Raw genomic sequence first — 133,280 nt, forward strand, 5'->3', positions numbered from 1 at the left:
CTTCCGTTGCCGCCTGGTTCCCCAGGACACAGCCGGGATTGTCCAGCCCACTGCAGGCGCCCGGCCACAGCTGAGGGGACAAGGCCCAGCTGTTTCGGGAGACAAGCAGTCCGCTTTCTTCCCCCATGAAAAGGAAACCTGTGTCCCCAAGGCGGAGGGAGCAGGAGGGGAGGACGCAGGGGAGGCCCAGGCGGGGCTGGGAGGGGGCCAGGTGGAGCCAGCCTCCCAGGCCAGCCTCCGCTGTCGCTGGTGACCCCTGTGCAACCCCAGCCAACCCTTCCCACTCTGGTCTCGGGGCTCTCCACAGGTCGGGGGCAGTTGGAGAATCTCCCCAATGATCCTTACCAGGACCAGCATGGGCCGTTTCCCAGAAAGCTGGGTCCTGGCCGAAGGGGAAGCGGGACCCAGGACAGCCAGTGAGGGTCCAGACACCCTGCCAGGTGGACCAGCGGGGCCTAGGGAACCGTGTGGGTCCCCAAGAGGAGGAGCTGAAGGTGGGGTTAGGGTCCATTCAGCTCCTGGAAAGCCAAATGCATCATTGCAGAGTGGCGGGCGGGGGGGGGGGGGCCTTGGAGCCCTCAGAAAATGGACTAAAACTATCCAAGGAGGGCCACTTTTTCACACCACCTCTTCCCCGGATCTTGGCCTTGACCCTGCACCTCACTCTTTGGAAATAAGAAATCCACACATTTCTAGCCCAGTCTCCAACCCCTCCCCAGGGGGCCGGGGCTGGCCCTCCCCACCCATGGGCGTCTGCGCAGGTTCAGGGCTGGATGAAAATAGGACGACCTCATAGGGCCCCAGTGCACAGGGCCCCACCCCCCAGGAGGGCACAGTCTGGGTTGCCGAGGAGGGATCGAGGACACGCCCGCAGGGGTGGAGGATGCACTGTGAGCACGCCAGCAGGGGCCTCCCGGGGGAGGCGGGGGCAGGCTGAGCCTGAGTGGAGATGGGGATGGCTGCTCCCTGCGAGAGACCATGAATCAGGGTGAAGACCAGAGTGGACGCTGCAGGGACTCTGCCAGGAGTAACAGGCAGAACACTGGGCTCCAACTGGAGAGGAAGACAGTGGGAGCAGGTCACAGAGCCGGGGAGTCCAGGGTGCCCCTCTCCGCAGGCCTGGCTCCTCCCCAGACGGTGCTGTCATAGCCCTGGCCATCTCCACAGCCCACCACTCGGGGACGGCAGAATGCTGTGCTCTGTGTGACTCGGACCAGATGCTCCCTATGCCACAGACACTGTGCCCAGNCGTGTGGGTCCCCAAGAGGAGGAGCTGAAGGTGGGGTTAGGGTCCATTCAGCTCCTGGAAAGCCAAATGCATCATTGCAGAGTGGCGGGGGGGGGGGGGGCCTTGGAGCCCTCAGAAAATGGACTAAAACTATCCAAGGAGGGCCACTTTTTTACACCACCTCTTCCCCGGATCTTGGCCTTGACCCTGCACCTCACTCTTTGGAAATAAGAAATCCACACATTTCTAGCCCAGTCTCCAACCCCTCCCCAGGGGGCCGGGGCTGGCCCTCCCCACCCATGGGCATCTGCGCAGGTTCAGGGCTGGATGAAAATAGGACGACCTCATAGGGCCCCAGTGCACAGGGCCCCACCCCCCAGGAGGGCGCAGTCTGGGTTGCCGAGGAGGGATCGAGGACACGCCCGCAGGGGTGGAGGATGCACCGTGAGCACGCCAGCAGGGGCCTCCCGGGGGAGGCGGGGGCAGGCTGAGCCTGAGTGGAGATGGGGATGGCTGCTCCCTGCGAGAGACAGTGAATCAGGGTGAAGACCAGGGTGGACGCTGCAGGGACTCTGCCAGGAGTAACAGGCAGAACACTGGGCTCCAACTGGAGAGGAAGACAGTGGAAGCAGGTCACAGAGCCGTGGAGTCCAGGGTGCCCCTCTCCGCAGGCCTGGCTCCTCCCCAGATGGTGCTGTCATAGCCCTGGCCATCTCCACAGCCCACCACTCGGGGACGGCAGAATGCTGTGCTCTGTGTGACTCGGACCAGATGCTCCCTATGCCACAGACACCGTGGCCAGCCGGGCTCTGGGCATCCCTGGGCCTGTTCCTGTGGCTGGAGCACCTTGACTGGCAAGGTCCAGGTGATGTGTCTATTTCTGAAGCCGGAAGAGGGGTGTAGTTTGTGGGGAGGGTCACGTCCATACCCTAAGAGCTGCAGGGTTTTTCCTTTAAAAATCGGCTGTTTGCTGTGAGTATGAACAGATGCCTGTGTCAGCCTTCCCCACAATGGGGCGGGGGGGAGGGTTTGGGGGCACAGCCTGCGAGAGTAGAGAGAATGAGCCTACAGAAAGAGACAGACAGACAAGGGCCCTGATTGAGCTGTTGAGAGTCCCTGGATCAAGCTGTGCCTGAAACCTGCCGTGTTGTGAGTCAGCAGATTTCTCTCCTCTTTGTTTTAGAAAGTGTGAATTGCCCTTCTGTCACTTGCAACCCAAATAAAGATGTGTATAATCTGTTGCTCCCACCTGGAGGGTGAGGTCCAAGGGATCAGAAACTGAAGTCTCTGCCCACCTGGCCCGGGGCAACAAGGAGCAGTAAAGCCGACCACCTGGGTACCTGTGACAGTCTCGCAAACTCACACCTGCGCCCTTCACGCACCTGCACCACTGGCGTCTCCCCGCCATACCTTCCGGGATCGGGTGGGGCTGAGGGCCGGCCCCCACGCAGACGAAGACCGAGGGCTGAGGACAGTGTCACCCAGACTCCGCTCTTCAGGGACTGTCATCTGCCACAGGACAGCTAAGACGTTTTTTTCAGTGGCCTGTTCATGGAACGAGAGAGCCCCCTTTTGGACAGGTGGTGTCCAGGCCTCCTCAGAGTGTCCCCTCCCCAGGGTGCCCCTGCAGAGCTGCGGGTGCAGGGAGGCGCAGGGCGGGCCGAGCCGCAGGCACGCTGAAGCGGTGCAATGCAAGTCGTTAGCTCTCGCTTTCATTTAACAAGCCCCATTTTATAAATAAGAGCGCGTTTTCCCAGGCTATTATTTCTAATTATGCATTTACATCAATTCACATTATGTGGCTGATGAAATGTTAATACCAGAGGCAATTTTCTGCTGACGGGGGGCACGAAAAAGAGCTTTCTGCACATTACAAGTCAATATTTTTGGAAATAATTAGCCAGTTGCTCAGCAGAGTCTTCGCTGAGTAACCGCGGGCTGTGTCGATGCAGCCTCCAGCTTACGACCCCAAGAGGGGAATCCCGAGAGGACGGTGAGGGGGGTGCACCCTGCCACTCTTTCTCTCCACGAAGTGCGGTCCAGCTCTGTCACCCTGTGCTCTGGCATCTTCCACAAAGGTGCCATCCCTCACCTGGACACCGTGGTCCCCCCCCCCAGAACCACCCGCAGCTAGGTGGGCTCTGGAAGCCATGGCTGCACCCCAGAACCCTCCCATCAGGGCTCGGGCTTCCCACACACCCCCCTCCCAGGGAGCTCTGCCCCGCCCACCGAGCTGGCCCTCTGTCCAGCAAGGCCTCTCAGCAGGCGCCCCTGAAGACTCAACAANGACCCCAAGAGGGGAATCCCGAGAGGACGGTGAGGGGGGTGCACCCTGCCACTCTTTCTCTCCACGAAGTGCGGTCCAGCTCTGTCACCCTGTGCTCTGGCATCTTCCACAAAGGTGCCATCCCTCACCTGGACACCGTGGTTCCCCCCCCCAGAACCACCCGCAGCTAGGTGGGCTCTGGAAGCCATGGCTGCACCCCAGAACCCTCCCATCAGGGCTCGGGCTTCCCACACACACCCCTCCCAGGGAGCTCTGCCCCGCCCACCGAGCTGGCCCTCTGTCCAGCAAGGCCTCTCAGCAGGCGCCCCTGAAGACTCGCCAAGCTGGGCTGAGTCTTTGCATACCACCCCTTTCACTGCCGAGAGGGGAGATGGAGCCCTGACAGCCCTCCACGCTCCACCCCCCGCAGCCCCTGGGCCAGAATAAACAGGACGGCACTCCCCTCTCGGGAATGAGGAGTTCGAACCACAGCCAGGACAAGAAGGGCAAGGACGGGATGAGGGGCCCAGCCCAGGATGGCGGCTGCCTCGGCCCTTCCCAGCACACAATCTCATTCCACAGCCTTTTATTTTCTTGTTTGGAAAGGGAAAAATGACATTTTGAAACCATTTTGAAACATTACTGTGAAAAATTAAAGTAACTCTAAAGCCTCAGTGACATTTTGCAAACAAAACCAGGTCACTCTGTGGCTGGCCAGGGCCCAGTTCACCCCGGGCAGCTCCGCCCAGCCCGCAGGCCCCGCCCCCCGGAACTGCAGCCGAGGGAAGAGGGAGCACACGCGTGCAGAGCCGTGGCAGCCCCTGGCCCCCCAGGCACAGAGGCTTTCCGTCCACTTTGGACGGGCGCGTGATCCCACCGACGCTTCCCTCCCACGGAGCCGAAGAGGAGACAGGAGGCAGGGTCCCGCCCCGGGAGGCCCAGATTGGATCAGACGCCACTGGAAGGGGGGTAGGGAGGCCATAAAGCCTTCGAATTGATATTAAACCACTGACATTTCGCAGGCCGGGCGCGCTGGCAGCTGCCCATCCACTGGCGGGGGAAGTCCAAAGGGGCAAGTGAGGCATGAAGGTCTCGGAAATGCCAGCAACCGCTCCCAGGACCAGCGGCAGCACAGAGGGGGCGAGACCTGGCGGCTGGGGCCCAGACTGCTCAGGCCAGGTGACAGCCACTGCCGGGGCCCAGGGTCACCCAATGGGGAGGCCAGCTGACCCCCAGAGCCGCCCAGGCGCTCTGGGCTCTGAAGCCAAACAGGATGTTAAAATGTTAAACCCAGAGCTTGAGCCTGCCCCCCCTCCCCGCCCCACACTGTCCCTATTGTGGTCCTACAGTGGGGACAGGCCACCATCCAGGATGAAGCCTGGAGAGACGGGGGTCCTCTGAAAACAGCCTGGGCCCGAAACCCACCGGGTGCCTTGCCTTCCTGCCACCAGCACCCACAGTGCCGCCCCCGGCCCCAGGCCCCCCAGGGGGTGCTCTGCTCGGAAACGCCTCCCTGGTGGCCCAGAAAGAGGCAGAAGGGTGCGAAACCCTCTGCGCCATCCCTCAGCCCTGCCACACTTCCTGAGCGGCTCCTGGGACCCAGCAATGCAGGGGACCCAGGACCACTGGTTTGCACTCTCCCCACACAAGGGTTCACAGAGCTGCTCCCTGCCAGCAGCTCACGGCCCCCGAGGCAGCCTGGAAGCCCCAGTCCCGACGCCCTCAGAGTGGGATTCACCCCAAGGCCTGGGCCTCAACCACCCTCGCTGCCCGCAGGCCCGGTTTCTGGGCCTCCGCACCCCGCGCCCACCAACGAGGCAGCTCGTCAGAAGGCTAGCTGGTCACAGATGCCTCTGCCCCCAAAAGCATCCCCACTGGGGCCATCAAAGGACACCTTGTTGAGGGGGAGCCCTCTCTGGACGTCTGGGGAGCGCATGGGAGTGAGAGCCTGGCCCTCTGGCTGACCCTGGCCGTGCCCGCTGGCTGTGCTTTCTCACGGCCACCCACAGCATTCGGCGAAGAAAACGGGGAAATGGCAGAGTTTTGTGTCTGACAGATCGATTCGCTCCAATCCGTCTGGCTCCAGCCTCTTAATTCTCCATAATGTCAAGGCAATTTTTGGTTAAGAATACAGCCTGGCCCCTACTACATTAAACAAATAGACCTGGTGGGAAATAAAACCCCAAATGTACTGAGAATATTAAAAATTTAAAAAAGGAGGCCTCCAGGGGTCTGTAGTATTTATTCGGGCAAATGGTTAAATAAACAACACACACAGAGGTGGAAATAAAATCTATTAGGGGTCACCTTCCTCCAACAGCGCCACCCTACCCAAGCCCTCGGTCTCAGGGACACTGACTAGACACCAGACAACACCCTGCTCCACCCTCAGGACAGCAAGGCCAGTAAGACTCACAGGTCACCTCCGGGCCACCCCGGGTGACCTCAAGACCACGCCTCCCCGTCGCTCTCTGTGTGGGCACAGCCAGTGCGCTGTTTCCAGATGCGAGAGCCGAGGCTTCCAGAGGCCACCTCGAGACCAGGGTCGGAGCCAGGACACCCCGGGGCTCTGCATGGCTTCCCTCCCACGGAGCCGCAGAGACGACGGGAGGCAGGGTCCCGCTCTGGGAGGCTCCTCGGGGATGGTGTCTGCCCATCTGCTGCTCTGGCCAGGCCCTGGCCCAGCACCTCCGAGCCTTTGCACTGGGCGGGGGGGGGGGGGGGGGGGGCGGGAAGCACAGGGGGACAGCACGGGAATTGGAGCTCCTCACTGCGGTGGAGAGAGCACGGCTCAGGGCTTTCCGGTCCCAGCCCAGGCGTCCAAGCAGCTCAGATCCGGTGGGGAAGCAGGAAGGGCCACGAGGCACCTCGCCCCAGGGACTCTGGCTTCGTGGGGCTGCCCCGAGGCCTTCTCCCCCTCCTGCGCCGAGCACACTCACTAACTGTCAGAGCCAATGTCATGAAGAGAAAGGGTCCTCTTCCGGTGAGGGCTCCTCAGAGGCCCAGACGGGGAGGGTCTGTGGTAATGGCCCTTGTCCCTGTAAGGACCCCCAGGTTCCCAGCTCCCACCCACCTCGCGGTGCCATCAGGGTCAGCACCCCCACCTTGTCCCCGTCAGGCCCCAAAGCCTCGGCCTTCTGTGCGCTTCAGCCCACTGGGCGACCCTGCCCCTCTGGACTCTTCTCTGTGTCTGGCCAAGTCCCCACCTCTCCCGCCTGCCACACAGGTGCACAGGCCACTGCACCCTGGCCCTGACCCACCAGTCAGTCCAGGTTCCGCTCTGCACTCGGGGCTGAGCTGAAAGGCCCCACGTGGGGAACGTCTTCCCAGCCGGGACCCTGCCCACTCCCTGAAGGCCCCCACTGGGGCCGGGCTCACTCCGAGGTTGACCAGCTCCCCCCTGAGGCTGCGAGCCCCACTCTCTGGGCACACGAGGCCCTCCGTGCCCTCGCCTGCCACCCTGGCCCCGGCCCCACTGTGGGCCCCTCGCTCAGGACGCTCTGCCCCTTCTTCCCTCTGAAACCCCACCTTCCTCGCCCTTGGCCTTGACCTTCCGCCTGAAGCACACTCCCCCTCCCAGGTCCTCCCCTGGCCCCCAGGACTCCCACTCCGTGCACTTGTGTGTATGTGTGCACCTGTGCGTGTGCGCATCCATGTGTGACTGTGTGCATATGTGTGTGTGTGGTGTATGTTAGCATCGCTAAGGTGATTGGGCTTAGTCTTGTCTCTTCACTGGTGTGTCCCGGCCCCTCTCGGCTGAGGCACGCACAGGACGCAGGGGGGTCCCAGCACCGGGCACACTGACTGGCCACACTGTGACTCGGCATGCGCAGATGCGAGCGGGGCCAGTGAATGGCCGGGTGCTCAGGATGCGCTGGCTGAGGTGGAATGGGCGCTGCCTGGAGTGTCTGCCCTCTACAGACCGTCTCCAAGCTCAACCAATCCTGCCTCTGACCAGCAGACGCACAGCCCCAGGTGCCAGGGACCCAGCCTGGCGAGACGCAGCAACGCTGGGCAGACCCTGGGGCCTGACAACTGTGGGTCCCGAACTGCTGCTGCCCAGCACAGGCTGGCCACCCCCGGGGGCTGTTCGGGGGGTGCACATGCGGGGGTGGCCAGCCTCCCTGATGGCTGAGACAGGGGCCCTCTCTTGTCTCCTGTGACTTGGGGACAGAGCCAGTCGTCCTCTGCGGATGGAAGGCAGGGTGGAAGAAGGCGACAGGAACCCAACCTGTGGCTTTTCCACTCGCCTCCCTCACGCCTCACCGCCGTGGTTCCTTCCCCATCACCCAGGGCACAGACGGGCAGAGGCTCTGCCGCCCCGCACCCCTCCCCCCAACCTGGAGCCGCTGACCTGGCCTGGGCCCTTGGACGGGTGTCTTCCTGGGGCCGACTTCAGGCCTTTATCCCCCTGACACTGACAGCTACTGAATGGCTGACTAACTTGGCCAAAAAGAAAAGCGCCCCCTAAACCTGATATTTTCCCTTCGGCTGTCAGGGACGCAGAGTACGCCGGGATCACGGACAGAAAACTTTACAGCTGGGTCTCATCTTAACATCAAAGCACATCGCCCCAAACCGATGTTGCCGAACGTGGCGCGGAGAGGACAGGAAAGGTCGGCCGAGGGGAGAGCATCGGGGCCAGCTCTCCGGCGGGGACCTCGGTGTTGAGAGAAACGCATTCTGGCAGGGAGTCCCGGACCCACGTCACTTAGGGCTGCGACTTAAGGGCACTCTCTCAAGAGGCCGGGCAGTCTTTCTAAGGGGCACTTTTGGACATGCCTTTGGTCAGGGACTCTGGCCACAAAGTGGTATGGCCGAGCGGTGCGGACCCCAACTCCCAGACTGACGGTGTGGAATAGCAGCACGAGGGGGTGGGCCGAGGGCGTGGGGCGGGCAGCCAGGAGCCTGTGACCGCGTGAGGGAGGCTCCCTCCGGTCCCGGGCACAGAGACCCCGCACGCACCTCGGTCTTCGGGTGGAGAGAGGGAGGGGCGCCCTGCAGCCCAAAGGTTGGTCTGAACTACCTCTGTTGTATGCTAGAGCCTGGAGACACCCGACCCGGAAGGTTCCCATGGGCCCACCCGCCGGAAACCGGCTTCAGTCTGAACAGGCCAGTGTTGTAGGAGCCCAGGGGACCCAGGCGGTGGGCAGGGCCAAGTGGCTGTGTCCCCAGAGAGAAGGCTCCCTTCGGGGAAGCCACACACGTGCTCCATCACAGATGTCTGTCCCCAAGCCTGCGCCCCCACCCCACCTCACCCGGACATGGGGACCCTGCGGGAGGGAGCCGGCCTGGCACTGGTAAGGATGGACCGTTGGGCAGGGGGACCGCAGCCTGGTTTCAGCTCACCGATCCTCCACTGGCCACGGGGCTAGGTCGGAGAAGCAGAAGTCCCTGCCTCGCCCCCAGGTTTCCCCAAGTGCTCCAGCTTACTGGGCCCCAAGTGTGGGTCGGGCCCAGTGGGGAGCTACAGACACAGAGAAGAAATATGCAGTGGCTGCTGCTCTCACAGCCCACGGGGCGGCGGGGGGGGGGGGCGCAGAGGAGCGAACAGACCCTGTCCCTACACAGCCGCTGTGACCTGGGCAGCAGACAAGCAGGCAAGACTGCCCAAGGCCAGCCCGGGCTGCGGCCGGCCGTGTCGGTCAGAGGGAGAGGGGCCTCGCTCTGCGTCCACTCCGGGCCCAGGGCCCCGGGTCTCGCCTGCAGTGGGGAGAACATGGGTGTCTGGGTGACGGACTAGGTCCCAGGAGAAAGGCCCACACGGAGGCTTCCCAGCTGCGTGGCTTCGGCCGCCGCAGCTCCAGAGCGGGGTGAAATGGCCGCATCTGTTCCACAGGGCTGTTGGGGGGTTAAAGGAGCCCCCCTCTTCACTCTGCAGGTATTGACTGAAGGCCCGTTCGGCGCCCAGCCCTGTCCTAGGTGCCGGGGGTGCATCGGTGAGCAAAGCAGCCGACGAGCCCAGCCCGCAAACAGAAAGGCCGGCACACAGGGACACTGTAGGTCTTCAAAGACAGTGAGTGCGGAGGGGACAGGAAGCAGGGTGGCAGGGCAAGGGTGGCCAGTGCTGGGGTGGGGCCTCAGGCTGCCTGCACTAGCGGACAGGTGGCCCCGTGGGCCTCACGGAAGAGCAGGGTGGAGTCAGCGTCCAGGCCGGGGTGGCCGGGGCAGGTGACACAGAGGCTCTGCACAGGGGGCAGACCTGGTGCCGGGCCTTGCAGGGAGCAGGCCAAGGTGTCCGGGGCGGGGGGTGGGCACAGAGAGGACAGAAGTCACCAGGGAGGACCGAGCGGGGTGGGGGGAGCAGAGGGTTGGACCCTGTCAGCCACCGCAAGGCCACTGGTGTTTGTCAGGGTCGGGGAGCTCTGCAAGGTCCCCAGCAGAGGATGGGGTGGATCTGACCTCTGTGCCAGAAGGCTCGCTGGTGGCCGAGCGAGAACCAGCGCAGGGAAGAGCTCGCCCGCTTCCCTGTCCACGGAAACAGGAACTCAGGCAAAGGGGGACCGACACCCCACGAGGTGGTTACGGTGCGGCTGTGGAGGACGGGCAGGCCCCAGAGGGAAGCAGGGCGGGACTCCCCCACCCCTGCCTCACACCCTGCCGGGGTGCTGGAGACCACAGCAGGCCACAGCGGGCCAGCTCCTGCTGTCAGAACCCCTGCTTGGGACTGATGGCCTTGTGAACCTGCTGGAATCTGCCCCCCCCCAGCACAGTGGGAGGCTGCCCCCCTCTTTAGAAGCAGAGGCAGCAATGGGTCCCAGCAGGCCTTCCAGGCACCACCCACAGCGGTCCCTAATGGAGATGGGTGGAATGACAGAGGGCTGCTGGCCGGGCCAGCTGGGGTCCCTGGAGAGAAGCTGCCAAGAGGGGAAGGCCCTGGACACTTGTCCCCGCGGAGCCGCAGACCTGGGCAAATGGGGCGCAGTAGCCGGCTGGCCTGCTGGTCCAGGGACAATGCCAGGACTTCCAGCTAGAAAATGCGACCCAGGCTTGAGAGGGGTCAAGGGTGCTGTTCAGGACCCCCAGCCCCCACCCCCTTGGGTGAGGACGAAGCTCTGAAAGGACCTGTGTGGCTTCCAGTCTGAGACAGCCGGGGCCAGGCGGGCTCTGGGAAGGGTCTGCCCTCTGGGTCTCCTCCTTGCACTGGCTCGCGGGGCAGGGGGAGGGGGCGGGGGGGGCGCCGTTCAGCCCCAGCCCCGGTCAGAACTGAGAGCCCAGGGGCCGGGAGATCAAGGGCAGGGAGACTGAAACGGACTGGCTCAGGACTCCCCAGGGAACCGACGCAAGCAGGACTCAGGCCGAGCCTCTCGGATCGGCGACTGGGCGCCCATCCGCACCGCAAGCCCCCGTCTCCCTTCGGGGACCGGACCGCGCTCCCGCAGGAGAGTCTGTGGCAGGAGCAGGCTGTGGGGTGGGGGGTAGGAAAGGTGTCCGGATGCGGGGGGTGGGCCCCGGGAGCTGCCTGTGGAAGCGACCTCTGCCTCCCCGCCGCCTCGGAGATCCCCCTTACACCCGGTAAGTGGGGGGGGTGGGGGCGGGGGGGCGGAACCGGCGAAGAACGTGGAGGCGCGAGGGCCTGCAACTGAGCTGCGGGAAGCCCACGTCCGCGCGGAAGCCTCCGGGGCCCCGAGTCGTGCCGGGCGCTCCCCACCGCACGGCACCGCACGGCACCGCACGGCACCGCACCGCACCGCACCCCCGCCGCCTCCGCCTCCGCCGTCTCCGCCGTCACTCACGGCCTCTGCCCGCCGGCTCGCCCGGCGCTCTGCGCTCACTTCTCGCTCGCGCACTGCAGACTCCCGGTGTCGCCACCGTCACCCGGCCTCGTCCTCGGCCCCGCAGGGCGCTCCGCTTTTCTCCCCGGGCCCGGGCGCCCACCCGCCCGCCATGGCCTGGGCCTGGGACAAAGGGCGGTGCGGCTCGTCGCCCAGACCCGAGTAAGGAGTTAAGGGCGGGGGTCTGCGGAGGGAGCCGCCGGACACGCGGCGGGCGGGGATAAGCGGTGGTCTCCCGCGACGGAGTTTGGGTGGGAGGGCCCCCAGCCGAAGCGGGGCTGGAGAGACTGTGGTTTCAACAGGCGACCCCAGCGGGGCCGAGGGGGGCGCTCCGGGGCGGGGGCGGGGGCGGTGCCGGCTGGGGGAGGGGAGGGGAGGGAAGGGGAGGGGAGAGGAGGGGAGAGGAGGGGAGAGGAGGGGAGAGGAGGGGAGGGCGGGGTAACGCGGCGGCGAAGGCGGCTCCGCACCCGGCCGCTGACCGCCCCCTCCCTTCCCCGCCTCTCTCCGGCTCCGGGTCCGCCACGCCGGACCCGCTGTCCCCTGGCTGCGCTGGGTCGGACGCCAGGTCCGCGCGCCGCGGCTGAGCGCCCACTCGCTTTGCGGAGAGAGCCGCGGAGGGGCCGGCGGGGGCGGCGACGGGAGAGCTCGGCGGGAGCCGGAGGAGGTGGCAGCCAGGATCCCAGCCAAGAGCCCGGGAGGCGGAATTCTGCTCGCGCATCCAAGGCGCGCGCTCCCTTGGCCAGGGATGGGTCCCGACGCGGCCCAGCCCCTGCCCGGCCCGCCCGGCACAGAGTAACCTGCGGTTCCTCACCGTCCTGTGGACGCGGAGGTAGAGGGAGGACGGAAGCCATCGCCAGGAGCCCCAGGCGGGACTTCGCGTTCTGCGCACCCCGCGCGCAGCGCCCCCAGCCGGAGCCGCGCCGGGCAAGCCGGCGAGGGAGCGGGGCTGATTGGCGGCCGCTGGCGGCCGGGGGAGGAGGCGCCGCGCGCGGGGCCATGGCAGGTTCCGAGGCGTCCTAGCCCGAGCCCCAGCCGGATCCGAGCCCGCGCTGCCGCCGCCGCCGCCTCTCCGCGCCCGGGGCTCCACCGCCGCCGCGCCCCCCGCGGGAGATGGAACAGCGGAACCAGCTCGGCGCCCTCGGATACCTGCCTCCGCTGCTGCTGCTCTTCGTGGCCGACGGTGAGCGCGGGAACTTTGCTGCCTGGGGGCTCGGGGGTTCTCTCCAGGGCCACCAGAGCCAGCCTGCCCCGGTCGCCACAGCGGAGGAGGAGGAAGAGAAGGGGAAGGCTTCACCTTCTCGAGCCATCCCTGTGTGCAGCCCGGGCCGCAGGGGTAGGGGCCACAGAGCATCGAAGTGTCGCCACCGCGGCGCGCCCGGGTCATTGGGAGCGGGACCGGGGCTTCAGCTGCGGAGAGGCGACGTACAGGGTGCGGGAGTTGGCACGCCCCAGCACAGCCCAGCCCGGGTAGTGCGGTGGGCGGGAGCCAGAAGCGTTAGCCCCTCGGGGCGCCCGGGCGGCCCCGGAGGGAAGCAGCCTGCGGCGGTTGCCAGTCGCAGCAGCGACCGGGCAGAGCTCTAGCGAACTTTGCAGGCGCCTGGGCCACGCGTGGAGCCGCAGGGTGGGAAGTACAAAGCCCTAGAGCCTGAGCCAGGCGTTCCGCTTTGGGTTGCCCCAGGCCCCTCCACCTCCGCCCCGCAGTTGGTCACGCCTCTCTTTTCCCCGCCCCCAGCTACATTTACCGAAGTCCCCAAAGATGTGACAGTACGGGAGGGAGACGACATCGAACTGCCCTGCGCGTTCCGGGCGAGCGGAGCCGCCTCCTACTCGCTGGAGATCGAGTGGTGGCACCTGAAGGAGCCGCCCCGCGAGCTGCTGCAGGGCCTGGCGCTCAGCGCCCCCGGTGCCCGGAGCAAGGTATGGGCCCTGGGGCCCTGGGGCAGGAAACCCCATCTCCCCCTCCCTACTGTTACCCCCAAATCCTGTTCACCCATTCGCTCTCCCCAGACCCCTCCGGAAGTGCACACCAAGCCCCTAAAGGGCCACACTTCACCCAGTTTGCCTGCTCTTGCTGGCTGACTGCGGGCCCAGTGTCTGATGGGTGCTGGCTGCTGGAGGGGGACCCCTCTCCCTGCCCTCTGACACTCTGAGGGCCGCAGTGCCCAGGCCAAATTGTTACTCTCCTCTGTGCCTGGATTCCAGAGGCCCACAGAGCCCACCACGCGCAGGGCAGCCCCCAGGTAACCTTCAGGGAGGGCCTCACGGCCCCTGTGCCTCTTCACCCACAGTCTCTAATGCACACCCATGCACATGCGTGCACACACAGCATCCCACCCTGAGTTACCGCTCACTGAGTCCTATCCCCATACACTGGCCCTTCCATCCAGTTTCCCACAGGTTTAGAGAAACATGGCCAGAGTGGGGACCCTCCCCGCCGCTGGCCTTCCAGCCTCCCCTCTTTGGCCAGCAGGGGTGCAGGGCCACCCTTCCTCAGCCAGGCTCCACGCTTGCTGCACGCCCTGCTTCCTTCCGGGAACACTCCTGGAGATCCCAATGTCTTCCGTGCATTCGGCCCTGGCCGCCCCGATCCCTTCCCTGCCCTCAGCCGCCCTGGCCACAGCCGAGCGTGTTCAAGTCCCAGCCCTCCTGCGGAGGGTCCCCCTGCCAGAGGGGCCTCTGCGTTCCCTGAGCCTGAAGGCCGAGAGCCTAAAGTCCCTTCTCTCCCTCTTTGCATTTTAGGTAACAAATAAGGATGCAACTAAAATCAGCGTAAGTGTGGGGCCCAGCGTGGGCCGCGGGAGACCCCTGCTGGCCGCCTCGCGCCCTGCAGCCTCCTCCCTGGGAGAAAGGCTGGCGGCCGGGCACTTTCTTGCAGCCTTCCATTGGCGGCTGCTTGGCGTGTCCAGGCGCCATCTGTTGCCAGCAGCGGGATTGGTTTCTCTTTTGCATAAATCGAGGGCCCCAGGCTTGACTCTCCTTCCTCCCCTCGGCGCTCACCTGTAAAACTCTCCTTCGTCCACGTAGCCCCCGCGAGTCTGCCTGCATCACCTCTTCTGGCCTTTCTCCCCCAGACTGGTGTGGCTCCTCCTCCGTGGTGGGGAGGGGGTTGGGGGGGTCCCTGCCCTGGCTGGTGGGCCTCGCCCCCGCCCCCACACTCCCAGGGCCCCTGCCAGGGCTGCAGGCCCCAGGTTGAAGTGCCAGGTATTGTGGGCTCGCAAGGGGGGGGTGGGCAGGCAGTCTGGCCTGGCTTCCCAGAGCTGGGGCTGTGGGGTGTGTGACTCAGGGGGCAGATGCGCCCAAGCTGTCCCAATGGGAACGCGCACGCCTCAGGGCCTGGAGACTACCAGAGCGAGGTTCAGAGGTGAGGGGTCCCTGGGCGTGAGGCGCGGGCCACAAACCGGGTGCTTCCCTGTGTCCCCACCAGGCCAGGGAGGTTGGGGGCGGGGTAAGTGTTTTATCAGTGGGAGCATCAGGCTGAGCCGGCAAGGGCAGGTTCCTAAGTAGCAGAGGGCCAGGGGGCTAGCAGCAGCCTTGGCGTCCCCCGCCCCCTTGGGAGGGCAGGGGGTTAGCTGTGCAGGCCCAGGGTATGTGAGCAGTTGTACATGCGTCCTCCAAGGGCAGGGCGGCTTCCCGCGGCCACCACTCTGGCCCTGGGGGTTCTGGAGTGCAGAGATATCAGTGGGGGCGGGACTGAAGGTGGGGCCTCAGAGCCCGGCCGCCTGTTTAGGCCTGGGGAGCCTTCGATTAAGGTGATAGGGAGCGGGGACACTATGCAATGGACCGGGCCACCTGGGTCCAGCCAGAGTTGGGAGCCCCATGCCACGGGGAAGACCGGGGGCAGAAGGACACCTGGGTTCCGGCGATGGGCACAGCTCGATGGGGGAAAGGGGTGGCGCTGGTGGGCCTGGGCAGCCTGCCCCGCCCCCCCCCCGCCCCCCCACCCTCCCGCCTCCAACCCCCACCCGCGCTCTTGCAGACCGTGCGTGTCCAGGGCAACGACATCTCTCACCGGCTGCGGCTCTCTGCGGTGCGGCGGCAGGACGAGGGCGTGTACGAGTGCCGCGTGTCCGACCACAGCGACGACGACACGCAGGAGCACACGGCCCAGGCGCTGCTGCGCGTGCTCTCGCGCTTCGCGCCGCCCAACATGCAGGCCGCGGAGGCGGTGTCCCACATCCAGAGCAGCGGCCCGCGACGCCACGGCCCTGCTGGCGCCTCCATCGCCAGCCACGTGGGCTCCACCGGCACCTCGGGCCACACCACCTCCGAGCCCAGCCGCAGCGACAAAAGCCCACCTCCCAGGAGCCCTCCTGCCGCCGCTGCATCCACGGCCCACACCGCCACCACCACCACCACCGCCGCCGGGGGCGCTGCAGCCGCCGCTTCATCTGCGTCGCCGCCCTCCGGCCAGGCGGTCCTTCCGCGGCAGAGGCAAGGCTCTGGTAAGGATGGGCCCGAGAGGGGCGCGCTGGCCTGGCCGCGGGGGGCGGGGTGAGCCCAGGGGTGGCCGCGCGGGTCATCTGCATGTGCGTCATCAAGGCACCCCTTAGGTGCCCCGGGACCGGCGTTGGGCAGCCTCGCTGGGGCTCTCCTTGAGGTTTTCCTGTCTTGAGTGTTCGCCACTAGAAGCCTTCACGCGGTGCACGGTGCACTTGTCGATGTGCGGGGTGCAGTGCGCGGAGCCTTCTCCAGATGTGGGCTGGGTGTGTCTGGATGCCTCCTGACCCCACTGAGCCGCGTGGGCAGCCGGCGGGGTAGCCTCTGGGGTCTTTGTGGACACCCAGGGTGGCCTCAGACACAGGCTATGCTGCGAAGTGAGTCAGCCCAGTGGAGCAAGGGCAGGCTCCCCCAGCTGGCTGCGGAGACAAGCAAACCCGAAAGGCCATTGTTTCTGGTTCACAGCGAGTCCCTCTCTGGACTAGGCAGAGTGGTGGCTGTGCCCCAGGCGGTCATTCAGGGGCCCAGATACGAGAGACAGTGCCATCTTCAACAAGTGGCTCCTGGGGTCACTCACTGGGGGGGGGGGGGGGGGGGGGGGGGCGNGGGGGGGGGGGGGGGGGGGGGGGGGGGGGGGGCGGTGCACGCAGGCAGCTTACAAAGGAAGGGAGAGAGGCTGCACCACTCAGAGGCTACATTGTATACAGTTAATGGATTTCCTTCTGATACATTTAGAAGGGTTCCAGGCCTTTGTCATTCCTGGAAGATGGAGAACAAGTAGGTTCTGCGTTCATGTTGGTTGGGCTGTGTTCTCTCGGAGACAGAGAGGAGCTGGTGCAGAGGGCCCAGCTGAGAAGTGGAAGGTGTTACTTCCACCCTGGTTCCTGGGCCAGCAATCAGATGCCTCCACCAGCATGGCTGCAAGGCAGGCTGGGAAATGTAGTCCTGGCTGCATCACAGTGCAAGGGGAGTGTGACTCCTCTGGGAAGTTAGCCGTGTCTGTCCAGCACACAGTTGGTGCACTGGAAAAGTGCCCATGGACTTGCAGGGTGCTTAGCTGACTTGAGGCTGGTTGGTGGAGAAAAGGCCCTTCTGTGCCACCCTCTTGGGCTCCAGCAAGTGGGCGTGTGTCTCAGCTGGGACACGCCTCCAGGTGAACCAGAGGCTTGGGAAGGGTGGTGAGTGAGCTGTGTGACTGCAGGCAAGTGGCCGAACATCTCAGATCACACTTCTCCATCTGGAAAGTAGATGAGGCAATCCCTGACCTCCGGGGGGCGCTGTGTGGAAATGCTGTGTGTGTGTGTGTGTGTGTTACCACCACGTCACAGGGAACCCTGCATGGAAGGTGGCCAGGACTGTGGCTGGTCTCTGGGAGCAAGGGGAGGAGGCAGTCAGCAGGGCCCGGAGAGGCCAGTCTGACAAGAGCTGTGGCCTCAGTGGAGGGACACAGCCAACCCTCCGCCACCCAGCAGGGGCCTCACTCGCCTCCTGCCCTCCCTGCTCCTGCCCGGGCCTCCCGCTGGGAGCTGTGGGGGTGTGGCCTTCAAGGGGGCCCCCAGAGCTCAGGATGGGATGGAGGAAAGTGGGTGGCGAATCTGGGGGGCACCAAGGGAACACCCCAGCTCTCGAAGGGGGTGGACAGATGCTACCTCACTCTGATTCTGGAGCAAACCCAGAGCTGGGTCCCTAATGAAGGTGGGCATGGGCCTGGGTCAGGTGGACGCCCTGGTCGTTTTGGTTTGGCAACTCCGGGGCTGGCCCCAGCCCACCTGCCCGTGTGTCGCCTGGTCAGGGGTGCGGGGTGGGGCACGCCTACGTGAACTCCTGTGCTTCAGCTGCCGCGTAGCCAGAAAACCCTGCCCGCGCCCCATGTGCGCCCAAAGCAGCAGGGCACATATTTTGCACTTAAAGTTTATACGCGAAAACTCATTTATTTCACATCTCATTTGTCAAGAGGCGTTCTGATATTTGTGCTTAAAAATAGCCTGGGCTGGATGAACACCAGAGAGCCGGCCAGGAGACGGGGCTCCTGCTTAGCCACGTCCATAAATCCGGCCCCTGATTAATCTGAACGCTGACCTCTTTTTCATGAGCCATTTGTTGCCGGTTGCCGTTTCCAGAAAAAAAGCAAAACAAAGCCCCTCCCAGACAAACCCTTTAAACCAGGAGAGGTGCCGCGCTGGAGCCAAGCTCGGCCCCCCTGAGAACACCGTTTGGGACAGACGGCTCACACGTCGGCCCGAGGCTCCCTGCCAAAGGCACCTGGGGATCAGGTCTCCGGCGTGTGAACCTCTAATTAGCCTTGGGCCCCGGCTGCAAGGAGAGGCCCCCGGGCCTGGCTGGTTGTGGCATCCGCTGCCTGGAGCCCACACAGAGAACAGGCTCTCGGTGTTTCAGTGAACAATGAGAGAAAGACGGCCAAGGCCATGGGTATGCTGGCCCCGGAGAAGCTGCTGCTGCTGCCGGAGCCATGGAGGGGAGCACCCTGGGGTGTCGCCCTGGCAACCATAAACCACGCACAGAGGGGGTTCCGAGCGAGAAGGCCGTCACTCTTCACCTTTGCCCCTGGTGGATGGCAGAGCCAGCAGAAATGGTACAGCAGGCCGAGCGCGGCCACCTGCTCTCCCCACTGCCCCGGACCCTCGGGGACCTGAAACCATCGCCTGAAATCAACACTCTTCCCCCAAACTCCGATCCAGTGGTAGGCTCATCTTTAAAGGGGAAGGGAATCTGGCGGGAGTTGCCCCAGGAAATGGAGCCCCTGAAAGGAACAAGTAAAGGATTTCGTAAAGGTTGTTACCGGGCCTCACAGCCGGTGAGAGATGCGCCCTCCCCGCTGACAGTGGCCAGCGTCGGGGATCACTGGCCACACACCTCCTCTCATCAGAGTTGCCATGAGCAGGGACCGGTGATGACCACCCTGAACCCCACTGAGGAGCGTAAGGGCATCCACATGACTCCAGGACAGAGCCATCTGTCTCAGTCCCTATCCAGCTGAGGCAATCAGAGGAGGCTTCCTGTAGGTGGTGTGATTTCAGAGATCTTTGTCTTCCTGTGTAGGTCAGTCCTGGGGAAGTTTCTGAAGGCCGCACCTACCCCCTCCTCCTCCCTGCACCCCACAGAATGAGAAAGTCACACCAAATGGAGTGGCCTTTGTCCGTCACTGAGTGGTCAGTCGGGTCACGGCACAGCCATGCTCTCAGCAGCTGGGAAACCCCCGAATCGAGGACAGAACCGCTGCACCATGATTGTAATGACAATAAATAACGCAGACGTTGCCTCTGACTGAGCACCCACTGAGTGCCCCGCACGTGTCTCATGGCTCTCCCTCCTCTGTGGGGCTCTGCCTCCCCCCGCCCGTCTCGGGTCATCAAACAGCCCCCTCCCCGGGGCCCAGAGCCCTCCCTCAGCGGGGCGGCAGTCTCCTCCAGACGAGTGGAGAGCCAGCCTTTCTAAATGTCACCGGGAGCCAAACCCAGCGTGAAGCTTCTCATTAAACCCGCCAGGTGCACATTTTTTGAAGCCCTGAATGTGAAGGCGTCCCCGAGCGCCCGCAGGCACAGCCGAGGTCAAGTGCCTCTGTGATGCGACATCGATTAGCTCTGCCCCGTGTGGACGGAGGCAGGGGCTGGGCTGGGGCCCGAACACCCAAGCTTCATGGGAGACGCAGGCTTGCTCTCAAGACACCTTTGCAGCCCGGAGGGACGGAGTGCCATCTTCTCTTGGAAACTTATCCAAGGCAGCGAGACGCTTCTCTTTGTTTTACGTAAGGGCTGCAGGCACACGGGCCAGCCCCAGGGAGCGCCAGTCTCAGCCCGATCCTGCTCATCCTCCGTGCCGGCGTTCATACCACGACGGATTCCCCGATTCGGCCTCCTCTGGGTCAGGGTTCGGCGGCTGTTGGGCGGTGAGCTGTGGATGTAGCTTCGGGGGGTGCTCAGCCACACAGCCAGAGTGTGAGGCCTGCGCATTTCAAAGCTTTTCCCCACCATCCCCACGCCGTGGGCTCTGCTCTGAGCAGCTGAGACGTGTCGACTTTGCCAGAAGGGTGGGCATGGCCAGGAAAGCTGACGGTCCACAGGGCCCCAGCGCCCAGTGAAGGGCGAGGCCCCGGGAAGTGACCCAGGCAAGGCTAGCCCTCCCAGGGGCTGCCCACTGTGCCAGGGGAGACAGAACACAGACCCGAGAGGGGCTGCGGACCGCCCAAAGGAGGCTCGACTCCCCACCCTTTCCGACCATCTGGTTCTTCTCCTGATATTTCGGATCCTCCTCGCCATTCAGCCGGCTCGTAGGCAAGCCCGGCTCTGAATGCCACACGTCTTCCCCGTGTTGGGACTTTGCAGCAGCTCCGGCCACCCAGGCTCACGCCTGGTTCATAAGAACCGCGCCGCTTGCCTTCCACGCCGTCCGGCTGCATTTGAACCCTGACCCTTCGGCAGCTCCTGCATCTGTCATCGTCTGGTCGTCACCAGTGCCCACACCAGAGAGCGAGTGGCAGGGTCAGGCCACCCACAGAAAGGGCCGAGCTCAGCACATGGCCTGCACCTAGAATGTGCCTGGTGGCAGTGGCAGCGGTGACGGCGACGGTACTAGCTGGCATGGGCTGTCCAGGGCGCTGTCGTGGGCCCGCTGGCTGTTCCCCGCTGCTCCAGCCAGAGACTCCCCTCTGAGACCTTCGCCCTCCACTCGCGCTGTGAGTGTGGAGCTCGAGGGGACGGGAGGAAGGGATGGGCCTTCTGGCCAGAAAGTGCCATCAGGGCTGCAAAAGGCTGGGCGAGTGGCTTTTTTTGTCTTTCCCTCTCTGTGCTGTTTCTTCTTCGGGGATTTATTTAATTTTAGGGAGAGGGGGAGAAAGAGAGGGGGAGAAACATCGACGGGCTGCCTCCTGCACGCACCCCAACCAGGCCCAGAACCCACAACCCAGGCAGGTGCCCTGACCAGGAATCGAACCTGCGACCTTTCGCTTTTGGGGACGATGCCCAGTCCACTGAGCCCCTCCAGCCAGCGCTGTCTGCGCCATTTCAAGTGAGAGGACAGGAAGTGGGGAAGACGCCACGCCCCGTCCTTGCCTGGAGCTGCTGTTTCGCACGAGTCAGGTGCTCAGTGAGCGAGGACAAGTTCACCGCGGCTTCTTGTGTCCACTGCAAATGACACCCGCTGCTGTGCGGGCCTGGCCACGCTGCCCTGCTGTGCCAGCTGCCTCCTGCAGGGGGCGTCGGTGGCAGGGAGAGGAATGGTGTGGAAAGTGGAGAGGGGACAGAGAGGATGTGGGGAGACCACGTTAGAGACAGTGATCCAGCCCAGAGCGGGCAGGGTGGGCACACTGTCTGGATGGAGGAACGGGCTGAAAAACAAGTAGCTGAGGGTGAGCAAGGGGGCGGAGGAGAGACTGGCCGGCTGGCAGGACGGTGGTAGGAGGACCCTGTGGGCGTGCAGGACACGGGAGTGGGAAGGCGTGTGCCCACGGGGTGCAGGCTGGGTTTTTCGGGAAAAGTGGGTGGGGCCGAAGACATGCTGTTCCACCTGAGTCGACCAGGAAGGAGGCCTCTGGGAGAGATGTCCTAGCTGGTGGCTTAGCCCAGAAGTCCTCAGCCTGCCCCACCCCCCACCCCCCTCCGCCTGCAGGTGGCCCCACCATCCCTCCTGCCGAGGGAGGGAGCAAGGGCCCCCGTCTCTGCTGGACCCTGGATACGCCGGTGGACGCGGCCAGGCCGAGATTGGATTATTATTACCCACGTGAGAGCGAGTGTAGATACACTTCCCCAAGCATTTAACAAATTGAATCTCCAGGCTGGCAGACGAATCACGGGGGTCGCATTAGGGACTAATGCAACGGAAACACACCCGGCAGCAGTAACTCACAGCGCAGCCCGGGCTGCAGAGGCGCGCTGGGCGCGTGGCAGATCCTGGGCAGCTCCTGGGCGCTGGTTTTATGTGATGAGCGCCTGTTACAGAATTTTCAGAGCAGGGTCCCCGGGCAGTTACACCGCGTTACCCTTTTTCAGCGAAATCGTGTTTCCAAAGACAAGTCCTCTGTGGGACGCAGGGAGGGAGGGGCTGGAGGGAAGAGCTGCTGTGTCCTGGCCGCGGGGTGGGCTTCGGCCCCGGGCCTCAGGCCTCTGGCCGTCCTCCCCGCCTTGGCTTGGCCCGTCCACCCAGCTCTGCTGGGCAGGGCACTGAGCTGCCCCCATTGAGTAGCCATGGATTGAGTGCCCACTGTTTGCCTCACCAGAGGGGTCTGGGGCACATTCTGCCTTGAGAGACAAAGGCCGGGGAGGGGACACATTGGATTTCAATGGGACTGTTACCCCCACGGAGTGGCGGGGTCTGTGTAACAGGCCCCCAGAGCCCACTGGTCTGTGGGTTTCAGTTCCGGAACAGGCCCCAGATAGCCTCCCGTGAGTGGTTCCCAAACAGAGGCTTTTGTAGCCCTGGGCCCCCAGCTGTACCCCCAGCTTCACACAGGGCGCTTCTGCTCCGAATGGTTTTAGGTGTCGGGGTTCCAGGCAGAGTTAGCTTGAGAAAAGGGGGTCGTACTGCTTCAAGGGCTCAGAAGCAGCTAGTAGAGTCCAGAGATTTACACAGCTACAGATGTATCTGAGTGTGCAAGTTATACAAAGTATCTGACGCATCCAACTACTTCATATTTTAAAAAGGTCTGCATAATGTCACTCTCGAAGGGAGGAATTGGAAGTGGTTTGTGTGCAGAGCGATCCGCACCTCACAGAACGAACCTCTTCAGTGAAGGGACCGGAGAGGGGAAGGGGGGTGGCAGGGCGGAGCTCGTTGGAGAACTTAGAGGGGGCGCACGGGGTGCGGGTGGGGAGAGGTGACATCGCCGTGACAGCGGCAAATCTGTATGTGAGGACCCAGCCTCGTGTGAGACCCCAGTGCCGTCACTGGTGCCCGGACCACGCGGGGACGTCTGAGCGACACTTGTGATCATTTGTTCGTTCATTCGACAGGTGTTTTGAGAACGCTGCGGGGTGCAGGCAGGGAGCAGGGTGACCGGGGTCCGGGCCTTCCCGTGCTCCGCCCCAGGGAAGACACAGGTCACAGGGTGGACACACCCCAGGCTGCTCAGATGGAGGCCAGAAATGAACTTGGTCTGGAGGTCCTCAGACGGGCCCGGCAGGGGGTTAGGTGTCTGACCTGAGGCCTGAGGTGAGGTGGCGGGGGATGTGACGTCTGCTCTGCATTTGCAAAGGGCACTGTGGCCTCTGGCTGGAAGCTGGGTTGGGTGCCTGGGTGGCCGTGTGGTCTCTGCCCCAGCAATCCCTGGTGTGGTGAGGGGGTTAGAGGGCCAGGAGTTGCCTGGGATGAAGAGGACATCCAGCCAGGGGGACAGCATGAACCAAGAGCAGGAAGCCAGGAGGCAGGGCCAGGGTGATTCAGGCACAGTCAGGATCAGGAAGGCTGTCCAGCCAGAAAGGAGCCTGGGTTCCACTTGTAGGGAGCCTGGGCACCGTGCCCACCCACCACGCACACCACCTTGGCGGGCGTCACCCACCCCGAGCTTTGTCCTGCAGCCCAGGAGCAGCTGCCCAGGGCTGGACCCACACCTCGTCCGCTCTCTTGCCCCTCCGCCCTCACACGCAGATTTTCTCCCAAACCTCTCTATTCCCTTCACACCCCAGCGGCCTCCGTTGTTCCCCGTCTTTGCCTCGTTACCAGCACACGTTAATTTCACAGCAGAAATTAATTCTGTCCAATTCTGGGGGCTCAATTACTCCTTGCGGACTCCCTCTGAATAAAGATCCTCAAAGAGGAAACGCCGGTGAGGGAAGCAGCCGCCACGCCAGGTCCCACGGGGACCTCTTCCGAGAAGAGCTGCGGCGGCCGGCCTCGAGGCTCCGTGGGGAAGGCGGCCCGGGCGCGGGGTCCTGGGCCTTCCCAGCAGGTGGCGAATCTCTGCTTTTAGGTAAAAGTCCACTGGGTGTTACATGTTTGATCGTAAGTTAAAGTCTTTAAGATGCCGTGCGCACTAAGCCAGACCCTTCTGCAGACCAGAGTCCTCAAGAGGCTTCCTGGTCCCTGTCCCCAGCCCCTGGGCTCCGAAGGAGATGGTGTTTTGCGTTCCCTGAGGCAGGAATGGAGAGGGTGCGGGAAATGGTGAAGAGGAGAGAGGGGTCCACCTCCAGGAGAGCCCCCCCCCCACACACTGTGCTTGGCTCTGGCCAGGGTCTCCTGGACCCAGGAGGTGCCACCAGGGAGGCTTCTCCCTTGGCGAGGTTCAGCCACCTGCCCCACGCATGCTCGGAGGGGCCCCAGGACGGAGCCTAGTGGGGGAGCAGGTGTAAGAGCTGTCTGCACCCAGTTGCTGCAGCCAGACAGGCCTGCGCCTCAGTGCGAGGTGGAGGACCAAGTGCACCCCGAAAGGCTGCCAGGCCCAAGTGTTGCTGCTTGGGCCGGGGCCGCAGAGGGGGGCTGCCCAGAGCACAGTCACCAGGCAGCCTTCAGCCAGGACACCCCGCCTGGCTGGCCAACTTTGCAGTCCCCACCCCTGTTTCTATGGGCTGGGCCAGCCCCCAGTTGTGTTGGGTCAGTGCTTGCTCCCTGAAATGAGTCTTGTTGAGCTGCAACGAGGACAAGCAGCCTCTGAGCAACCCCAGACCCAGGGGTGCCATCTCCTGGCTGCTGCTTCTAGGCCACCAGCAGGCCTGCGGAGCTCAGCCCCCAGCAAGGAGGGGCTGCAACCCTGTCCCAGCCTCTGCTGGCGCGATGGACTGCCGACCCTGCAGGCGCCGAGGGGACCACCTGGGACAGCGGTGCGTCCGGGGTTCTGGCATCTCAGGCATCTCCTCTCACTGACCCTGGGGGAAGCACCCCGCCTTCCGGGGAGAAGCCGGGGCTTCCTGGGCTGGCTTTCCTCTACTTCCAACAGATGAACACCCCGCCCACAGACAGGTGGAGAGCTGGGGGCGGGCCAGGGGACCGAGGTGGTGACCAAACTGGAGCACCAGGTGGGAGAGGCCTCCAGCCAGAATGGTGCCAGGGCCACTCCTCAGGGCCACTAGCCCCCTCGCCACCACCAACCAGGGATTCGAGCTCCCCAGTTTGACCCCAAGCACAGGTCTGGCACAGAACCATGCCGGTGGCCGGCTGTGTGGTTCAGGCATGAGTTGGAGGAGATGGAGTTGGGTGCCATCATGGAGACTCTCTGGAGGAGGTGTGGGGGGAGGGGTTGGGCCTTAACCGCTGAGGGCACTTCGTAGCATAGTATTGGGGGCAGGGGTGGGAGAGGGAGCGCACTGTCTTTTTATTCAATGAAAACGAGGGCTGGGACTCGGCCTCCCCTCTAGCACAGACCACTTGAGGCTGGACGCCCTGCTGTCTGACCAGGCCGGTCCCTGAACACAGCTGCCACGCAGAGGCCAGGGCGTGGGATGTTTCGTGGACCGGTCCCCGCGCAGGCCCCGAATCAGGTGTCCAGTAACCCTGCCCTTTTCTGGTCCCCTGCAGGCACCAGCCGTGCCTACCCCACAGACCCGCTCCTGTCCCTGCTGCTGCTGACCCTGCATAAGCTCCTGGGCCTGCTGGCAGGGCACTGACCGGCGCTGCACCGAGGTCCTGTGCCCCTCCCCAGGGCACACCCTGCTGGCCCGGCCCTTGGGCAGAGGGCCGTCCGTGTCACCGATGGACACAGAGAGACAGAGAAAAGCATGGCAAAGTCCACGTGGAAAACAGATCGTACTGGGGGGAAGTTAGGCCGACGTCGAGCACCTGAAGTAACACGTCCACTTTCCACAAGAGGCGGGGGCCGGGCCCGGGCGCCTGGGGCTGGCGGGTCTCTGCTTCCTGGCATTTTCTTTTCTCCACGTCACCTCCAGGTCTTCATTTTGCACGAACCGTAGAGCTGCCGTCTCCAGGATGCAATGGGGAAACGCGGGCTCCCCACCTTCCTGACAGAGCCAACTATTTTCAGTAGATTGCCGTGTTTAGGGACTTATTTTCGTTTACTTTTGGGGGGGCTTGCCTTTTTTATTAAAGTAAATTATTTCTTTTGAGACATTTTGATGAAAAAAAGATACATCGTATCATTAATTAAAATTCACTGTCAATAATATTTATTTTTAAATAAACATCGGAAACAAGTCCCGACACTTGTTTCTACACTGTATTGTATATTGCTGAATACCAGTTGAATAAAAAACAACTTTGAAATAAGCTCTCTAGCGGCGTGTGTGAATGCTAAGCCTCGGGCCATCCTGTTCCGGGGCCAGCTGCCAGCTCTGCTGGAGGACAGCTCAGGGCACCTGGCCCAGGACCCCCTGCCGACAGGAGCACTCACCCAGCCTCCCCCAGGGACAGGGGACCTCTGGGAGCCAAGTGACCCCCCCCCCCCCCCAGCCAGGGTCCTGCAGGAGAGGAGTTCGCTGGGAAGAGATGTGGTATCAATCAAGTCAGCCTTTCTCCTTTTTAGCGGACGAGCCAACCCATGAGCCCGCTGGGAGATCCTACGTCCAGGGGTATTTGCTGTCACTAAAGTCACTGCTGGTTGGAGGGGAATTCTGGGGCCCATGCGGGGCCTCCCTCCACGCTCTTTCTCGCTGCATCTGGAGATGGCCTCCAGCCTCTGAAACGCATGTGTTTGGGGCAGGCCACGCACATCTCACAGAGACAGACACATCTCAGGGGCTACCGTTCTTCACCCCCTGACAGGGTCGCATCCAGGGCCCATCTCCTGGATTTGTCCCAAACCCAGCGAGTTTTAAAACCAGCTGCGTGTCGTTGAGGTTGCTCATCCACACCGTGTCTCATGGCCGACTCCGGGTTAGGATCGTGCCTCCTGCTTCCGCGCGACGGGCCTTGGCCGGTGAGCTGTGCACAGAAGGGGAAGGCGTGACTTCCAGTCCAGGCATTTGGTTGCTCGTGCAAGACCCAGGCCTCGTTTCCCTGCGAGAGGAAGGCTAGATGACCCCCGAGGGTCAACACAGAAAGTAAGTTCTGGGCCGCCCCGAGTCCCGCAGTTCCACAGAGCGCAGAGCCTCCCCTGCTGGCCGGCACTGGAACTGCATCGCCGTGAGGCCACACCCCGCCCCGTTCCCACCCCGCCCCCGCCCTCCGGCTCTGTAGCCGGACCACCTGACCCCGCCCACCGGCTCCGGCCCAGACTGAGGTCCCCGCTGGGGAAGGAGAAAAGACCCGCGCCCTCCGGCCGTCCCCCGGCGCAGAGACCCCCAACGTGGCGCGGGCGGGCGGGGCCGCCGCTCTGGTGGATCCGCCGAGTGGTCTCACATCTCGTCTCTATTGATCCATTGATCAGCGCCAATGGAGCTGTAGATCTAACGACCTCGTCTGCTGGGTGGCGGGTCTGTCCCGAAGGGTCGTCGCTCTCTGTGGCTCGGTCGACACCGCCGCGGGCTGATGTCCAGGTGAACATCCGCCGCCTGTGCGGGAAATGAACGCGGCTCTCAGCGGCGCCAGGCGGAGTGGAGGCCACGGGCCCGAGACGGGGTGGCGCTGCTCCAGGTCGCTCCAGGGACCGGCCTGGGGGGGGCGGGGAGCCATGTTCCATGACAGCAACCCCTCAGCCAGGCCCCCTCCCGGGGGCCACGGGCCCAACGCTGCTCACGGAGGAGGAGGCCCCTGTGCGCTGGGCCCCCGCTCTGTGGCTGCGCTGGCTCTGCGCGCACGGAGGAACGGGCCCTGAGGTCTCCTCCCGGGGACGAGGAACTTTTGGAAAGGAATTCGAGGGTGAGGCCAGGCACCTTCGCTGAAGGGGGAGCTTGCCCCCCCCCAACAGAAGAGAGTGGAAGTCAGGCTGAGGCTGAGGAGAAGGGGGGATCCACAGGAGGCCATAGCAAACCCCTCAGACCCCAGGGACCAGCAGCCCTGCTGGGTCAGTGCTAAGGAGGGTCTGGCCAGACGTGGGCCCTCGGTCCCACAAGCAGGTGGGTGGGCCCCCGGGCTTGTGCTCCCTGGGGTCCCCGTGGAGCACTCCAAGTCGAGGACAAAGAGTGGGGAGCCTGTGCGGAGTGTAGGGGGACACACCAATCAGGAGGGAGGAGCACCCACCAAAGACAAAGCCACGGATTCGAATGCACCACCCAGAACACCTTTTCCTTTGGATTTCAATTGAAGCCCAGGCCCAGCGCAGACAGAAGTTCAAGGACAAAACAGTTCCTTTCCATTCGGGGAAGAATTCAGTGGGTGACTCAGAAGCCCTAGTCCCAGCCTGTGAGGACCACCTTTGGCTGGCGGGGACTGGGGCACAGTGAGTCAGCATTGCCAACAATGCCACAACAGGCACCAGGGGCAGGTGGGGTGGAGGGAGGTGACGGGAAGCGGGGAGAGAGCCAGGCCACACCCACTGGAGGAGCCCTGCACTGCAGGCCCTGGTTGAGGGCACCTCGTGCCTGTGACCCCCGTGGGTCTTTCAGACAGCACATAGCAACTGTCCCCTCCATGACAGGAGGCAGGCCCGACCACTCCTTGAACCTGCTGTCCTGCCTCCTGCAGGTGCAGCCTGTGAGCACCTGCGTGCAATCGGCATGCACTCAAGAAGCCCACCTGTCTCAATCCAGCTCCTCCCCCACGGCTTCTGACAGGTGCAGAGGCCAGCACCAATCAGAAGGCAGGGGGGCTGACACACAGCAGGGGGACCCCACCAGGCTCCCGCCCCCAAAGCAAGTAATTGATGTTTCCAATGACATGTATCCGGTTTTTGATTTAAGAACACAGAGAAATTAAATTGGGTTGTAGATAACCTGAGTTTTCTGTTCCTGGCAAACATTCATTTTTTCTGTGCCATTTAATTTTATTTTTAGTAAATGTCAGCATTCAAAATTCCCCATTTTGCTCTGGAAAGTCTGCCGTGCGTCCACAACACGTTCTACAGCACACGTGTGTCCACACAACTGACTGATTCCGTACCCAGGCGGTTGGCAACGGAGCATGCCCCGCCCCTAAATACCAAAAGGCGTGGCGTTGATGTTCTAGTCCTGCTCCGTGACCCAGCGCTGTGACCCTGGACGGCCACAGTTCGATCCTGCCACCACCACCTCCCACGGCTGCTCCAGGTCCCAGGGACCAGGTGCTCGCTGCACTAAGGCTGACCACGGCCACTTCCCAGAACGCTAATGCCCATCACATGGACCCCCAGTGTTACAGGGACGCCTCTCCTGCGGCAAACCCTGATCCCGTCTGGTTTAGATCTGAGAAGGGCTTCCCGACCAGGGGTGGCCGCTGGGGAGGAGGCGGCCAGGCTGCGCTTCGAGGCGGGGCTCTCCCCGGCAAAGAAGCCAGATTGCAGATGCGCAAAGAATTTACACAGAGCAGTGCAGTGAGGCCTTCAGGCTGAGAGGCATTCAATTCTGTCGCTCAAAGATGCGATGCTGCGTCTTCAGCCCGTCTGCTCTGGGCTGCAGCTCGAAGAGCCCTTGTCCTGTGGGCGGCAGGGAGACCCCTACGGGCCTGCAGTCCACTCCTGGGGCCCGAGGCAATGGGTGGCGGGGGCCTCAGGCTCCCTCTGGAGAACCCTCAGTCAAACGGGCCCAGGCGTCCCTGCCTGTCCCTCTTTGTCAGTCTCCCAACGCTGCATGGGAGATGTAGGATAAACTAACAGATGACAGATCATGACAGACGGACGGACGGTTGGACGGATGGATGGAGGCAGAGACAGAGATTTCTGGAGTGTCAGACTCACACCCCCCAACCACAAAAGCTGCGTGGCTTCCACACTCCCTGAGCCAGCGGTACAGGTCAGTCTCGGGGGGTTACTCGCCTCCCCAAAGGAGGCAGGTTGGCATTCTTTTCGGTAGCAAGGTCCCGAGGCCTGTGTAAAGCAGGAATGGGGTCCCGATTGTGTTACCCGGAGGAAGAGAGGTACACGCACACAGGCTCGGGGGAGGGGGGCTGGGGGGCCGCCAGGGTGTCAAGGTTTAGGTCTCCGGGACAGGAGGGATGGTGTGCACTTCACTGCCTGACCTCGAGGGTTGACTTTCCATGATGAACATTTATGACTTTTTTTATGAAAGAAAATAGAATTTTACCCCCAAAATTCCACTTACAAAGCTGCAACTTCCCCGCGGTTTTCGGAAGAACATTAACTCTGTGCGAAGAGGCTGCCCGAGCGCGAGATGCTTTTCAGTCCCGGCCCCCGGGCGGCTGAGGGCGCACTCGCGGAGGCTGTGTAGCTGTGTGGGTGACTGGCAGGCCCCGCTGCCCCCAAAGGTGGCAGGAAGGAGTTGGATCTGTTGGGCCAAACACGGGAGGGGCGGCCACCAGCACTCGGGGGAAGAGAGGCTGGGGACTAGGGAGGTCTGCAGAAGCTGTCATTGGCCACTTTTATTCATTCAACAAACACACGGATTAGTGCTCTGTTGCTGGCCCTGTGTAGGAGGAATAAATGACTGTGCCCCCCCCCCCCGCCCCCTTGCTCTGTGCTCACACACAAAGGAGCCGGTGGTCCGGTGGGAGGGCTGAGCACCTCCACCGCTGACGGGAATTCAGACTGGAATTCAGACCTGACCGTGGTGAGCACGGTGGCAGAGTGGAAAGGGGCGGGGGAGGGAGGAGATAACTAACAGTGACGAGTATGGGGGAGGGACCGAAGGGGCCGGTCAAATGCCTCTGGAGGTGGGTGGAAGTGGCATTGGAGCTGGGCCTTCAGAGGCCTTCCTTCCCGTCCCCGGTGCCTGGAGAGTCCCCATCAGACTCAGACGCTGCCAGGTCCCCCTGCACGGGAGCTGCTGTCCTCTGGGCCAGGTGCAGCGCTTTCTCCCCATGGCCGTGACCTGAAGGGGCGGCCTCCTTTCGTCTTTCCATGAGGTGCATTGGGCTGTGGGAACAAGAGCCCATGGGTCTCAGGGCATCTGAGCAAAGGGGTGTCTGAGGGGTGTCTCAGCCCACCCACAGTCCAGACGCCCCCCCTGGGGAGCAAGGTGCCACCCAGAGGCGGGGGGCGGGGGGACGTCCGGAGGCAGACAGCACCTCCCTGTGTGAATCAGAGAGCCCTGAGGACAGACTGGGGCGGAGGGCTGGGCACACAAAACGCAGATGACAAGGAGCACTGCGCTCAGACACAAACTGCAGGCCCCTCGGAGCCCGGGGCCTGCGTACAGGCCTGCGGGGACACAGGAGGCCCAGGCGGGCAGCGTGGAAAATCGGTCACGCGGATGAGGAACGTGCCATTCCCCCCCCGAAATGGATGAGGCAGGGACTAAGAAAACGGTCTCTCTGTCATGAACTATTCCAGCAACTGGCTTTATTTATTAAAGAGACACATGGCGTTTGGCCACCGCGTGCGTTTTCTGTAAAACAAACTGTGACACCAGAGAGACAACTCAGAGGCTGGGTCCTCACTGGCGACCGCAGACGAAGCGCTCAGCTCCCCGAGGAGGCCACTGGTGAGGCGTGAAGGGGGTCCACCAGCAGACCAGTTGCAAATTCCCGGGAGACGGCGGCTGGCCGCCAGGGGCCCTCACTGTGCCGCTCAGACCGGGGGAGGTGACCCTGAGACCCGCTGTGTGTTGTGACTGGAGCAGCCACTGTCCGTGCCACATGGGACACCCCCTCTGTCCCGTGTGACTTCGTAAGCACGGTGGGCACTCTCGACGCTGAGGAGGGGAGCCCAGGGGAGCTCAGGGTGACTGGGACTTCACAACGGGGCTGCAAAAGCCACCACTGTCCTCTGTCGCCCGCACCTCCGTCTTCTCGCTCGTGCCAACCACCGGCCTCTGCTCAGGGCCCTGTGGCCGGGGACAGGGGACCCCAGGCGTCCACGAAGAAGGCCTCTCTCGATTGCTTTAGTTCTTCTACGACCTTTGCGCTTGCACACACATTTTATAACTAGTGCGTCAGTTTCTACAAAAAAAATACATACATTTCTGGCTTTCCATTGGGGTTGGGTGGAATCTCTAGATCAAGGTAAAGAGAACGGACATCTCAGCAATGCCGAGCCCTCGGGTCTGTGGGCGCGCACGTCGCCCCCATCCATTTGGGGCTCCTTACTCTCCTGACGCTGTTCGCTGGGTTCTGCCGACAGGACTGGCACGTCGTGTGCCGACTTTTTCTCTAGGAGGTCCAAATTTCTGATGCCAGCGTCCCCCGCGCACCCCACCTCTAAACTCATGACTGCTGCCCGTGTGTAGAAACGGAATGCAGTGGGCTTTTCCATCTTTCTCTTGCGATCTCACCAAACTCTTACAAGTCCCGTGTCTTTTCCGCAGGTGCCTTAGTAGGTGTTCTACCTGAAGATGCTCTTAGCAATAATAATAATAATGGTGCTCATTCCTTTACTAATTGTACGCTGCCTTTTTTCTCGTCGTGTCTTACTTACCGCACTGCCTACTGCCTCCCACACAGGCAGTGGTTGCGACCGTCTCGTTTCTGACCTCCTGGCAAAAGCACTTCCCTTTTCACCTGCAGGTCTGAGGTTAGCGGGATAGAAACTTTGTATCGAGTGGAGAAAATCTTTCTATCTCCGGTTTACTAAGGTTTCTTAATCACGTTGGGTGTCTGAAAATGAACATCATGGATCTTCCTCCGAGGACTTGGCCAACCAGGCATCATTTTTTCCTGATCAATGTTCCTGATTAATTGCCTAATTAAAGAAATAAATAAAGAAAGGAAGGGGCCTCCCGGCACCGAAATGGATTTATGTGCTTCCCAAGGGTCCCTGTGTCTCTCAGGCCTGGTTCCCTGCCCAGGATTTTGCGCTACCCCAACTGGGGGGTCGAAGCAGGGGTCCCCCCAACCCTGTCGGCCTGAGTAGGAAATCCGTTCTCCCAGCTGAGAGGAGATAGGGGAGTAAGGAAAAGGAAAACAGCTTTCTCCTGCCCGGGCGCACCCAGGGCTCTGCCCTCAACTCAGGCGGAGCTGGAAGCCCAGGTTTTCCCTGTGAAGGCAAGAGGATGAACTCCAGCCTGTGTGTGGTCTGTCAGCTCCTGGTCAGCTGGCTCCTGGTCAGCCATGTACCCCCAGCCCCCAGCCTCCACCCCAGGACTTCTGGGTCAGGGCTGCCTGCCAGGTGCCACCTGGCAGGACTTCTTTGTGACCCTCAGTAGGGGTATTTGCATTTGAAAATGACGCTGGAGAAAGCAGCCCCTGCTGAAAGAATGACTCTCCCAGTTGGAACCCCAGGAGCCCTGGTCCCCTGGGGCAGGAGCTGGCCTGTGGCTACAGGCTGGGGACAAACCACAGGGGCTGTTACGGTGACTCTGCAGTGGCACTGCTTGGGGGCCACCTCTTCTGCCCCAGCAAGAGGCAGCCCCTCTGTGGCTCCCAGGGTTTTCGGATGCTCATCCCTGCGAGCCTGGGCGTCCATGCGCTGTAGGTGCGGAGGGCGGCAGGCAGCACTATAATGACGGTGAACACTCGCCACCCCCTGGTCCTGGCCGCCACCCCTTCTTCGCCACAAGCACTGCTGTCCCTCGATACGGAGGAGGGAGAATAGCAATCAAGTGGCTCCTGACCCTGATGTCACGGATAAATGTCACCAGATACTCTCTAACGCAAAAAATAAATAAAGCTTAATTGGTAGCAATCTCACTAAGTAACCGGCTCCCGCTGCCTCGGCCCCTGCCTCCGCAAACACGGGGACGGACGCCTGTCACACAGAACGCACGAGCTCCGGTCGATACCTCGCTGCCCAGCACTGAATTATTTACTCGGCCGGGATGACTGTCGCTTTCCCTGGCAATACAACAAGGTCACCGGGCAGAAAATCATTTCACAGTAAAAGGGAAAAGGTGCCTCCAAAAGCAAACAAACCGCCAGCAGAGGGAGCCACCTCTCACCTTTCCGGGAGCCGAAAGGCCACAGGCCACCTGCCAATCCCCCTGGCGGCCCCCTCGGCGCCGCGCGGTCAATTTCTGAATGTCACCAACACTCAGGCCTCTTGCCCAGACTCACAATCACTCTCCTTTTAGCCTCTCTCTTCCCCTGTCACAGTCCAAACGCTCGACTCTGTGACCGTTCCTTCCTGAAGGCGGGGAAAGGCATTCATGGAAACCCAAGTGCGCTGTTGATAGAGAACAGCCCCAACCCCCACCCCACCCCCGAGAGCCTGGTTTTTAGTGCCCAGGGCTGCGCTTCCGGGAAGTGGCAGGTTTTACAGCTCCGAGGGGAGGGGCTCGGGGCTCGGGAGGAGGAGGCAGCGAGGAGGCCACAGGTTCAGCCCTTGTGTTGGGGCGCCACCTCCCGCCTGCCTTGGGTGTCCCACCGTGGAGGCCAGCAGCTGTCCTGTCTGCCGCGCCAAGCCCTCCCTGGGGATGAGAGCAAGCCAATAACAAATGCCAGCGGGACCTGTCACAGTCCAAACCCCCAGTGACTACTGGAGCCAGGTCCTCTTTGGCATCAAGGAGACTTATTACGGGAGAAAGGTTTCACGGCAGACTCAGCCTTTGTCGAAACTCCCAGTGCGCCCAGCAGTGGGCACCCCCGGCCACCTCCTCCCTCACGTCCCCCACCGGCACCCCCACCCCTGCCGGCCAAGTGTCAGTGGGCTGCTGCCCTCCTCTCTGCTCCTGTGGGGAAGGCATCCGGGCGACCCCCCCAGCCAGCACTGCTCGGAAGACAGAGGTCACAGCCCCAGGCGTGGATTAGAGAGACGTGCGCTCCGTCCAGTCCCCTCCCCGGGGCTCCTGGGGGCCCCCACTGAGTCCGAAGACCCTAGAGACAGAGAGGAGCCACACTGAGCTCCCAGAAGGGGCTGTGGCCCACAGACCAGCACCAGACAAACGGGCTGGTCCTGTCACTGCGCTGATGGGTGGGGAGGGAGCCCCCCAGAGGAAGCCACTCGTGGGTCCAGGAAGGTGGAAAACGTTCCAGAGCCAGCCTGGGTGTGGTGCTGTTTTCAACTGGCAACGCGTGCGGCNGTACGCTCCGTCCAGTCCCCTCCCCGGGGCTCCTGGGGGCCCCCACTGAGTCCAAAGACCCTAGAGACAGAGAGGAGCCACACTGAGCTCCCAGAAGGGGCTGTGGCCCACAGACCAGCACCAGACAAACGGGCTGGTCCTGTCACTGCGCTGATGGGTGGGGAGGGAGCCCCCCAGAGGAAGCCACTCGTGGGTCCAGGAAGGTGGAAAACGTTCCAGAGCCAGCCTGGGTGTGGTGCTGTTTTCAACTGGCAACGCGTGCGGCCCAGCTTGTCAGCCGCCCAAAGCCCCTCGGAGGCTCCGGGCTGCCGGGAGCAGCCCTGGGGCCCCAGGCACCGGGGCTGCAGGCAGGAGGCAGGAAGCGGTGCCCTGGCTGCCTTCACCTCATAAGCACAACACTGGGGCCCAGAGAGGCCTGGGGCTTGTAGGAGATGAGTAGTTGTTTATCAGGTGAGGACAAGGTGTGTGCGGTCAGGGGACAAGTCCTCAGGAGTCATGAAAATGCCAGTCTGAGCCGAGGTGCTCACCTTCCCGGGAACCGCTACCTGTGGCATCTCCGAGTCTCCACTGAGAGGCCTCATCCCTCACGCCCATTTTTGTCCATCTTCCCCTCTGAAGCAGTTGATGCGGTTCTAACAGTATTTTAAAAGCCCTGTCTTCCTGCTCAAACATCTGGGTCGCCAACGGCCAGGTAGTGACCTCTCTTCTGTTGCTGATGGGCCACAGTTCCCGTCTCTTTCTGTGCTTTGCAGACGGTGATTTTCACAGCGTTAAGCTGGCTGTTGAACATAAAAGGAGTCCGGGAAGACCAAAAGGGGCCTCTGTCTCCCCAAAGGGGACACCTTTCCCTGTCAGGCCGTTCGGCTGAGGCCTGACCTCCTCACTGAATCAGGTTTTTCCATAGTTCCAAGACCTCTCTCTGGCTTCAGATATCTGTCTCCTAGCCCCAGCGGGGCTGTGGGAACCACACACCACAAAGCCAGGTCTCTCTGCATAGCCGCCCTGCCCCAGTGCCAGCACCATTCTCCCTCCCTCTTCCCCATGTTGTGGGCCCGAGCGGACCCACTCGCACGCAAGCACGGGGCTCACAGCCTGGCACTGGTGGCTGCTTCCCCAAAACCATGCTTGGGTCAGAAGACGGGAGGGGACGAGGTGTGGGCTGCATGCACGCACACCCCACACAGCCTGCAGTGACTTCCCTGCCACCCCTCCCAGGTCCTCAGGAACTACCCCAAATGCCGCAGGAAGGAAACTTCTCAGGACCCCAATGAGGGTCCTGCTCGTTCAGACATCTCATCACGAAACCAAGACCAAGCTTTCCGCAGCGGGCTCAGCTCAGTGAGATGCTGGGGAACTGGGGGGGTCTGTTACAGCTGTCTCACACGAGGGGTCGGGGAAGCCTCCACGAGTGGCTGGTGGGGGCTGAGTGACAGAAGCCTGGGTTTCAGAAACTGGAATCTGGACACACGGCAGGTGGTGTAGCGCCTGCTATTTGGAACTCCATACGGCCGGTGTCCAGCCGACTCAGAGCCTGGAGCTGCCTCTGGGGCAGGATCGCAAGGTTGCCTTCCTGGAAGCTTCAGTCCCTTGACTCTTGTAGCCAGAGGACCCAATCACCGGGCAGGACAGGGTGTGCCTGGCAGGAAAGTCCCCTGTCAGCACTGGCGCCTTACAGCCCAGTCGTCTCTCCGTCAGAACCGTCAGTGGCATCACTGAGCCCAAGGAATGGCTCCTGGGGCCACCGTGTCCCTACACCCCCCACCAGCACCACCCCCAGCTCTCCTCACCAACCAATACACATCTAGACCAGCCTACAGGTCAAGGTCAAGGCTGGGCCAGGGAAATCCATAGACTTGAGCCTCAGGGGCTGCTCCAGGATTGTGAAAATGCACATGGAGGTGGCGCTGGAGGCGCTGTCTCACTGAGCCCTCCCAGCCACCCCAGGGGCCGGGGCTGTTGTCACCAGGTGGTGCAGACAAGGCCTCCAGGTGGTGGAAGCAGAGCAGAGCAGGTCTCCTCCCCGCCAGACACACCGGGTTTAGTCACTAAAAAGAAACCCAGAAGAAAGACTTCTACACCTGCACACACAAACCTCTGTAGAGACACGTGTGTATGTGCGTGCACCTATGCATGTGTGCACAGCACATGTGTACACGTGGAATGTGTAAAATCGTACACGGCTTTTGTAACTCAGAGGATTACATCTTTCCCCAAAGACAAAGCCCTCCCTGTCCCCATGGCAGGTTTGCTGAGGTTCCTTCAGCGTCATGATGTTCCCTTAGACGTAAAGGAATGGCAGGAAGCCTCCTAGACGGGCCCCCGTTTTCACCCAAATGCACTTCCTTAATAGCTGGGGCTTCATCCTTCCGAGCCCGTCTAGGAGACTTCTCCTGAGTGCGCAGCCGGACAGCCTCGATGTCTTCGGGCGGCGACGAGGAGAAAACCCCCAAGCAGCGCGAAGCGTTCATCGTTGGACCCAAGAGCACACGGGTGTTCACTGTAGAATTCTTCCACGTTCCTGGACACGTGAGGATTTCGACGCTAAACTCGTGGTTGGGGGGACGGTCCCCGTCAGTACCGCGGACTCCCCGTGCCACTTGGACAAAACCATTAGCAGGAAAGCACCTGTGTCCGTGTTGGAATGTTTATCATTTACAGCAATGAAACAAGAAACAAGCTACGCACTCCACGTGCCCTGACCGCAGCCCTGCGGCTGCCAGAGCGCCCCCCAACCACCCCGCCCCCGAAACACGCGGCGGGAGCAGCCCACCGCGCGGACACGCACGAGGCTGCCCGGCCTCTCCTGCAGAGGGGGCCCGCTCTCAGGCGCACGCGCCCCCCGTCGGCGCGCTCGGTGACGTCACGAGAGGCACCGCCCACGAGCTGCGAGAGTCTGCGACCGTTCAGGCAACCCCCGGAGTGTCACTCTGTGGACTTCGCGTGCAGCTCGAGCCCGGGGACGAGGAGGAGTCTTCCCATCACCGGCTTCGGGGACAGAGACTGCGGCGGTCCAGAGCCGCGGAAGAAGCCGGAGAACGGTGAGGCGTGGGCGGCGCCCGTGGCGACGTCATCAGAGCGCGCCGGAAGCGGTCCCAGAATGGAGCGTAAGCGTGGCTGGGGGGCCTGGGTGTTGGTCGGGGAGAAGGGTCGCGGCGCAGTGCGAAGGGAGCTGCTTCGGAAATTGTCCCGCCTTACATTAGGGAAACTGAGGTCCAGAGGTCCGGCTGGCTTGGCCCCGTCTGTGGGCCAGGGGCGGATGCCAGAGCTGGAGGCTGGCGACCTCCGTGGTTGAGCGTGGTTAGCGGCCGCCCAGCCTGCTGCTCCGTGAACGGCCCAAGTCCGGTGCGACGCTCTGGGAGCCGTTGGGCAGTGACACCGCTCACCCAAGGCTTTGGAATTGAGCGGAGGCAGAGGCGCCTGGAGGGCAGCGAGCCCCGGGAGCAGTTGCAGGCACCCCACTTAGACGCCACGGGCTTTGCATGGGGTTCTGAATTCCCCCCTTGCCGGCCCCTGCCTGTCCGATCAAGTTAGGCCTCTCAGGGTACCTGAGCTTCCAGTTTCTCACGTGCATACGAGAAATAGTAACTACGTTAAAGGATTGTTCAGAAGGTATAATGAGATAAAATATGTGTAGCTTTTAAGGAGGGCCATGGCAAGTAATGAGTGCTCAGTAGCCGGTACATGTTATGGAGAAGACTCCCCATTCTGGGCACCTGTGACCGGTGACGCAGTCATCCCTGGGGCTCTGAGTGGGCCAGTGGCTCTCTACAAACCCGTAGTAATCCCCATCTTAATCTGAGGGAGAACCAGACCCATATGGGAGACTCGTAACCACGTTGGTTTGCTTCATCAGACGTGTGCAAGGAGCTCGGGTGAAATTTACAGCTTGTGATGTGAACCAGATTTTGTCATCTTCCGGCCCTTAAACCAGGCCCTTGTCTTATCTTGCTTTGCTCACATCCATATTCTGTCCCCAGTGCCACAGTTCTCTTCTTCAGACAAATTAAGTGGGAAACAGGAATGTGGAAGTTTTTAGAAGCTGAAACTGTGTTGGTCCATGTATATACATATGTATATTTATCTTGAAGAAAGACCTGTTTATCAGTTTAGGATGACATGTATTATATCATACTCTCCAATTTCATAGATGTTAAACTGAAAAATAAAAATTTTAAACGTCTTACACTTCACCAAATGTAATAATCCCAACCTTCTGCATCACATAACTTTTTTAAAAAGATTTTTTCAATTTATTTATCCTTAGAGGGGAAGAGAAGGAGAGAAATATCAATGTGTGGTTGCCTCTCGTGAATCCCCTGCTGGGAACTGGCCTGCAACCCAGGCATGTGCCCTGACTGGGAATCGAACCACGATCATGTGGTTCCCAGGCCCACGCTCAATCCACTGAGCGACACCAGCCAGGGCTGCATCACATAACTTTTAAATGAGTTGCTTCACTGCAAATCATGCAGCACCTCGGGCTCCTAACCTGTGGTATGCTACACTAGTGTAACTTCAAGTGTGGTCTGCCGCCCTGGGGTTCCATCTGAGAACTTCCTAGACCTGCAGGATGTGGGCTCGGGGCCCCAGAATCTGCATTGTAATGAGTCTCAGAGGTTCCCATGCATGTCGATGGTTGAGAAGCACTGTTTTGCAGCCCAGCCTCTGGGAATCCTGTGATGGATGTGCCTGGAGGGCAAGATAAGGCTTCTAAAAAAGCGTCGAAGCTACCCTTTGTACCCTGCCCCCACCTTCTCCTGTCTCTGAATGAGTATTGTCATTCTTCAGTTTAAGAAGTCTCAGGGCTTCCACCCATAGGAGTCACCTCATGTCTGTTTTCAACTCCCAGGTGCAATCTACCACACCCTCTCTCAGAAAGAGGCCAAAGAGCTTGATGTTCAGGTAAGGTGCTTGGCAGGAAGTCTGGAGCACAGGGGGTGATGACGGAGGTGGCTCGGTGGCTTCACTCTAGCGCTGCCTTAAGTATCCTTTCTGGCGCCTTGCTCCCCGTTGTCCCAGTGGGTGTGTTAGGCTCGTCAGGGTCTGTCGTTCTGGTGACCTATCTCCAAATGCAGGTCTCCTCTCCCAACGTGCCAAAGTCAGGCTTGGCAAGCCGGGACTTCCTGACCTGTGTCATCACCCGCTGTGTAGGGGACACCAGGCTATGTCCGCCTGGAGCCTGCCCCAGTGGACAGTGTCATTTGACCTGGTCCCTGTGCCCCCTTCACGCCCCAAAAGGGCAGGCAAGTCACATTTCGTGAGATGTATGAGGTGCGTCTGCATGTGGCTAGGACTAGAAGTCGCACGGGTGACTGACCTGTGAGGAGGGAGACACCTCGACCTCAAGATTTCGAAAGACTGATAGGCCTTTGTTTGGCTTCTTTATGGAGGGGCTACTTAGGGGGCTGAGATGGCGCGGTCACTATTCTCTTATGGCGACACTAGTGATGATGGTGGATTTGGGGGTCACCTTACTGTGCGCTGCTTGAACACTATTCGTATCTCATCGTCACCACGGACACATCACCCTCAGGGTGCTTGCTCACAGCCTGCTTAGGGCAACAGGGGTCCGGAATGTGGCTTGGCCAAGAGCCAAGACCTCAGCGGACGGTGCTCCCACGCTGGGGTGGGCTGGGGCAGAGGCCCTGGGGGAGGGCAGACGGGAGCAACTGCAGCTGGACAGGCAGGGTGTTTGGGGGCCTTGCAGAGTCACAGCTGCGATGGTCACTTTGCCCAGACGCCCTCCCTGGGAGCCTGTGCTCAGGCACGGTCACATGACGCTCTGCTGTGTGTCCGAGAGAGTGGGGAGTGGGGCGGGGGGCTGACAGTTCCTTCCCCAAGCGAGAGGGGGCAGCAGACTCGGGGAGTAGCCAGAGCTGGAGACCCACGTGAAGAGGACCACGCCAAGGAGCTCCAAAACGCAGGACCGGCCACCCTGGAGCCCCCGAGTCATCTTCCCGAGTGTTCAGACGGTCTCCTCCGAGGCCTGGGCTCAGGGCCACTCTGAGCTTGCCTCTGTCTGTCGTTCCAGATTAGTATCATCATCACTCCTTCCCCAGCCTCCCTTCCCTGCCACAGGTCGGGGAAGTCTCTCCTTCCAAGTGCAGAGGTGGTTTTCCTCCGTTTTCATCACAATGGTCCCAGAGAAGCAGGGTAGGCAGCTGGCCTTGGGCATGGCCACCTTGCGTGACAACCTGGGCTGGCATGTGAGTGTGACTCTCGCATCTGGACAGCCAGGGTGGGGGACAGGCAGCCTGCTCAAGGCCGTGTGAGCCCCTGTCCACAGAGGGCCCAGGCCGTGCCTCCCAGAGCAGCGAGCCCCATCCCGCCTTGTCCCCACGCAGCCCCCGGGTGCCCAGCGGGCCGAGGCCTTCGTGAGGGCCTTCCTGAAGCGCAGCACGCCCGGAATGAGCCAGCGGGCCCGCGAGGACCAGCTGCAGCGTAAGGCCGTGGTGCTCGAGTACTTCCCTCGCCGGAAGCGAAAGGAGGTGAAGAGGAAATCCCGGGGCCTCTCTGCCAGGCAGAGGAGGGAGCTGCGGCTCTTTGACATTGAACCAGAGCAGCAGAGGTAGCTCGCCCCCCTGCCTGCCTTCCCTGCCTTCCTTCCTTCCTCGTGCCTGGGGCTCTGGGTCTGTGTGGGAGCTTGGGAAGTCCCTGCTCCGCCGAGGCTAAAGGAGCCTCTCCCGCTGCCACCACCAGGGGGCAGCCTTCCTTTACCAATCCTGACTGCATTTAACTTTTCTTTTTTAAGTCCTCACCCAGGACATAGTGGTTTTGATTTTAGAGAGAAGGGAAGGGAAGGGAAGAGGGAGGGAGATAAACATGAGCTGGGTGCTTCTCACTCGCCCTGACCTGAATTGAATCTGCAACCTTGGCTGGTGCCCTGACTGCGACCTGAACCCGTGACCTCTTAGTGACCTTTCGGTTAACTTCCGCTCTAAGGGACCTAGTGGCACCAGCCAGGGCTGGGTTTGGCTTCTGATGTGGAGACTGGTGAGACTGGCTGGCTGCTGCCCCGTTGCTGGTGGCAACAGGCGGTTTGTCTTTCAGCCCTTTCAGGAAAGGAGGAACTGAGATTTCTTAGCATGTGTCTCTTTATAGCTTTTAATAGCACCAGGCAGAATGACCCACTGGGGTTTTATTGCCACAGACGTGCTGCCCACGTGTTTGGGAAGCTTGTGAGAGAGACAGGCGGCTCTCTGTGGGAGATCCTGTCCTTTCCGCTGACATGCCGCCCTCCGCGGCCCCTGCGAGCGTTGCTCAGCACTGTTGGCAGACTTGGGCCCGCCATCCGCGTCAGGGAGCTGCCCGCATGTACTGGATGGTGTCTGCACTTGGTCCGTGGTGCCTCAGGACATTGGCTGGGCTCCGGGTGCAGGAGGGGCTGCTGCCGGCCCGGGTGTGCCTGGCGGTGCCCCCGTAGGCAGGGCCCTCTTCGGGCTGGAGCTCATGGTTCTCGTTTCTCTGCCCTGCAGCTCCACGTATGTGGCTTCCCCATGAGGCTCCAGGCCCCGTGATGGGGGCTGCAGAGGAAAGCTGTTGGGTCCTCCCATCTGCACCCCTCCTTCGGCCCCACCACTCTCTCAGTCACCATCCAGGCAGACCCGTTCCCCACCATGGGGCCTGCACAACCGCCAGTGTCTCTTGTCTGACGGGGCCCACTCAGGTCAGCTGCCTGCAGCGCGGCGCCACAGAGGAGCCGCAGCTCAGACAGGAGGGACGCTTGGTCCTCTCTCAGAGAAGCCCAGCTGAGCATGGTGCTGGGCTGGTGTGGCCTTGCCGCCCCAGCATCTGTAGGTATGCCTCGTAGTCTCAGATGGCTGCCTGAGCGCTGGCTGTCACAGCTGCATCCAGCTGGTAGGGAGAATGGGGGCAGAGCAAGGCATGTCTTCCTCCACTGGTTGGCAGAAACACAGCGTCTAGAAGGCTCCACAGTGAGGGAACAGGTTGGAGAGGCGGAAGCGCCTGACTAGAGACAGGTTGTCCAGTCCCCAGTGACCCGGGTCATCCAGGGCGTGCAGCCAGGCTCTGCACATTGGACATTTTACTCCCCAGCTCCTGCCTGACTTGTTACCTTTTTCTCGCTGCGCCACAGATACAGCAACTTTCTCCCTCTGCACGAACTCTGGAAACAGTACATCCGGGACCTGTGCAACGGCCTCAAGCCAGACACGTGAGTTGCGTTTCTGCAGCCCTGCCCTTCGGGGCGGAAGCCCCGATTGTGGTCACTGTGGGCGTGGCCTGAGCAGCCAGCTCCCTGTGCTGCTGGCTGCACCCCCCCCCCCCGCCCCCGGCAGGGTTCCCAGTCGCGTCTGCAGCGGGCACTCCATTTGCCTTGCAGGCAGCCGCAGATGATCCAGGCCAAGCTCTTAAAGGCGGACCTTCACGGTGCCGTCGTTTCAGGTAATCAGCCTGGGAGCACATGGCCGTCGGTACCCGGCGATCTCTCTGGCAGTGGAGCAGTGTCCTGCAGTGAAAATGTCCCCCGCCTACGGGTGTCCCCAGATCAGCGCTAGGGCGGACACAACGTAGTCATCCTGGCCAGTCTGGCCACTCCTGCACACTCACAACTGTCTGTGCGCCTTCTCCGCGCAGCCCCGACTGCCACCACGGAGGGTGCAGTGGCTGCTGGCGTGCCCACGGCCTGGCACCTTGATCAGAGATCCCTGCCGTCCAGGCCCGTGGATTTCAGTGTGGTTCTGGACGGACGTCCACACTGGCAGTTCAGGCAGAAAGCCTGGGAGTGTCCCCATGAGCTGTCCGCCTGCCCCACCCCCAGTCCTCCCTCAGTGCCTACCCCTGAGTCTGAGCCATCACCGTCCGCCTGGACCACGAGGAAGCTGCTGGCCTGCCTTCTGACACCCGCTTCTTGTGAAGGCCCCTCCCAGGTCCTTGGCCCCGGGTCTAACCACAGCGGCCTGCTCTCGGCTTCCCGCTTGCCGGGCATGGGCTGTGTCCCCTGCTCAGCGAGTCTGTGTTCACAGACCGACGCCTTCCCATCCAGGTCCCCACTCAGGTCCCTTACCCTAAGGGTCTACCATTGCCAGAGGGGCCCCCGTTACCCCGGCCTTACCTTCTCCATGCTGCTTTCACAAGTGGGAAACACAGTTGTCTGGTGGGGCGGCCATGGCCGCCTCCCCACCGTGAGGACGCCCTCTGCGCGAGAGCGGCACCAGGGCTGCCTGCTCCCCGCCGTGCCCACATCAGCCTGGGCCGTGGGCCAGGTGAGGGGCCGCTGCCAGTGGTGGCAGCCCACCTCGGTCCCCACCAGGCAGCCTGTGGCAGGAGCCGCCCTCCCCTGAGCCGAGCCATTGGGGGCGGTCACGAAGACAGTGTTCATTCAGGTCTGGATGGGATGCAGTCTCGTCCACATAGCCTATCCTTGGGCCTTGGTGCAGGACACATGTGTGACCTCTTGGTTCCCAAATCCCGCCAGAACCCCAGGAGCCTGTCAGGCCACCATGGGGGCCGCAGAGTCCTGGGCTGGGAGCCCGGGGCTCCCGTGCAACTTGGCCCCTGCCCCCCAGGGCACCCCCAGCACCACGGGCTGAGTGGGGCCATCCTTCTTCTCTGCAGTCACCAAATCCAAATGTCCCTCCTACGTGGGCGTCACAGGCATCCTTCTCCAGGAAACGAAGCATGTCTTCAAAATCGTCACCAAGGAGGACCGTCTGAAAGGTGCGTGTCCCTGCCTGCTGGCGCAGTGCCAGGGCCTCCAGACGATGGCAGCTGCTGGGCATGGACCGCCCGGGAGGACGCCCAGGCAGCCGGCGCCAACCCTGCGGGCTCCAGGAGGGCCCACAGCCGGCTGGGAGGTCTGGTCCTTTCATTTTCAAGCTGGTTCTTCCTGCCTCTTCCACCCATTTCTCTGTAGGTTCTTTTAACCTCAGGAAGTAGGGATAGGTTTCCCTCTGAGCTAAAGCCGTGGGCCCCTCTCAGCGGGCCTGGGAAGGCCTGAGTGCACCTCCCGGGGAGGTCCTGGTTGGGAGAGTCTGGAAGGTAGGGGTAAAGGGGCAGCTGAGATGTGGGGGGGTTGGGACTGGGTGGCGGGGGAGCAGGCAGAGTGCCCCCTGGAGGCCGGGCTGTTGCGGTGGCCCTGGTCTCCCGTGAGCTGTTTCTGGACTGCACTGTGGGAAGGACGTCTGCAGGAGGGTGGACTCACTGCCCGGCCTTGTCCTCACCCTTCCCCTCCTGTGTGTGCGCAGTCATCCCCAAACGAGACTGCGTGTTCTCCGTGGAGACCGACGGCTTCCTTTCCTACATTTATGGGAGCAAGTTCCAGTTCCGGTCCAGTGAGCGGTCTGCCAAGAAGTTCAAAGCAAAGGGGACCATCGACCTGTGAGTGCCAGCTGCCCGAGGCGGCCAATGAGGGCAGGAAATGCAGACCCTGGACACCCAGCTGTCCACGGATGAACGACCACAGACCGGGCTCATCGGGGACCACCCCGCCAGTGGGAGCCAGGCCCCAACAGCTCCTCATCTGGGAAGAAACACCCTGTGCTGAGCGAAGTCGGGGAGCAGGGGCTGAGTTTTTACCACTCCCCAGGAGCAGAGAGACTGTGCAAGATGACAGTCGGTGCTGCTCTGGTGACAGGGTGTGGCGTTGTGTTTCTCCCTCCTCTTTCAGTGGCTGGGCTGTGTGTGTGTGAGACAATAAAACGCCCCTGTAGACCTGGGCTCAGGGTCTCAGCTGTGGCTCCACTGTGCACCAGTGGGGGGCTGGGCGAGCCTGTGCGGGTCTGGCCTTCTGCACTCTGGCTCGGCGGTCGACTGCGATTAACCCACCCTGGCCCCAACTCTCAGACACAGCCTGGCCCTCCTACATCCCACATGGGCGCCTGGGCCCCCTGCCAGCTCCCCCAACCCAGCTGCTGGGCCCTGAGCCCCGTCACCATGGGCTCCGTGACTTGCTCAGACTGGCGCTTAGGCCTGGCTGCCCCCTCCAGTCCCAGGTGCTCTGGGGTTGCCAGGTTCCCCTTCATTTCTGCAAATGGCTGAGCTCTTCCTCCCTGTGGGGCAGGGATGGCCTGGTGGGGGTGGCGGTGGGGGTGGGGGGCATGCTCCCTCAAGTGGGCAGGGGAGGCCCCCTGGAGGAGGGGGCTCTGCATCCCAGCAGCTGTGGCACTTGGCGCAGTGGTCACACCGAGACTCAGGGCCAGGCCACAGAGCCCATGAGGACCAGGGGTGGCATGGGGCCATGGCTGCCAGTCCCAAACCCTCCGTGGTGGGCGGGGAGAGCCCCCAGGAGCTGCTGAGAAGGCTCTACTCCGTGGGCCAGGGTGTGGGGCTCTGGGGAACACTCACCTTGTCCTGAAGTCTGTGGGCCTCGGTGTCACCTCTGACCAGCAGGGCCGTGAGACTGGACGGGATTTTCTGGATAGGAGCCTGCAGGGGTCACATGACCACAGGCCGGTGGGGTGGGGGCGGTGTCCGGATCACCCCAGGCTCCTCCGAAACCCCATGGGCTCCTCCAGTCACTGACGCTTGGGGACCACGGACTCCAGATGGCTTCCGCATGACGGCTTCAGACAGCCGCCTCCCAGGGCCGCGGTGGCGGGTGTGGGGTGGCTGTCACCCGGCTCGTCTCTGTGGTTCTGAAGAGTAAACAAGAATGTCCCTCAAATGCCATAAATTAACCATAAAGAGCTCTCTTTCTGGACAACGGCTTTAGTTCTAATTTAGTTTGCATTTCTTAGCTATAATGCCTAATTAAGACATCTGTTAAATGTCTATAATATTAATTTAATCAAGGGGGCCCTAATAGAACTGTATGGGAATTGTCCATTTAATTAACCTCATGGGCCTTTAATGGACGTTTTAAACAGACGTCATTAACGAGAGGGGAAGACAGATTAAAATCAGAGTCAGCAACGTTCCCGGTCGCTTTTCCTGAGCTGTGAAGGGCGAGCATCGCCAAGGAGACGGATACAGGGCCGGGCCGAAGTGTGGGAGCTGGTGTCCCCGGCGGGGTCCAGCCACTCTGCGTGCTGGCCAGCTTTGCCCACAGACGGTGCTGCCGTCCTGCACCTGCACCTGGCGCCTTAGACTGAGCTGCCCGGGGAGGCGAGGGGCGGTGAGGAGGAAGGTGGAGGAGGGAGCAGGTCCTCACCGGGGCTGCTCACTACGTCCCTGTATCTCCACAGAAGCACCAACCAGGCAGAGCCAGGCCGGGGCTGGCCAGGACTGGCCAGGATGAGCTGCGATGGGACTCGGTGGCAGGCTGGCTGTGGGCCTCACACCCCACCGACCAGCACTCGCTGGGATGTGCCGGTCCTTCTGAGGCCAGTCCTGGGCACCCCTTCTCTCTCTCAGCCTTCTGGGCACCGGGCTGGGGCAACCATCCCCCCTGCCCACGCTGCCTGGCGTCCTCCCGCCTCCCTGGCCACCCCTTCTCTGGTGCTTCCCTGAGTCCTCCTGTCCTCCAGACTTGGAACTGTTGGGCCCCGAACACCGCCCCGCTCATGCTGTCCCCATGCGTCCCCGGGCTGGGCTCCTCCAGGGCCTCAAAGACACGCAAGACTCTTGGGACGACAGCAGCTGCCTCTTGTCTGCAGCCCCCAACCCCCACCCACCCGCCTTCCCCCACCCAGTCCAGAACCACCGTCTGACCCTCCTGGCTGCTCTGAGTGTGTCTGGGGGAATGGAAACTGGCAGCCGGCACTGCCCCCAGACATCTGATGGCATCTCACTCGGAGGTGGCACTTGTCCCATAAACCCCCTCCCTGGGAATGGTCTCCATGTGTCCACTTGCCGCAGCCAGAGACCTGCCCAAGGGCAGTCTCTCTCAAGTTCACGGCCCAGCCGGTCTCTTCCTGAGTCCTGTGGCTCCCTTTCCTCCCAGCTCTCATCCACCCTCCCTGTCACTTCAGCCACTGTCCCTCACCGGCCTTCTGCGCCCACACATGGCCCCATGACTGTGCTGCAGGGCAGGGTTGCTTGCAGCCCGCCGGCACCCACTCCTCAACCCTGGGCACCTGTACTATTTGTGGGAGAGGCCCTGACGTGTGTCAGAGAGGAGGGTGTGTCTCCGCAGAGGAGTGACGTCACAAGAGATGGGCTCCGTGGACCCCGGGGCTGGCCAACAGCTCACAGGACGTGAAACTCAGGATGTGTGCTCCATGTGCGAGCCTGTTACGGGTGGGGAGCCTACAGGGCCTGAACGTTGGGGGTGAGCTTTGCAGCCTGAGCTCATAACCGTGGTACCGAGGGTCTGAGTGCCTGTTGCCCAAGAACGGTGGATTTAAAGGGAAGAAACCCAAAGTCCTAAGAAATGGGTGTGTCACCAAATTCGTCATCTCCACATCTCCTCCCCCTCTCAAAGTCTCGGCTTTCTCCGCCCTGGACCTCCAGGGACAGACGAGAGGCCGGCAATGTGGCCACTAGGGCCTGGTTGCCACAGATGCTCTGGTCCCCACCCTGTGAGCTCCCTGTCTGGTGGGATAGGAACCGTGAAGGCCCCAGGGTGGGGCCAGGAGGGAAATGGGGCTGGCCTGCTCCTGGCAGGTCTGGAGGTGGGGCAAGCTCCCCCGGATGCTAAGGTGAGGCCGGAAGCTGCGCTGGGGCGCAGAGAGGCCTTCGGCTGGAGGCAGGAGGGACGAGCTGGCCGGGGGAGAAAATGCACGCGGCCAGAGCCGTCCTGGGGGAGTGGGCAGGGCAGGGCTGTGGGTGCCTCTGTGGCTGCCCCTGTCCCCAGCCGGGTTCCTCTAGGGCACAGTCGGCACCTTTGCAGGACAGGCTGGGACTGGGCGGCTCAAAGTGCCTCCCTGCAGCCCTAGGCTGGCGGGTTAAGGCCCCAACCAGGGTGGTCTGGACATTTCAGAGGGTCCGTGGCAGCCCAGAGCAATCACACAATACCCAGGGCAGGGGCCCAGGGGTGACACCACCCAGGTGCCTTCCTGCTGTCCCCGTGCTCTGGCGCCCCCAGTAGCCTCCGGGATGGCTCCAGGCAGCAACCAGCGCCAGAAACCTCAGCTTCTCTCCCCCATCCCGGGCTTCTCCCTCACCCTCGGTGCGGCTGGAGCTTGCATGGGAAAACAAAATATTAAAAAAATAATGATAAACAAAAAATAAATTACTTGGGAATTCGTTTTGAATTAAGCAGTAAGACTTGCTGGGGCCTGGAGGCCACCTCACAAAACCACTCCCAGGTATGGGGGGACATAGGGCCCGGCCAAGCGCCCGGATGGGCTGGAGCATGGTCCAAGGACCGCCCCCAGGGTGAGCTCACGGCCGTCCACCCCAGAGTGGCCTCACCTCAGTTATGAAGTCCGCAGGCTGGGTGGGGGGCGGGGCGGCGGGGCGCTTTGCTGCCTGGAGAAGGCGGAAATGCCGATTCCGGCTGCCAGGGAGACCCCAGGCTTAAGCTGCCCACCCCTCCCCTCTGGGCCTTCCCTGCTCAAACGGGGGCCACGGGCAGCCCACCCAGCTGGATGGATGCTGACTCCTTCGAAACTAACGGGGCCTCTGGACACAGGGATGACATGTTTCAACGCACCGTGGAGTGGGGAGATGCCAGGGGCCCCCACTTCCGGGGCATCTCAGCACCTCCCTTCACAAATGCTACAGAGACAGAAGTCTTCATTCGGGGTCCGTCCACGTTCAACCTCACCTTACAGTGGGGGAACGGGGGGGATTCTTCCTTTCTGGGTGGCAGTGGCCGCCGCCCCACCCCGGGCTGTCCACAGTCTGCATCTCAGACAAAGGAAAGAAGAGACAAGTCCACAGAGAGGTGGAGCGGGCTGGCACAGCACCAAGCTGAGGTGTGGCGACAGGGAAGAAAAGACAGAGGCGGGTGCTCAGCCCGCGGCTCCTCCGGGACCCTGGCTGTGGCCGCAGACAGCTCCTGGGTGCGCTCCCTACTCCCCACCTCGACCGGGCCCCTCGGCAGCAGGGCAGCCGGCTCCACGAGGGGCTCCCACACACGGTGGGTGAAGAGTGGACCTGGTTGTGGGGGCAGCGTGGCGCCAACTTTAACCGGGAGCAGGAACAGTGTCAACTCTGGGGCCGAGACTGTTTGCCACCGCGGCTGGTCTTCCTGCGGCCACACTGCCTTGTCCCCGAGGGGTATCTTGTCCTGTGACTACATCTCTGTTTCTCACCTGCTATGCCCTCGATGGCCGTTCGGGTGAGCTACCAAGGATCATGCACATTTATTTTGGTGGCCATGGGAAGTCATAGCTCTTGCAAGGTACCTTGAAGAGGAATGTCCAGGCACAGGGCAGCAGAGCCCGAGCCCTGGGGGACAGCAGACAGCGGTGGTGACGCCGATTCCGCCCACCCCAGCGTTTTCAAAGGCAGCTGCCTCTGTCTCTATTGTTCTCCTTTCCCCCTCTGGCCTGGTCAGAGCCCCGTGGGGAAACCCGGGGCAGGAAGCAGGCACCACGGGGGCCAAAAACACATAAAGGACACACAGACTTGGAATGACAAACAGTGGCAGCCACGCAAGTGGACAGGAATAAATATTGACACACGGGGGCGGGGCCTGGCGGCAGAGACTGGACGGGGTCCCTGGCAAACACAGCACTTCAGCACCCCAAAACCCCACACGCTCCAGAGATCCTCTTCTGAAACCAAGGCACCCAAACACCTCCTGGTTTCCTTCTTTAAAACTGTCTCTGTAACTGCTGGGCTGGAATCCTTCCCCAGGGTCCCCCATTTCAGTGGCCGGGAGATCTCGAGTCACCGGCACACTCCTTCCTGATAAAGCAGCAGCACAGAGAACCATTGGAAGTGAGCCAATCCGGAGTCAAGTTCAAGATCTGCTCCTTACACACAGAGCAGACTTTGTCTCCTTTCCTTCGTGTGTTTCTCCCAGCGTTCTTTTTGTTTCCCAAGTCCTGAGCCCCGATTCACACCGTCTGGGAGGCAGCGTTCCCTCCAAAAGGGCTTCTTACCGAAGGAACAGAAAAAGCCACAGCAAGACCTCACTTTTTCCAGAGCTTGTGGCTTGGCTGACTCAACTGGTGCCTGTCCCTGAGTCACAAGTCTTTCCTCTTCCTGGAGGAGCGTGGCCCTCTGCCCAGGTCTCCTCCAGCCACACGGGTCCCTGCAGGGATGCCGAGCGGCTGCATGTTCGAGCCCGGCGGCCGCCAGGGCCTTTCTGGCACTCTGTCTAGCATGGCAGCACTGGACGGGGGGGGCAGAAGGAGAGACTGAAGCCCGAGTGGGCCCCGGGTCAGCAGTGAGACAAGCCTGGTAAGGTCTCTCAGAGCCAACGACCTCTCTCCGGTTTTTTAGAATCCTGAAAAGCCTCCCTTTCCTGGACACCTGCTCTGCACCAGGCACAGTGGCGGATGCCAGGGTCCTGTGCGGGCCACAGGCCTTTCCAGCTCCCTGACCAGGGCCATTCACCCAAGGCAGGACCTACCTTCCCCGAGGAGCCCCCTCCTGTAGGGGGGTGGGGGTTCTGGCACTGAGGCCGTCATGAAACATGGTCCTGGAGGCTCAGCTCAGAGTCCCCTCCAACCTCTCAGGTGACAAAAAGTACTTCCGCCTGGGGAGGCATTTCCCAGCGCCTCAATGTCCCAACTGACCTTCCTGGTTACGGCTCAGCCTCTGGGCTTGAGGGGCCTGGTCCCTCCTCCATAGGGTGCAAAGGCCTGGGTCCCATCAGAACTCGTAAGTTCACGTGCTTCTTCCCCGGCAGGGGCGGAAGTGGGGAAACCGAGCGAGAGGGACGCCACAGAGAGTGGCGGGGACCGCAACGAATGGGAGAACACGCACCCCATGTACAGGGCACAGCTGCACCTGGAGGTTTAAAGAAGCCGGAAGTCTCCATTTCTCTGTGAGCTGTCTCACTGTGAAATGTTGGCAACGCATTTTCTAAAGAAAGGTTTAAGTGCCGTTGCGAGGCTGCGGCGTCTGTCTGCTGTGGACAATGAGGGTGACAGCAGTGAAGGTGGTGGAGGCCGGGAGGTGTCACTGCTGGGGTGTGTGCCTCTGAGACCACAGCGTGGGGCGGGGGGGACGACCACTGGCCATCACCTCTGCACCTGTCCCTCTGGTCTCCTCCTAGCCCCCCACTGCCCTTCTCAGCCCACATCCTGCCCGTCTCCACTGGGCCAGGCACACCCCTGTCCTGGGCCCAGCCTCGCAGCCTCTGCCCACACCATCCAGCAGAGCGGGGCCCAGCTCAAGCCTCCTAGGTCCAGCACCGACCCATGGGCTCCTCTTCCTGTGCCGTTTCCTGCCTCACTGCTGGCCCGGCAGCTCTGATGTGGCTGAGGCAGCGCCTCCTGAAAGTGCTCAGGGTCTACCCTGCTTGGCCGAACAAACCACACCTGTTCCGTAGACAGAGCCTAAGTGTAGGATGCAGGTACCAGCTCCAGAGACGAAGGGTGGGGGGGATGACTACCGTCCAGCCAGTGGGCTCCCAGGCTGGGTGGGCGGTGCAAGCCCAGAGCCTGTAAAAAGTGAGTAATAAGGTGACTTCAGAGTGGGAGAACCGCGTCACAAAATAATGAAACAGGGTGAGGTGATGGGTGGAGACAGGGAACTCTCTGAGAAGGTGACAGTTTGAGCTGAACCCCAGCTGCCAAAAATAGAGCGAATGGAAGTTCTGGGGACCCCTGGGGCAGTCCCAGAGATGGGAATGACGTCCGGGTGGGAGGACCAGGAAGAAGCCAGGGCGGGGTAATGTGTAGGGGACACTGGTGGAAGGCTGGGCAGATCTTGCAGAGTGGTGAGGCTTGGAGCTTCCTTCTGACACCCCAGGCACAGGGGAGGGCTGACGGCACTACCGGCTGCTGTGTTGGCACCGTTAAACTGGTCCCTCCGGTGTATGTTGGACAGTTGCCACTATAAACAGTTGAAAATAGATAAAACGCTACTGATTTTTATTAGGATTGTTAACCTCTGGATTGCTGAGTAGGGCACGGGGCCCGCCACGGGCAGCGAGGGCCATCCCACCGCCGCCCGCGCCTCCCCCGGCCCGCGGGCCCAGCAGTCGGGCCCGGGTCGGGAAGCATCTCCGGGCACGGTCTGAGAGCGGCCAGGGAGCGGAGGGCGGCGGCGCCGAGGGAAACCTCGGCCGAGGTCGTTCGAAACCTGGGGGGCCTGCCTGGGAAGCCCCCCAGCCCACTGCGGCGCGCGCACCGCCCACCCACTCAGACTCCGACCTCTCCGCCCGCGCGCATTTCTCGGGAACTGGGGCTCACGGAGCTGACGTCCAGGCCCCGCCCCCGCCCGCGCGCCAGAGCTCGGATTGGCGGAGCTGCGGAGAGGGGCGTGTCCGGGAGAGTTTGGAACGCGGCGGGGGCGGTGCGGAGCTGGGCAGTGGCCGGTGAGCTGGGCAGCAGCACTGGGTTCGGGCGCGCGGGGCGCCCGGCCGAGGAGGTAAGCGCTGGGGCGCGCGGGGCAGGCGGGCTTTCCGCTGGCCGTTCCCATTTCCCGCGACACTGGGCTCCGGCGGGACAGGCGCGCAGCCAGGGCGGGTCGGACTCTGTTCGCAGCGGAGGGGCGGAGCAGGGCGCTCTGTGAGGGCTGGCGGGGCTGGAGGCGGGGTGGGGGGTTGCAGGGGCTCCGGAGACCGCGGGTGAGAACAGGTGAGCGGGCACCGGGCGGAGGCAGGGTCCCGGGGATGCACGACGTGTCAGCGGACGAGGGTCCGGAGGCGCCCGGATCTCAGCGCGCCGGTCGAGGGGGCAGGGTTTGGGGATGCCTGGCCTCCCCCACCGTCGGCGGGGAGTGTCACTGCCTTGTCCCCGCTCACTCTTTGGTCCCATCGATGAGGTATGGAGATGTGGGCCGGGACAGCTGCCCCAGGGAGGGAGGAGGGGAGGAGGGCTGGCAGCGCCCTCCGGTGGCCTCAGCCTCGCCGGCCTCTCGGACGGGAGCCGCCTGGCCCGCTGAGCAGCTGAGCCGCAGACTCTGGGCGTGAGTCGTCGGAGGAAGCTGGGCTCCGGTGGCGCGGAACAAGTAACCCATGCAGGCCCAGAATGGCTGTTCCGGCCCAGCACGGAATCCCTGGAAAACCCGTCCCTTTCACTGTCCCCAAACCCTGCAAGAGCTGGCTGCGCAGCGGAGAGGGGTCGGCGACCCCTCGCAGGTGGGAGATGGAGGTCCCCATCTGGAAAACTAGATCTGCGCAGACTAGAGCCTTGGCACAGGAAAGAGGCGGGGCCGGGGATGGGGGTGGGGGGCACTGCCGAGCTGGTGCTTGCTGCATAATTTCCACTTAGAGCTGAAGCGTTCCTGGTTCGTAATTTCCACTCAGGTCTTCGCAGGCCAAGAGATGACTGATTTCGGCCTGTGTCCCCGCACACATGTCAGCCCTCCGGGCTGCCTGCGGAGGCAGGGAGGCAGCCCAGCTGAGCCAAAGGGCCTGCCCAGGCGACCCCAAGGGGAGAAGTCAGCGGGGATGGGGCGTTTGCCAAGGGCACCTGCCTTCTGGATTTCTGACCCTGCCTTCGGTCAAGGGCAGCCTTCAGCAGCTCACAGCCGCCTGGTCACTCAACTGGGGCCTTGGGTGTGACTGTGAGGATGGAAGGCACCCTCCCCGATGGGGCTTTGGTGAGGACTGAGTGAGGTAATGCTTGTGATGGGTGCGCCTGGTGAGCTGTAAGCTCTCAACCGTGGGTGTCTATGGTCTCTTGTCCTCATTCCTGCTCGTTTCACGGAGGAGGGCCTTCCAGGAAGCCCAGGGCTGGCCACGGCAGGGAGGCAGCTTCTCCGCAAGCAGAGAGCCCTTGGAGGGTGTCCTCCTGGCCCACGGGCACTTGGAGAAAAACTGAAACCCTCACCCTGGTGATGGGCCTGCCACAGTCGGCCCGTCCGGCCCAGCCTCTCTCCCTCCTTCCTCTGTGGCCTCTGAGCTGCTCCCTGGGCCCAGAATGTTCTTCCCTGTGGCCTTTGCTTAGCTGGCTCCTGCACAGCGTCCAGGCTGCTGCCAGGTCACTTTGCAGCCAGGTCTCGCCTAGCCACCAACCTGCCCGCCCAGCGTGTCACCCTTCTTCTTGGTGCTTAGCACTGGCCATCGGAAACGACCTCCTCGATTCACTTTCTGGTCAACTGCTCCCGCCAGGAAGCCTGGTCCCGACAGACCTCTCCCTAGGTCCCTGCCGGACTCAGGGTGGCTCACAGTAGGGCAGCGAGCGCCTGGCACGGGACTCCAGTAGCTATTTGAACGGTGGAGTCAGGCTGGCCTGGAGGCCGTGTGGGCCTGGCTGGGGCTGGAGGGGCAGGTGATGAGTCAGCCCACCCAGGGAGGGCTAGCCCTCAGTCTCTCGCTCCGTGACCCGGGCAGGTACCACTGGTAGGCAGCGTCCCCAGCTTTAACTGTCGGATGGATGGGCCTGGGCAGCCCCTACTTCCCAGGTTCCCAGGAGGGGGCCCCAGACACATCTCTGGAATCGCTGTGTACACAAGGGAGAGGGGAGGATACCCCGGCAGCATGGTGTCAGGCGCGTCCCCAGAGCAGGCTCGTCCCCGACAGCGTGTGGTGCTGTGGACGAACTGTCAGCACACTTCCCCCCCCAAGGCCCAACGGTAAACACCAGAGGCTTTGCCAGCCGGTCCCCTCACACGTGGTCATGTCCCCGCAAACAGGCTCAAGAGAAGCCTGCAGGGGGTCAGGCTGACTGTGGGTCACGTGTGTCCCCTCAGCTGCCATGCACGGAGCCCAGTGACACTTGCGCCGTGGCCCCCAGGCCTGGCTCAGAGGGCGGGGTTCAGCGGGGCCAGCCCAGTGGCCTGCCAGCCTTCCGAACCCTGCCTGGATGAGCAGGTCTGTCCACCTCCCTACCCCCAGATGCTGACCCTCGGGAGCACCCACCTTCAGTCAGCACCTGGGGACCATGCCGGGGTCCCAGACCAGCCCCGAGAGTTGTAGGGATGTCTCAGCTCTGCCCTCCCCTGAGCTAAGGGAGAGAGGTTCCCTTCTCTGGGGAGAACAGTAAAGAAGGGTCCCCATCTGCGGTGGGGACGGGGCGGCGGGCGTGAGGGGGAGCTGTGTGTACCAAGAAAAACCTCCAGGTCAGGTCAACCAGGGTGTGAAGTTATGGTCATGGGTGGGTGGGGGGGGGTGAATGTTGGGAGAGCCACTGACAGGATGTTGTCTGCCCAGCCGCTCACCCAGCCTGGGACCCCCTGCGGGCCCACAGCGCATAGGGGTGCAGAGCCTCTGGACCCCCAGGCAGTGCATGGGGTCAGCTGGCAGCCAAGCCCCCTTTCGTCACCAACAGGTACGCCCACCCTTTCTGGGCCATGTTTTGCCACCAGTAGCTGGACAGGGGCCACCAAGGCCTGGAGAGAGTGTGTAAATCACTGAGTGGGGACAGAGTAGTGTGGGGTGGCCTGGTGCCCCCCACGGGGATTGGACACTGTTGAAGGCTGTCGTCCCCCGCCCACAAGGCGTCCCCCGCCTCACCTCCTCCGTGCGCAGACAGACCCTTGCGCAGAGGCAAGCCGGCCTCCAGAGCTCGCCGACCTGTGGGACTCAGGGGCCACCTGCTCTTACCCTTCCTCAGCCCCGAGTCCGTCCGCTGCAGTTGCAGTGTTAGGCCTCAGCCTATGGCCACGACCTGGGGTTCCTGTCTGGGTCTGCAGGTGCCTGACCCACAGGTGTGCTGGGGAACGCAGGTGGCCATCCTCCCTCAGGGCACATGGGGCAGCCCAGGCCCTGCCAGTGACCATGCCAGGCCCCTGGGGTGCCCCACCAGGCAGAGCTCCGAGCTCAGAACCCAGGCCTTGCCCTGTGGCGAGGCGAGTCTGTTTGGGGATCTTCCATTCAGAGGACGGAAAGAGCGGGACGCTCGTGTTCCCCTCTCCCAGAGCCAGCTGTGAGGGCGCCGTCCCGGGTGCTGCCCCCTTTCCTAAATAAAGCCCTGTCTGCCCCCCTCTTCCCAGTCCCTGGCAGTCCCCTCCCCAGGCCACTTTCTCCTGACTTTGGTCTGCGTCGCTTTTTTAAATCATCTGAACCATTTCGAACCATGCGGCCCAGTGCCACGGCTCTCCTGTCGCTCTGAGACAGGACTCCGAGCTCCTTCCCTCCCACAAATCCGAAAGTCTGAGGCACGCACTGGGGGCTGGCCCCCCTCCCTACCCCCACCCAGCCCTGGGTGACTGACTGCCTTCTACCCTCTGACCACTTCAGAGGCCTCATATTGGTGGGACCATGCAGTATTTCTCTTTTTCTCATGGCTTACTTCACGGAGCATCGTATGTTCACGGAGCATCGTATGTTCACGGTCCATCCACACTGCGGCCTGAGTTGGGTGTCCTTCCTTCTGGGGCTGGGCGATACGCCGCTGTGTAGGCGGACCGCATGGGCAGGCCCATCAGCTGGTGGACCCCTGGGCTCCCTGCACCCGTGGTCCCTTGTGAATAGAGCTGCCGACAGGTGGGCAGACACCACTAGGAGACCCTGCTTTCAGTCCTTTGGAAGCGAGATGGCTGGGGCATGTGGGAAGCGAGATGGCTGGGTCATGTGGGAGTTGTATTTTTCTTTTCCTTCCTCTCCTTTTTTTTTTTTTAGAGGAAACTCTGCATGGTTTTCCACAGCGGCTGCACCAAGTTAATTTCCACCCACAGGGCATGAGGGTCCCCACTTCCCCACGCCCCTGCCTCCGCGTGTCACTTCCTGCTGTGGGTACCAGCCACCCTCACGGGTGCGAGCGTCCAGCCTCGCCGTCCTTGTGTGTGGACAGCGTTGTCCAACACTGCTTAACGGTCGGCATCTGTACCTACACGGCCACGCACCCTTCTGTGGTTGCTTCTCTTCTCGGCGTTCGGTGCCCTGTCAGTCCTCGCTCGCTTGCCCACCGGGCTGGGTGCAGTGCTAATGGCAGGCGTGACCCTGCTCTTCGAGTGGGCCTGGCTGCCTCGCCCTCTGCCCAGCCCAGGGCCCAGCACTCAGCCCAGGGTCCTGGGGTGGCCGCTGGAGTGGTGCCAGACTGCCTGAGGCAGGGACAGTGCTAAAAACAGCGGTTGTTACATCAGGCAGTGTGGGTGGGGCTTCTGCGTAGGCCTTGTGGTCTGAGAGAGGCCGGGGGTGCGTGACAAGGCTGAGCCCCCTCTTGGGCAATGGCCTCGCACTGCCCCGGCTCCCCGCAGGCGGGCGGCTGTCGGGGCCGGCAAAGTACTGACCCAGAAACCCCGAGTGTGGGCCGACTCAGCCTGTGCCGTGCGCCCGCAGCCACGGCTGCTCTCACCCACTTCCTCTGATAGGTAAGAGCTGAGTTGTGCATGGTGCACCCTCAGGAGCTTTGGAAAGGTCACCACTTCCAAAGCACCTACTGTGCGCCCAGCTCCATTCCAGGGGCTGGGGCTACAGCAGTGAAACTGCTACAGCAGTGAGACCACCCAGGCAAACAGACGGTGGGCAGACCAGGAGCACCTGTGTAAGCAGAGCAAGATGGGGTGCTGTCCCGGAGAAGGGGCACCTTCTGTAAAGGGCCAGACAGGAAGTGCCTTGCGCTCAGCGGCCGCACAGTCTCTGCCCCCACGGGGCCCTGCACTGCGGCACGGGAGTGCCTGCGGACCGTCGCACGTGAACGCACACAGCTGCGACCCGATAAAGCGTCACTGACAGAGGTGGGCCGTGGGCCAGGTCCGCCCTCTGGCTGTGGTTTGCTGACCAGCCCTCTGCAGGGGGGCCGGCTGCCTGAGGGGGCTGTCTGACCCTTTCTGAGCAGAACGGGAGCTCTGAGCCTGGTGAGGGGATGGAGGGCACCCTGACTGGGGCGCAGTGGCGCCTGGCCGTGGGCCCCACAGGGAGGCTGAACTGGGACATGGGCAGACTTGGGCTGCATGTGAGATGGAGACCACGGTGCTTGCTCGGGGGGGGGGGGCACGGGGGTACCCAGGAAAGAGGAGAGTCAAGGGTGAGTCCTAGAAGTGGGGCTTGAACAACAGGGTAATGGTGGTTCCGTCCACAGAAAAGAACCACCAGACCTGCTGGATCGGAGGAGCATCTCCGTGGGCAGGAGAGGTTGGCGCCTGTGGCTCAGTGGGGAGGCCAGGACCAGCGGCTCACCTTCAGAGCTGGGTCAGGAGGAGTGTGTATGGACGGAACAGGCAGGCCCGGATGAGGTCCAGGGCCACCAACACCTAGTGCTTGGTTGGGGAGGACAGAGCAGGTTGCACCCTCGCGGGCAAAGGGATGGAGCAGCCCCGTCTCCCGGGGTGCAAACTCCGGGCCCCCGACTTACAAGCAGAGGCAAGTCTCCCTCCTGTCCAGGGGGTTCTCCCTGCTGGGCCTGCAGTGGCTCCTCCCAGAGGTGTGCTGTGGGTGCCATGGAGGAAGCAGTCGGCACACGGCACCTCAGGTGACAGCAGTGACCGCTGGGCTCACGAGCTGAGCGAGGCCTGCAGGGATGGTTGGGCGTGGAGCACGGTGCGGACACCCCACTGCCCGGCGCATCCACCTGGGGCAGGCCTCCTGCTGGGAGTTAATGCCCTGGGCGCCCCTGGTGGCCGTTGGGACTCAGCATCCTCATCCCTTGGGTGGACAGTGAGGGAGGGAGCCCTACCCCATCTTCCGAGGCTCCCCAGAGGGTGTTCCCACTACCCACGTGTGCGGTCACACGTCTTTACCGCTGCCTTCCCCTCCCTGGGGCAGCCCCACCACCCAGTAACTCCTTGTCTAAGGGCTTGCTGCTGGGTGAACATGGGGGCGTGGTGACAGGGGGCGGGCATAGTGGTCCGGCGCCGCGCCCACACCTGCGTGTGCCCCTCCGCAGCCGCAGCCGGAGAAGATGGTGGAGTACCTGGCCAACACCGAGATCAACAGCCAGCGCATCGCCGAGGTGGAGAGCTGCTTCGGGGCGTCCGGGCAGCCGCTGGCGCTGCCGGGCCGCGTGCTGCTGGGCGAGGGCGTGCTGACCAAGGAGTGCCGCAAGAAGGCCAAGCCGCGCGTCTTCTTCCTGTTCAGCGACATCCTGGTCTACGGCAGCATCGTGCTCAGCAAGCGCAAGTACCGCAGCCAGCACATCATCCCGCTGGAGGAGGTGACGCTGGAGCCGCTGCCCGAGACCCTGCAGGCCAAGAACCGCTGGATGATCCGGACGGCCAAGAAGTCCTTCGTGGTGTCGGCCGCCTCGGCCACGGAGCGCCAGGAGTGGATCAGCCACATCGAGGAGTGCGTGCGGAGGCAGCTGCTCGCCACCGGCCGCGCGCCCAGCACGGAGCACGCGGCGCCCTGGATCCCGGACAAGGCCACCGACATCTGCATGCGCTGCACGCAGACGCGCTTCTCGGCGCTCACGCGGCGCCACCACTGCCGCCAGTGCGGCTTCGTGGTCTGCGCCGAGTGCTCCCGCGCGCGCTTCCTGCTGCCGCGCCTGTCGCCCAAGCCCCTGCGCGTCTGCAGCCTCTGCTACCGGGAGCTGGCCGCCCAGAAGCGCAGAGAGGAGGAGGAGGAGGGCCAGAGTGCGGGGTCCCCGGCCAGGGCCGGCTGCGGAGCATCTAGTGGAGATGACGAGGACTCAGACGAGGACAGGGAGGACAGGGAGAGCAGCGGGGACGGCGGCTGGCCCAGCCCTGTGAGGTTCTACGACTCTGGAGTCTCCTGGTCCTCCTTCCACAGCTGACCCCGGCCTCAGGCCAGGGGACAGCTCCCTGCTTGCTCCCCCATCACGCAGATTCTGCTGCCTCTGGGGCTCCGTAGAAGGCACAGTCCCCACACTCCTGGCACCCCGCTCCCCAGGACCCAGCCCCGCTGGTGGCAGGTGCAGCCGGACTGACTCTTACCCTCTGAGGACCCCTGGTGGCTCTTTTCTGGACATGGGCATCTTTCTGCTCCACTTCAGGAACTGTCTGTTCAGCAAGCCCAACCTCAGAGGCCCCTTGGGGACAAAGGCCTTTTCTCAGCCCTGAGTGGGAGCTCCTCGAGTCAGCACGACCCAGGCACCTCTAGGGACCGAAGGAGGACAGGACCAGAGTGGGGTCCTCTCCTCTCTGAGGTCTTGAACCACAGCGTGTGACCCCAGACGAGGACACCCCCAGGGGACGATGTGGCTCATAGGAGGCCTCTGGGAGGCTTGGGCTCGTCCACCCACCTTGCTGATGCTCACCCGCCTGGTCTGCTGTGCAGGTGGGCTCACCTGGAGCCAGCCAGAGTCTGCCACATGGTGGGCACTGCGGCTGGGGAGCCACAGCCCGCGGAGGCCTCTCACCCCACCTCACCTCTTCCCAGGTGTCCGGGGGCTGGTACCTCTCTCCGGCCTCCCCTTGCCCTGTGGCCAGGGGAGCAGTTGAGACACTTTCATTCGGATAGCGGAGACCTCCCGCAGATGGACTCCATAATAAAGAGGCCTGCTGACTGGTGTGGTCGGAAGGTCCAGGTGTTCGTCAGACACTGCTCGCTCCGGGGCTGACACCGCGCGGGGACCACTGCCAGCAGCCATCCCCATGCCCACACACCGTGGGCACCGTGCGGCCTGACCCCGGCCCCTGCTGACTCACTGTGAGTTCTCTGAGTGGGTGGACAGGGAGTACAGGAATCGAGGGGCCGTGTGTCTGGCTGCCCCTGGCCACGCTGGGGGTTGGCGTGGTGGCACAGTGGCATGGGGGAGCCCCCAGTGTGTCGGGGCCAGACCTGGAATGCCATTATCACAGGCTGTTCGTGACAGTCCCTGGCATTTGCTTCTGCAGTCCTTGCCTTTTGCCCCACTGGCCTTGGCCAGCGCCCACTGTGGCAGACAGAGCAGGGTCGCTGCCAGCTAGCAGGAGCGCCTTTGAGCCGGTCTGGTTCCTGGGTCAGCAAGGCTCCAGGCTGCTGTTGGCGGGGAGCTGCCCCTGAGGGGGTGGGGGTGGGGGTGGGGGCCGGTGAAGAGCCAGCTCCCAGGCCTGCCTGAGGCCTTCCCTCCGAGCAGGGGCAGAGGTGTCCAGGAATGACTGGCTTGTTTACCAGCCTGGGCCTCTCTGGGCCACACAAACTGGTCCAAGCCGGCTCTGCCTGGGCAGAGTGCCCAGGGTAGGACAGGTCACAGGCCGAGGGGCAGCTTCCTCAGGAGAGCCCGGGCACCCTCTCAGACACCGAGACCAGGTAGTCCCTCCCTTCACCTCGGGGATGGTACTGGGGCAAAGGCTGCCCAGTTCTGGCCACTGGCCTCCTGGCCCCAGCCCACTCCCCAGACCTCCCTTGCCTGGCCAAGGGCAGCAGAGGGGACCACCCCAGTGGGTCCCAGTCTTCTCTGCAAGTGCGTGCCAGGGACCACGGAGCATAGGACCCAGTGGGCTGGCACGCTGCCCCATCCCCCTCTGGGGACCCTGAGAGCTGTGTCCCTTGTCCCCAGCAGGGCTGCTGCTTCTCTGGGCCCCCAGGTGTCAGGGAAGGACCAAGGGCCCTTGCTGAGTGCTGTGCCAGGATCTGGGGACACAACTGTGAGCAAGACACACTTGGTCCCAGCTCTGTAGGAGCAGACAGCCTAGTGGGGACAGGTGGGCACAGAGCACGGGCATTTGTCCTGGTGTGTGCTGTGGTGAGGGAATTGAGGGTGATGGGGTGGGGGGTGGGAGGCGGGGGACAGCGCTCCGCAGGGAGGGCCCTTCCAGACAGCAGCAGCCCTGAGGGGCCCATGTGTCCTGGGAGCCCCCCGGACCCCCGGGCAGCAGGTGGTGGACTGCAAGCCTTGGCTGGCCTTGGCTGCTCCCGCGGGACTGCCCCAGCTGTTCTGGGAAACGTTCCCTGACAGCAGCGCTGCACCAGGAAGCGGGACGTGTGCCCTGGGACAGGGACCGAGACCACAGCGAATGGATGGGAGCTGGGGGCCAGGGAGGGGAGGAGCTGCCCAGGAGAGCCCTCTGACCCCTTCCGGCCTGATGGCCCTACAGAGACCTCAGCAGCTGGGGCAGGGGTCAGCCTAGGTCCTGCTCCACCCCCGCCCCCCACCGTGCGCCACTGGCCACCTCACTGAAGCTTCTCTTCCAAGCTGGCCTCTGTCTCCTGCTGGCTCCGCCCACACCTCCAGGAGCCCAGCCAGTTCTGGGGCGTTCCAGTGCTGACCACAGAAAGGCCAGCTGGGAGGAAGAGCGCAGGAGGGGCAGGCAGAGCCAGACACTTCTGGGCAAAAACAAGGGGAATTTCAATCCCTGGAGCGTCGGCATTGGGGTCCTGCCAGGAGCACGGGGCCATTCTCATCAGCAAGGAAGCAAATGCAAGGTGACATCTGGGAGGGACCTGTCACACAGCAGCGGGTCTGCAAAGATGAGTGCAGACGGCAGAACCCGGGACTCACAGGGCTGTGGGGAAACAATGCACACACACACGCACACACCACACACATGTGCACAGACATGCACACATCTGTACAAAGACATACCTGTACATACACACACGTGCACAGACATGCACACATCTGTACAAAGACACACACAACTGTACAGACACACACACACCACATGCACACATCTGAGCACATACACACCACACAGGCACACATCTGTACAGACACCTGTACAAAGACATGTAGACATGCATGCACACATCTGTACACAGTCACACAGACACATCCCCCCCCACTGAAGACAGGCTTTTGGGAGGTTGATTTAAAGAAAAATAGTCATAGGAACCATACAACTACATTCTTTCCAGCCAGCAAATTCCACTTCAGGGACAGCGTTACCATCAGATAACCCACAAGGGAAAAAAGGGAAGATGTTTCCAGCCCAGCTGCCGTGACGGCAGGGAAAGGGAAGGGTCCAGCGTTGGGTGGCAGGGCCCCGGCATCCACGGGGTGGGCACACGAAAGGCAGTGAGGGACTCTGCAGTGTGTTGGGGACAGCCTCCCTTGTGGGGGCGAGTCCGGGTCCCAAGCCCCTCATGGGGCCCTTTCTCCCCGACCCTCCTGAGAGCTGGGCAGCGCCTGTCGGGGACGCAGGACCACGCCGCCCTTGTGCAGGTGGGGGGAGTGGCTGCCGGCCCTTAGTAGGTGGGGGTGGGGTGACACCAAATGTGTGGTTTGTCTTCACCAGACACCCCTGATCCCGGACACACTTGGACTCCACCACCTCCTCCTCCTTGTGGGGACGGGACCCTCTGCCGTCGGCACCTTGCAAGGAGCCCACCCCTCTGACAGCCGGCACCCGACCCCCACTAGGGGCCACAGAGGGCCGGAGGGGCCCTGCCCGCCCCCGTTCCCCACAGGCTCAGTGCAGGTGGGCGCCCGCACCTCTCTGCCTGGTCGCGGGCTCTCGCTTGCACGGGCGGACGCTTCCCCCCCTCAGTCTGACTGGCACCCTCCGTTTCTGGAGGGCGGGGTGCCGCAGAGAGCTCCGTGCTCCTCCTGCTGGTGACCTGGTCCTCCGGGGGCCTGTGAGGTGTGGCCTTGTTAGGACAGAGGACACTCCGGCCACCCAGGGAACTCCAAGGGTCGAGGGGCTCTGTGCCAGGAACCAGGGGCAGAGGCCAACGTGTGTTTTTGTGTCGTTTTGCACCAGGGGCCAGCAGGGTGGGACCACACGTTTGAGCCCCAGGTGCCTGTCACCGGCCCCCCTACCCCCAAATGAACCCACCAGCAGGCCGCAGGGAGCTGTGAGCAAATAGCGCCCCCCGCCCCCCGCAGCGAGGACACAGCATCAGTGCAGAACGCGGGTGTGGGGAGCTTGGGCCTGTTCCAGGTAACGAGCTTCCCCAGCCCAGTCCCCCTCACTGTCACTGAACACCTCTGCTTGGACGCCGCTCCCTGGGACGGGCTGCTACCGGCCTCAGGAAAAGAGGTTCTAGCAAGGGCTGGCGTGATTCCAGCAACTGCTCCTCTCCTTCCTGGGTCAGGGGTAGAGGCCAGGAGGCCGGCTGGGAGAGAAAGAAGGCGTTTTGGCAAACTGGGTATAGGGAACTGCTGTGGGCAGAGAGGGCCACGTTAAGCTGAGGAACAACAGGCTGACCGAAAGCTCCCCTCCTCTCGAACCGAAAGCCTTCCGCCGTCCTGCCCCCATGTGGTCCCCCTGGGCCTGTCACCTCTGAGGTGCCACATGCTCAGGACCAACGGACATCCTGCTTTGTACAGCCAGAGGCTGCAGGAGGCGTGGTGGGTGCACTGTTCGAGGCTGACCTACCCCTCAGGTGAGCCCGGCTGCTGCCCACAGGAAGCTCATAAAACAGCCCCTCGCGGGCCATGTCCCAGCCTGGCTGATGCCCGGGACACGGGTAGGGCGAAGGGGCCTGGATGGCCCCTCCCAGCCGTGTTCGTCCTGACCCAGCCCCACTCCTGTGCAAAGAACAGCAAGGCAAACCAAGGCATCGGTAACCACTCGTCACACTGAGAAAGGGTCGAGGCCCTCTCACCCTACTTCTGAGGGCCAGGGTGCTCAGAGAGGCCCCAAACCCTGTCGCTGAGAGACCCATGGACAGCCCTCTCGGAAGGAATCTTGACCCAATAAACCTACAGCCTCAAAAAAATGTGCAGCTTCTGCCCTGCCTGGCACGGCTCAGTGGCCTGAGTGGCAGCCTGCCAACCAGAGGGTCCCCGGTTCAACAGGTTCAGTACCCAGCTGGGGCAAGTGCCCAGGTTGTGGGCCAGGTCCCCAGTAGGGGGCGTGTGAGAGACAGCCCCACATTGATGGCCCTCTCTTCTTTCTCCCTCCATCACTGCTCTAAAAATAAATACAATCTTAAAAATATATATAGTGCAACTTCCTAACCCAGCCATTTCACTCTGACTCTGCGGACTGAGCCTAAAGACAATGTCAGAGGCCAATCAGACCACGCATGCGCATTCTGATAGTAACGCCCTCCAGAGGTGGGTGCAACAATGTTGCAGCCGACCGGCCCACGGGAACCCTAAGTTCCGTCACTAGGGGGAATCCGTGAAAGGCTGCGAAGAGGCCTGACCAGCAAGAGTGCAAAGACGACACACACGGCATTCCAGATGTGCATGAAGGATGCCAAGTTTCGCTGTGGTGATCTCGGTGCTGGAATGTGTAGCAGTTTCTCTGTTACTAGACTCTGCGGGATGTATCTAAGTTTTCAGCAGTGACACTGACCAATACAAGGAAATGACTGCCTCTCCGAAGCTTGTTGAAAACAGAGTCTGCAGGACACCCGGCTAAGAGGCCCGTGTCCGGGGAGGAGCCTTTCGCCTCTGTGCCTGACTTTCTAACGGGCAGGTGTGGACTCGTCGAAAACACATAAATGAAGGTTTTTTGACTTCCAGGCAAGATGGTGGTGTAGGCAGACATGGCTCACTCACCTCCTCGCACAACTACAAGAAAATTACAACTAAAATATAGAACAACCATCGCTCAGAACCGGAGAGAAAATTGAGCTGAATGGAAGTCTGACAACGATGGAATTAAGGAAACCACACCCATCCAGACTGGTAGGAGGGGCGCGGACACGGAACAGGCTGGTCCGTCACCCACCTGTGGTGGATAAAAATTCGGGAGGGACATCTCAGGAGCAAGGAGTCCCAGCCCCACACCAGGCGCCCCCAGCCTAGGGTTCCAGTGCCAGGAAGATAATCCCCACAACTTCTGGCTGCAAAAACCAGTGGGGATTGAGTTGTTGGAAGAAACTTCTGGACCCCCAAGCAGTTCCTCTTGAAGAACCCACACGTGGACTCACCTACTCAGACTCACTCCCTCTGAGCTCCAGCACCAGGATAGCAGCTTGAAAGGCACCAGTGGCATAAAGGGAGGAACTGGAGTGTCTGGCCTCAAGGAGAACAGAGGCCTTTCTCCCTTTTCTAAACACTCCCCCACAGAGCCGGCAAGCTGGTTCCACTCCTGAGACTCCATTACCCCGGTGAAAACTGTTTGACCCGCCTTGGAGATCCCCAGAGACTCCGCCCCACTCAGCCAAAGGACCCTCCCAAGCTGCTTTTGCATGTGAATGGCTGGTCTTGGCTCCTGCTTCACAACTTCCTAAATCCTCTCTAACAGGCAACAGCTGGTCTCAGTGAGCCCCAAGCCGGGAACTAGCAGCCTAGATTCACAGCTTGGCTTTGCCTGGGAATCCCTAAGCCCAGCACAAGTAGTAGCCTCCTCAGATTGCTTTACACCTCAGGCAGGGTGTCCCCAGCAAAACACAGATGGGGGCTGACCTCGGCTTGCACCACCTGGGAAACCCCAGGGCCAGTGCACCCAGTGGACAGCTACAGACCACGTCAGAGCACCACCACCCTCCCCCTGCACAGCTGATCCTCCCTGGAGGGCAGAGGTTGGTGGTCAGTGGTCACGGCCAGACCTTGCAGCTGACTGGCCTGGGTAAGTCCCTCCCATCGACCTGCCGACAGCAACTAAGGCTCAACTACAAGAGGAGGGTGTGCTCAGCCCACGTGAAGGGGAGGCTGTGCCACTGGACCCTACAGGGCACCTACTACTTTAGGCCACACAACCAAGACCCAAAGTCAAAACAGCTCTAGCTAATACATAGAAACAAGCACAGGGAGGCTGCCAAAATGAGGAGACAAAGAAACATGGCCCAAATGAAAGGACAGGTCAAAACTCCAGAAAAAGAACTAAAACAAAGGGGAGGCAAGCGATCTATCAGATGCAGAGTTCAAAACACTGGTTATGAGGATGCTCAAGGAACTCAGCGAGGACCTCAGCAGCACAAAAAAATGCAGTCAGAAACAAAGGATACACTAATTAAGATAAAGAACAATTTTCACGGAAACAACGGCAGAATGGATGGAGCTGAGAAACCAATGATTTGAAACATAAGAAAGGAAAAAAACCCAGCAATCTGAAAAACGAGAAGGAAAAAGAATCCATAAAAACGAGGACAATGTCAGCAGCCTCTGAGACAAGTTTAAGAGGTCCAACATTCGCATCATAGGGGTGCCAGAAAGGGAAGAGGAAGAGCAAGAACACTGGAAATTTGAAAAAACAACGAAAGAAAACCGCCCTCATTTGGTGCAAGAAATAGACATGTAAGTCCAGGAAGCACAGAAAGTCCCCAACAAGAGGGGTGCAAAGAGGCCGACGACGACAAGACACATCCTAATGAAAATGCCAAAAGTTACAAACAGAGATGGGAGGGGGCATGGGGGAACGGGTGAAGAGGTGAGGGGACTAAGAAGTACAGATAGGTAGTTACCGGATGGCCATGGGGATGTGAAGTATAGCGTAGGAAGTGGAGCAGCCAAAGAACTTACACGCATGGCCCATGGATGTGAACGATGGTGGGGGAAGTGCCCAAGGGAGTTGGGGGGCGGGGTCGGGGGGCAGAGAGGGAAAATTCAGGACAACTGTAATAGCATAATCAATAAATATAATTTTTTAAAGAAATACTGAAATACAAACACTAAAAGCTGAGAGTGCCTGAGGGAAGAGCCAGGGAAGCACCTTCACCCCTGAGGGAGCGGGGACCCAGGTCTGGGCGGCTCCCGGGGCCACAGCCCACTGCAAGCGACAGGACCCAGCTAGTCAAGGGGGACCCACTCAGCAAGGCCAGCGTACGTCCAGCCCAGATCGGTCAGGTGTGGGGTCACCGGCTCCCAGGGCTGCCTTCCCGGGGGCGGGGGGGGACAGGCTGGCCATGGACTGGCTTCCTGGTCACAGCTGTGGGACCTCTAAGCTGGGACCCCGAGAGCCCTGGGACCAGCACAGCATGACCCAGCATGTGAGTAACTGCCAGTCACCTCCTCTGAGTCAGGAGAGTTTAGGGACCCCCTGCCCAGCCCCAAACGGCACGGAAATGACGGAGGCAGCCCTCAGTCCAGGGAGCGCAGCCATGCCGGGCGAGGCGGCTGCGGGCAGCTTCTCTCTGAGACACCGGCTCTGCCCCGTCCTGAAGCCCCATGGGCTCCAATGTCCTCCACACGGCACATGGAGATACCGGGATCCGACCCTCTCTCCCACCCACAGGGAAGCTGCTGCCGGGAAAGGCAGAGGTCAGTGGGGATCAGGACCACCGTCTGTGTGCCCACCTTTGGGAGGGGATGACTCCCTGTGTTAAGGACGCTGAACAGGAGTTACAGGGACAGAGACTGTGCAGAAAGTGTGTCGCACTTGAGGACAGGGCTGTCGTGGTTCACAGGGGCCCAGTGAGTGGGAACGTTCGGGTGCACACTTCTCAGAGGTGGCGTGTGACCTGCCATCTTCAGCAAGCGCGATGGCACCTTTTGCTGCAATAGCAGACTGAAAAAGCAGGACCGGATGGGACAGTGGGACCGGGCAGGTGGGAGAAGGCAGGGTGCACTTGGCGTTTCCCTCCCAGAGGCTCCTCAGAAGGGACTGGGGGAGGGGCTCACTCAGGGGGTCCCCATGGTTCCAGTGTGACTGGCTGCCAGGTCCTGAGACCCGGGGGCCCAGAGGGGCACCCAGTGCTGCTACACGTGCCTGGGTCATAGGTCACCTTCCCAGAGGAGTGGCTGCCCACCGCCACCTCCCTCCAGACCCCATGGCAGGAGGGGGGGCTCACAAAACAGCCCCCACTCGGAGACACCACAGGACTTCCTCATCCATAATGTCCAACCAGGATCCTGCCCAGCCGAGCGCCCCCTGCAGGAGGCTCACGGCGGCTGAAGGTAACACAGGGTGGGGTGGGGCACCCCAGCCCCCAGGGACCTCCTGGAACACCCCATGTCCTGAGGGGCTAATCGCCATATCGCACCTCGGCCCCCAGCTCCTTGGTGACGTAGCCCACCAGCATGGCCAGCAGCCGCTCCTTCAGTGCCTCGCTGCCCATGACCAGTGCGATCAGCTGCACCGCGTCCATCCCGTCCAGGTCCCTGACGATGGCCGTGAACTCACTGAGCAGCTTCTGTTGCTCGGAGGGCGGCAGCTCCATTAGGATCTGAGGGACGGGCTGAAACTGCCCACTCGTCATCCAGGCCCCTAAGAGCCCCCCGATGGCGCCCCCTAAAAGACAAGGAAGGTTAAGTGAGTCTAGCCCTGTTCACAAACGATGGCTGGCCTTGAGCTTGCCGAGAGCGCGTCCCTGTCATGATGAGCAGGCACATTCACGAGAGAGGTCACAGCCGGCTAGCCCCACACGGTGTGGTCCCAGCCCGTGGCTGGGCCCCCAGGGAAATCTCCCCGTCCCTAGTCCAGAGGAAGCAAGGGCACCCTCCCTCCAAGGGACAAATCGGCCAAACTTCACCCAGTGCCACAAACTGGTTCCCAGTGGAAGTCAAATGAGGACCGGTGACGCTGCGCCAGGGGTGTCCTGCCCGAGGACCGCGGGCCGCAGGCAGCCTGGGACGGTTTTGACTGTGGCCCAACACAGCATCACACATTTCCTTAAGCACGATGAGTTTTCTGTGTGTGTGATTACATGCTGTCCTGGGTCTAATGTGAGGCCCAAGACAACCCTTCTTCTTTCAGTGTGGCCCAGAGGCGTGGCATCAAACGCCTCGTGGTAGTGTGAGCGGGACCCCAGGACCGGAGAGGGTCGGTGATCAGAAAGCTGGTCACAACGCAAAGCCAAGTCCGGAGACGAATGACTTGTAAGGGGTCAGCGCCGGCTTCCAGCTCTGACCACTGCACCTGTCACCTAGTCATGAGTGTCAGGGGGACCAGGCCAGCTGCCCCTGTGGGGCACTTGCTCTTACCAACAGCTAGTCCTGGGGGGCCACCCAGCAAGCCACCAACGAAGGCCACGGCACCGGTGACCACGGCACCCCTCCCTGAGTGTTTGACGGCTGCTTTCATTTTCTTCTCCTCCGAAATGGAGCAGAGCAGCCTCATGACGTCTCTCATGGCGATGGGCATCTTGGCGACCTGGGAGGAAGCCTTGCAGGGGGGAGTTTTGAGAGTGTCAGCGTTTGGAATCAGGGTCACTAGGACACGCTCTCTGCACCCAGACAGGCCTTCCTTCTGTGGGTGGCGCTGTCCCCTGCCTGCCTCGCCAACACCCCTCACCTGTCTCTAACCGGGAGGCTCTTAGTCTTCTGCCCGAACTCTGCCTCCTGCCGGGGGCTTCTGGCTGCTCTCACCGAGAAAGGCCTTCTCTTCGGAGGCTCCCAGTCACTGGAACTTCAGAATCAGGGAAACGTCCAAAGACCTGGCCCGCCGCCCACCTGCCCCCTCTGCCCTAGGCCCTACCAGGGCTCCAGGCACCCGGCCCTCCTGACAGGTCACCTCACACCTCTCAAGGAGTCTTTTCAAAGGATAAGCAGGCTTCCAGCCACCGCCCCCCCAAAACTCATCTCCCCTCCTAAATGGTTGACAGCCCTCCCTGACCATCTCTACAGCGCAGCACCTGTGGCCCCTCCCCCCTGGGGGGATAGGGGTGCTGACTCACACGTGTCCCCACTAGGACCCGCCTTGCTCCCATGTCACCCTACCCCCACGCAAGGCCTGTTACAGCAGGAGGGACGCAGGGGCTACTGCGAAGGGTCTGCTGAGGGAGCCGACACGGCCCCTCCCCCGCACACGCACAGAGGTCAGTGAAGGACGCGAGGACGCAGGCACCCAGAACTCCAGGCTGGGGCGGGAGGTGACAGCAACGGCACCCGGTGAGTGTGCGGTGCGGGGGCAGGTGCACCTGGAGAGTGCAGGGCTCTGGGGGCAGGGCCGGCCCAGCCGGCGGCGTCCCACCCCACCTCGCTTCCGCTTCCTTCGGGCGCGCCCCGCGCCCCACGTGCCTCCGGAAAATGAATGAACCCCTCCCCCGCCCCGCATCCGCCCGCAAGTGCAGGTCAGGCTCCGCGGCCGGTAGGCACGTCCCGCTCGGCCCGGCCCGGCCTCGCCGGCTCCCACCTGTCGCAGGCCTCCCACGCCGCGCTGTACCCGGTGGTGTCCGGGTCACTGGGGCCACCCTCCTGGCCGCCGGAGGGTGACCCGGTCCGGGCCGCGCCCAGAGCCCCAGCTCCGCCCTCCCATCTTCCGGCGCGGCGCAGGGACTTTCCGGTTGCCCCACGGCGGGACCCAGCGGAACCGTGTCCTTGGGGCACAGGCACCGCGCTCCGGACCCTGGCCACCGGGCTCGCGGGAGGAGCCCGGGCAGGGCGCGCGCCCCTCCGACCGGCCTCGCTGAGGCGTTCGGATCAGTGTGGTCGCCCAAGGCCACCCCTGCCCTTCCCCCAGCCAACTCGGAGCCTCTGTGTCCCTTTGGCCCCCTGGATCCTCCGTCCGGGCCCACTCCCGTAGCCCGGCAGAGAGCGTGCAGGGCCTTGGGAGGTGAAGGGCTGAACTAGCGTTTGGTGACAGGACAGGCCAGCGTCCAATAGCAGCTGTTGCCCAGCGTTCACCGGGCCTCTAGCTTTGGGGGTTGCTGTGTGAAGGCCAAGGGCAGGCTTCCTCCTAGCTTCCGGGATGAAGCTGATGTTGGGGGGCCTGGAGGATGCAAGGGGCTGGACGGCTGTGGGTAATGGGACCCGGCAGACACCCAGATCCCTGCTGTGTGTGTCTCTGATCAGCCAAATCCCTCTCCCTCGTCCTGTTGGGGACCGACAGCAGGAGGAGCCGCCTGCACCTGTGCGGCTAAGGGCCAGGTAGGCCTCCCTACCCCACAGTCTGGGCAGAACGGGGGAAGGACACTTTCCATCTCCGGGTGGTGGACCCGCAGGTGAGGGGGCATCTGCTGTACTGTAGAGGGGCTCATGGAGCCCCCGACCCACACACAAGGGCTGGCCTGGGGCCATCTGGGGTCTGTGGGAGCCTTCGGGGGCTTTCCAGGGACAGCCAAGAGTCTCAGCAGCGACCTTCAATTTGCCCAGACATTTGGGGGGTGTTTTTATTGAGCCCTCCCTCTGCCTCCCTCCCTCCCTCCCTCCTTCCTTTTCCACTCCCTTAGTTCTGTGGCTCCTGCCCCTTTCCTCACCATTTAAGAGAGTTTGGTCCCCGTGGGGCTTCCAGGGTGTCTTCCCTCTGGTTGCTGCCCCTGAGAGACCCCGCTGGCTTCGGGGAGCCCCACCCAGAGCCCCTGAGGGACAGTCAGGAGGGACCCCGCAGAGCCCAGACGTCACATTCAACCCCATTTCCAGAGGGAACTTTTACACAAATACGGGCCGTGGGAATTAATCAGGTAAATTGGTAAGACCCTCTCCTGCCCCCAAACTAAAGAATGAACAGTAATCAGAGCAGTGGAAAGAATGAACCGATTAAACAAACAAATTTGCCCTCCGCCTGTTTGTGTCACCTGTGTGCTGAGGGGAAGCCTCGCAAAGGTGGGGGTCTGCAGGCCCCACGGGTCCCCCGGGTGTGTGTCATTGGGCGTAAGAAAGGCATCAGTTTCAAAGGGACGACTTGGACATACTGTTTAAACATTTTTATGTATCTTTATTGAATTTAGTAGGGTGAATTTGGTTAATAGAATTATATAGGTTGCAGGTGGACAACTCTGTAACATCGGGTTGGCCAGAAAGTTCCTCTGGTGTTTTCCATACAATGACCCTAGTGGTGCTTGCTCGTCTTCAGACACAGCTCTGTTAGACCGTGTTGTGACCGCTGTCATAGCAGCGTGTCCCTAAAAACACCTTAAATTGGTGCATTTCTGTACAGCCATTTTTATACTGGAGAAGGAAGAAAATAACCAACATTTTCGACATCGTATGCTTTCTTTTTTCAAGAAAGGTGAAAATGCAAATGAAATAAGAAAAGATCTGTGCAGTGTATGGAGAAGGTGCTGTGACCGATCGAACGTGTCGTAAGTGGTCGCGCGGTTTCGTGCCGGGCATTTCTCGCTGGACGGTGCTGCACAGTCGGGTGGACCAGCTGAAGCGGATAGCGATCAAATCCGGATGTTAACTGAGAGCAGTCCACGTTATAGCAAGTGGGAGAGAGCCGGCGTGCTCAGAGTATCCCAGTCAATCGAGTTCTTGGTGAAAATGGAAAATGCGTCTTTTATTTTAAGGAAAAGTCTGAAGGGATTTCTGGGCCAAACCAGTATGTCGTCTGCAGATTGCAGTGTGTGCGCTCACCCCCCAAAGTCAAGTCCCTTCCCTTGGCCATTCGCCCCCCTTCACCTCTTCTCCCTCCCCCCAACCTCCGCTTCCCCTCTGGTGCTCACCACGCTGTCCTCTCGCCATGAGTTGTTTTGTTTGTTTGTTTCTCTCTTTTTTTTGCTGAATCTCTTCACATCCACCCCCGCCCCCAGCCCACTGCCACCTCCCCCGGGACTGGCTGTCTCCCTCAGCAGGGCACTGTCCAGGCCCACCCACGCTGTCACAAGGGGTAAGAGCTCCTTTCCTGACGGCTGAGCGCCTCCATTGGGTGATCGCACCTCAGCACCTCCATCCACTTGGCCCCTGACGGGCACTGGGGCTGCGTCCAGACCTTGGCCATTGCGGACTCGCTGCAGTGGACATGGGTGCTTACGTCCTTTCGAATTAGTGTTTGGGTTTCTTCAGACATAATTCCGGAAGTGGGATGCTGGGTCATAAGGCGTATCATTTTTATTTTTTGGAGGAAGGGGCATAAGGGTCATAAGGCATATCATTTTATTTTGGGGGGAACACTGGTTCCCACAGCGGCTGTGCCCATCTGCACTCCCACCAACAGTGCAGGAGGGTCCCCTTCTCCTCATCCTCACGAGAACTTGTTTGTGGATGGCGGCCATTCTCACAGGTGTGGGATGGTATCTCACTGCGGCTTTAATTTGCATTTCTCTCATTAGCGACGTTGAGCATCTTTCCATGTATCTGTTGGCCTCTGCGTATCCTCTTTGGAGAAGTGTCTGTTCAGGTCCCCTGCCCACTCTTTAACCGGGTAGTTCGTTGTTTGGTGTCGTCGAGTGGCGGGAGCTCCTTACACATTTTGGATATTAACTCCTTATCAGATGTGTTGCTGGCGAATATGTTCTCCCATTCAGCGGGCTGTCTTTTCATTTTGGTAAGCAAACCACTTCGGCCTCATGACTTTCTCTTCTGTTTTCCGTGCCCGAGGACATACAGCAGAAAAAGCTATTGCCACAGTAAATGGGAGAGGTGTGACCGCCTATGTTGTTTTCAGGATTTCCGTGGTTTTGAGATTTACATTTAAGTCTTTATCCATTTTGGGTCTCTTCTTGTATATGGTGTAAGAAGTTGGTCTAGTTTCCTTTTTTGTTGTTTAACTTAATCGTGGCCATATTTCTGTATATTACTTTCAGTCCCCTTACCCCCCCTCCCATCAGCAGTCACCACACTGTGGTCATACCCACAAGTCCTTCTCCTGGTTTCTTTTTGTTGAACATTTCTGTCCGGTTTCCCAGTTCTCACGTGTGATGAACAGACTGTCTTCACCCCACTGCGTGTTCCCATGTCCCCTGTCCGGGAGAAAAAAAATAAAGGTGTGGGTTCATTTCTGGGCTCCCCAGCGTGTTCCGTCGGTCCGTACGCCTGTGTTCCTTCCAGTGCGAAGCTGTCTGTCTAAAGCTGGCCTTGCAGGGTAGTGAGAGACCAGGCAGCGTGATTTCCCCACCTTTGGGGTAGGAAACAGAAAAAATGTCAGTGGCGTGCCATCCAGCGCCTCCGAACCCATTTTGGACGACAGGACTCGCTGGGTCGGCCTCGGGCGGCCCTGGGGTCTGGACTTCAGATGCAAGTAGATAAAGGGCCGGACAGACGGGCGTTTGGGGGGAAATCTGATGCCTTTGTGTCGACTCTGCAAGTGACGTGTGTGGTGTAGGACGTTGGAGAGCGTCACCAGAGGTACCGGGTTCGGTTCCTGGACAGGGTACATGCCTGGGTTGTGAGTTGAGCCCCATTTGGGACACGTACGGGAGGCAGCAGATCGAGGTTTCTCTCTCAGGTTCTTCGTCCCTCCCGCCATCTCTAAAAATCACCAAATCCTGCCGTCCCCGTTGTCCCACCTTTCAGAGGGGACAACTCCCGATGTGAGAGACGCTGAACAGGACTGTGGGGGAGACAGACTGTGCAGCAAGTGTGTCGCCTGTGGGGACAGTGCCATCAGGGTTGTAAGTGCAGGGCCCCAGTGTGTGGGAGACGTTTGGGTGCACACTTCTCAGAGACGGCGTGTGACCCCACGCCTTCAGAAAGAGCAATGGCACCTTTTACCGAAAGGAGTGAACTAAAAAACAGAACTGGATGGGACTGGGCAGACGGGAGAAGGGCTGGGTCCCCTCGGCGTTTCCCTCCCAGAGGCCCCTCAGAAGGGACCAGGGGAGGGGCTCACTCAGGGGGTCCCTATGGTTCCAGTGGGGCCAGCTGCCAGGTCCTGTGACCCCAAGCCTGGGGGGCACCCAGTGCTGCTACACGTGCCTGGGTCAGAGGTCACCTTCACAGATGAGTTGCTGGTCACTGCCACCTCCCTCCAGACCCCACGGCAGGAGGGTGGGCTCAGACAACCGCCCCCACGCTGCCCCGCCACAGGACGCCCGCATGGGTAAGGTCACGACCCGGACCCGCACAGCCCCTCCTCCCCCAAAGCAGGCTCCCGGCTGCGGAAGGTGGCCATGTGCCCCACTGCGCCGTGAGAATTTTTAACGCGTGACACCTGACCTGTTGGTCGGGGGCACTGACCTCTTTTCCCTCAGAGGGTCAAATAAAAAATGACCACAGACAACACAACAGTAGACACCTGGTGTGAACGAATCAAAATTATACCAATTTTATTCTTCAGATGAGCCAAAAGTACAATTTATTTTCTGGTGTGATTCGCTTGCGTGTGCCATGAGATGAAAAGGGTGGACCTCGTGGGTCTAAGAAGACACGTGGTACTGTGGGCACCCCAGCCGCCATCACTCCTGGGTCCCTGGCACCGAGGGGCTGTTTGTGCACTTCATTTGGGCTCCTTGTTGAAAAGATCCCTCAGCATGTCCGCAGGCTGCCACGGACGTCTCTCTTGGCTGCTATAGATGACCTTGGTCAGCACCTCCTCTAAACAGAACCCAGTTACAGGTAATCACCTTGACCCCGTGGAACAGCTGCCACGACTTCGTAAATGACAGCTTCTTCCCGATGCGGCAGATTAGCTTGCTCCAGTCCTTGGACATCCCAGCCCCTAGGAGGCCCCCGAGGGCGCCGCCTGGAAGACAAGGAAGGCTCGGTGAGTCAGGCCCTGTTCAGAAACAGAAACCATGGCCTTGGGAGCAGCAGACCAGCTGGGCCCAGTGACACTGTGTGAGAGAGCAGAGCACAGATGACGTGGCGCCAACGTCATGCTGGGGACACCTGGCAAACACGCCCTGACCAGGTGACTGAGGTGAACGTCACTGCAAAGTGCTGGGGATGTCTGTGCCCCAGACACAGAGCCCTGGGCAGGGAACTCCCCTCTGCCGGGTGCTGCCCACGGCCCGTAGCCCCGGCTGTCAGGACAGAGCAGCAGCCACGCCCAGGTGAGCAGCGTCACAAAGCGCCCAGCCACCAACCCCCCCATGCCCAGGCACGCCAGCAACGTCTGAGGGACCCAGCAGACTCAGAGACCAGGACACATGGTATCAAATGCCACGTGGTATCGTGAGCGGGACCCCGGGACGGGAGAGGGTCAGTGATACGAAAGCTGGTCACACCATAAAGCCAAGCCCGCAGACCAGTGACTTGTAAGGGGACAGCTCTGGCTTCCAGCTCTGACCACTGTGCCTGTCACCTAGTCATGAGCATCACGGGGGCTGAAACGGGGGATACGGGACTTCTGTCCCCTGTCTTTGTAACATCCCTCTTCCTCTGACACCCTTCAAATGTAAGTTTCTCTGAAGGACGCAGCCGGGCCAGAGGGCACCCTGCAGGAGACATGGGGACCAGCCCCCCACCGCCCACACCCACTGCCCAGTGGGGAGAGGCCAGCCCCCCACCCGGGAGGAGGCACGCTGCCCTGGGCCGGGCTGCCCTTGGCCTGGAAGGAAAGGAGCCACCAGAGGAGGACAGACATCACTGACACGTGTCACCCAAGTCTCCCCATCACACAGGCAGGGCGCACACTGCCCTCAGGAGCTGTCACCTCCTCTCTCCACCTCTGGGGGACCATCAGTCTGTGACTGAGGGCAGCACTTCATGCCAAGCATCACAGGGACAGTGACCAGCAACCTGCCCACTCTCTGGAGAAGAGAAATTCCTTTGTTTGCTGGGAAACTGAGGCTCCCGCCCGTGACCTCGGGCGCAGGCAGCCACTGCCCTGCTCCCCTGGGGACCTGTGTTCCCCACTAGCTCCCACTCAGTCTGGCAGAGGCGCGCCCCACAGGGCGTCAGGGCGCGGCCACGGAGCAGGTGGAGCCCGCAGCCTCCCCTGAGCACCTCAGACTGGGGGACAGACACAGACGGGACCACTGAGGCGGGAGGCATGGCCTTGTGGCCTCCCTGACCTGCCCCCTCCTGGTGGCCGCAGCCAGGACTCGCTGACTCAGAGTGGAAAGGAAATGCAGAGGAGGGAGATCTGCGGGGTGGGGGCCACAAGCTGCTTTCCCCGTTCTGGGGCCCCAGCCCGATGACATGTCTTAGGATGTCCATCCTGCCACCCCAGGGACAGCAGCCCAGGAAGCCTGGCTGGTGAGCCCGGCAAGGGGAGCCTGTGGGCTGAGAGGGGTCACCTCCCATCATCTGGAAAGGATACCCCTGGACAGAGCTCAGTGGGGCCCTGCACCTGGCCCAGGAGGCCGGGTGCCCAGGACCCTCCAGGAATCTCTACTGAGCCCGTGGGCCGGGCTGCTGGGCTCCTTTAGCAGGTGCCGCTGGGCTGCAGGGCCTCTTGCAGGCCCCTCCCCAAGTGAGGCCAGAACACACCCAGCCCACAGTTGGAGTCACAGCCCAGGGTGCTGGTCACTGCTGGTTGTTCTGGTCACAGCCCATGGTTTGAGTGACAGCCCACAGCTGGGCCCTGGGAAATGTCCCTGTTCCGAGTCCAGAGGAAGCAAGGGCACCCTCCCTCCAGGGAGCAGGGGACATCAGCCAGACTTCATCCACGGGCAGATCCTGGTTCCCACCTGGGAGCAGGTGTGAAACGAGCCCAGGTGACGCTGTGAGTGGTGGTTGGCAGCTTGTCCTGCCCTGGACTGTTTGGTAGCGGGGGCGCCCTCTCTGAACAGCTCACGTGAACTGACAGACTCCTCGGGACCCAATGGGTGCCCCTCCTGAGGGGACCTGTGATGGTGATGATGGGGGTGGGCCCCCCAGGGGCAACCTGAGGTCTCAGTGTGCAGGACACATCCCTGGGCCGGCATCTTTTGAGTCGGCACGCCATGGGGCCATTTCCAGACACCTGCCTCTCGGAGACTCAGACACAGAGGCAGGTGTTTCCCAGGACTCCGTTTGTAACAAAGATCCACCCCTCCTCACACAGGACTCAGCCTGCTCTGAGGACTCTGTGCACCTGAGACCTTTGTCCCACAGCCGCCAGCCCGGCGGCCCCTGGGAGGCACTGGCACTTACCGACGACCATTCCCGGTGGGCCAGCAAGGATGTTACCAAGCCCGGCGCAAACAGCAGCGTTCATGACACCCCTCCACTGGCCCCTGCTGACCACTTGTAATCCCTTCTGGTTGGAAATGGAGCAGAGCAGGTTTATGACGTCTCTCTTTGAAACAGGCATCTTGGCGCCCTGGGAGGAAGCCTTTCCAGGGAGAGTTTGGAGAGTGTTAGTGTTTCCACCCAAAGGCGACTCTCCCCAGAGTTTTGGGGACAGGTCCTCATTTTGGGGAGAGCACCATAGCTCCCCTCTGTGCCTGAGGGGCAGCACCCAGTCACGTGGCAAGTTCTCTGTCACCAAGAAAGCAGGGTCAAGAAAGCAGTTAGTTCATAGGCAAACAGAAGCAGCAGAGCAGAGGGAAACTCTTCTGTGCTTTGGAATGACTTGTGACTGGGACAGAGAGGGACATGCCCTCGTTCAGGGCAAGTGAGGCAAAGCCTGGCTGAGTGCAGAGCGTCTCAGCCAGTGTCCTCTTGGGAGTTGTCCTCCTGGCCTCTCCCAGACAGGACATCGGGGCTCAGGACAAGTCAGAGAGGGGGACCAGGGGACTTGGCCACCTGGACACAGGCCTCACCCCCGCCCAGCCTGCCCTGGGACCACCAGCAGGTGTCAGCCCCCGGCCCGTGGGGTGGATGGCCCACTGCAGGCTGGATTCTGGAGGGGTCAGAGGAGCGGTGCCAAGTGCCCAGAGAGCGGGGACCCCTCAGACCCTCGGACCTGGCGGCCGTAGGTCAGCATCCCGCCACTGACCCCCAGCCCTGGCCTCCAAACCCACCAGTGGAGAGGCAACCCACTTGTACTCACGAGACGGGATGAGGGAGAAGACGGAGCAGCCAGAGAACACAAGCAGCTGCACAGTCCCAGGAACCAGTGTACCTGTGGGTGGGCGGCAGGAGCAGGAATGGACTGGGACAGTGTTCAGAAGGACCCTCTGGGGCAGGGGACAACTTGCTGCTCCTTGGCTGCCAGGAAATCAGGACCCAGCAGCTGGGAAATGGTAGGAGGGGCCAGGATGGACTTGCCAGGGCCAGAGCTGCCCAGGGTCCTGGGGTGGGAGCGCCCCCACCTGGCCATGCTGGGAAGTAATGACACAGAGGACCCTCTTTCCCCTGCAGCTGGAGCCAAGGCTGGGGCCCCTCCCCTTGCAGCTCCCCCGCCCCCTCCCCTGCAGACAGTCACTGAGGGAGTGGAGGGAGACTCTGGGGGCTGACTGTGCTGCCTAGCACCTTTTGGTCGGATGGGGGTGTTTTGAAGAAGGAGTGTCCACACGGGTGTCTCGGGTGCCAGGACCCCCGAGCCCCGGGAAGGAGTTCTCAGACCTGCTCTGTGCTCCTTCCCCACCTGCACTCTCAGGTTCCCGAAGCCCTGCACTGCAGGGAGAGCTGGGGGGCCCAGGCTCAGAGCCTGCCTGTCCCCCTCTCTCCCTCCTGCCATCCTTGGGACCAGCCATTGCCCACTGGGCCCAGGCAGCACTGAAGGTCCTGCGGACTGGGCCATCCTGGGGGGTTGGGCTCTGCCTTTCACAGCCTGCCCAGGGGCTCCTGAGCTCACTGGGGACAGCCAGACTCTGAGAGGGCGTGGCGCAGGGCAGTGCGCAAGTCAGACTGAACACTGCAGGTCAGAAACTGCAAGGGGGTGCCCCAGTGTGGGTGTGTCTGTTTGCCAAACAGGGTGTGAGTCTGTCAGGCCAGGGACTGGAGGGGCCGGCCCCGCCCCTTCTCCAGGGGTAGGGCGCCCTTCTGCCCTCGCACAGGTCCCAACTGTCCACACACCAATGTCACAATAATGGAGCCGCTGCGATGGAGCCCCTGGCCATCCACTTCTTGGGAGGAGGGGGGCAGGGCCCGCACCCCTCTCACTGGCCCTCGGGGAGCATTTGGAACAGTCTGGTCGCCCAAGGCCACCCTTGCCCTCTCCCCAGTCCACAAGGAGCCCCTGCGTCCCTTTGGCCCCGTGGACCCTCGGGTCCCAGAGCCTGTCTGTGAGTGTGCAGGGCCTTGGGAGGTGAAGGGCTGAACTAGCGTTTGGTGACAGGACAGGCCAGCGTCCAATAGCAGCTGTTCCCCAGTGCACCCCGGCCTCTGGCTTTGGGGGTTGCTGTGTGAAGGCCAATGGCAGGCTTCCTCCTAGCTTCCGGGATGAAGCTGGTGTTGGGGGGCCCGGAGGGTGCAAGGGGCTCGAGGACTGTGGGTAATGGGACCCGGCAGACACCCAAATCCCTGCTGTGTGTGTCTCTCACCAACCAAACCCACTGTGAGGGCTGTAGGAACCAAACCCCACTCCTTCCTCCTGTTTGGGGACCGACAGTAGGAGGAGCTGCCTGCACCTGTTCCGGGCACGGCTGGTTAGGCCTCCCTGCCCCATAGTGTGGGCAGCACTGGGGAGCCCTCGGAAGGACACTTTCCATCTCCGGGTGGTGGACCCGCAGGTGAGGGGGCATCTGCTGTTCTGTAGAGGGGCACATGGAGCCCCTGACCCACACACAAGGGCTGGCCTGGGGCCATCTGGGGTCTGTGGGAGCCTTTGGGGGCTTTCCAGGGACACCCTTGAGTCCTAGCAGCGACCTTCAATTTGCCCAAACATTTGGGGCATGTTATTGAGCCCTTCTTTCTTTCCAATATAAAAAGAAATAAAGGTGTGGGTTCATTTCTGGGCTCCCTAGTGTGTTCCGTCGGTCTGTACGCCTGTGTTCCTTCCAGCATGAGGCTGTCTGATGACTAGGGCCTTGTAGGGTAGTGAGAGACCAGGCAGCGTGATTTCCCCACCTTTGGGGCTGGAAACAGAAAAAATGGCAGTGGCGTGCCATCCAGCGCCTGCGAACCCATTTCGGACAACGGGACCCGCCTGTGGGCCTCGGGCGGCCCTGGGGTCTGGACTTCAGATGCAAGTGGATAAAGGGCCGGGCAGTCGGGCGTTTGGGGGGAAATCTGAGGCCTTTCTGTCCACTCTGCAAGTGACGTGTGTGGTGTAGGACCTCGGAGCGTGTCTGCATGTGAGGAACGAGCAGGATTCCCCAGCAGCCTGGCTGGTGGAGGTGGGCGGAGCTTACCTGGGCAGGTGAGGCGGGGCCCTGACCGGGCCCCCCATTCCTGAGATTTCATAGGGAATCAGGTGCCCACCTGGTCCTCTCCCACCCCAGAAACCTGCACGCTGCCCCCATGCTGTGCTCGGTCGGTCCCTTTCCTGCTTTTAGACACTGTCTCCCACCCCCGCAGAAGGGGCAGAGATGGGTACCCTGGGAAGTGCTGGGTGTCGCCATCACAGAGGCCACATGCAGCTGTGGGCCATGGTGTCACCCCCACCAACCCCCAGTGCTGCACCCAGGTCAGTGGCGGCCCACAGACGCCCCTCCCCCGGTCTCCACATTCCACACATCCCGGAGCCTCCGGGCTGAACCCTGTGTCCAGACAGTGGCTGGGACCCAGGAGCTGTGTCCACGCTCTGACAGGGGGATGGAACTGAAGCCCCACGCTCCTCCCCACACAGTGTCTTTCCTCCCCTGCACCTGAGTCACAGCAGGCCTCTGGCTGGCCTCTCGGCGTCCCACACTGAGAGACTTTATGGCAGGGAGACGAAGGGGCAGCCCTTGGTCTGCGGCTGCGGAAGGAGCCCAGACCCAGTAAAACTACAGCCTCGAAATACAGCAACTTCCCGGTTTCTGGTCAGGTTGGGTGTGCAGGCAGGTACAGTTCGCATCCTCGCACAACCCAAAGAAGTGACAACAGCAAATTTGAAAACAAAAAGTAACCAGCGCTGCCAGTAAATCAAAATGTATGGAAGTCCAACAAACAAGGAGTTAGAGGAGAAACACTCCTCCAGACCCGCAGGAGGGGCGCAGAGGATGCTTGGCAGGGCGGCAGCTCACGAACTGCCCTTAGTGGCGGCTTGGGCAGTGGGTGGTCCCACATTCGTGTGTAGATAAACCAGGAGGAACAACTGGGGAGCGAGACAGACCACACAACCCAGGGTTCCAGCGGGGAAACAAAGCCTCAAACCTCTGACTAAAATTCCGTGGGAGCTGCAGCTGGAGGAGAAACTCCCAGCCTCACAGGAGAGCTCATTGGAGAGACCCACAGGGTCCTAGAACGTACACAAGCCCGCCCACCTGGGAATCAGCACCAGAAGGGCCCAGTTTGCTAGTGGATAGCAGGGACGTGGCTGAAAGACTGCAGAGACCCGAGCCAATGGCACTGTTCCCTCTCAGACCCCTCCCCCCCACACAGTGCCGTGACTCACAGACAGGGATTGCCCTGCCCTAGCAAATACCTAAGGCTCCACCCCTTACTACATAACAGGCATGCCGAGACAAAAAATATATATATATGGCCCAAATAAAAGAACAGATCAAAGCTCCAGAAAAAATACAACTAAGCAATGAAGACCTAGCCAACCTATCAGGTGCACAGTTCAAAATACTGGTGATCAGATGCTCACAGAAATGGCTGAGTGTAGTTGCAACATAGAGGAAGAAGTGAAGGCTATGAAAAGCGAAACAAAAATATACAAAGAACCAAGAGTGAAGAGGAGGAGACCGGGATTCGAGTCAATGATTTGAAGCAGAAGGAACAAATAAACATTTGTCCATAACGGAATGAAGAAACAAGAATTTTAAAAAATGAGGAGAGTCTTAGGAACCTGCAGGACAACTTCACATGTTCCAACATCCGAATCATAGGGTGCCAGAAGGAGAAGAGGAAGAGCAGCAAATTGAAAACCTACTTGAAAGAGTAAAGGGGAACTTCCCCAGTCTGGCAAAGGAAAGAGACTTCCAGAAAGTCCAGGAAACTCAGAGAGTCCCAAAGAAGTCGGACCCAAGGAAGCACACACCAAGGCACATCATAATTACATTACCCAAGATTAAAGAAAAAGGGAATCTTAAAAGCAGCAAGAGAAAAGGAGACAGTTACCTGTCTACAAAGGAGTTCCCATCAGACTGTCGGCTGATTTCTCAAAGAAACCTTACAGGCAAGAAGGGGCTGGAAAGAAGTATTCCAAGTCATGAAAGGCAAGGACCTCCATCCAAGATTGCTCTGTCCAGCAAAGCTATCATTTAGAATGGAAGGGCAGATAAAGTGCTTCCCAGATGAGGTCAAGTTTAAAGGAGTTCATCATCCCCAAGCCCTTATTATATGAAATGTTAAAGAGACTTATCTAAGAAATAGAAGAAGGTCAAAAAGTATGAACAGTAAAATGACAACAAACTCACAACTATCAATAACTGAACCTAAAACAAATACAAAAACAAACCAAGCCAATAACGACAACAGGAACAGAACCACAGAAATGGAGATCACACGGAGGGTTTATCAGCAGGGAGGGGGAGGGGGAAACCGTACAGGGGGTAAGAACCATAATCGGTAGGTTCAAAACAGACAGGGGGAGGGTAAGGATAGTATGGGAAATGGAGAAGCCAAAGAACTTATTTGTACGGCCCATGGACATGAACTCAAGGGGGGGTGCTGGTGGGGGGTGGGGAGCAGGCAGAGGAGGTTTAAGGGGAAGGAACAAATGAGACAACTCTAATAGCCTAATCAATAAAATATATTAAAAAAACTACTGCCACTTTGTACCCAGCAATTTCACTTTGAGGGACTGACCCCAAAGACCACGTGTCAAAGCCCTGGCCCGGGGCGGGGAGGTCACCGAGTTGGGCACCATCTGCAAAGCAAGTGGTCTCGGGTTAGGTTCCCAATCAGGGCAGAAGCCCGGGAAGCAGGGTGGGTCCCCAGGCGAGGCACGTGTGCGAGGGAACCAATCCACGTTTCTCTCCCTCTTTCTACGTCCCTTCCCCCTCTCTAAAAATAAGTAAATAATATGTTTTTTTTAAAGAAGCCACCAACCGTTTGCTGGCACATTTGGGGATAGTGCCGGCGTGGTTCTAAGCGCAGGGGCCCAGTGTGTGGGAGACGTTTGGGTGCACACTTCTCAGAGACGGCGTGTGACCCCACGCCTTCAGAAAGAGCAATGGCACCTTTTACCGCAAGGAGTGAACCAAGAAGCAAGAACTGGATGGGACCGGGCAGACGGGAGAGGGGCTGGGTCCCCTCGGCGTTTCCGTCCCAGAGGCCCCTCAGAAGGGACTGGGGGAGGGGCTCACTCAGGGGGTCCCCATGGTTCCAGTGGGGCCAGCTGCCAGGTCCTGAGACCCGGGGGCCCAGAGGGGCACCCGGTGCTGCTACATGTGCCTGGGCCAGAGGTCACCTTCACAGATGAGCGCCTGCCCACCGCCACCTCCCTCCAGACCCCACGGCAGGAGGGTGGGCTCAGACAACCGCCCCCACGCACCCGGCCACAGGACGCCCGCATCAGTAACGTCCAACCCGGACCCGCACAGCGCCGCCTCCCCCCGAAGGAGGGAAAGGAAGGTTTGTCCAACCTTCTTTTCCCTTAGATCACGGGTGGCAAACACAAGGCCCGCGGGCCGAATCCGGCCTCCACCTGGTTTCATCCACCCTCCACCTCGTTTCCGCCCGCAGCAGCGACGAGCTCCCTGCCCCTCGTTAAGCCGCAGTCACATGGACACAGTCCTAAAGTCACATTCGGCTTTTCAAGGCCACGGCGAGGCTGATGGGGCCCCCGGTGACAATGACTGTGACACCCCTACAGATGGTCAAATAAAAGAGTGACAACAGCCAACACAACAGGAGACATTTGGTGTGAATGAATCAAAATTACACGTACTTTGCTCATCACATCAGCAAAAAGTACAATTTATTTTGTGGGGTGACCCAGAATTTCAGTGATTCGCTTGCGTGTGCCATGAGGTGACAAAGGGTGAGCATCGCCGGTTTCAGGCGACATGTGCCCCTGTGGGGACTCCAGTCCCCACCACCTCTGGGGACCCCCAGCCCCGAGGGGTTACTTCTGCATTTCACTTCGGATCTTAAGCTCCTTTGCAAAGAAATCCATCAGCATGTCCACCAGCTGCTGCTGAAGGCACTCACTGCTCATGACGCACATCATCAGCTGCGTGTCGTTCATGGAGTGAAGGTTAGAGATGATGGCCTTGACTTTATTGAACAGCTTCTGCTGCTGATCACCAGGCAGCCCCTTGAGGACCTGAGACATAGGTGTCCTCTTCTCCTTGGCCATCCAGACCCCTAGCAGGCCCCCGAAGACACCCCCTAAAAGATAAGGAAGGCTCAGTGCATCCGGCCCTCTTCAGACACCATGGCCTTGGGAGCAGCAGACCAGCTGGACGCATTGACACTGTGTGAGAGAGCAGTTCACAGATGAGGTGGCACCAACGTCATGCTGGGGACACCTGGCAAACACGCCCTGACCAGGTGACTGAGGTGAACGTCACTGCAAAGTACTGGGGATGTCTGTGCCCCGGACACAGAGCCCTGGGCAGGGCACTCCCCTCTGCCTGGTGCTGCCCACGGCCCGTAGCCCCGGCTGTCAGGACAGAGCAGCAGCCACGCCCAGGTGAGCAGCGTCCACAGAGCGCCCAGCCACCAACCCCCCCATGCCCAGGCACGCCAGCAACGTCTGAGGGACCCAGCAGACTCAGAGACCAAGGACACATGGTATCAAATGCCACGTGGTATCGTGAGCGGGACCCCGGGACGGGAGAGGGTCAGTGATACAAAAGCTGGTCACACCATAAAGCCAAGTCCTCAGACCAGTGACTCGTAAGGGGACAGCTCTGGCTTCCAGCTCTGACCACTGTGCCTGTCACCTAGTCATGAGCATCATGGGGGCTGAAACGGGGGATACGGGACTTCTGTCCCCGTCTTTGTAACATCCCTCTTCCTCTGACACCCTTCAAATGTAAGTTTCTCTGAAGGACGCAGCCAGGCCAGAGGGCACCCTGCAGGAGACATGGGGACCAGCCCCCCACCGCCCACACCCACTGCCCAGTGGGGAGAGGCCAGCCCCCCACCCGGGAGGAGGCACGCTGCCCTGGGCCGGGCTGCCCTTGGCCTGGAAGGAAAGGAGCCACCAGAGGAGGACAGACATCACTGACACGTGTCACCCAAGTCTCCCCATCACACAGGCAGGGCGCACACTGCCCTCAGGAGCTGTCACCTCCTCTCTCCACCTCTGGGGGACCATCAGTCTGTGACCGAGGGCAGCACTTCATGCCAAGCGTCACAGGGACAGTGACCAGCAACCTGCCCACTCTCTGGAGAAGAGAAATTCCTTTGTTTGCTGGGAAACTGAGGCTCCCGCCCGTGACCTCGGGCGCAGGCAGCCACTGCCCTGCTCCCCTGGGGACCTGTGTTCCCCACTAGCTCCCACTCAGTCTGGCAGAGGCGCGGCCACAGGGCGTCAGGGTGCGGCCACGGAGCAGGTGGAGCCCGCAGCCTCCCCTGAGCACCTCGAACTGGGGGACAGACACAGACAGGACCACTGAGGCGGGAGGCGTGGCCTTGTGGCCTCCCTGACCTGCCCCCTCCTGGTGGCCGCAGCCAGGACTCGCTGACTCAGAGTGGAAAGGAAATGCAGAGGAGGGAGGTCTGCGGGGTGGGGGCCACAAGCTGCTTTCCCCCCTCTGGGGCCCCAGCCCGATGACATGTCTTAGGATGTCCATCCTGCCACCCCAGGGACAGCAGCCCAGGAAGCCTGGCTGGTGAGCCCGGCAAGGAAGCCCCCAGGCTGAGAGGGGTCACCTCCCCCGCATCTTTAAAGAATCCCCCCAGACCGTACTCCGTGAGGCCCTGCCCCTGACATGGCCTGCCAGATCCTGGTTCCCACCTGGGAGCAGGTGGGGAAAGGAGCGCAGGTGACGCTGTGGGTGGTGGTTGGCAGCTTGTCCTGCCCTGGACTGTTTGGGAGCGGGGGCGCCCTCTCTGACCAGCTCACGTGAACTGACAGACTCCACGGGACCCAATGGGTGCCCCTCCTGAGGGGACCTGTGATGGTGATGATGGGGGTGGGCCCCCCAGGGGCAACCTGAGGTCTCAGTGTGCAGGACACATCCCTGGGCCGGCATCTTTTGAGTCGGCACGCCATGGGGACCATTTCCAGACACCTGCCTGTCTGAGACTCAGACACAGAGGCAGGTGTTTCCCAGGACTCCGTTTGTAACAAAGATCCACCCCTCCTCACACAGGACTCAGCCTGCTCTGAGGACTCTGTGCACCTGAGACCTTTGTCCCACAGCCACCAGCCCGGCGGCCCCTGGGAGGCACTGGCACTTACCGACGACCATTCCCGGTGGGCCAGCAAGGAAGTTACCAAGCCCGGTGCAAACAGCAGTGTTCATGATACCCTTCCACCGGCCCCTGCTGACCACTTGTAATCCCCTCCAGTCGGAAATGGAGCAGAGCAGGTTCATGACGTCTCTCTTTGAAACAGGCATCTTGGCGCCCTGGGAGGAAGCCTTTCCAGGGAGAGTTTGGAGAGTGTTAGTGTTTCCACCCAAAGGCGACTCTCTCCAGAGTTTGGGGGACAGGTCCTCATTTTGGGGAGAGCACCATAGCTCCTCTCTGTGCCTGAGGGGCAGCACCCAGTCACGTGGCAAGTTCTCTGTCACCAAGAAAGCAGGGTCAAGAAAGCAGTTAGTCCATAGGCAAACAGAAGCAGCAGAGCAGAGGGAAACTCTTCTGTGCTTTGGAATGACTTGTGACTGGGACAGAGAGGGACATGCCCTCGTTCAGGGCAAGTGAGGCAAAGCCTGGCTGAGTGCAGAGCGTCTCAGCCAGTGTCCTCTTGCGAGTTGTCCTCCTGGCCTCTCCCAGACAGCACATCGGGGCTCAGGACAAGCCAGAGAGGGGGACCAGGGCACTTGGCCACCTGGACACAGGCCTCACCCCCGCCCAGCCTGCCCTGGGACCACCAGCAGGTGTCAGCCCCCGGCCCGTGGGGTGGATGGCCCACTGCAGGCTGGATTCTGGAGGGGTCAGGGGAGCGGTGCCAAGTGCCCAGAGAGCGGGGACCCCTCAGACCTCGGACCTGGCGGCTGTAGGTCAGCATCCCGTCACTGACCCCCAGCCCTGGCCTCCAAACCCACCAGTGGAGAGGCAACCCACTTGTACTCACGAGACGGGGTGAGGGAGAAGACGGAGCAGCCAGAGAACACAAGCAACTGCACAGTCCCAGGGACCAGTGTACCTGTGGGTGGGCGGCAGGAGCAGGACTGGACTGGGACAGTGTTCAGAAGGACCCTCTGGGGCAGGAGACAACTTGCTGCTCCTTGGCTGCCAGGAAATCAGGACCCAGCTGCTGGGAAATGGTAGGAGGGGCCAGGATGGACTAGGCAGGGCCAGAGCTGCCCAGGGTCCTGGGGTGGGAGCGCCCCCACCTGGCCATGCTGGGAAGTAATGACACAGAGGACCCTCTTTCCCCTGCAGCTGGAGCCAAGGCTGGGGCCCCTCCCCTTGCAGCTCCCCCGCCCCCTCCCCTGCAGACAGTCACTGAGGGAGTGGAGGGAGACTCTGGGGGCTGACTGTGCTGCCCAGCACCTTTTGGTCGGATGGGGGTGTTTTGAAGAAGGAGTGTCCACACGGGTGTCTCGGGTGCCAGGACCCCCGAGCCCCGGGAAGGAGTTGCGAGTTCTCAGACCTACTCTGTGCTCCTTCCCCACCTGCACTCTCAGGTTCCCGAAGCCCTGCACTGCAGGGAGAGCTGAGGGGCCCAGGCTCAGAGCCTGCCTGTCCCCCTCTCTCCCTCCTGCCATCCTTGGGACCAGCCATTGCCCACTGGGCCCAGGCAGCACTGAAGGTCCTGCGGAGGGGGGGGGGGGGGGGGCTCTGCCTTTCACAGCCTGCCCAGGGGCTCCTGAGCTCACTGGGGACAGCCAGACTCTGAGAGGGCGTGGCGCAGGGCAGTGCGCAAGTCAGACTGGACACTGCAGGTCAGAAACTGCAAGGGGCGCCCCAGTGTGGGTGTGTCTGTTTGCCAAACAGGGTGTGAGTCTGTCAGGCCAGGGACTGGAGGGGCCGGCCCCGCCCCTTCTCCAGGGGTAGGGCGCCCTTCTGCCCTCGCACAGGTCCCGACTGTCCACACACCAATGTCACAATAATGGAGCCGCTGCGATGGGGCCCCTGGCCATCCCCTTCTTGGGAGGAGGGGGGCAGGGCCCGCACCCCTCTCACTGGCCCTCGGGGAGCATTTGGAACAGTCTGGTCGCCCAAGGCCACCCTTGCCCTCTCCCCAGTCCACAAGGAGCCCCTGCGTCCCTTTGGCCCCGTGGACCCTCGGGTCCCAGAGCCTGTCTGAGAGCGTGCAGGGCCTTGGGAGGTGAAGGGCTGAACTAGCGTTTGGTGACAGGACAGGCCAGCGTCCAATAGCGACTGTTTCCAAGTGCACCCCGGCCTCTGGCTTTGGGGGTTGCTGTGTGAAGGCCAAGGGCAGGCTTCCTCCTAGCTTCCGGGATGAAGCTGATGTTGGGGGGCCCGGAGGGTGCAAGGGGCTCGAGAGCTGTGGGTAATGGGACCGGCAGACACCCAAATCCTTGCTGTGTGTGTCTCTCACCAACCAAACCCACTGTGAGGGCTGTAGGAACCAAACCCCACTCCTTCCTCCTGTTTGGGGACCGACAGCAGGAGGAGCTGCCTGCACCTGTTCGGGGCAGGGCTGGTTAGGCCTCCCTGCCCCATAGTGTGGGCAGCACTGGGGAGCCCTCGGAAGGACACTTTCCATCTCCGGGTGGTGGACCCGCAGGTGAGGGGGCATCTGCTGTTCTGTAGAGGGGCTCATGGAGCCCCGACCCCCACACCAGGGCTGGCCTGGGGCCATCTGGGGTCTGTGGGAGCCTTCGGGGGCTTTCCAGGGATGTCCCAGGAGTCCCAGCAGCGACCCTGTGGGGAAGGCCTGGTTGTCACCTCCATCTCAGACAGGAGCCCGAGGCCCCAGGGGAGAGTGTCACCATGCAGATCCCCCGGGCCCCGCTGGCTCTAAGCCCTTGCCCATGAGTGGCACCTCCCCCACCCACGTGCCTGAATCTTTTCTTTGGTAGTTTCCCTGTCTCCTTCTGTGGTCTGATGTGCGTAGATGCACAGATACGCCCCGTGGTGGTATGATTGCCTGAAGTGGCCCACACACTGCCCTGCTGGACGGGTGTGTGGCCCAGGGGCCACAGTACTCTGTGACATTTGCACATCGAGCCACGTGTGGGACACTGTACTTCTAGGAATGTGTCCCCATCATCAAGGGTCGGGTGACCCTGCATATGCATATAGAGAGTTTATTTAATTTAATTTATTTATTTTTAGAGAGGGGTAAGGGAGGGAGAAAGAGGAAGGAAACATCGGTGCATGGTGGCCTCTCACGTACCCTCTACTGGGGACCTGGCTTGTAACCCAGGTGTGCACCCTGACTGGGAATCGAACTGGTGACCCTGTGGTTCACAGCCTGTGCTCAATCCACGGAGCCACACCAGCCAGGGCTTGCTTTTTTTGGAACCACACTTTGATTTATGGGCGCCGTCCATCCATCCAAAGACAGGTGTCTCCCCCATGGCACGAGGCCGCGTTCCATCTGCCACAGCAGGCGCCCACACATCTCTACCCCGAAAGCGGGGCAGTGTTCACGCTTTCACCGGGGTCTAGGACGAAAAACGAAAATGCAAAGTTCTTGCTAGTTCTCTGTTTGCCTAAAAATTCAACAGGACTGGGAAAGATAACGCATGTAGGGAATTTTCAAACCCCGCCCTGAGGGAAGGCCAGCACACTGCACGCTGTATGTGTTTGATGTACGCAGCCCAATCCATCTTGGGGAAAGTTCACACCTGTGAAATCGTCACCACCATCAAGGCCACAGAGACCCCGTTCCCTCTGGCCCTGTCCTCCTGCCCCCTTTATTTCGCCGTCAGGGGTGTGTGGTGAGCACATGGAACGTAAGACTCAACCCCAGCCGCAGGAGAGTTCAGTGCAGGGAGTGGTGGCATCGGCTGTGGGCAGAATGCTGTGTCAGTCTCCAAAACTGGTACCTGAAACTTCGCATTCTTGGCCATCCCTTGTTCCTGTTTCCCTGGGCCCCCTGTGACAAGGGCCTTAGGCCTTCATTGGTGGCCCTGCTGCGGTGGGACAGCCCTCCACCCCCGTTTTCCTGCAGTTTGGGGGACTGTCAAGGCTGCACGCTGACCCACCCCCACCTCCGGGGGTGTCCCTGGCTTGGGCGGGGAGAGGCTCTGATTCTCGGCGAACAGCTCCCCCTGGTGGCACATTACAGAGAGGCCCGCTCATTTCCTCCCAGGGACAGAAGGCAGAGGCGGAGGGGGGTGGCGGGGAGCTGGTGGGCCGGGAAGAGGCAGGAGGGGCAGAAGCCAGGTCAAGGCCTCTAGAGAAGGTCAAGGCCAGGCCCTCTAGAGAAGGTTGGCTGTCTGCAGTCACGCAAACCTTCCACCGGTGAGGTCTGAAGCCACAAGGCGCGTGCACACAGTGAAGTCCCGCAGCGTGGCACCCCGCACCATGTACCCTGGTGGCCGCGGGTCCCTAGCACATGGCCCTGCCGCCTTGTGCTGGCCTGCTGAGGGAGGCCTGGCTGGGGGGGCCTGTGGAAGGCCATTCCGTCTTTCTGTGCCTCAATCCCCGCCGCCACTGGGGAATGACGATCGACGCCCCAGGTATGTTGGGGGGCTGCTCTGAGACGTGCAGACATCTAAAGCACTCCCGTGCACTGGGCAGGGCATGACTGTGACCCGCGGGCCTGTAGCCCTAGACCCGATCCTCGCCCGCCCACAGGGCCAGGACCCCGAGCCCCTTCTTCCCTCCCAGGGAGCCGCATTTCCGAGGGACCAACCCCACCCCCCACCCCGCCCACACACACCCGAGTGCCGGGTTCTGTTCACAGCACCAGCGGAGCCGGAACTCAGACGGACCGCTGAGGCCAGCAACTCCACCCGGCGACCCCACCCCCTCCCAGAGGCTCAGAGAGCCGGCTCCCACACGGCACCACTGCTCGGGAGAGGCGCGGCCCGGCCCTGAGCTGCACGATCCCAGGCAAGGGCCAGCACGCCTGCACCCGCACAGCACACGGGCAAACTCCGTGACATCCCCAAAACTGGGAGGTCGTGGCCGGGGCTACCTTATCGCTAAGGAGGCAACGCAGTCTGGTGCTTAGGGATACCGGCGTCCTGACCGCCGGCTCGCAGCCAGGCAGCCACAGAGCCAGGGCTGGCTGGGGTCAGCAGAGGCTCCCAGCCCACGTCCTGGGCCCATGACGCCTTTCCAAAGGGCCTCTGAGTCCCTGTTGCCCTTGTCCCCAGCACCCGCCCCTGACCAGGACATATGCCATCTCTTTCATATGTCGTGTGTTCGGCACACCCTGGGGCGCGTACCACGTATGCTAGTCTGCTGGGGCCCATGACAGGGCACCAGAAACCGGGTGCTTAAAACAGAACGAGACCGTCTCATGGTTCTGGACACCAGAAGTTCAAGGTGTCGGCAGGGCCCTTGTGGGGAACCCCGGCCTAAGGCCTCCAGTGCCTGGGGGTGTCCATCCGTCCTCCTGAGTTTGTGGCTGTGTGTCAGCTCTGTCATTGGGTGTTGCCCTCCCTGAGGGTCTGTGTCTGTGCTCAAATGCCTGCGCCTTCCAAGGTCACGGTCACATGGCCTCCATGTGGTCACCTCTGCAAAGACCCTATTTTCAAGTGAGGTCACAGTCACGAGCAGCAGGGGTCAGGACTTCATTGTAGCTTTTGGGGCCACAGGCGGGGAGGACCCTCCGAGCCCCCACAGGTGACAGAGGGCAGCCTCAGCGGGGTGCTGGGTGCAGGGGACCAGCCGCCGCCTGCCTCCCCTCTGCGGAGCACTGAGCCCGAAACGGGTGCTGAGGGGCGAGGTGGCTTTGGGACCCTCCCGGGCTCCATCATGGTCCATCTGAATAAGGGATCCATCTCCTTCCTCGGCATTTGCCCCCTTCACACATCTGCAGACGGTTCTCTGTCCCTTTGGTTGTCACTTAGCCCTGCGCGGAGGTCATCTGTGCCGTGGTGGGTGGGGGTGGGGCAACCTCCTTGTCGTCATCATTGTCCTTGATTCCTCCCAGCCACCGTCAGAGCTGCTGAGTCTCCTCCCAGTCCCCAAAGTCAGCGGTGGGGACAAGAGATGGCTTGCAGGCCTTTGGGCCACCAACTGCTCTGTAATTGTCATCAGTTCCCCCAAAGCCGCATCAGATAAACGGACCCAGTGAAGGCCGTGTGTCTTCACTGCAGCTTCCAGAAGACTCTCCCAGCCCCCGCTACCCTGCAGGCCAGCCTCAGTGTCCTCCACAACACCATGAGGGTTGGTCCCGGGTCCTCACAACCTGGCCCGGGGCCAGGACCCAGAGAGGAAGGGGCTGGGAGCGCCCATGCGACCTTTGGGTGTGGCGGGGAGGTTGTCCACACCAGCTGTGCTGGCAACTAGCACCGGGCTTCTGCCGGAGATGCGGGTCAGTGGTTTGAAAAGCTAGACATCCTTTTCTTTTTTTACAGAGAGAGAGGAAGAGAGGGAGAAAGAGAGGGAGAGAAACATCAATGTGTGGTTGCCTCTCCCTCGCCCCCTAATGGAGACCTGGCCCAGAACCCAGGCATGTGCCCTGACTGGGAATCGAACCAGCGACCCTTTGGTTCACAGGCCAGCATCAGTCCACTGAGGCACATCAGCCAGGGCTGAAAAGCTAGACGTTCTAAGTTAGAATGTACAAAAGGAATTGAATAGAACTGGGATTCGCCCTAAATCCATTTCTTGGGAGAATATAGTGATGCGCTACTTTGAAGTCTGCTGTTAGAGTCCAGGATTCTGAATGAAGTGTCGGGCTAAGAGCCGGGCGGGTGACAGGTGACAGGTGGTCCCAAGGGGCTCCGCAAGGCTAGGCTGCTATAACACACTTTTTAAAAACCCCACCTTGTCTTCTATCTCATATCTTGCTGAAGAGCTCTCTGTACCCACAGTCGGAGAAGACTCTTTTTCAGTGGCTCTGTCGAACATGTAATCCTCATGCAAGTATTGCTATAATTATCCTGTTTCCGTCATAACACTGTTTCTGGAACAATGGCACTTTTATTATATTGCCATGTCGGTATAATGGATGTTTTATTACAGAAGATTACGGGAGAGTCGCTTTTATGATCCTGAAGTTTTCGTTTCAGATTACTCACAGGCTGGAAATTCTTTCTCCCAAGTAGTTTTTAGTTTGATGCCGTTTTGGGGTTTGGGGGGGTTTTGAGGGGGTGAGACTGTTGAACTTGAGTCTGTGAGACTTTGCCCAATGAGAGTGTTTCCTTTGCTCCATACACCTTGTGGTTGGGCCACACCCCCGGGTGTGTGTTCACAAGTTTTGGGCACGTGGCAAGCACAGCTTTTGAAAACATCAGTCTAGATTGTTCTCTTCGAATCTGCATGCATCAGCCTGCTCAGTAGCCGTAACAACAACCACAGCTCTCGGGCTCGGACGACCGACGTTGACTCCTCGCGGTTTCGGAGGCTGGGCGTGGGAGATCAGGGCGCTGGCAGTGCTGGTCCCACCCCAGGCCTCTCTCCTGGTCTGCGGAGGCTTCCTGTGTGCGCGGGGAGCAGCGAAGTTAGGGCTTCAGCCCGTGAATTTGGGGGGTGCACGATGCAGTCCCTGGCACTGCGTAACTGTTATGACCTTCGCTGGAGAAAGTTCCAGAGCCCCTGCAGTCCCTGAAGTTGGTGACCTTCATTTTAAGAAGTCAGTAGTAATAGTAGAGTGACCACAGAGAACTTGAACCTTCAAGCACAGTCTGATGAAGCCCCATCCCATTTCGGATGGCAGCTCCCCCCGCCCCCAGGGTGGAGGGTTGTTCTTTGTCGATGCACTGGCCTCAGAGCCCCGGCCAAGGAGGGCCCAGCCGGGCTTTTCATAGCAACTTTCCATTCTCGCCACCTATAGAAGCACAGACCCGTCTATGAGACAGACAAAAGGCCCGTCTTCAGTGAATCTCTTTCCAGTTCTGTCGGTGCAGGATGCACCACCGTGTCACTGGATGGTCCACGCTGCGGGGAGGCCTGGGGCCTGGGGACAGGCAGGCCGAGGGGGCCGTTTGGAGGACGCTCAGAGTGATTTGCAATGCCTCAGACAGAAATATAACAACTTCTTTCACCCTCTGCAAAGTCTGGTGCTCAGTTCACACCTTTTTTTTTTCCATTCTTCCCATCACTTCAAATACAACTTTTGCCCTTACTGCTTTCCTTTGCGAACTTCACTCAAAACGGCGTCTTCTCACACAGACACAAACGATGGGGCGTGCACTGGCATCGCAGCTGGAGGGGGCCGGAGCCGCCACCACACCTGGCTGAAAACCTGGTCCACTGCAAGGGCGCCTTTTACCGCAGGAGCCACAGGGACAGTCCGCGTCTCGCTCTGTGGTCACTCCGTGGAGGACCCACGAGGCTTGAAACCTGGTGCTTTATTCCAGGCTCACAGGTGGCCCAGGTTTCTCCTGCCAACGCCGGTGGAGGACATCTCCCTGGAGCACAAGCCGGGAGAGGAACCGCTCCTGGGACCACTTCGCTCTGGCCCTGCTGTCCCCCCAACCTCCCCGCGCCCCGCCCCCACCCCCGCGCCGCGGAATTTCAGGCTTGACAGCCGCGCTGCGGACGCGCACGGAAGTTACCACTAGGGGGTGCTAGAGGTCAGGGAATCCCAGACCGTTGTCCTGGGCCGAGCTCTGCGGTTTTCGCGAACAATTGAAGCGTCCCACCTGGTGAGACGCTGGGAATCACCCACGCCACGCCCCCTGGGAATCACCCACGCCTTCGTTGGGTCTGCTCTGACGCCGTTATTCTGTGGCTGTCCCCTGTGATGGCATGGGATCCCAGCACCGGCCACAGGCTCTGGGACCCAGGTCTGCAGGAGTTACACCGTCTATCTTACATGCTCTGTGCCCTTTGGGGGCAGACAGGGGCAGACACCTCACTCGTCTGTGTTTTTCAGGGAAGTCAGGGTCTGGAGACACAGGCATAACCTGGCTCTTCTCCCTAAGCTGAGGCTGGGGGAAATATGGGGGCTGAGGCAGCTCGTTTGCAAGGTGGTCTCAGGAACCAGAGATGGTCGTGGAGCGAGAAGAAAAGCCAGCACCAGCCTGTGTGTGTGAATCAAGGCCGCGGGTCACTGATGAGGTGACCGCAGGCAGCGCAAGTCTGTGGGGACTTCTGGGACATCTTGCCTGTCCCCCACTGCTGAGAATCCCTGGCACAGGGTGTCCCTGGCCCCCCAGGCTGCGAGGACCGGGCACATGGCCCGGTCCAGGGGGCGGACAGGGCGGTCAGACTGCTCCGGGAGCCTCCCATGACAGAACAAGGCCAGAGGAGGGGCATGGCATGTGGGAGACTCACACACATGCCGGAGCCGGGCACCTCGCTTAATCCAAAAAGGCTTGCCACCTCCTATGAGTGAGAGGTCTGCAGCTTGGAGGGCTCGCCCCCCGCCCTCCACGGTGCATGAAGATGCACTTATTCCGCACAAAGGTGCCCCCGCTGCTCCCAGGCCAAAGGACACAGCAGCGGCCCACCCGATTGCCAGCCTCTCGTCCCCTGGCCTCTCGGGGGCCCCTGTGATGGCCTGGCCGGCACGTCAGCACGGCACAAAAGGGGAGGCTCGGCCAGTTTCCAGCCTCCCCAGCACCTCCCCACACCAGCCCCTCACCCCCTTTCCACTGCTAGGCTCTCTGGACTGTGTACCTCTGTGGATCTCAGGACGCCTCACAGCCGTGTCCCGGGTCTGGCCCTGAGCTCTGTGTCCGCAGGTGAGGACATCCCCACAGAACACAGGGCCAGCAGGCTGGGCTGTGGGGACAGAGTGCAGGCTGAGGGCGAAGTCCACTGGCTGTCAGGACCGGCCTGCCTTCCTGGGCCTGCTTCAGGTCCGCTTGGCCCAGGGCCTCGGGACATGGGGCCATCTTTGTGGCGCTGTGGCCACAGCTCAAGCCTCCAGCAGCCAGGACGGCTCCAGCTCCAGTCCCGGGGCCCCCCCTCCCCCCGGGTGGAATGACCAGTGGACCCACCCAAAGGGTGGGGTCAAAGGGGGGAAAGGGGGCTTCCTCCGGGAATGCCGTGTGCTCTTCCAGGAGTAGGGAGTAGACACTGGGCAGGAGCCCCGTTCCACTGGGGAGACAGGGGGAGCAGAGGCGGCCGAGGGAGCCATCGAGGCTTAGGGGACGCGAGCAGCTCTGGCCTGTCCTCCGAGGCCCAGGAAATGAGAGAATTAGGCAACTGTGATGAAGACAAGTTTTACTTTATTTTTGTTTAATTTTTAATATATTTTACTGATTATGCTATTACAGTTGTCCTGTTTCCCCCCTTTATTCCCCTCCGCCCTGCACACCCCCTCTCACCTACATTCCCCCACCCATAGTTCATGTCCACGGGTCGTACATAATAAGTTCTTTTGCTTCTACATTTCCCATACTATCCTTACCCTCCCCCTGTCTATTTCTACCTACCATCTATGCTACTTATTCTCTGTACATTTTCCCCACTCTCTCCTCCCCCCTCCCCATTGATAACCCTCCGTGTGATCTCCATTTCTGTGGTTCTGTTCCTGTTCTAGTTGTTTGCTTAGTTTGTCTTTGTTTTTGTTTGGGGTGTGGTTGTTAATAACTGTGAGTTTGTTGTCATTTCACTGTTCATATTTTTTTGTGTTCTTTTTCTTAGATAAGTCCCTTTAATGTTTCATATAATAAGGGCTTGGTGATGATGAACTCCTTTAATTTGACCTTATCTGAGAAGCGCTTTATCTGCCCTTCCATTCTAAATGAAAGCTTTGCTGGATAGAGCAATCTTGGATGTAGGTCTTTGGATTTCATGACTTGGAATACTTCTTTCCAGCCCCTTCTTGCCTGTAAGGTCTCTTTTGAGAAATCCGCTGACAGTCTGATGGGAACTCCTTTGTAGGTGACTGTCCCCTTATCTCTTGCTGCTTCTAGGATTCTCCCCTTCATTTTAATCTTGGCTAATGTAATTATGATGTGCCTTGGTGTGTTCCTTCTTGGGTCCAACTTCTTTGGGACTCTCTGAGCTTCCTGGATTTCCTGGAAGTCTATTTCCTTTGCCAGACTGGGGAAGTTCTCCTTTATTTTTTCAAATAAGTTTTCAATTTGTTGCTCTTCCTCTTCCCCTTCTGGTACCCCTATAGTTTGGATGTTGGAACATCCGATTAAAGATGTTTAAAGATGTCCTGGAGGTTCCTAAGCCTCTCCTCACTTTTTAAAAATTCCTGTTCCTTCATCCTGGTTGGATGTTTCTTTCTTCCTCCTGCTCCACACCATTGATTTGAGTCCCGATTTCCTTCCCTTCACTGTTGGTTCCCTGTACATCTTCCTTTATTTCACTTAGCGTAGCCTTCATTTTTTCATCTTATTTGTGACCAAATTCAACCAATTCTGTGAGCATCCTGATCACCAGTATTTTGAACTGTGCATCTGATAGGTTGTCTATCTTTTCATCGCTCAGTCAAATTTTTTCTGGAGCTTTGATCTATTCTTTTGTTTGGGCCATTTTTTTTTTGTCTTGACACACCTGTTACGTGGTGAGGGGCGGAGCCTTAGGTGTTCGTGGGGCGGGGCAACCCTGTCGCTGCGATGTGACGCTGTACGTGGGGGAGGGGTCCGAGAGGAGGCAATGGCGCTTGCTCCGCTCCTTTTTCAGTCCCTTCCACCGCTTCCCCCAAGCAAACTGGGCCCTTCTGGTGCTGATTCCCGGGTGGGTGGGTTTGTGTATGTTCTAGGACCCTGTGGGTCTCTCCCATGGACTCTCCTGTGAGTCTGGGAGTCCCTCCCTGGGCTTCAACTCCCACAGGTGTTTTCAGTCGGCGGTTTGAGGCTTTATTTCCCTGCGCTGGGGCCCTGAGTTTCGCCGTGCGTCCTGCTCCCCAGTTGTTCCTCCCAGTTTATTCACGTGGGAACATGGGACCCCCCGCTCCGCCAGCCACCGCCTCCCCGCGAGTCCTCCCCGCCCGGCTGAGCGTCTTCGCCCTCCTACAGGTCTGGACGTTTCCTCTTTAACTTTTTGGTCGTTGGACTTTCATACAATTCAGTTTTCTGTCAGTTCTGGTTAATTTTTTGGTTTTAAATTGTTGTCCTTCTGGTTGTGCGAGGAGGCACAGTGTGTCTACCTACACCTCCATCTTGGCCGGAAGTCTGAAAATAAGTTTGAAAACCACCCCCTCCCTCACCAATGCTTAGACCTTCATTAACTAGATTTTTTTTTAAACTAGAATAATTTCAGAAAAGCGTCTTGGCAGGTGAGGACTAGATGCAGGTGGGCATCTGTGTCCTGTTCGGCGTCCCATGGGCTGGAGCCTCAGCGAGGCTGATCCCCGCAGCGAGCCTTCCTCCACGCGCCTCCGTTCCACGGATGCCGGAGGGGCGCCCGCCACGGGCACTGGCCTGCTCTCACCGCCGGTCTCAGCAGGAGCCACAGAGCAAGCTTCCTGCGTGAGAGACGCGGCTGCCGAGATACAGACGATAATTCAGGTGACAGTACAGGAATGGAGGGGAATAAAATATGGCGGCATGACAGATATTAGAGAGACGGTGTCGATAGACGGGTAAATGCATGATGGTGGATGGGTGGGTAGGGATCTAGAGATACAGACATTAGGACTTGTCTTTGGAAAACGAAGAGTCCCCATGGCCACGGCCCCCGGAGGTGCAGCCCTGGAGGCGGACTTCTAGACTCCGCAGGCAGGGACGGCCCAGGAATTGAGCGCCTCACCCAGCCACTGGCACCCCACCCCCAGCTTCTGCTCGCTGTGCTTTTGGACACCAAAGTTTGTGTCCACTTCCAAGCCTCACACTCCTGCTGCTCAGAGGGCTTGGGCCGCCGTGTCCCCGGTTCCCTGTCCGCTGGGACAGGAAGCCAGCCGCCTTGATGCCCAGGAAGTCACCAGGCTCAGGAGCCAGGGCTCTGAGCAACCCAGCCGTGGCCGTGGCAGGGAAGGTGAACGAGGCTCTGTCACACAGCGGACTGCCCCGCCTCGTCCCAGGCCACCAGGAAGGGACACAGAACCTGGCCTGGCCAGGAGCGTTGGTGCTCCTCCGGCCGGGCAGCAGCCTAGGCCCCTGGGCCGGGCCCCACACGGCCCTTAGCACAGCCCTGTGTGCAGCCCTGTGGGACTGCACTCTGCCCAGAGGGACACCACTCTGCCCCCTGCCTGCCTTCCTGGGCCTGCCACTCAGCATTCAGCAGAGACACGTGGAGCCCCAGCCCTGTGCCTGGACCCAGGGTCTCGGAAGAAAGGGTGAGGGAGGGACGCTTCCAAGGGCTCCAGCCTCCCGAGAACCTGACAGCGCTGGCTGGTGACACGTGTGTTCCCACCCTGTCACCAGCGCTCTGGTCATCTCCCCTGAGACACGGTGAGGTCAGATACTGAGCGAGGTTTGAAAAGAGTGTGTCGTCCCAGAGCTGGCACGGGGCCAGTGCGCGTGTAGACGGTTAGGTCTTCACAAAGGGTTTGTCGGCCTGACAGGGATACACCGGTGTAGGCCGGTCTGCTTTGCTGTGCCCGCAGCCCAGGGTCTGGGATGAATGGACACTCTGCAGGAATGCGTGAGTTGGGCCAGCTCCCTTCCAGTCCTCAGCCTCAAGGTCTCGCTGGGCAGGACCTCGAAGATCAGAGCCTCCCTTGGGACCCCAGCGTCCAAAGATTCCCCCAGACTCTGCCCCCTTCCCCGTGAAGCCAGGCCCAGCATTGGCCGTGCCTTCCGGACCATCCCCGAGGCTCCCGTGTGCTGGGCCGGGGCTGGGGTGGGGTAGGGGAGGGGGCTGCACTGCCCCCTTGGGACAGGGGGCCTCAGATTTCTGTTCCAAATTTTTACATTCTGACTATTTCACATACAGCCTTCAATGGACTCATTTACTGGGAAGCTAAAGATACCCTTAAACAACTAAAAATAAACCTGAACTGCTAAAAATTCAGCATTTCTCTCCTCGCCTGCGCCAGCTGGGCCTGTCTGCTTTCCCTGCAACACCATCAGGACCACAGACAAGATGCACAGACGTGAGAGTTTCCACCAACCCAGGGAGCCGACTCTCAACTGCAATTTGCCCAAACGTCCGCGGATGCTACTGAAATTCTTTTCCTTCCTTTTCTTTTCATTTTTCTCCTTCCTTCCTTCCTTCCTTCCTTCCTTCCTTCCTTCCGCATTTGATTCTGCCCTCCTCTTTCCTTCCTTCCTTTCTTCCTCTTTCCTTTCTCCCTCTGCCTCCCTCCCTCCCTCCCTCCTTCCTTTTCCACTCCCTTCGTTCTGTGGCTCATGCCCCTTTACTCACCATTTAGGAGAGTTTGGTCCCCGTGGGGCTTCCAGGGTGTCTTCCCTCTGGTTGCTGCCCCTGAGAGACCCCGCTGGCTTCCGGGAGCACCACCCAGAGCCCCTGAGGGACAGTCAGGAGGGACCCGGCAGAGCCCAGACGTCACATTCGACCCCATTTCCGGAGGGAACTTTTACACAAATACGGGCCGTGGGCATTAATCAGGTAAATTGGTAAGACCCTCTCCTGCTCCCAAACTAAAGAATGAACAGTAATCAGAGCAGTGGAAAGAATGAACTGATTAAACAAACAAATTTGCCCTCCGCCTGTTTGTGTCACCTGTGTGCTGAGGGGAAGCCTCGCAAAGGTGGGGGTCTGCAGGCCCCGCGGGTCCCCCCGGGTGTGTGTCGTTGGGCGTAAGAAAGGCATCAGTTTCAAAGGGACGACTGGGAGACACTTTTCTGACTTATGGTCAGAAACAGAAAAAATGGCAGTGGCGTGCCATCCAGTGTCTGCAAACCCATTTCGGATGACAGGACCCACCGGTGGGCCTCGGGCGGCCCTGGGGTCTGGACTTCAGATGTAAGTGGATAAAGGGCCGGGCAGACGGGCGTTTGGGGGGAAATCTGAGGCCTTTCTGTCCACTCTGCAAGTGACGTGTGTGGTGTAGGACCTCAGAGCGTGTCTGCATGTGAGGAACGAGCAGGATTCCCCAGCAGCCTGGCTGGTGGAGGTGGGCGGAGCTTACCTGGGCAGGTGAGGCGGGGCCCTGGCCAGCCCCCCATTCCTGAGGTTTCATTGGGAATCCGGAACTCGCCTGGCCTGCCTGTCCCCTGACCGGCAGGTGCAGAGACAGATGCCCTGAGAAGTGCTGGGTGTCGCCATCACAGAGGCCACATGCAGCCGTGGGCCGTGGAGTCACCCCCACCAACACCCAGTGCAGCACCCAGGTCAGTGGCGGCCCACAGTCGCCCCTCCCCCAGTCTCCACATTCCACACATCCCGGTGCCTCCGGGCTGAACCCCGTGTCCAGATGGTGGCCAGGACCTAGGAGCTGTGTCCATGCTCTGACAGGGGGATGGAACTGAAGCCCCACGCTCCTCCCCACACAGCGTCTTTCGTCCCCTGCACCTGAGTCACGGCAGGGCTGTGGCCCACATCTGGGGGCCACACACTGAGAGGCCACGCCCTCTCCTGGGGAGAGGAGAGGGCAGCCCTGCTGCTGGGGAAGGAGCCTGGACCGAATGAAAACTACAGCCTTAAAAAATGCTGCCACTTCGTACCCAGCAAGTTCACCTTGAGATGGACCCCGAAGACCACATGTCATAGCCCTGGCCGGGGCGGGGCTCAGGGTTGTGCACCGAACCCAGAGGTCACGGGGTTTGGTTCCTGGACAGGGTACACGCCCAGCATGTGAGCTGAGCCTCCATTTGAGACACGTATGGGAGGCACCAGATCGAGGTTTCTCTTCCTCTTTCTCCATGCCTCCCCCGGTCTTTAAAAATAAATACTTTTCTTCAAAGAAGCCACCGACCATGTGCCAACCCTGTTGCTCCCCCCTTTCAGAGGGGATAACTCCCGATGTTAGAGACGCTGGACAGGACTGTGGGGGAGAGAGACTGTGCAGAAAGTGTGTCACCTATGGGGACAGTGCTGTCGTGGTTCAAAGTGTAGGGACCCAGCCGGTGGGTGGGAACGTTCGGGTGCACACTTCTCAGAGACGGCTGTTAGTCAGGGGCGCTGACGTCTTTTCTCAAAGACGGTCAAATAAAAAAATGAAAACAGACAACACAAGGTAGACGTCCGGTGTGACTGAATCAAAACTGTATGTATTTTGTGCATCAGATCAGCCAAAAGCACAATTTATTTTCTAGCGTGACTCAGAATTTCAGTGACTCGCTTGCATGTGCCATGAGGTGAAAAAGGGTGGATGTGGCGGGTTTAGGAAGACACGGGGCGCTTTGGGCACCCCGGCCCCCACTGCTCCTGGGGACCCCTGGCCCCCGCGGGCTGGTTACCAAACTGCACGTCGGTCTTCAGCTCGGTCTGGATGAAATCCACCAGGACGTCCACCAGCTGCTGCTGCAGCCTCTCACTGCGCATGACCAGATCCATGAGCTCCACGTTCTCTATCCAGTCCAGGTTCCAGATGACGGCCTTGACTTTGTCAAACAGCTTCTGCTGCCGGTCCTGCGACAGCTGCAGGACTATCTTATAGACGGGCTTAAAGGGCTCCTCCATCATCCCCGCCCCTAGGAGGCCCCCGAAGACACCCCCTAAAAGACAAGGAAGGCTCAGTGAGTCGGGCTCTTGTTCAGAAACCATGTCCTTGGGAGCAGCAGACCAGCTGGGCCCAGTGACACTGTTTGAGAGAGCAGAGCACAGATGAGGTGGCACCAACGTCATGCTGGGGACACCTGGCAAACACGCCCTGACCAGGTGACTGAGGTGAACGTCACTGCAAAGTGCTGGGGATGTCTGTGCCCCAGACACAGAGCCCTGGGCAGGGAACTCCCCTCTGCCAGGTGCTGCCCACGGCCCGTAGCCCCGGCTGTCAGGACAGAGCAGCAGCCACGCCCGGGTGAGCAGCGTCACAAAGCGCCCAGTCGCCAACCCCCCTCATGCCCAGGCACGCCAGCAACGTCTGAGGGACCCAGCAGACTCAGAGACCAAGGACACATGGTATCAAATGCCACGTGGTATCGTGAGCGGGACCCCGGGACGGGAGAGGGTCAGTGATACGAAAGCTGGTCACACCATAAAGCCAAGCCCGCAGACCAGTGACTCGTAAGGGGACAGCTCTGGCTTCCAGCTCTGACCACTGCGCCTGTCACCTAGTCATGAGCATCACGGGGGCTGAAACGGGGGATACGGGACTTCTGTCCCTTGTCTTTGTAACATCCCTCTTCCTCTGACACCCTTCAAATGTAAGTTTCTCTGAAGGACGCAGCCGGGCCAGAGGGCACCCTGCAGGAGACATGGGGACCAGCCCTCCACCGCCCACACCCACTGCCCAGTGGGGCGAGGCCAGGCCCCCACCCGGGAGGAGGCACGCTGCCCTGGGCTGGGCTGCCCTTGGCCTGGAAGGAAAGGAGCCACCAGAGGAGGACAGACATCACTGACACGTGTCACCCAAGTCTCCCCATCACACAGGCCCCTCCCCAAGTGAGGCCAGAACACACCCAGCCCACAGTTGGAGTCACAGCCCAGGGTGCTGCTCACTGCTGGTTGTTCTGGTCACAGCCCATGGTTTGAGTGACAGTCCACAGCTGGGGCCCTGGGAAATGTCCCTGTTCCGAGTCCAGAGGAAGCAAGGGCACCCTCCCTCCAGGGAGCAGGGGACATCAGCCAGACTTCATCCACGGGCAGATCCTGGTTCCCACCTGGGAGCAGGTGTGAAACGAGCACAGGTGACACTGTGGGTGGTGGTTGGCAGCTTGTCCTGCCCTGGACTGTTTGGGAGCGGGGGCGCCCTCCCTGCCCTCCCTACTGGTGGATCTGACCAGCTCACGAGAACTGACAGATGGCACGGGCCCCAGTGGGTGCCCCTCCTGAGGGGACCTGTGATGGTGATGATGGGGGTGGGCCCCCCAGGGGAAACCTGAGGTCTCAGTGTGCAGGACACGTCCCTGGGCAGGGTGTCCTCTGGGTCTGCAGGACACGGGGGCCATTTCCAGACACCTGCCTGTCAGAGACTCAGACACAGAGGCAGGTGTTTCCCAGGACTCGGTTTGTAACAAAGATCATGTCACAGAGGCCACCTCAACGCCACCCCTTCTCACACAGGACACAGCCTGCTCTGAGGACTCTGTGCACCTGAGACCTGTGTCCCACAGCCGCCAGCCTGGCTGCCCCTGCGAGGCACTTACCAACAGCTAGTCCCGGTGGGCCAGCAAGGAAGGCACCAATCAGCGCCCCAGTTACAGCCAGTCTGGCACTCTTATTAGAGGGCTGGACAGGCACTATCATTTTCTTCTGGTCGGAAATGGAGCAGAGCAGCCTCATGACATCTCTCTTTGAAACAGGCATCTTGGCGCCCTGCGAGGAAGCCTTTCCAGGGAGAGTTTGGAGAGTGTTAGTGTTTCCACCCAAAGGCGGCTCTCCCCAGAGTTTTGGGGACGGGTCCTCATTTTGGGGAGAGCACCGTAGCTCCCCTGTGTGCCTGAGGGGCAGCACCCAGTCACGTGGCAAGTTCTCTGTCACCAAGAAAGCAGGGTCAAGAAAGCAGTTAGTTCATAGGCAAACAGAAGCAGCAGAGCAGAGGGAAACTCTTCTGTGCTTTGGAATGACTTGTGACTGGGACAGAGAGGGACATGCCCTCGTTCAGGGCAAGTGAGGCAAAGCCTGGCTGAGTGCAGAGCGTCTCAGCCAGTGTCCTCTTGGGAGTTGTCCTCCTGGCCTCTCCCAGACAGCACATCGGGGCTCAGGACAAGTCAGAGAGGGGGACCAGGGGACTTGGCCCCCTGGACACAGGCCTCACCCCCGCCCAGCCTGCCCTGGGACCACCAGCAGGTGTCAGCCCCCGGCCCGTGGGGTGGATGGCCCACTGCAGGCTGGATTCTGGAGGGGTCAGGGGAGCGGTGCCAAGTGCCCAGAGAGCGGGGACCCCTCAGACCTCGGACATGGCGGCTGTAGGTCAGCAACATGACACTGACCGCCACCCCTGGCCTCTAACAGCCAGCCACCCACTTGTCCTCACAGGATGGGATGAGGCAGAAGATGAAATGGCCAGAGAACACAGGAAACCAAACAGTTCCAAGGTCTAGCGTACCTGTGGTGGACGGCAGGAGCGGGAATCGCCTTTTGGAACAAAGAGATTACAGGAAGTCCCTCGGGTGGAGACGTTTTGCTGCTACTCTGGCCCCAGGAAATGCGAGGCAGAATTCCGGAAAAGACAGGCCGGGGAGGTCAGCACAGGCAGGCTCTGCCCCAGGGCCTGGGGTTGGAGTGCCCCCACCTGGCCATGCTGGGAAGTAATGACACAGAGGATCCTCTTTCCCCTGCAGCTGGAGCCAAGGCTGGGGCCCCTCCCCTTGCAGCTCCCCCGCCCCCTCCCCTACAGACAGTCACTGAGGGAGTGGAGGGAGACTCTGGGGGCTGACTGTGCTGCCTAGCACCTTTTGGTCGGATGGGGGTGTTTTGAAGAAGGAGTGTCCACACGGGTGTCTCGGGTGCCAGGACCCCCAAGCCCCGGGAAGGAGCTGCGAGTTCTCAGACCTGCTCTGTGCTCCTTCCCCACCTGCACACTCAGGTTCCTGAAGCCCTGCACTGCAGGGAGAGCTGGGGGGTCCAGGCACAGAGCCTGCCTGTCCCCCTGTCTCCCTCCTGCCATCCTTGGGCCCAGCCATTGCCCACTGGGCCCAGGCAGCACTGAAGGTCCTGCGGACTCGGCCGGCTATGAAGCAGGAAGGGCTTGAGGACCTCACCACGGGAAGTTGGCACACTCACGAATGTCCCGTTGGCAAGGACAAAGGAACCAGCGTTGGTTCACCACCCCCCCACCGCTGGGAAGCTTCCACCGTCCCTCCCGCCCAGTAATCTGGCCTCCCCGTAGCCCAGGGCCATGGCCCAGAGGCTGTGTCCCTGTCGGTCAGGAGTCTATGGTGCCCACTTTTGCAGCCTGTCCTCTAAGAGCAGGGAAGACCACACCGGCCTCCTGTCACCACCTCAGAGGGGGGGCATGACACTGCCAGCAGGAGTTGGGGACCCCAGGCCAGGTGGGAGGCAGTGTGCCCTGAGCCCCGCAGCCCATGGCGGGGGCCTGATGCACAGGCGTGGCCACCGGCTGTCTCCACGCCCAGCGTTCCTGCCGGGGCCCTACACCTGCAGAGGTGGCCTCAGCACAGTCGATGGCCGCCAGTTCTCCTGCTTCTGCTGCCACATGTCTGGCACCGCCGGTGGCCCACATCCCAGTCACATCCCTGCGCAGCACCGCGTAGCAGAGAGGATGGGGGAGCAGCAGGGATCCTGGTCACGAGGCCCCGTTGAAGGGCAGGTCAGGGCTACGTGGGGTGGCAGGTGGCATGCTCTGGGCACCGGGCCCCTCAGGCCTGGTGTTTGCTGTCCCTGGGAGCTGTGGCCACCCTGCCGCTTGCCGCCCACCCTCCGGGCTGCGCAGAACCGCTATTCCTGCCGCCTTCCATCTTGTTCCAGAGAACAACCCCAAACAAACATCCCGGCTCAGCAAACATGCTTTTTTGACAGCTTGAACATTAAAAAGAAAAACCAACAAATGTTGTAGGGAAGCAAAGCCCTCCTCCCACAGCAGGGGGCTCGCCAGCTCGCTGGTGGGGGCGTCAGCCTTGGTCCCTGGAAATCAGCCTGCAGAAGGCCCAGTGCTTCCCACACAGGGACGGGGGCCTGGAGGGGCCAGACCACAGGCCGGGATGGCTGAAGCTGCACGAGGACAGGTCCTGGGACACGAGGAGGCCTCAGGACGTGGACCCCTAGGGTCCTCAGGGGTGTGGGGGAGTGGTTTCCCCCCCGGGGGCACACTTGGGTTGTCTGGAGACTTGTTTGGTTTTCACAGCTGGGGGAGGAGAACTCAAAGCGTCCAGAGGGTAGCGGCTGGGGGTACAGGGAGCTGGCATCCTACTGTGCGGGGCAGCCCCACAGCAGGGGTGCATGGGGCCCTCGGGCTCAGTGGTGCTCAGGTAGAGAAGCCCAGGGGCAGTGGAGGCTGTGTCTGTGGGGCCAAGGGTCAGCCCTGGCCACGCACGAGGATGCTTGTGCAGAGGAGAGACAGCACAGGGTAGAGGGAAGGGTGGGTGAGAGGGTGGGGTGGCCCCTGGCTGCCAGGCAGAACTCCAGAGCCTGAGGTTGGCATGGTACAACCTGGCATCCAGGTCCCCACCCCCACCCCCCCCACCCCCGCCAAGGCGTCTCGTGTTTCATGGAAGCCTTCTCGGCTGGGTTCACAGCGGAAACACTCAGGCAGGCATGCAGGACACGGCCCCTGCTGGCTGCACCCTTGCCCCAGGGGAAGGCCGGAGAACTGCAGGGGGCGGGGGGGGGGCTGTCCATCAGGGGCCTGTGCGCAGGGGCTTGGCCAGGCGATTCTTGAGTCACTGCTCACTCAGCAGGCATTTGCCGAACCTGCCTGTGTGCGGGCAGCTCGCTGGGAGCAGGGCGCTTCCGGTCTAATCCCAGAGGCCAGTGTTGGAGAAAACCCGCCCACGCTGGTCGTCGTGGGCATGTGGGGGCGTCAGGGGCCCAGTGGGCTCCGTGTTGTCCCAGGCTGCCTCCTTCGGAGTCCTTCCCTCGTGTCCACAGGTGAAGTCCCTCCTTTCCAAACCCACCTGGCATGTGATCCGGATCACCCTGGGGACAGGGGCCCACTGGAATCTGCATCCCCAATCTCTGAGGTCACCATTGCGCCCAGCTCACAGATAAGGAATTCAAGGTCCTATTTGCATAAGGTCTGCCGCAGGGCGTGGGGGAAACCTGGCGGGGCAAGATCAGCCAGTTCCGGGCCGCCAGCCGGACGCCCGGCCCCTGCTGGCTGCCTCCAGGCCATGGGTGCCGAGGTCTTTCACTGATCCTCGGGGGCTGGAATCTCGGAGGAACGGCCCTGACTCGGAGTCAGTAAACTAGAGAAAGCCACCCTCAGGGTCTCTGTCCCAGCCTGCCGGTGTTGTGGGATGCCACTGGCCCTGGCCCTCAGAGGGCACGGGGGAGGAGTTCGCTGGGGACAGCAGTCTTCCGTGGGCAGCCGTGACTAAGGGCACGTGCCCACCTCTCCGCCCGGCCCCTCCACAAGACCCTCCTTCACCAGGTGCCTGCCCCAGGGGTTCCCCTTTCCCAGCCCCTTCCACCCCAGGGCTGAGGCTGGCTACACTACTGCTACTGGCCATCAGGGGGCGCTTGGCCCAGAGGCTGCTGGCAGCATCTTCAAGGAGAAACCTGGACCCCAGGGACAGTCACCCTCGCCCCCCGCGCGGGCCTCCCGGTGGGGGGATGCGAGTTCTGCTCCTAAGGCCTTCTGCAGCCAGCCCTGTTAGGGGCTCAACCTCCCCGACCACGTCCCCACCTTGTGCCTCATTTTGCAGAAAATGTGATTACACCCCTCAGACAGCCAGTTTCAACCCACAAAGCCCCACAGAACCACCCCCCCCACCCCCGGCTCTGCCCCTGGGTGCAAGCTGCTGCATGCCATAGCTCAGGAAAGGGAGGGGCTTGTTGGCTGGGGATGGGGGGCGCTGAGCTTTGTGAGGGGAGCCCCTCTGCCTGCACTCAACCCCCCTTCCCAGCTGCGTGGCCTGCGGGGGGGGTACTTAATCTCTCTGTGCCTCAGTTTAGTCTTCTGTGAAAGGGGGGCAATTGGAGTGGCTCTCTTGAGGATTCAGCAGGACTGCCCAGGGTAGTGCTGGGCATGATGTCAGCACGTGGTACATCTTAGCTCCGCACCCTCATTATATGTAGGCATTGTATGTGTGTGTATTTGCATTTGGGTGGAGCTCCCTTGAGCGATTCCTGTCTGGGCCCTGACCTGGTATCAAACCGCACCCACAACCCTGGTGCATCAGGATGCGCCGTCACCAACTGAGCGACCCGGCCATGGTGGGCTGAGTCTTTTTCCTTTTTTCAGATTTTAAAAAAGTCTTCACCAAAGGACATGTTTTTAATTGATTTTAGAGAGAAAGGAAGGGAGGGAAAGAGAGAGAAGAAAACATCTATGTGAGAGAGAAACATCGATCAGTTGCCTCCCACGCGCCGCCCCCCCCCCCCCACCAGGGGTCATACCCGCAACTTAGGTTAAGTGCCCTGACCAGGGGCTGAGCCTGCAACCTTTTGGTGGACAGGATGATGCTCCAACCAACTGACTCACGGGGCCAAAGCGGGTGGAGCCTTACGAAAGGGGGACAAGAACTGACCAGCCAGCAGGAAGGGAACAGGGTGGGCAGTCTCTCCAAACTAAGAGCAAGGGCGTTGGAGCTGGAGGTGGGGCTGCGTTTCAGAGCCCTGGGCCCCCTCGGGCCCGGTGGGACAGGAGGAGGCCGAGAGGGGCTGCCCAGCACCCTCCACCCGCCCCCGCACAGGCCCCGAACAGCCTCCTTGTTCTTTTTTAGAAAGAACACTCATCTTTCACAGTATGTGGCAGCCGGTAAAAGCACGTTAATCTTTAACGTGTTAGCAAAACAGCCTCCAATTTGAATATTGGCTCATTCTCCCATCCGCGCGGTGTGCGCAGATTTCGGCAGGGAGGCAGAAGGCCTCATCCTCACGCCAGCCGGCTGCAGGCACCCTGCGCCGCCGCCGAGCTGCGCCCCCCCTGCCCCCCGCCACGGTGCGGACCCTGTTCCAGGTCTCACCCCAGCCCTTGCCTCTGCAGAGGGTGGGCTCGGATCGGCAGAGGAGCCCAGCACCCCCAGCTCTGCACAAGCGTGTCCCAGATTTGTGGATTTTTGCAGACCAGTTAAAACACCCCTCCCCCCAAAACCCAACAGGAGAACTTAGGTTTCCAAGGAAAGCGGACCTAGAAGAAAAAATCCTATCATCCACGGTCCCCTTCAGCCACCCAAGAACGCAAAGTTTGAGACTAAAAAGGAAAGAACGCCAGAATTAGAGGTCTTTCCATCGAGCGAATTTAGCTTTACAAAGACTCACCATTTGTCTTTGTTTTCCTTCATTGGGGGCTAAAAATAACCTCCAATGATCTGCGGGTCCACCCTAAGGAGCTCATGAGTCCAGCGCCTTAGAAGTGCCCAGCTGGACCCTGTCCCGGCCACCCTGGGGCACCTGGTCCCAGACGGAGCTCCCACCCCCACCCCGGAGAACTGCACTCGGAAACCTAGTCCTGGGGAGACATACGCCGCCGCTCCTGAGCCTGTCAAGTGGCAAAGAATCAAGGATGGAATAAATAGCAATATTTTAGAGTTTTAAAATGCTATTTTAACACAAATACCAGAGCAACTATAGCATAAATCAACAGAGACACCCAGAAGTATGTTTGCACGAGAAATGTAATAAGCTGGTACGAAAAACGTGTCAAATGCTGCAGATGGCAGGAAAAGCCAGGACTCAAATGGGCGCTGTTTTACTGACACATCCCAAGTCAACATTTTGCTCCCTGCTGCTCATGGCGGTGTGATGAGAAACACACACGACGCACGCTCATCCTCATGCGTGATGTTCCGACCCAGGGACGTGGGGATGCTCAGAGAAACGGGCCAGCACCTTCTCTGCTTCACCTGGTGGCTTGGAAGCACCCGTGAGCCAGAGAAAATTTCCCCTGGGAAAATGCAGCTTGTCCCCTGTATGCCCGGCGCATGGGAAACTTAGGAAGGGAGGGTGAGGAAAATGCGCCGGGACCCTGCCAGGTCCCCTGGGTTTGTGACAGGCAGAGCGGGAACGGGGTCACCCTAAATGCACGCCGAGGGCGCCTCCCTCTCCGGGCACCATGCAGGCTAGTTTCAGGGTGCTTTCTCAGACCCCAGGGAGCACTCTAAGGGAGGGTAGGGGGGTATTAGTCCCACATTGCAGATGAGCAAACTGAGGCTCAGACAGGGTGAGTAGAGGGCTGAGGATCCCAGGGCTGAAAGAAGGTGGATTAGGGTGTAGACCAAGCACATAACCCAGGAGGGAAGTGGCCAAGGATTCCCCACCCACTGAAACTGAAATGCCAGCTCCACTCACCTGGCCTTGGACGGGGGGTATCCTCTCTGAGCGTCCACAGTGACGGCTGAGAAATGAGAAGGACAAGCCCCTCTGGCAGGGTTGGTGTGAGGTCCCCAGGACACGTGGAGGGTGGTGCTCCGCGGGGGCCGAGCCTGAGCAGTGTGAGGGGGGCTGTGACGTCAGAACACAGGGCAGCCCAGGCACCCGGGAGGCAGAGCTGGCCCACACGGAACTTTAAAAAGGTTCTGAGACCACGTGTGGAGAACCGGAGGTCACAGCGAAAGACCTGGCGTGCCCCTGGTCTGGACAACGGCACGCCGCAGCTCTGCAGTGGCGGCCAAGCACCCCGGCCTGCCTCCCTGGCGGCCGGCAGACCTGGACCGGGAGTGCCTGGGGCAAGGGCTGGCCTGCCGCTTCCCAGTGCTCTGGGTGCGCTCGGCCCATGCACGTGGTGTCCCTGCCCGTCGGCCCCACAGGGGACTGAGTGGCGGTGCCCCCTACTGAGGACAGGACCGGGTTCCAGACCCTGTGACCTTGTCCTGTCCAAAGGGCCTGGGCAGATGTAATTAAGTGAAGGCTCTCGGCTGGAGGTGATGGTCTCGGATTAACCTTGTGGATCCCCAAACCAGTGGTACCTGTCCCCCTGAGAGACAGAGGACAGGCAACCCGCAGGGGAGGACCCCACGAAGACAGAGGCAGAGGCTGGGCCGGACCCTTCCCCGGAGCCCTCAGCGGAGCACTGTCCTGCGGGGACCCTGATCCCCAGCGTCCAGCCTCCGGACCCTGGAGAACTCGTGTCCGTCGTTCTGAGACCCCAGTTTATTAGGCAGCCTCAAAAAATGCGTGAGGGCACGGCCAGCAGCTTGCTTGGTGGCCAGTGGCTCTATGAGCACTGAGCCTGTCAGCCCGAACTCTTCAGGGTCCCTGCGGCCTCCCTGTGCCCTTGCTCATGCAGCCCCGCCTCCTCGGCAGGTCCCAGCGCCCCCACCCCAACCGCCCCTGGCTCCAGCCCTGCCCCCTGCAGGCCGGGGCTGCTCCTTCTGGTTGTCTCCCGCCCACAGGCCCTGACCCCCGTCTGGCCTCTGCGCTGACCCTCAGGGCCCAGCAGAGAGCCTCAGGGAGGCATGAGGTGGGCACAGGCGTTATCGTGCAAATACTGGGCGAGAAGGAAGGGAGCGTGTAAAAGTGCAGAGGGAGGGGGAGAACAGGCCCATAGGGCGGGAGTGTGAACTGAGCCTCTTTGATGTCATGGGTGGTGCATTGACACCTTGGTAACCAGGGGCTTGGCCTGGCAGTGACCTCAGAGGCCTGGGCCACCCTGCCGCCCCCTGGTCACGGTGAACGTCTCCCAGTGACCTAGACAGCAGCCTCGGGGGGCCACAGAACCAGTGAGCGACTTGCGAGGAAATGTGTGTGCGGCTGGGGAGGAGCCCCTGCCCTCCCACCCCGGCCACCTGGTGCTGACCCACGGGGGGCTGGCACAGGTGGGGAAGGACACGCGCATCACAGGCGGCTCCCATGTGTGTTTGCAACCAACCATCCCACAGAGCAAGGCTGGCAGGTGTCTGGGCTCAGTTCGGTGCCACCGGACTATGACAAGAAATGCACATTTGGTCTCTGTCCCTGCGTCTGGCCCAGAGCTCCGAGACCCTCAGCGCTGTCCTCTGATGAGGGTGACCACGGGGTCGGGTTTTATGCTGGTGGACGACTGATGGAGCCCTCCCTCCCAGGGCACCCTGCACGAGACGGACGTCTGGGAAGAGGCAGAATCCGTGAGTGACAGGCAGCAAATCAGGCCTGTGTCAGGAAGCCACCCCAGAGCCCAAGAGGGCACAGTTTGGAGAGTGGAGCGGTTGACCTGGGCCTGGCCTGTGTCCCTCTCATCTCACGCCACCTCCACCCCCCGCGTCTGCAGGGACCACAGCTGCCCCCACACTCCAGTCCAAGGGCCTGGCTGGGCACGGGCGGGAAGCCAGCTCCTTGACCCCGTTTCCCGAGGTGTCCCGTCCAGGAAGTGCTGGGACCGCCACCACACAGGTAACACAGACTAGGTTTCTACTTTCCCACAATGAAGGGGGCGTTTAGCAGCTTTGCTGGGTAGTTTAAAAGCAGCCTCTCCCAGCAAAGCACCGAGACCGGCAAATCTGTGGCAGCTTCCAAGCCAACGTGATCCAGTCACCCGCCACTCACGGAGACAGACCCCCGTCTTCGCAGGCGTCTGAGCCCCTCCCGGCAACTAACTCCGAAGCAGCGACACCTGGAGAGCCTTCCGAGGGTGGGGCGGACCCCGGGTCCCCCTCCGCTCACAGCAGGCGCCCCCAGTGCCCCCACCACTCTTGTCCACCCTGCCATGCCTCGGGTCCCAGGACTGCACAAGAGGCTGCCTGGCCCCCGGGCTAGTCCCACACCCCCGTAGAAAGGAGGCAGTGGCCTGAGCTGGGAGTCGCCTGGGCCGGTGTGGGTGGGAAGTTCTCATCGAGACCTCTCCACTTTGCAACAGGAACACGTCCTGGGTAAGGCCGAAGGCCCTTATCCTGAGGCTGGTGACTTCGGGGGTGCCTGTCTGGGCCCCCCCATACGTGGGTATAACTGCAGGAGACGTCCCCTGAGTCCTGAATCTTGCTGTGTCACTTCTCCAGGCTGGGGTGCCACCTCCCCTGCTGCTGTCCAGGGGCACCCCAGCACCATGTTGGCCCTCCGGGCTCCTCCAAGCCGCCTCCCAGGCGCTTGCGTCTCCAGTGTTAATGGCTCCGGTTCCGTTAGGCTGAGATGCCCATATCCATCTGACTGGGTAAATGCAAGGCTGACCCCGCCTCCTCCCCAGACTGCAGGGAAGACTTCTGGGCTGGGGATGCAGGGGGTGGAATTGTGTCCCCAGAAAGCTGTGTCAAAGCCCTAACCCCAATACCTATGGCTGTGACCTTATTCCGGAGCAGGGTTTTTGCCTGTGTCCCCAAGTGAAGGTGAGATTATACCGGATTAGGGTGCCCCCCGCCGCCAGAAGTAACTGGGGTTCTTAGAAGGAGCGTCATGCCAGCACCAACGTCCCCTCTTCTCTCCTCGCCCACCCTCTCTCCCACTGCAGGGGACTTAATTCACCCACATGCAGGTTTCAAACCTTTACTGCCCGTGGGCCTTCCAGGCCCAAGGGGGTTGCCTGGGAGGGGGGCTCACTTTCTCAGAGACCCTCTGGTAGCCAGGAGTGTGCTGTGTCTGCGAGGCAGACTCAGGTTCACCTGGCTGTAGCCTGGTGCTCCAGGAGCAGGAGACAGGCTCGGGACAGGAGTGTCTGCCGGGAAGTCCCGGTGGCCCCAGCCTCCCTAGGCAACCCTCTCAGACACAGGCAGGCGGGGGCCCCTCCAGGCTCCCGGGACCCAGAGCTGAGTTCAGACGCCCTGGGAGGCGATGGAGCCACCTGCCACATTGTGGATACAATTAGACACTTCTCAGCATATTGCTCAGCCCATAACTTCCTAAGGCTCCATCCAACTCAGGCCGCGGGGAGGGGGGGGGAGGGGCGGCTTCTGCAGCAGAAGCAGGAGGAGAGGTGCTGCCGTGTCCTCCTGTGGCTCCCAGACCCAGGGCTGCTGCCCAGTTTCAGGGCCACTGACGGTCCCCAGGAGGGGTTTCCTGGCCCGCAGATCGGGCCTCAGCTCTCTGCCTGGGGGTGCTGAGTTGGTAGAGAGGAGGGGTCATCGGGTGTGAGCAGACAGGGAGCTGTAAGAGGGGCCCCTGCCTCCCGAAGGAGAGGGCAGGTGTGAGCAGCGCCACGTGCAGTTCGTCCGCAGGAAACCTCGCTGGCCCCATGTCAGGGGCCCTGAGGCCTGCAGAGGGGAGAGACCTGCAGGAGCTCCCACGGCTGTGGGGGGCAGAAGCACCGGGGAGACTGCTCTGACCCGGCTCTGGAGGGCCTCGACTTTGGCACCCCTGCTCCTCCGTCCTGCCCGGGCACCCGGCACAGGCCTCACGGTGTCCACGGGACTCCGGGTGGTGCTCTTGCCCCACCCACCCCTGGAAATGGATTGGGGAGCGGAGAGGCTGAGGACCCAGTGGCCCTAGGGACCCCATGTCAGGCATGACAGCCCCCGCCTGCCCAGGGCCAGCCTCACAGACCCTCAGCCACAGTCCAGCCGGGCCAGGCCAGCACCCCTCAGTACAGTCGGGGCCTCTGGTGATGGGTACAGAAGGATGGCAGCCAGTCCCGACTTCCCAAGATTCCGTAGGCTTTTGACCATGGTCTGTTCCTGTCCTGCGCCCGTCGGAAGGGGGGCCGGGGAGCTGGGTTGCAGTGGGCTGTGCCTCTGCGGCCCCCTCTTTTACATCTTTGCACCCCCGCCTTCCTGGGGCACTGTCAGGGCTGTCGGCCACACACCGGCGGCTCTCAGCCCCAGCTGCAGTCAGGGCACAGGACCCTGGCAGCAGAATGATATCCGGTCAGGGGCCCAGCCGACCAGGCCAGGCCTCTAGGTCCTTCCCTAGATCTCCGAAGGCCAGCCCCTCAGCAAGGGCCCAGGGCCCTGGCACCCTCGCTTCCGTCCAGGGACCGCGTCTCTGTGCAGCTGCTGTTATCTCAATAGTCCGGAACTCAGTGTCAGGGGCAGTTGTGTGCCCAGGGGCCAGTAGGAGGCCTCCGCCAGACCGTGGGCTGTGACGAAGGAGACACAGTCCCCCCAAAGACTGTGCCTGGGGGATTGGGGAGGCTACAGGTCCCGAAGGGAGGGTGGGCCGCTGGCAAAGCCCAGCAGGAGCAGCCCGGAGAGGAGGCAGCCAGTGCACGGGCTCTGAGGGGTGGGCCCGGCTTGGCTGCAGGACCAGAGAGAAGACCTCAGGGGAGGGATGGTGTGGAGTGCGGGGGGAGGGGAGGTGCATGTGGCTGTGCTGTGCACAGTGTGACTTGTCAGACACCAGGACCAGGTCTCGGTTCCCTGGCACGGCGCCGCAGGAAAACAGGCCCTCCGCTGAGCACGGTCCAGAGGCCGTGGGCACGGCAGATGGGGCGCACCGTGGCTGTGGTCAGACTCTGAGGTGCCCAGACCAGGACACCAGGGCCGGTGTGTGCAGACCTTGCTGCCCTGGGTGCATCTGGAGTGGAAGTGCGGGGTCCCACGGTGCCTGGCCAGGACCCAGCCTCGCGCAGCAAGACATAGGCAGGAAAGAGAGGCCGGCGCAGGGCATAAACCACCCCCCGGCCCCCAACCATCGTGCTCTCGGTGCGCGCGCATCAGTGAATTACTCCGCCGCGCGGAGGGCTGGGTGCGCAGAGGGCTGGGTGCGCAGAGGGCTGGCGTCTCAGAGCGCTGGCTGCGAGACGCCGGCTCGTCCGCATCCAGTCTGGCTGTGCATACTCCTTTCCCCTCTGAGCCTCCCAGAAGTTTCCACAAAAACAGATGTCGGTAATCAAAGGCTTCCTGGCCCCCCGCACAGCTCCGCTGCCAAAGGCTTCCGTGGGCCCGGGTCCCTCCGCAAGGGGTTCAGGCTCCAGAAGCGTCCTCAACCAGCCCCTTCCGGTCTGCGGCGCCTGCGCCCGCCCAGTTTTACTGTCTATAATGGGTCTACAGTGACGTCTATAATGTCGGCCGTAGCACCTGGGCCTCTGGTAGTGACCTCTGCGCACCCAGGTGAGATCCGCATGCGTGTCGGGAGCACGCCGCCCCCATTTCGCAGATGGGAAGGGGAAGGCCCACGACCAAAGGTACCGCCCTGGCGCTTCTGCTCCAGATTCTAGACATTCCAGGAGGAAGGTGGGAGCGCCCCCGCCTCGTGGCAGGCGGGCGCCTTGCCCGCAGCTCGGCGGGCGCCTCGCCCGCAGCTTGGCTGGCGCCAGTGGGAGGCGGCGTTAGCCGCACCAGCCCCTGGAGAGCCCAGCCTCAGGCAACCCTGCTGTGTTCCCTGTGGCTCACCACTGGGGTCAGCCAGACCTGTGCAGAGCTTGTAAAAATGGCGTTTAAATTGTTTGTAAATGTGCGGGGTTGGGCTCCAGCCTCTCTCCGGGCTCCTCTTGTAGGTAGTCTTGGACGACCCCCTTCACCTGCCGCCCCCTGCCTCTTCACACTTTGGGGACAAGGGTGGGCTCCACTGGATCCTGCTTGGGGGACGGAGAAAGACTCTTGTCACCCTGGTTGAAGCCCCTGGATTCAGCCAGGCCTGAAGTCTCCGACTGTTTAAGCAAAAGCCAGTGATTGATCAGTGTTGTTTGGGGTTTCACTTGAGCCTGTGGGCTCAGTTTCTGTCCCTTTGGTCTGGATGAATCTGGAGAATGTGGGTCCTTCCTGGAACAAGCGCCAGCATCCTGTGGCCCTCATGGGGGTAGGGAAGGCAGCCCCCTCCCTGGAGGCGCTGACCTTGCGTTCCAGCAGGAGGAGGGGTGGCAGCTGGCCCTGACACGCCCTCCCCCCCCCACGCCTGGAGGCGCCAGGGACACTAAGATCAAGGAGCAGAGGTCCAGTGGGGATCTAACAGGAACCTGTCATGTCTGCCCCTTGCTCAAAGCCATCCGGTGCCTTCTCATGCCCCGAGGCTGTACCGGGCTGGGGCCTCTGCTCTCTCTGCCCAGCCCACGGGCTGCGGCCTCTCTGGCCTGCACTCTTGTCTAGAGCTGGCTTGCTTCACCCCCAGGCCTCCCACGTAGCTCGAGGGGAATGCCACCCCCCACTGCTTGCCCCCCACTTGCTCCCGGAGGCAGGCTCCTCCCAGCTGCTCCTCTTCCTGATGCTCAGCCCCAAAGTTGCCTCCTTTGGGGTCTTCCCATAGCCCCTCAGTCACTGTGCTTCCCCCTTCCCTTTGCCCTCTGTTGCTTGCTTCTCCCCACAGGGACAAAAGATTTTAGTGTCGCTGAGACCATGGGGCCTGGAGAAGGCCCTGCAGGTGGACACTCAATCAACACTTGTTGAACAAATGAGTGAATATGAATGAATGAATGGCCTTGGTCAATGTCCAAGGCCTTGACAATGACCTCCTGCCCCTCCTGTTACCAGCTGCACCTCATCCTCACCGGCACACATCCAGACCACTTTCACCTCTGCCTGCCCTCCAGAGAAGGCCCTGCACCCAGGGTTGGGTGCCTTTCCTCCCCAGAGCCCCCTGGGAATAAAGTGCCTCCTGTAGCCAAAGGCCTCAGCCCCTCAGGGGTCCCTGAAGGGAGGCGGGACACCAGCAGGCAGGGGCCCAAGCAGCAGTGTCCGGGACTGTGAGGCTGTCTGTTCCCATGTGTGGGAAATGAGCTTCTCCTTACCCAACAAGAATGACAACTTCCAGAAAATAACACCCCAAACTTGTCGTCAACAGTGAGCGGGAATTCTGTCATCGTCCATCCTGACTGATCGCTACTGCGGGCGCACCTGCGAACATTCGTTAAGCCGGGACTTGGTGGGAAGGACGTTGCGGCTGCTTCCGAAGTTTGCTGCGCCGTTCCCCTCGCTCTCAGGCGCACGGTCTTTGTGCTGGAGATTTCCGCCGTGGCTCCCGTGAGCACCGCAGATGGCTCGTGGCTCCGGCACAGCAGCGTGCACCCCGGCAGCCCTCGAGGCCCTCGCAGACTCCGGGGGGGGGGGGCCTGCAGGTGCTGGGCTGTGGAGGCGGAAGCTGGGGGAGTGACATAACGGTCTGCACCTGAGCCGAGCTTGCTGGGGGAGGAGCTGCGCACTCGCTGGCGGCCGCACCCCTGGGAATAGGAGCCGCTTCCCAGCGCTGGCAGAAGGAGGGGCAGAAGGCCTGAGGGGCGGAGGGCTCGGGCTGGGCCCTCATGGGCAGTGCAGGGCTGGGGGTTAGGAGAGCCAGGCACAGGCTGCCCAGGTGCCGGTAGCAGGGGGCAAAGTGATCGTGCACCCGTCACGTGCCATCTTGTTCCCACAGAACAAGTCGCTCATTCCAGCCATCATTCCAGGTGTCCACCCTCTGTCCGCCCAGGTGTCCGCCCTGTCCTTCCCTCTGGTGTGAAGCCCAGTACCTATGCAGTGTGGGGCGGCCTGGGAGCCCCGCAAGCGGGGATGAGGCTGCCGATGTCTCTTGGCGTCTTGCATAGGGCCAGCCAGGCACACAGTGGGTGCTGGGGAAGCACCCGCAGGCAGCATCCGGCCGGTCAGAGGACCCCTCCTCTGGGGAGTGCGCCGCCTCCTGGCCTCAGGGCGCAAGGCTCAGAGGACAGGCAGGTGGTAGGCACAGGGGCACGGACGAAGTATCGTGGCACCGGTCTGTGAACTGGCAGTGGCACAGGCACCCGAGGAGGTGGACCTGGGGACGCTCTCTGACGCTTTCCCTGTAGGAAGGGACATTCAGGAACATCATCGAGGGACAGTAGGTGAGGTGTGGCTGAAAGGAGCTCCGGCACCTGGCATCCGGCAGGGGGCCCAACGCGGCAAGGAGGAAGCGTGAGGTGAGTCTCCTGCGACGAAGCGTGAGGTGAGTCTCCTGCGACGAAGCCTGGGGAAACCCTAGTCCTGAGAACAACCGACAACCCACCGCGGCGTGGCGCTCGTTTTCTATGTTACAAAACTGTGCCGCGTTTCGTGACCGCGCACGCACGCACACGCGCAGGTATGTCAAATATGCAGTGAAGGCCGTGGCAGGGGACGCTCCACACCAGCTGCCTCTGGAATGAGAGGGGCCTGGAGCCGAGAGAAAGGGGGCATCGGTCTTATCTATGGTGTTTGCATTCTTCCTGCTGGGAGTGCGTGGCGTGCAGGCATTAATTAAAAACCAACGATTCTTTCAAAAGGAAGGAACAGCAAAAGAAGCTGGTTCCGGCCCTCACCTCCCTGACCGCAGTCTGAGATGGGGCTGTCCCCCCAGCCCGTGTCCCACCATGTCCCACCATGTCCCACCCTGGTGAAGCCCAGGGGGACCTGTTTGTCCTCCGCACACATTCACTCATTCACACGCTCTGCATTCATTCATTCGTTGCCATTCTCCTGGCATTCGTTCACGCAGCAGGTATTTGCTGAGTGCCCACTCTGGGGTCCAGGCTGCAGGAGTGAATGTGCAGACGAGACCCCCACCCAGGAGTTCCCATTTGTGTGTATACATGCATGTCTCCTCTGCAGTCCCCCTGGGCACCTGCAGAGAGGAGGGGGCATGATGGGCAGTTGCTGTCCTTTGCCCATGGGCTGAAGGAGAAGGAGAAGGAGGGGGGCAGTAAGGGCCAGCCAGGCACACAGTGGGTGCTGGGGAAACACCTGCAGGCAGCATGGACTGCCCCTGAACGTACAAAAACCACGTTTGGATTGGCAGGAAATGTGCAGCAGCGGACTGCCCCCTCTCCTTGCAGAGCCCCTTGTGCGGGGCTTGTGGACTTTACTCGGCCTCCAGGCCCCCTTGAAATGCCTCCTCTTCTTGCAAGCCCTACCTGGTGCCCCCACCGCCAACGCCAGGAGACTACCCCCTCGGCTGAGCTTCCTGCTGAAGCCCCAGGTTGGACTGACAGACTAACTGTGGCGACCGCCAGCGGGCGGAGGGTCTGTTTAGCGATATCAGCGGAGTGGGCGAAAGGCTCTGTGCATCTGCGCGGTCCTGCTGTCCTGCCCCAAGCCTGCTCCGCTCCTGCCAGCCCCCGCAGCTGAGGTCCCCACCTCACGGCATATCTGGGTTCGCATCGTCTTACTCCTCCAGCCACTGCCCTGGCGGCTGAGTCGTTCGTCCAGGGCCTGTCCTTGCCCGCTGGATGGGTGGATGGACAGATGGATGGTGGGTGGATAGACTGGTGGACTGATGGATGGGTGAGTGGATGGATGGATGATAGATAGATAGACAGCTAGGTAGCTGAGTGGATGGCAGGTGAGCCAAATAAAACCCAAGAGGCAGACCGACGCCTAGGTGTCAGCTACCTCGGGGGCCCTGGGGAGGAAGGAAGGTGAGGGCGAAGGGTTGGGAAGAGGTGTCTCCATCTGTGTTCTGACACGGGGGACACGGTTGCGATCAGCCCACAGAGAGCAGCCGTGCACTCCTGCAGGCCACCTGCTGTGCCGCAGACGGGGAGACGCCAGGAGAGGAGGCAGGAGCAGCGCGGAGGAGGGCAGCAGAAAGGGAAGGTGGACCCAAGGCTCCGAAGACAGGATGGCAGGGTGAGTAGGGTGGGAGTGGGACCCCAGAAAGCCCGCCTTGGCCACCGCCAGGGATGGCTCTTCTGCTTGGGCGTTAGCGGCAGCTGGGCGGAGACCCAGGTCTCATCATGCTTCACCTGGGCCAGTCATTTCTTGTAGCCCTGGAACAGCCTCTGTCACCCAAAGGCTGGGGCTCTGGGGTCACTAGGGGTCCCCGCATGGAGAGGACCACCGAGCCTCGCGGAACACCCTCCAGCCTGGTGCTGGCCCCCTGAACCTGGAGACCAGGAGGATTCTTCCCAAAGGCGGGTCCGTGGGGAGGGGCCCGGAGCTCACCCGTCTCGTGACTGCGTACCAGGCCCTTCTGTTGGGGGGCCGTGCCCACCTGGGAGAGCGCAGGCGCTAAGATCTGCAAGCCTGCACCTGCCCAGGCCGTGGGTGTGGGAGGGCTGGGGGGACAGTGAGTGGACAAGCAGGGAAGTGACTGAACACAGAGTTCCTGGAGCACCCAGCAGTCCTGCCCCGGGGTACATACCTGAGAGGAGTGGACACATGCATGTCCACTGAGGGCTCAACCCTCAGTCGGGGCATGTCCGGGAGGCAACCAGTGGATGTTTCTCCCTCACGTCCACATTTATTTCTCTCTCTCACTCTCTCCCTCCTTCTTTTACTCTTTCTCTCCCCCCCTTCCTCTTTCTCTAACATCAATAAACATATTTTTCTAAAAGCCACTGAATTGCTCACTTTCAATGGGTAAACTGTCTGGTATGCAAATTGCATTGCAATATAGCTGTTTATAAAACAGAGGAAAAGCCAAAGAACGGCAACAGTGGGGGGAGCCCAGAGCCAACGATGTCCTGCGAGACAACGGGGCCGCACTTGCCCCAAAGCTGCCACCGTGGGTCAGCGGGCGGGGGTGGGGCTGCTGTGTTTGCAAGAGACCAAAGAGCAGGGACTTTGCCTGGCTCCTGTAAAAAAAAAAATCTGGGGACAGTGGGGCATGGGGATTTGACGTGGGTTAGATACCAAAGGCATTGTGCGACCATCGTCAACATTCTCCCACGTGAAGGTGCTGTGGTTGTGGAGGGGAGGTCTGCACCCTTCGGGGACACGCACAGAAGCATTTAGGCGTAAAGCGTCATGGCATCTGCGGCCGTCCAGCAAAAAGTGTGCATGCGTGTGCACGCAGGTGTGTGTGGAAGGAGAAAAAGTGAAATGTGAACAACTGGTAATTCTAGGTGTTCGCGACACAGTTCTTTTGACGTTTTGATGTTTGACACGCGGAGAAGTCAGAAGGAGGTGTCACTCTACCTCACTGTTACCTCGGGAGTCCCCGGGCTTCCCACGCACTGAGGGGCATCATCGGGGACCAGTTCTGTAGACTGGAAACTAACTGGGGCTCTGGGTGCCACCCACCGCCTGCTCCCCCGAGCCCACTGCGGGGTTGCCTTGTTTCTGACGCACGGACCTGGCCACTTCCCTCGGGCCCCGCCGTGCGGACAACATCCTCCCCCTCCAGCACCCGGCTCCCCCGAGCCTGCTCTCAGGACGGCCAGTCCCCCGCAGCCAGAGCCTCCTAGTACCCTGCTCCCTCGTCCCTCAGCTGAGCCTGGTCTGGCCTGTCCCAGCCGTCCCCGTGCCTGTCCTTCCAAGGGGAGCCTCTCCTTTCCCGTTGGCCCTTCCTGTCCCTCTCCCCTCTCAGCTCAGACTTGCGCCTCCCCAGCCCGGGTCAGCTTCCCCAGGACTCCCCTGCGCCCTCGGTGCCCTGGTCAGGCGGCAGCATCCTCGCTGGTGAGCTTGCAGGCTGCTGCGGCCTCTCTGTGGCTGTGCCGTGGTCTTAGGTGAGGCCAGCACCAGCTCCGGCAGCCCCAGGGCATTGGGGACAGTGTGGTTGTTCCTCACACCTGCTCAAGGTGCATCTGATGCCCCCAAACAGGAAACTGGGGTTCACGACATGGTCTTGGGTGTTGCCACTGGGTTGGTGTCTACCTGCCCCACCAGCCCAGGGACCCCACGGGGGCAGGACCGCCAGGGTGCGCTGCACCTCCAGGCCCTGTGCACAGTGGGCAGACGCATGGGCAGGTCAGTGGAGGGTGTTTTGCCCCTTTAGCTGTCGGGATGTACGTGAGACCCCTGCCATGCCTCACCACCTGGTGAGTGGTGGTGATGGACACAGCACTGCGGTGCCCAGGAGGCCCCTGAAGAACTTGGTGGCACAGCCCCCACGGTGGAGTCAGCCCTGGGCCTCAGCTGTTGGGCTTCTTGGTGACTGCAACCACAGAGCAGCCTGGCTGGGTGGCCCTCCGCAGTGACCAGGGCCTCCTGCCCCTCTGCCCACTGGTGCTCCCACCTACTCTGGTTCCCAGGTATTGGTCCCTGGATACTCTGTCTGCTTCCAGAAACGCCCCGCCGCCCAGCCCCAGAAGAAGGCAGAGGAGTGCTCTGGACAAACGTCTTGCCGCTCCGGGCAGTGGGCGAGTGCAGGTCCCTGCCAGGGTGGACGCCGCCAGCTGCAGCCTTAGCAGGGCCCGCTGGGATGCAGACTGACCAGGCTGCCTGGGAGGGCTGGCCGACACCCCAAGGCATGGCGCTGTCTGTAGGGAAGCATCCTCTGGAGGAGCCCCTCATCCCTGTGTGGCCTCAGGTAGTGCCTGACCCTCTCTGGACTTCCCCTGGGCAGAATGACAGGTGTCCGTGACGTGACCAGTCACTGCGCTCACAGCCACGGAGGGGAAGGGACAGGAAGCTAGGCCTTCCTTGGAGACAGGGATGGGGCACTTCACCTGCCTGCGGCGTGGGAGCTGCCTTCCCAGGTCCTGCTCGGCCCAGCCTCCACGGCCCGGGTGGGGGGTCAATGGGCAGCTGGCCCCCACTCTGTTCACAAACACGCTCCACCCCTGGGGCCCCTCCACGTGGCCCCAGCTCTGGCTGAGCAGCTGTCTCGCCTGGCTGGGGCCCCTGGTCTGTCAACCTGCAGGATGCACCCGATTCCCACGTCCACAGTCCCCTCCTGTTACCCCGGGGACACCGCAGGGCAACCTGTGCTCGTGGAGATCGGATCAGTCACTCCCCCACCTAAACCCATCAAGGGTGGCTAACAGCATTAGGGTAAAATTCCAACCCTCAGCCGGAGCCCACAGGGCACCTGCGCAGGCAGGCGCCCTACCTCCCCTACTGGTTCCCAGGCCAGGCCCTCCCCAGCACCCGGGGCCTCCTGCTGAGTCCACGCACCAAGCTGTGCCTGCACCTCCCGGCCTCGGCACGGCTGCTGCTGGGACCCTTTCCCCATCGCTCGAGTGCTGGATTTTTGTCATGCTTGGGGTCTTAAAGGCTCAGAGGTCTCCTGGGAGAGAGGCCTTCCTGCTCCGCCTTATCTGCAGTGATAAGCCCTGCTGGGCTCCCGCCCCATGGAGATGCTCAGCAACGTTCCCAAGACCCCTCATTCTGCCCAGCACCCTTGCGCCTTCCGCACGCGGGGCCGCTTCGCTCCTGTCCTGAGCCCTCGCCCACCCCAGGGACAGGTCTGCGCCTGCCTTGGTGCCCTAGACCTCCCGTGAGGGGGCAGGCCTGCACTCAGGGGTTCGGTGAAGACTGGAGGGATGGGAGACTGTGGGGGTGACGAAGCTGGCTGGTGAGGACTCCCCTACTGTTTCTTGCCTGTGCCTGCTCTCTGAGCCCTGGGCCCAAGTGCGGGCGCTCTGGCTGGGAGCTTTCTTGCTCTTGTGTGTTAGGATCGGAAAGATGGAGCATAGCTTCCCACACATTCTGTGTTTGCTAACTATCTACATGTATAGAAAACAGACTTTAGCGGTACCAGCCAAGCACTTGTGAAGTGGGAGGAAAACACAGCAATTAGCGAGGGAGAGGGGGCGGCGGCTCAGAGGGAGGCCGCGCGCCGGGGCGCCCTGCTTCCCGTGCTTCCCGTGCCGCGGGCTCCAGGGCTCCATCCAGGAGGTCACGCGGAGGGGGGCTGCACGGAGATCCTAGGGCCCCCAGGCAGGGGCCAGTGGCAGGAAGGGTGGCCCTGGGGGGGGGGGCTTCTCTGGGCATCTGCCCAGGGCCGCCGCCTCCTCCTCCGCGGTCCCCGAACTTCCTCCGCCCACCCCCACCCGGCCAAGGCTGCTGGCCCTGCCGGCCCTCATTCCGACGCTCCCTCCACTGCCTTGAGCGCCTGCCTGGGCCTCTGGGCAGCTTCCTTCCGAGGGCCCCAAACCAGTAAACAAACGCACAATGAGGAACCGTCTCGGGCACCGGCGGAATCAAAACGCGGGGCTTAATTAAAAGGGGAGAATTCGGCATTGATTCCACCACATGAGCCGCATTCCTGGGCAGCCAGACAGCCCAAGCTGATACGGAAAATGTCTTTACAGACCGGCCCAGAGAGGAAACTGGGGAGAGGTGCGCCGGGCGGCGGAGGCAGGGCCCACCACCCTGGAGGAGAGCGTTCCCGCGGCACCCTTCTCGGCAGGCTGAGGGCTTTCAGTTGTTTTACGGTTGTTTCTAAGCTGTTTACAGAAAACACAGCCCTCTCTTGCCTGCAGCCCCGTGGACTGCTCCCACATGCCATTCCCCACCCCCACCCCAGCCTCAGGAGGCCTCTAATTGGGGAGAAATGAAGGAAACAGAAAAATCACCACTGTGCAAGCCCTAATCGAAAACCAGATTTAGGGGACATTTATTGAGGGGTGAAAATACTAGGTGAGGGGCAGGGGGTAACTTTTGGAAAGAAGGGGGGGCTGTCACCCCCCTGAGAGGCACCCTGGGCCTCTGGAGGTGATGAACATGGAGCATCTCCCACAACGTGAACTTGACCACCTCCCAGCACCGGCTTCCGTCTACAGGGGCGATGGGGGAGGAGCTGGCAGATGCGCGGGAAGCAAGGGGCTGGTCCGCCTGAAACAGCCAAGGTCCTGACGGCAGGAGGGTTCCTGCCTGGGGTTGGAAGACATATTCGGGACAGCTGGGGAGTTTGGTTCCAGACCTATGCTAAGTGATGCCAGGAACTGTCACTTTCCTTGGTGTGCCAGTGGCATCGCGGTTTGGTAAGAAGTCATCCAGGCCTTTCAGGGATGCGTGCTCAGCTACGCCGGAGGGAAATGACCGAACGTTTCGAATTTGCCTTAACACACTTTGGCAGAGGGCATGGCAAGGCCGTGGTCTCAGTGAACAAACCCGGGCAGGTTTGGTCATTGAATGTGCCCCCTTACCTACAGGACGGCTCACCCTCTCTGCTGGGTGCGTGTTTGGAAACCTTTGTGATTCGTGAAAAGGCAGCCAAGCAGGGTGCCCAGAGAAAAGTGGGGAGAAACGAGGAAGAGACGAGAGGCCCAGGGATGCGGGGCCCGGGGTTAGCTGGTGCAGAGGTCACAGGAGGGCAGTGGGGGGCATGGGGAAGCTGGGGGACGGGCCTAGGATTCCAGGACAAGAGGCCCGATGAGGGGCAGCCGTTACGCTGCCATCGGGGGCACCTGTCCAGTGGCCCCAAGAAGGGGCGGGTTGCACTGCCTTGACAGAAGCGACTTCTCCAGGAAATAGAGGCCACACCAGCTGTTCCAGGACGAAGATGTTTCTGCGTGGCGGCTGCAGCTGATGGTCCCTCCCGGACGGGGCAGGAGAGCACAGCACGGTGATGCGTGCTGGACAGAAAGCCACGGGCCTTGCTGCGCCTGCTGTCCTGAGGGTGAGAGAGTGGGACGGTTGAGGAGGGACGCCACATGGGGGGGCGGGGCTGAGCAACTGAGTGCCCCGTGCAGCCAGGTGGCGAGGCGGGGAGAATCCTGAGTTCACCGGCAGGCATCTTACCCTGTGAGGCCTGGGGTCCGGCAGGGCCGAGCTGTGAGCGCAAATGGTAAGGTGCGGGGCAGGGAGCAAGTCCATGGCCACCCTGAGAGAGGAGGAGGAGGAGGAGGGATGGCACTGAGAAGGAGCTCAGGAAGAAGGGACCCAGGCCCTCCCCCCGCCCCACCCACCCAGGGCCTGGGAATGAAGCCTGAAGGGCACTCCCTGTAGTGGGGCAACACGGAGGGCATTGGGGGCCGGGACAAAGCCAGTCTCTGTGACGCCACTTCCTGTCCCGACCTTCAGGTGCCCCCCCCCCCCCCCCCCCCCCCCCCGGTTGGCGNCCCCCCCCCCCCCCCGACTCCTCTGGCTGTGAGGAGGGCCGGACAGGCTGCTCTCACCCGTGCCAGGGCTGAGCCCCAGAGGGTGGGCTGCCTGCTTCGGCCTCCAGGTCCCAGGAGCAGAATCCGTCCCTGCAGCCACTCGGTAGGTACTTCCTGAGCACCCCTGTGAGCCTCTGGTGCCCATCACCATGACCGATGCGACACAGAGAACTTGACTGACTGTCCCCAACAAGGGAACGGAGGTCATATTCCCTCCGCGCTACCTAAGGGACACCTTGCAGGAGCCAGGGGACAGGCGCCAGAAAGGCAACCATCCTCGCCTCTGAGGCCATGTGTGCTGAAACCACTGAAGTGCCCGTCACACCCTCTGCTTGGGCTTCATCTCTTCCTCTCAGCCCGAGGAGGCAGCCAGGCACTGGCAGGTGGCATGGCCAGGGTCCCACTGAGGTGGGGGCCAGGCCCCGGGGTGGTGTCTTCTCAGCACCTCCAGGGCACCGGCCACAGGAAGCCTCCTCCTCCAGGAAGCCTCCTTAGCCTGCTCCTTACCCGTTTCCTTACCCACCACGGTCTTACATGACAACTCAAATGAGAGCAGGTCCCCTGTGAGTCATTTCCTTGGCCACCCTCTCAGGGAGCCTGCTCCATCAGGAGGCTGTCTCAGGGTGCAACCGATGTGGCTCTGACACCTCTTCCAGGCTGGCTCACTTCCTGTCTAAAAAAAAAGTCGTGGTAACACACACACCCAATAATGTCGACCATCTTCAGTGTCCAGGTTGGTGGCGTGAAGCACAGTCACACCGTTGTGCAGCTGTTGCCTCCATCCTCTCCAGAACTGCTTGTCTCTCAAAACTGAAACCCTGTCCCCAGGAAGCCCTGGCTCCCATCCCCCACCCCCCAGCCCTGAGGACTGCCAGCTACTTTCTGTCTCTATGAACTTGACTGCCTAGGCCTGCCGGCAGGCAGGCAGCGTGGAGTCAGATAGCCCTCCCGGAGTTTAGACAGGGAGGGCTCTGGCCTGGGGCTCCTGGCCTGTCTGGCATTGTCCTGCCTGTAGCCACATACACCTGGATGCCCCCCTTCTCTTTGGGGCTGTGATGCTGGTATTCTGACTAGGCTTCCAAACCAACAGATGGAAGTGGGAAACATAATTTGTCCTGACGGGTGGAAGGCAGAGAGGCCGTCAGACAGAGAGGAGAAGGTGGGAGGTGGGGAAGCCCGGTCTGGAGCTCAGAGGGAGGCACCCTGTGCTCAGCCCTCGGGGTCCCCATACCAGCCCCACTGGGGCCTCAGCTAAAGAATGTGCCCACCACTGCACTGCCGCCTCCTCGGCGTCTGGGAAAGGCTTTTGGTGCCTCTCACCTTTGCCCCTCTGCATTCACCCATCTGCTCATTTAGTCAGCAAACCTGGCCGGCCAGCCCCAGGGCTGTGCTCTGGGGAAGGCTCAGACCTCCAGGCCTGGGTCACGCCCAGCCCGTCTCCTCCTCCAGGTATCTCTTCTCTCCTGCCTGATCCTTAATCCTGCCCCTCCCTCATGCAAGACCCTGCCCCGAAGGCAGGCTTCGGGGGTCTTCGCAGCAGACAGCTACTGGCCAGGTTGACATCTGTAGAAGCAGAGACAAGGGGTGCATGCAGCCTCTGCACCCGAAGGCACTGGAGAGAGGCTGCCAGGCCGATTGACCAGTGCATCCCTAGATGACTGAGGAATGTCGCCGGGGAAGTTGGGACTCCGGGGAATGGTGCCAATGACCCCCTCCTGGCACCCCCAGACCCACGCCTAAAGCCAAGGGCGTGCATGGGCTCAGAGGTCTAAGGTTGAGGGTCACCACCCTGTCATTCACCCATGGTTCTCTGGGTGGCAAGCAAGGAGAACCCCAACCCAAACAGGCCAAATAAATACATGGAAATATTTCATTGGCTCCAACATCTGGAAACTTCCTAGCAATGGGGTCCTGAGCTTAAGTGCAACTCAACCAATCAGGAGCCAGCTTCCCTCCAAGGCAGGTCACCCTGAGTGGCAAGATGGCCTCCTGATCCCAGACCCACTTCCTGTCTGCTTAGCAACACCGGAGGGTTTTCATTGGCCTAGCTTTGGTCACGTGCCTACCTCTTCTGAGCCAATGGCAGGGTCAGGAATGTGGTGCTTTGATTGGCCAAAATCCCTGCCCATCAAAGTGCACAGACTGGTGCCCAAAGGAAACTGTGAGACCCTGGCCAGCAGGGCGGTGCCAAGGCCTCCTCTCTCCAACACACCCCAACCCCACACGCCATGTCTCCTCTCTATGCCTGTTTTCAGAAACCCCAAAATAGGGACATTCACATGGGGGCTGGGCTGTCTCGTGTTTTAGCCCATGTGGCAGGAGTAGCTTGCCCCACGGCTCACTCTGGCGCGACAGTTGGGCCCCTCTTCCTAGGGTATTCCAGCCTGCAGCCTCCCCAGGCCCCCTCCACGGGCAGCCCGGGCAGCAGCCGAGGTCCTGCTCTGTCTGACAGCAAGGCCCCGCCGGCTCCACTCCCAGCCTGGCCCGTGCTTGCTGCGACTGACTCTCTCGGACCGCAGTGCTCCTTGACTCTGTTCCGTGACATCAGGAGCCTGAGAAGGTCATGACACACCAGCTGCCCAGGAAAGTGTGCCCAAGGGGCTGACTCTGTCGGCGGGCCGCTTCCTGGGCTGTCTGGTGTCCCAGGTTAAGGGACCCTATTTGAGAAGGACTTCCCCCATGAGCTGACCTCTCCTTAAGCCTTGTATCCTGGCTCTGGTCCTGACCCTTCCAATATCATCAGGGCCTCACCAATTGGATCAAGAACTAAAACAGCTGTAGCAAGTGCCCAGAAGGTCCCCTGCCCCCCCCCCCCGCTGGTCATTGCCCCCCCCCAACACCCAGAGGTAGTTCTGATCACTGTCACCAAGTTTTGCCTTTTATGAAACTTCAATGAAATGGAAGCTCAGAGTAATATGCTTTTGTGTCAGGCTTCTCCGTCAGCATCTATTCACACTGCTGCCCGTTTCTGTGGGGTTTCCTTCTTATTTTTGTGTCCCGCGCCATTGAACAAATATACCACATTTGTTTCTCCATCACGCCATGGATGAGCACGTCGGCCGGGATACGGAACATCTGGAATGCTCACCCTTTGCTAGTTGGAGCGTAAACTGCCCCAACCACTGAGGAAAACTCTGCCCCACCTATCACTGTTAGTACTGTCACGTATGGAGCATTAACTGTGTCCCAGGCCCTGGACTGAGTGATTCATCTGCATTATCTCACTTAGTCCTCCCAACCACCCTAGGAGGTAGACGGTTGCCCCTGTGAAGCAGGACAGTCAGGGCATTAATGTTATGAGATTATTTCGACCTTTCACTGAGATAGCATTTGGAAGGATTTAGCCCAAAGCTGCCATTTGGGACTCCAGGTTTATGGTATCTGTTATCTTCGTTACCAAAGGGCGTGGGGCTGGGAGCTCAGGAACCTGGGTTCCATGCCTGCCTAAGACAACCTGAGCAAGTGACCTTGGCAACCTTGACTTCAGAGTCCCTGAATGGTCAGTGGTCAGCAGTGGCCTCATGGAGGTGGTGCAAATTACACTCTTCAGCAAGACCCCAACTCTAACTTCAAGAAGACCATGTAGACAAAATAAAGAAAAGAAAAAGAAACAAGCCCTGGCTGGTGTGGCTCAGTGGATTGAGCGCCGGACTGCAAACCAGAAGGTCACTAGTTCAATTCCCAGTCAGGGCACATGGCTGGATTATGGGCCAGGTCCCCAGCGGGGGAATGGGAAAGGCAACCACACATTGATGTTTCTCTCCTTTTCTTTCTCTCTTACTTCCCCTCTCTCTAATGATAAGTAAATAAAAATTAAAAAAAATAAAACAGTAAGATCACGAAGGGTTGGGGGTGCAGGGGGGACACAGAAGTGAGAATGTGCCAGGAAGGGCTTCAGGAGTGTTCAGGAGCCTCTGCTGAAACTTCTAGAAGCTGAGTGCTGGAGGTACTTTCAAGCTACGATTGCTCTCTACCTGTCTCTCACTAGCAGGTAAGCTCCTCCAAAGTTGGGCCCCTGTGTTTTTCAAGCACTCATTCATAAATAGGATTTAAGTGCTTCCCTTCCTCCAGGCACTGGGCCAAGACCTGAGAGATACCTCAGTGAGCAAGACAGAGCAGGGAGGGACAGGGACACCAAACAAGGCAACTAGCGAGGAGCCAGGAACGCAAGGCAGCAAGGGCTGTGGAGCCAGAAGGGCGGTGAGGTGGAGAGAACTCTCGGGCGGAGGGGTGCTCCAGAGTTAAGGGCTGCTGAGACCTTGACTTCTCAGGAAGGAAGGGAGCCCAACAGAGCCAGAACGGATGACACCAAGCTCCATGGCTCTGAGCTGAGAAAGGACAGAGGGTGACTGGAGCTGTGAGGGGAGGGCGTTGAAGGGGAGGGCATTGAAGGGGCCGCTTGAAAGGGGCTGAGTGCCACTTCCTGTGGAGTCCTGGAGGCTTTCTATGGCTGATGGGAAATCTGCAATGCTTTTGGCTGGAGAGGGCCACACGGAATCCCAGGTTGGCGAGGCCTTCTGATGCTCAAGCGCTGGTGGATAGAGGCACACTTGGAAGGTGAACTATGAGTCCGATGAATGAATGAATGCATGCATGGATGGGCGGACGTGTGTCCAAGAACAACAGCTGAT

At 61.0% G+C, this 133,280-nt stretch overlaps 6 protein-coding genes across 19 annotated transcripts; 3 read left to right on the forward strand and 3 right to left on the reverse strand.

The window, feature by feature from the left end:
• The first annotated feature begins 11,789 nt into the window (after positions 1–11,789).
• On the forward strand, positions 11,790–25,708 carry VSTM2B (V-set and transmembrane domain containing 2B). 2 transcript variants are annotated; one of them, XM_037066471.1, is made up of 5 exons: positions 11,790–12,449; positions 13,002–13,186; positions 14,009–14,038; positions 15,246–15,711; positions 25,169–25,708. In XM_037066471.1, the coding sequence occupies exons 1-5, from the start codon at positions 12,380–12,382 to the stop codon at positions 25,255–25,257; spliced, it is 840 nt and encodes a 279-aa protein (XP_036922366.1). In that variant the 5' UTR covers positions 11,790–12,379; the 3' UTR covers positions 25,258–25,708. The 2 variants fall into 2 exon arrangements, with proteins under 2 accessions (XP_036922366.1, XP_036922367.1); XM_037066472.1 differs by lacking the exon at positions 14,009–14,038.
• A 10,438-nt stretch (positions 25,709–36,146) lies between these two features.
• On the forward strand, positions 36,147–60,803 carry PLEKHF1 (pleckstrin homology and FYVE domain containing 1). 7 transcript variants are annotated; one of them, XM_037066408.1, is made up of 3 exons: positions 36,147–36,157; positions 53,876–54,052; positions 59,205–60,803. In XM_037066408.1, the coding sequence occupies exon 3, from the start codon at positions 59,220–59,222 to the stop codon at positions 60,051–60,053; it is 834 nt and encodes a 277-aa protein (XP_036922303.1). In that variant the 5' UTR covers positions 36,147–36,157; positions 53,876–54,052; positions 59,205–59,219; the 3' UTR covers positions 60,054–60,803. The 7 variants fall into 7 exon arrangements, with proteins under 7 accessions (XP_036922303.1, XP_036922301.1, XP_036922300.1 ...); XM_037066406.1 differs by lacking the exons at positions 36,147–36,157; positions 53,876–54,052 and adding an exon at positions 52,780–52,860 and having other exon boundaries at positions 59,211–60,803; XM_037066405.1 differs by lacking the exons at positions 36,147–36,157; positions 53,876–54,052 and adding an exon at positions 52,795–52,860.
• Positions 37,384–45,279, forward strand: POP4 (POP4 ribonuclease P/MRP subunit). The gene is made up of 7 exons (XM_037066410.1): positions 37,384–37,631; positions 39,377–39,429; positions 40,872–41,095; positions 42,623–42,700; positions 42,869–42,930; positions 44,104–44,205; positions 44,733–45,279. Exons 1-7 carry the CDS (start codon positions 37,625–37,627, stop codon positions 44,867–44,869), a joined length of 663 nt encoding a protein of 220 aa, XP_036922305.1. The 5' UTR covers positions 37,384–37,624; the 3' UTR covers positions 44,870–45,279.
• A 6,874-nt stretch (positions 60,804–67,677) lies between the features above and the next one.
• Positions 67,678–71,383, reverse strand: LOC119001166 (protein C19orf12 homolog). 4 transcript variants are annotated; one of them, XM_037066414.1, is made up of 3 exons: positions 71,076–71,383; positions 69,963–70,143; positions 67,678–69,270 (listed from the first exon to the last, which is right to left on the reverse strand). In XM_037066414.1, the coding sequence occupies exons 2-3, from the start codon at positions 70,120–70,122 to the stop codon at positions 69,005–69,007; spliced, it is 426 nt and encodes a 141-aa protein (XP_036922309.1). In that variant the 5' UTR covers positions 70,123–70,143; positions 71,076–71,383; the 3' UTR covers positions 67,678–69,004. The 4 variants fall into 4 exon arrangements, with proteins under 4 accessions (XP_036922309.1, XP_036922307.1, XP_036922306.1 ...); XM_037066412.1 differs by having other exon boundaries at positions 71,113–71,201; XM_037066411.1 differs by lacking the exon at positions 71,076–71,383 and adding an exon at positions 70,792–71,016.
• A 4,455-nt stretch (positions 71,384–75,838) lies between these two features.
• LOC119001167 (protein C19orf12 homolog) lies at positions 75,839–106,756 on the reverse strand. 2 transcript variants are annotated; one of them, XR_005069498.1, is made up of 3 exons: positions 106,609–106,756; positions 105,707–105,887; positions 75,839–76,320 (listed from the first exon to the last, which is right to left on the reverse strand). XR_005069498.1 is itself a non-coding variant. In XM_037066415.1 (3 exons), exons 2-3 carry the CDS (start codon positions 105,864–105,866, stop codon positions 103,779–103,781), a joined length of 495 nt encoding a protein of 164 aa, XP_036922310.1. In that variant the 5' UTR covers positions 105,867–105,887; positions 106,609–106,756; the 3' UTR covers positions 103,683–103,778. The 2 variants fall into 2 exon arrangements, 1 of the variants encoding a protein (XP_036922310.1); XM_037066415.1 differs by lacking the exon at positions 75,839–76,320 and adding an exon at positions 103,683–104,113.
• Positions 85,334–88,955, reverse strand: LOC119001168 (protein C19orf12 homolog). Of its 3 annotated transcripts, none has more exons than XM_037066418.1 (3): positions 88,753–88,955; positions 87,841–88,021; positions 85,334–85,817 (listed from the first exon to the last, which is right to left on the reverse strand). In XM_037066418.1, the coding sequence occupies exons 2-3, from the start codon at positions 87,998–88,000 to the stop codon at positions 85,552–85,554; spliced, it is 426 nt and encodes a 141-aa protein (XP_036922313.1). In that variant the 5' UTR covers positions 88,001–88,021; positions 88,753–88,955; the 3' UTR covers positions 85,334–85,551. The 3 variants fall into 3 exon arrangements, with proteins under 3 accessions (XP_036922313.1, XP_036922312.1, XP_036922311.1); XM_037066417.1 differs by having other exon boundaries at positions 88,681–88,955; XM_037066416.1 differs by having other exon boundaries at positions 87,841–88,025; positions 88,681–88,955.
• Positions 106,757–133,280: the final 26,524 nt, after the last annotated feature.

The sequence above is a fragment of the Sturnira hondurensis genome, unplaced genomic scaffold, assembly GCF_014824575.4.
Source record: "Sturnira hondurensis isolate 20B ecotype Veracruz unplaced genomic scaffold, ASM1482457v3 Scaffold0016617, whole genome shotgun sequence".
Classification (NCBI taxonomy): Eukaryota; Metazoa; Chordata; class Mammalia; order Chiroptera; family Phyllostomidae; genus Sturnira; species Sturnira hondurensis.

Coding starts and splice junctions, on each gene's coding strand:
- VSTM2B (XM_037066471.1), top strand. CDS start 12,380: ATGGAACAGCGGAACCAGCTCGGCGCCCTCGGATACCTGCCTCCGCTG. Junction 13,187..14,008: donor CCCCCGGTGCCCGGAGCAAG/GTATGGGCCCTG, acceptor TTTGCATTTTAG/GTAACAAATAAGGATGCAAC. Junction 14,039..15,245: donor AGGATGCAACTAAAATCAGC/GTAAGTGTGGGG, acceptor GCGCTCTTGCAG/ACCGTGCGTGTCCAGGGCAA.
- POP4 (XM_037066410.1), top strand. Junction 39,430..40,871: donor CCAAAGAGCTTGATGTTCAG/GTAAGGTGCTTG, acceptor GTCCCCACGCAG/CCCCCGGGTGCCCAGCGGGC. Junction 44,206..44,732: donor CAAGGAGGACCGTCTGAAAG/GTGCGTGTCCCT, acceptor GTGTGTGCGCAG/TCATCCCCAAACGAGACTGC.
- PLEKHF1 (XM_037066403.1), top strand. CDS start 53,450: ATGCAGGCCCAGAATGGCTGTTCCGGCCCAGCACGGAATCCCTGGAAA. Junction 53,573..59,204: donor GGGTCGGCGACCCCTCGCAG/GTGGGAGATGGA, acceptor GCCCCTCCGCAG/CCGCAGCCGGAGAAGATGGT.
- LOC119001166 (XM_037066414.1), bottom strand. CDS start 70,122: ATGCCCATCGCCATGAGAGACGTCATGAGGCTGCTCTGCTCCATTTCG. Junction 69,271..69,962: donor CCCCCCAGGACTAGCTGTTG/GTAAGAGCAAGT, acceptor CTTGTCTTTTAG/GGGGCGCCATCGGGGGGCTC.
- LOC119001168 (XM_037066418.1), bottom strand. CDS start 88,000: ATGCCTGTTTCAAAGAGAGACGTCATGAACCTGCTCTGCTCCATTTCC. Junction 85,818..87,840: donor CCCACCGGGAATGGTCGTCG/GTAAGTGCCAGT, acceptor CTTATCTTTTAG/GGGGTGTCTTCGGGGGCCTG.
- LOC119001167 (XM_037066415.1), bottom strand. CDS start 105,866: ATGCCTGTTTCAAAGAGAGATGTCATGAGGCTGCTCTGCTCCATTTCC. Junction 104,114..105,706: donor CCCACCGGGACTAGCTGTTG/GTAAGTGCCTCG, acceptor CTTGTCTTTTAG/GGGGTGTCTTCGGGGGCCTC.